We start from the raw sequence: 144,179 nt of genomic DNA on the forward strand, positions 1-144,179 counted from the left end.
TAAGGGGGGTATAAGGTTACTGCCTATAAAATGGCAGTTTAATGGGTGTCCACTCTCACCCACCGCTTCCTTGACTGGTGGAGGGTCATTAGCCGAACGGGTAGGACAAGGACTATAATTCTCCCTTCATTAAAAGTATTAATGATAAATACTAAGTAACTAAACACTTATAAATTCCCAATCTTAGTTACTTAGGAAAATGTGAATAAGGTGCTAATCCATGAAATTACACTTTGCACTTTGTTTAAACCGTTAGTGGAGCGTGTGTGGTTAACCGGCACACTAACCTGGATTTAACAAAGTAGGCAAAGGGTAACTTAATATTTATCATAGTATCGGTGGAGCTCGTGTGGTTAACCGGCACATCGATTGAGGGGTAAATATTAAGGGTACCAAGTATATTTGCATGGTTACTTCACACCTTGTTTTGTGATCCTCGGCATCCCAGTCACAAAACCTGAAGGGCACACTCGAGATTGAAACATGCCATTGAAAAGTTCAATGAATCTCAAAAGATCTAGGAGTTTCAAATCCAATTAAAAACCTAATTACATTATTTCGTTTTTCATGGTGGATATTGGTAAATCGTCATTTACCTACCTTCAACTATTTTATAACTCGGATTACGGCATCCCTCTTCCAGTTATAAATAGGTTGTTGGATCCTAGCCTTAATATTTCATATTGGGTGTTATATTAAGGACTTTAGATCAACTATCTTGAATATCTCCCAAAAGATGTCTAGTTCAGACATCTATGATCTTCCCAAATCTCTTGGAACTTTACTTCCTCCACCTCCTCCAATTATTCTCCCTAACCCACAAGTTCAAGGTCACTCAAGCCCTAATGGCAAGCAAGGTCTATGTGTGATCACATCTTAGAGATGAAGTCACATATTGACAAGCTGGGAGAGTTGGGTGTCAAAGTCTTGAGAAAGTTGGATGTTCAATCACTTTCTAAGTCACATAGCGAGTTCCTTTGGGACTACTATGAAACAGACTATGACATGAACCTTAATGATCATATCTATTTGCTTGGTGCTGCTGAATCAGCAATGATTTGGAACGATAGTAAAGCAAATTTGATTAGAAGATCAACTTCCCAAAAACTTTATGGACAGTGACAATGGTGACACTAGAAATCCAGAAAAAGCATTCTCTTCCCAATGGAAAGGGATTGGCCATAGTCAACCCGGTTGACCAAATGGTAAAGAGAAAGGCTAAGTCTGAGATAGTCCCATTACCAAAGGGTCCATATGTTTATTTTGCCAAAGGAAGGGGCGTTGATTGCAAAGCTGCCAAATTTACCTAAGGATGTTAAAGTCAATAAGTTTGACTCTACATCAGGTAGAGCCCATTATCTAACTCTGTTAAGTTCTATTCTGAGATCCTCATTACATGATGTGACTGGGTCACATGTTGATGTTTTAAGAATCAAAGAATAGAGAGAAATCTTAAAGGAAGTATATGTTGATTCTGATCACGAAGGTGGATTTCGATCGCATCAGAATTTTGAGCAAGGAATAGATAACAACAATTTTCCATGTAGATTGTAAGGATAAGTTTTTCCGCAAAGTTTTAAAATAAAAGAAAATTGTTTAATTTTATTTATTTGAAGTATCCTTACAATGGCATTTGTGGAAAATTGTTGCTTATATGATTCCACTGACAGCAATATTGGAAAATGGATTTGATTCTTTCACTTGTGGTAGTGTCTAAATTTACCAAATCAGGAAAGTTCCTCATCGCCCAAGTTTCAATTGGACCGAAACTTGGAATCATGCAAGTTGAATAGTATGATAAATGAGAACTTTCAAGCATTGGAAAATCAAGACTAATTACTTGTTCACATGGATGTGTGAGTCAAGTGAAGGACTAAAGGATCGAGTACACATTCTTGTGCACTGGTCAAGTCCACCACAAAAGATCGATAAGACTATTCGTCATGATTTACTACAGCTTAGTAAATATGGTTATACTTACAAGTTTAAGTATAATTCTAAAACATTGGAAAAGATTCAATGTATGGCAGAACGAATGGGAAGAATCAAATTAGGCAGAAAGATAAAAGTTTCTCAAATCTGAAAAGATGGGAGAGTGCTTTAGTATCATGTTTGTGATCATCTTAATGATTTAGAAATCATATCACAATTAGTCCTCTAAAGGTCATCTTAGTGCATTTTTATGACTAAGAAGAGGAGTCATGAATTGTTGAAATGGTTAGATCAGGAAGATGAGTCATACTTCGTTCCAAAACAATTCTTAGAGTCATACTCCAAGATTGTAACTTGAGTGACATATCTTAAAGAAAGGTTTAAAACACTTGTCAAATGTAAGAGTAAAAGTGTCCTACTCTTGTACATTTGAAATTGGTAAGTTGTGATGTTTTGGATAAAACAAAGACCAACTAAGGCCAATTGTGTGAAGTGTTTGTCTTGATAAAGAATCTGCACTATCTCTTGAATATTTGGCAAGATATTCTTATATGTCAAGAGGATAGTGGGAGTCTTAAAGATCCTAAAAAGAATTTCAAGAACTAATCAAGAATAAAACCTGAGGTTCTTCACTAGCACACGACTTGAGGTTTATAACCTATCGTGTTGACATATTCTGTGCCCATTCCAGTTAAAGTTGGCTTTGCATAGGAGTTCTGAAAGTTCTCAATTGGTTGCATAACAACTTGGAAGCAATGGCAGGCCCTATACTGCCAGGTGGCAAGAAGTTAAGATTGCATAAGTTCAGTCCATATGAGTTTGGATTTGTCATTATCCTTGTCTTGTGACTATGGTTTTGACGATTCACATGGATAAGAACACATACACCATAAAATCTAAGGGTCATAAGGTTTCTCTCCGATTCGTGAAAATGATGGTGAGGAAACACTTCCACCAAGTAGATTTGAAGCAGATGGCAAAAAGTCTAAACAATTGAGACTATGATTACGGCATCCCTTTTCATAGTTCTGAAATTGTTTAGACACACATGCATGCTATCTAAGGAAAGGTGTATGATTTTGATAAAGTTTTATCAAAGCATCTCGTATCAGAAATCTGAACTTTGGTAAGGAAGTCAATAAAGTATTGATTTCTAGAAGTCCAGCTGATTTCTGAGTACATGTCAAAGCTAGTGGGAGCATAAGTGTTATGCTAATAATCATCATGTTAGTGGGAGCATGATAATTATTGTTAGTGTTGCAAGTTAGCAATGTTAATTATAGAAAACAAAAGTTTCAATTCGTGAGGCTGCAGGGATTGAAAAAGTTGTTTTGCTATAATTAAGGGAGAGGATATACTTCATTTCAGTTCTAAAGGCTTAGATTGAGACCTTAATCATCTTTAGTCAAGAATATATATATGAATTTCATGTTGGATTGGTTCAACTTAAGGAAATTCTATATATTGCGTTCTCAAAATTCGATTATGATTACGGCATCCCTCTTCATAGTCAAATTTTGAAAACATGGCAAATAAAAATATTGTAGCAAAAGACTGGTCTAGAATCATGTCTTTATGTGAGACATCATGAATCGTGTACCATTTGCTTTGGGTATAGGATTGATTGCATGTGCTATAATATTTGTCATTTCTAAAATTTTCCAAATGCCCAGAGGCATTAAGAAGGGAAAAGGTCTAGAATTGGATATGACTAAAATGATTAAGCAATTGTCGAGGACAATCTGAGGTTTACCAAAGATTGGTTGCTCAGGGACAGTTGGAAGTATAGTGCTAATTTTGGAAGGACCATATTGACATATTCTGAAAAGAGGCATCTCTTATTCAGAAGTGATAGTGAAAATGAGAATATGGAGTTGTCTCCATAGGTGGAAGTTATCTGTGTAAGATTAGAAAACTTAATGCAAGAAGCATGTCCAAAGCAATGTACTTTGAATATGAGACTTAGTTTCCATGGAGTTGATCTCCATTGGAATACCTTATAATGAATGTTGACAAGTCTTTGTGACTTTGTACATATTCATTACAGGAGGGTCAGTGCATATAAGTTTAAAATCTAAACAGATTTCGATAAATGATAGGAATTTGAAATTCTCACATTTTTCGATAAGGATTTGGGAGTGTGAAATTAGAATCATTGAAATTATGTTCAATTGGTTTATTTCACAAAGTAAGGATCATAGACAAACATAGAGTGCATACTTGGTGTATGGAAAAGCTATTGTTTAAGAAAAACATAGTGTACATGCTTGGAGCATGGGACAACTAGTGTTTTTAATTCAAGTATAAAGTTGATAAAACCGAAACAATGAATAATCAGTAATCAGTATGGTGATAAATAAAAGTGTTTATTTATATTCATAGGGTTTGATACCATATTTGATTCATTTATTCTTGTGTTTCACTTTGCATGTTTTGACTTCCAAAATAATTAAGTCGCTCTTCCTGAATGATTAAGTTATTCAAACCATCCACAGTCGGTCATATGTTGGAAGTAGATATGAATCAAGACTGTCATGGGTTGGTTTGTAGAGGTCCAAGTTGGTGGACAAAGTGGTGCTACAACACTCATGAGTGCTCATAAGTTCTGAGTATTGGATTCAACCCGCGCTCATTTGAATCACTTCATGGATTTTATCACGAGTGATCATGAGACGATAATATCTTATATTCTTCAAACCTAGAGATATGAGTTGTTACTATGAGTTGGTTGTACATTGATTGCACGAAAACGCATTCGGTAACTCGATGTTATAAAACGTGCCTTTGTGTATGATTCAACAAGTAGTAGAACAAGCCATATGAGTCGAAGTTTATCCATTTCTTTTACCTTCGGGATAAAAGCGATATATGTGGGCCCCTCGATGAGTTAAAGATGATACATGTGAGTGCTTGGCCAAGCCAGGACTGATTTGATTTGTTCAATCAGTCAGTCATCATGAATCGGAAATCGGGAAACAACAAATGGACAGAGAGAATGATTGATAATCCATGTCTCAGTCCATATGATATCTAGAATGGAGGAATATATGATCCCTTATCTAATAGACAAGTCATTGACAAAGGTCAGAGTTCATCGACAAGGTCAGAGTTCGACAGAAGCTTTTGAGAGCTACGATTGTTGATCGGTTCCTGAAGTCATACGCAATAATAGTTTTAGACTTATCCAAGTGGGAGACTGTTGGATTAATGTCTAATTCCATAAATATAATTGGTAAGACTTGACCCGACCCGGCATGGTCCATTTGGGTTGCATGGCATCATGCATTTGGATAGACTATAATGAGAGAAATAACACTTAAGGTCGGTTAATATATTATAAGTTCTAATATATTAATAAGGTTATTTAATTAGTATTGATCAAGAATTAATTTGGAATTAATTAAGTGATCAAAAGGAGACTAATTAAATATATTGGTTGATTGTGTAAATCATTCATTCTTATATATGTGGGCTTGTGATCCAAGATTCCTTATGTTGGACTAAGTCTATGGGGTGACCCATGGATACTCCATGGAGGTTAAAATCCATGGAGCATAAGGAATGGGTAAAGTTATGAGTTACATGGTGTAACCCTAATAGCCACCATATAAAAGAATCCCATGGCTCAAGAAATCGTGCACTAATGTGTAAATATGAGGGCTAGACGATTTCAAGGAGTGTTCCATTTCTCTCAAGTCATTCCATGTGCATTTGGTGTTGTGTGAACCATTTGAGGTGTCACACTTGGGGCACTAGGCACTCAAGCTTCATGGAGACAAGCTACATCAAACAAAGGTATGTATTCTATCCATTTGATTACCCAAGTATCAAGTATTGTATGCTAGATAGGGTAATACCTTGGAAAGTTCATAATTGCATGTATAATAGAGAAAACATAGATCCATGGTATTTAGGGTTGCATGTACACTTTCGAGTGTTAGAATGCTCAAAACCCATCACAAACGTCTAATCTCCTAGGGAAATCTTTGTCCAAATACTTTCATCCTTCTATTGTTAGAACTCTACCAAAACCACACTCTCATTTAATGGTTAAACTACGGTGATTGAGTTCATGGATCACTTTCATTATTCTCACACTTGAATTGTTATCATTATCTCCATCTTCGCAAACTTAGTTGATAGATGTTGCCTCTGAAATTTACACCGTCTGTACTCGCAACCAAGAGGAAATTATAGAAACCACAACATGTCGTTACCTTGTTAAAGACACCGAGGAAAAGTTCGCGTGAACTTTCGGGATTCGAACTCTCCGTTATGAAGTAATGGGGATCAGTGTTAGAATCGGAAGTAAGACGGCACAAAAATTCCATGTACCTACAGAGGAGAAGGACACCATGTAGATACCAAGGGAGAATGAACCATTACCGCTCGGATTAAATCATAGAACCAAAAAAAACCACGTGTGTTCCATACGAAGTGCTTAAATACCCCTTCGTCATAGTAATGACTATTAATGCCACCTAGTGATTTAGTGATTACATTTCTCGCGTTAGGTTTTAAGCTTATCGTCTTTCCGTTATGGCTAATAACAATATATCGGATCACGGAATTCCAGTCAAGAGTGAATAATTCTCAAACTCATAAGTCTACCTTGTGTAGACTCCATCATGTATCACTTTCAAATCTTTTCGAAAGTGGAAAGCATTATAACTCCAATCAAAGATGATTTAGTTGGATAAACACTCTTCTTGTAACCATTTTAGAAACTTACTCCTACTCCTTACCATGACTGCATCATAGGGATGTAGGTCGAACCATCGAGAACAGTATAACAAAACGAAAAACTTACATTCGCATGAATGATCAGAATACATCTAGAGCCAACCATAACCGCTCACAAAATCATTTTCTTATCGTATAACAGAATCATGCCTCCAAAGAAACGTAACCAAACCGCTGGCAAAGCACCAACTCTTCAGATAGATTTGGCTACTTTTCAAGCTGCGGTCACAGCTGCCGTAGCAGCTGTCATGACTCACCTAAATTCTAACAACACAAATGTTAGTGGAAATGTTATCGTCAACCCCAATCACGGGGATAACCAAGTACAACAACGAGTGCCTGTTTGTAAAGACACTCGAGACCTCAAACCTAATATCCTGAAACAAAAGTTCGAGAGCGAGAAAGGGAGCAGTTCAACCCAAGGGCCTTCAGAAGAGTATCAAGTTGGGGCAGTCAATATCCTCATCAACCCTGTTATCCCAACACCGACCACACCGTACCTAGGAAACCTCCCAGTCTGCAGTAAGTGCAACTACCATCATTATGGAGTCTGCCGAGTGCTGCATTGCAATAGATGCAACAGGAAGGGGCACACGACCCGTTTCTGTAGGACCCCGGTCGAGCTCATCACTTCAACCACCAATGTGGCCGCCAGTCTAATATGCCACCTTTGTGGTGAAATAGGACACTTCAAGAGGGACTGCCCAACGGAGAGGAATGACGGGGAACATGGGGAGTGTAACAACGGAACATGAAAAATCAACAAGGAACTCTATTAGGAAGTTCTGGTGCGTATCTAAACCTCAATAATTAGACCCCTGAAATTTTACAGAATTTTACACGTTACGTTATAATTATACCTTCTTGCACACACCGGATGATAATAGAAAAACCTAGTAGGGATTACTTCACGAAAGTTCATTATTTCAAATTATCAGAACCCTCGTTTAGTTTGTACTTGTAATTTGTGATATAATAGGGTTCGTAGTATTAATACCAAGGTTAGTTCTTCATCCTACTAATCATTTCTTCTTCCAGACCAACATAATATTAAAATCATCAAGAAGGTACGACATCATCATCCGACATGTTTTGGCTTGGTTCTTACCATGCAAAGTTTATGTGCTAGATGAAAAGAACTCCTCCATTAAACAACCGTCAGATGAAATTTTTCCGACCCATAAAGCAAAACCCTTCAGAAGTACCCATGCGAGGGGTACCACGCCCTTCTAACCTACCCAATAGTTTTTAGACTTAAAGCGAAGAACACCAAATAATATCCCAGAAGTACGCGACCTTCCCGACATCTTTCCAGAAGAACGATCAGGATTTTCACCACAACGTCAAGTCGAGTTTCGAATCGACTTAATTCCAGGAACTACCCCTGTAGCTAAATCGCCTTACCGTCCAGCTACAACAAAGATGCAGGAATGCTCCGGTCAACTTAACGAACCTCTCAGTAAAGGATTTATTAGACCAAGCTTCTCCCCATAAGGAGCACCGGTCTTGTTCGTCAAGAAGAAAGACGGATCGTTTCGTATGTACATCGACTATTGAGAACTGAACAAGCATACCACTAAGAATAGTTACCCACTACCTCGCGTAGATGACTAATTTGATCAACCAACCGACGAAACCCTGATCCTACACATAGACTCGGCTACATTCCAAGCCGATGTAACGGCTGCAGTGGCAGTTGTCATGGCGCAATTCAACCCTAACAACACAAAAGAAAATGAAAATTGAGTCGACACTTCGAACCCTAATGACAATCAAGGAAACCAACAAAAACCTCCAACGAAGTAGTCACGTAAGGAGCACCAAATTTTCTATAACTTCACTCAAGTACTGCCAACAGGGTTTCCAGGAATACTACTCGCACGGAAAGTCAAGTTCACCAACAAAGACCCCAAACATTTATGCGATTGATCTAATACTATCAAATGTATACATAAGAGTAGTACGTAATTAAGATTCTACAGGCTTAGAATTGATGATTCCACTTTGACTCCTTTTCCTTGTCTGGATGTGGGCTTAGAGATGAATCATTTATTCGACTGCCTTTTCAATCTTAACTATATCCGACTCGTATACACGGAACTGTATTAGATGAATCAGGCATAATCCATGCAATGATTTTCATAACTATTTTACCCAAGTCAACGGGTGGTTATGATACCATTTGGGGTGATTTTCGATAGATTGACCAAATCCACATTTTCTACCAATAAAAGAAACCGACAAGATGGAGAAGCTAACAAGAACTTACCTCAAAGAGATTTTTAGACTGCACAGTGTGCCAATATCTATTATCTCAGTCCCAGATAGCAAATTCACCCCTCATTTCTGGCAATCTTTACAAAAATCTCTGGGAACTACGCTAGGACATAAGTACAGCTTACCATCCACAAACGGACGGACAAAGTGAAAGAACAGATCAAACCATGGAAGATATGCTAAGAGCTTATGTCATCGATTTTGGTAAAGCATGGGATATCCATTTACCACTAGTCGAGTTCTCGTACAACAATAACTATCACACTAGCATCAAGGTTGCTCCATTCGAAGCCCTCTATGGCCGCAAGTGCAGATCACCTCTGTGCTGGGCTGAAATGGATAACACGCAGCTAGTTAGAGGACAAATACATGACAGCACTCTCACAGGCCCAAAAATCATAAGAGAAACGACCGAGAAGATTGTCCAAATCTGGGAACGACTAAAAGCTTCAAGAGACAGACAAAAGAGTTATGCGGACAAAAGACGGAAGCCCTTGGAATTTCAGGTTGGAGACCGAGTATTGTTGAAAGTCTCACCCTGGAAGGGATTAATACATTTTAGAAAATGTAGGAAACTAAATCCAAGATATATCAGACCATTCGAGATCCTTGCCAGGATCGGCCCGGTAGCATACAAGCTTCGATTACCGCAGGAACTAAATAACGTACATCCTACCTTTCATGTGTCAAACTTAAAGAAGTGCTTATCCGATGAGACCCTCGTTGTCCCTCTGGACGAAATCGAAATCAACGAGAGTCTCCACTTCGTCGAATAACCGGTAGAAATAATGGATAAGGAAATAAAAAGAACAAAACAAAGTCGCATACCTATTGTGAAGGTCCGCTGGAATGCAAAGCGAGGACCTGAATACACCTGGGAGCGCGAAGATCAGATGAAACAAAAATACCCGGATCTTTTCCCTAATCCATAAATACTTACCTTAAAATAAATTTCGGGACGAAATTCTCTCTAACGGGGGGATGATGTGACAACCCGATATTTCAAGTCAATGTAATGACCTAAAAGTCAAAGATTTGTAATCTACTTTTGATATAATAAAAAAATGGCGTCAAAAATAAAATGTTCTAAAGTCTCAATTGGGTTGCATAAAGTATTAGATATCATAACAAGGTTTTCAGAAATATAGAGAACACAAAAATCCGAGTTATAACGAAGAAGTTATGACCAATCGAAAATCCGTAGCAAAAACCGGTAAAACATTGTTAAGCGTAAAACGCGAAATTTCAATAAAATACTTTTTAGCCTTAAGTATCTAAACGAAAGTCGTAGATAATAACAAACCGTGAGCGTACATAAAAATAACGTCCAAATCTGACTTCGTATGAGGAAGTTATGATTTTTCTAAGTTTCAGAACAGCAGTAGACAGCTAAAAATTCGAAATAAAGATCGAACGATTTTTAGCCGACGCAACCTAAACGAGAATTAAAGATCTCGACAATAGTAGTACAACGGTAAAAAGACAGACGAAAACAGACATTGGATGAAGAAGTTATGAATTTTTAACGGATTTTTCCTGTCCCGGCCTATTAAAGTTATATAAATACAACTAATCCAAAATTTGCCGACGGAGTCTAAACGAAAGTTGTAGAGTATAATCTCACCTACGCGTGGATATAAAGAACGTCAAAAACGGAGCTCGTATGCGAAAGTTACGCATTTTAGAAGATTTGGGCACACACTTTGAGGCTTATCCGAAGGGTTACGCCCCGCGTACTTCGGATGTATGCCCAGCGTACCCGATACAAGGCCTCGGATCGGCCACATCTCCCTTATGCTACTCTACTCCCGTCCCATCCAAAGACCGGCGACCGATGATGACGTCATCGCTGACGTACGCCCCGCGTACGAGGGTACGCCCAGCGTACGAGCTGCGGACGAGGTACGCCCCGCGTACTTCGGAGTACGCCCAGCGTACGAGGCTGCCTCCACCACTATAAATAAAGATGCGATGGTGCCGGCTCCATTTGCTAATTCACATCATTTCTCTCCCACTTTTTCACTTCCGAGCCCCTCGAGGCTACCCCAACGGCCCGATTACGTATCCAAGTCCCGACGAAGGTCCGAAGCTTCGAGATTCCCGAGGAATATACAACTTTCCGATCGAAGTGCTGCCCAAGAAAAGTCTCATTTTCTTCAAAATCATCAATATTTTCAAGTGAGTTCATACCCCTACATTTTCACGTATTTTTCATGTTTTAGGGGGGAAATACAAGTGAAACGCAAGAAAAACTTATGTTAAAATACAAATCGTTACATATAAGTTCTAATGTTTTACCTAAATCTTATGTATAAATGTTAAATACGTAAAATGACGTTACTACTAACGTTATAGACTACTTTACAAGCAAAGTTGGTAATACACCAAGGTTTTTCATCCTAACAGAAAACACTTTTGAAAACTATAATAGGTATAGTTTACGAGATATTCATGATAGTTTTACATATTATAAACATAAGAGGAAATACTTATATTCACAAGAAAAAATGGGCTTTTCATACGTAAACCTGTTGATACTAAATTTTGTGAGATATCTGACTTCATCGAACCTTTCAGTTCGCAGATTAAGTCCTGTTTTATAAGCCATAATCTCTTGTAGGGAGAGCGTGATTTTTGTGTATAGATCTATATGGGATTGACAATCCCACACCTAAACTGTTAGCTACAGTTAGACCGGCAAGTCTGGGGTGACAAACGTCATATCATTCCAACGCCTGAAGAACGTTGTTACAAGCAGTCTGAGTCAATAGCACGGTTATAAAAACTCACATGGAGTATTAATACATCTTGGTTTACGGGGCAGTTAAACGCCTTAGTGATTATATATATATATATATATATATATATATATATATATATATATATATATATATATATATATATATATATATATATATATATATATATATATATATATATATATATATATATATATATATATATATATCTACTTATACTATTTTAGGTATGGAAAATACTTATGCATTCTGGTTTTGTTGGGATTTTTAAAACCACCACACATACATGGAAAATGTTGGATTTTCTAGAAATAAAGTCGAACTTCTTTATACTAAAAGGCATACTATTCCTATACAAAAACGCTTATGAACTCACCAACTTAATTGTTGACACTTTTTCAAAACTACATGTATTTCTCAGGGATTCAGTAATACAGGTAAACACCAGCTTTTGGGGAAGGGACGCTAAGGCGTCAGTTTCAAAACTTATTAAATCATCATATTGTAATTTAATTTGAAACATGTATCACATTTAACAATGTAACTTTTAAATTATATTTATGATGGTTGTGTTTACTTTCTTTACAGATACTCAACTGTTATGATACTACATGAAGTCATCCACCCCCGAATGTTTCTGTCATTCTGGTTTGGGGGTGTGACAGATATTACCAATAGAATTTAGAATACTTAATGCAAATAGGATACTCAATTAGATTAGAAATTCAAATAATTTTTATAATGATTTATGAAATTTGAATTGTTTTATTGTTGTCGATGAAAGTTGGAAATTTTATGATTATTGTAAATATGAGCTAATAATGGTTGTATTACTGTTTCATAACCCAACATGATGTGTTTAATCCTACTTAGGTCATCCCATTTTCAAAGTTTTGTAATTAAAAGTCCTTCACAGTAAATAAACAAGTAATTAAACACACAGGTGAATGAATTTATGAAATGAACTTATATTGTAGTTTTTTTACTTTGTTTTTTATCTTTATATTATATGTGATATCTATACTCTATTTTCGTTAGAAAAAGATGAAGTCCGGGAATGTATTTCTGACAATAATTCTACCGGAATGGAATCTCAAATTCCAATTCTGTGATAATGGAATCTCGAATTCCAAAAATGAATTATCAAACACACCACATAATGGTATCTTGTAATTTTAATTATCAAATATTTTCGATATTTAAATATTTTTTTTCAACTATGCAAATCCATATGTTCTTTTGTTTTTCTTCCATCCAGATTTTGTAGTTGTTGGTTTTTAAAAGGGTATTCGAGTACTTGATTTTTTTTAGAATTTCGATTATTATGGTGAAGATATCATTGGATTGTATTGTTGATTGAAGCATCTTAAATTGGAAAACTTAACATGTTTCTTTGTGGGTTCAGGTTATGAAGAAGTTGCCATTGATCTGGAAAAAAAACATGGAGAAAGAGAATATATTCTGGCATAAAAGATTATATTTTGGCATAATAGAATGTATTATTGTAGAATGTTTAGATATTTACCTAATAATTCTTTGACAAAATTGAAAAAATGGTCCCTGTGGTATGCATTTTTTTGGGGTTTTAGTCCAAACCATGACTTTTTTGGATTGGTGGTCCTTTTGAGGTCGTTTCGTTGCGTTTTTGGTCTCTCGGTAAATTGAAATGACTGTAATACCCTTGGGTATTTATTTTCTATTTCTAAATTCATTTTTTTAAAGTTTTAATAATTATTTATTCATTTTAATAATTTAAAAATGAAAAGGCTCTCTCTCTCTCTCTCTCTCTCTCTCTTCGTTGCTTTTCATCAGAACTCACTTCGAATAAAAAATTCCATACAAAACCCAGGTAGAAGATAGTGAAGTCAAATTCATTTATGACTTGGAAGTTCTCTCCCTCTCTGTTTCTCGCTCCCTGTATCTCACCCCACGAAGGATTTCATGGGCTTCGTATAACACCCTGTTCTGAAAATGTTTGTTTATGGATTCCAGAGGCCAAGGCTAGGGGTTTTTTGGTCTTTTATGGGTCTCGAGTTTTATTCGAGAGGTTTTGGGGCGGGGTGTGTCGCTAGAACCGTAGGGTTTCTCGCCACCTTTTCGTGGATATAAATTTCTTCGAAAACGGACTTGGAATGAAGGACTTATGACACTTTGAAGTTGTTGGCATTAGTGGTCCCTTAATGGAAGAAGTTGGCAAGAAGGACCATGCATGCAAAGTGAAGGCGCGTGGGTACGCCCAGTATAAGCTGGGTTACGCCCAATGTATAAAGGGAAATGGCCGCGTGTGCTTTTGGCGTACGCCCTGTTGAATCATGAAAAGTGACCCTCTTGAACTTCAGCTACCGCAGCCAACAAGCTACCGCAGTCAAGCTCCCTCTTCAACATCTGAAGTCATCAAATCCAACCGCAGTCACTCTTTGTTACTTAGTTTATTTTGTCTTACTGTAATTCTCTCTATTGTCTAGTATGCCTTGCATGGCTACTCTTAGAGATTGAATCTAATGTAACTCCTTGAGTCTCTATAAATAGAGCTCATTCTCTTGTATTCATCACGGATCTATCATTCTGAATACACATCTCTGAAGTTATCTTTTCTATCTCTCTATTTAATTACTCATCTCTTCTTACTCACAAATCTTACTAGAATATAACTAATTACAATCTCTCTTCAGAGCAAGTCTTTTGTGACTTAATCACTAAGTTTGATCTCACTTATTAACTTGGCTTGAATGCATTCCTTGTTATGAATCAACTTATGTATATACTTGATATAACAATTGTTGTCATTTCCATTTCTTTACTTTTCCGCAACTAACTCTCTAACTATCTAACTCTAAATATTATTGTTGAGCTTTTAGATCCTTCGAGATTAACTATTCCGGAATATACTTGTTCTAACGTTTGTTCAAGTGTGTCTCAAAGTTTTTCTCTCAACAATTGGTATCAGAGCCATAGTGGTTGCTTTTTGAAAACGGAACTCTGATTTTCAAAGAGCCTTCTATACCACTGAAGCTCATTTCTTAAAACAAAAAAAAACTTCAAAAAATATGGCACAATCGTTATCTCTGAATGTTTCCAACAGTGTTGGTGGTTCTAATCGAGCCCCAATACTGGTAGCAAATGAATATCATCACTGGTCCCAAAGAATGGAAAGATACTTAAGGAGACTTGGTAGAGATGTATGGCGATCCGTAGAAGAAGGACCACATGTCCCAGTCCTTACACCAGTCCAAACTGACGGCGCTACAACCAGACTAGGAGGAGGTCAACCAGTCATGAACCGTCCCACCAAGGATGATCTCGATAAAATGGAAAATGATGTTGTTGCTTTTTATGAAATCTCCTGTGGAGTTGCTCCTGGCAACTTCGATATTATCATAAATTGCAAATCAGAAAAAGAGATCTGGGAAGTTCTCAAGAATTTATACGAAGGCTCAGAACAAGCACAATACAAGAAGCTTACTACCGCACTCAATGACTTCAACAACTTCAAAGCTCATACTGGCGAAAGATTGGAAGACTCCTTCAAAAGGTTCAACCTGATAGTTGTTGGATAAGGTGTCTAAGTCCATAACTATTTCTGGTATGTACTTGACCCGACCCGGCATGGTCCATTTGGGTTGCATGGCGCCATGCAATTGGATAAACTAAAATGAGAGAAATGACACTTATGGTTTATTAATATATTATAAGTTCGAATATATTAATAATATTATTTAATTAGTTTGATCAAGAATTAATTTAGAATTAATTAAGTGATCAAAAGATAACTAATTAAATATATGGGTAGATTATGTAAATCTTCCATATCTTATATAGTGGGCTAAGAGGCTCCATGGATTATCAAGTTGGGTTCCACCCATAGGATGCTTCATGGATGCTCCATGGGAGTTACAAACCCATGGGTCATGGAAATGAAGAGTCATGACACATTAGGGTTTACATGGTGTAACCCTAGATGTGTCAACACTATATAAGAAACCCATTCTCCACCAAAATCGGCTACACACTAATAAACAAGAGGGCTAGAGCCGATTTTGCAAGTGTATTCTCTCTAAAGTCATTCCAAAAGCATTTGGTGTTGTGTGAAGCATTTGAGGCATCACACTTGGGGTGCTAGGCTCACAAGGTTTCAAGGATCATAAGCAACAACAAGGTAAGTTATTCTTTCTTTCATGCAAGTTAAAATTTGTTCCCCATGTATGCTAGATAGGAATATAACCTTGGAATTCAACTTTGCATGATAATTAGACAAACATAGATCCAAGGTTATTAGGGTTGCATGTACACTTAGGAAGTGTTAGAATGCTCAAAACCCATCAGTGGTATAAGAGCCTAGGTTTGTTTGTTGTTTTTTTTTTTGTGCAAACAGCTTGAAAAAAAAATCCTTTTTTCTGTTTTCTGCTCGTATGAAAGTTTTCACATTTGTTGCTGGAAATGGACTAGAAACATTACCCTAAACTGTTTTGATGTTTTAAAGCTTGTTTTAGATGGTGTAATGTTTGTGCTAATCCATTTACAATGACAATTATTAAAATTACAAGTTTTTTTTTAAGTGTAATTTTTGATTCTTGAAAGTGTTCATATTCATGTTCTTGAACTTATGAAGATTAGATGATCATAGGAATTGTTTGTAACCTTCATGGTAGTTTAATTCATGATCATAATGTGTTTTAATGGAGTCCATAACTTGTCCTCAAGTTATGGAAAACCAAAAGTCTCACTTTTATTAAAGCCATTAAAAGAACACAAGAGTTATAAAAATGAAGAGTCTTCATTTTTATTACTCAATTAATTCATAAGTTATAAGAAATGAAAAGTTTTGGAAGTTTACAAAACTTGCCCTCAAGTTTTGGAACATGTAAAGTCTTGTTTAAAACTTTAGTTCCAACCCTTAGAATTTTAAAAGTTAAAATTCAACCCTTATACTTTATAATATTATAAGTTACTAATATATATAAGTATAACGTCAAGTCGTCTTACCGCTAGTACGCCTCATTCACGAAGCCGGTCTATAAGGGGGGTATAAGGTTGTTGCCTATAAAATGGCAACTTAATGGGTGTCCACTCTCACCCACCGCTTCCTTGATCGGTGGAGGGTCGTTAGCCGAACGGGTAAGACAATGACTTATAAATTCTCATTAAAAGTATGATGAATATTATAAAGTAACTAAATGCTTTTATTAAATTCCCAATCTTAGTTACTTTAGGAAAATGTGAATAAGGTGTTAATCCATGAAATTACACTTTACACTTTGTTTAAGTCGTTGGTGGAGCGTGTGTGGTTAACCGGCACACTAACTTGGACTTAACAAGGTAGGTAAAGGGTGACTTAAGGTTTACCATAGCATCGGTGGAGCGTGTGTGGTTTACCGGCACATCGATTGAGTGATAAACCTTGAGGGTACCAAGTGATTTGCATGGTTACTTGACACCTCGTTTTGTGATCCTCGGTATCCCAGTCACAAAACTTGGAGGGCACACTCGAGATTGAAACATGCCTTTGAAAAGTTCATTGAATCTCAAAAAAATCTAGGAATTTCTAAGAACCAATTAAAAACCTAATATTTATATTTCGTTTTTCATGGTGGAAATTGGTGAATCGTCATTCACCTACCTTTCAAATATGTTATAGCTTAGATTACGGCATACCTCTTCTAAGTTATAATATATTGTGATTGGATTCTAGCCTTAATATTACATTTGGGTGTTTTATTAAGGACTCTCTTAATATTCAAACAATGTTGCTTCTGGCTCTAATCCTAATGGCTCCTTTACCCTTATGAACTTGTGTGGGAAAGTATCTTTTGATGGATCCAACTTCAATGAATGGATCAGAAACATCAGGATGATTACCCGCTACGAGGACAAAGAATATGTCCTTGACAAGGAGCTTAAGGAGATTGATGAGACCACTGCAACTCCCCAGGAGATCGCTGACTTCCGGGCACATGAAAGGGATGCTACAAAAGTGGCATGCATCATGTTGGCCACCATGACAGCGGAACTCCAAAAGTCCTATGAGGACTTCTACCCTTTTGAAATGCACCAAGATCTGATGGAAAGATACCATCAAAGTGCACGACAAGAGAGGTATGAAATCATATGCTTTATCATAACAACCATGATGAAGGACGGGGAATCCGTCACGAGCCACATGCAGAAAATGCAAAGGTATGTGGATCGGTTGCTGAAGCTTAATGTGAACTTCCCTGAGGAGCTTGCAATAGATATCATTTTGCACTCCTTACCATCGTGCTATGATCAATTCCGCATGACATATCACATGAATAAGGAAGAGGTCACACTCAGCAAACTTCAGGGACTCCTCAAGACCACAGAAACAGGTCTTAAGGGTAAGTCGGTTGTTAACACTCCTACTCCAAACTCCGCCCCGGTTTTGGCAATCGGGAAAGGTAGAGGGAAGAAGAGGAAGAGCTCTTCGAAGGGTACCAAGGCTAGGACCCTTGATGGCTCTTCTTCAAGTGGAACCAAGAAAGGTTTCGTCACTCCTTCTTCTGACCCAAAAGAGGCTGAATGCTTCTATTGCCATGAAAAGTCACATTGGAAGCGGAACTGCCCAAAATACCAACAAGATGTGAAGGATGGGAAATTTAAACCCAACCATGCAGGTATGTACACTATCTTATCTAATAACTCACCCCATTCTAACTCTTGGGTCCTTGATACCGGTTGTGGTATTCATATCTGTTCTGATTTGCAGGGACTAAGAAGAAGTCAGAATGTGGAGCATGGAAGAATAAACTTAATCATAGGGAATAGGAAAGCTTTACCTGTCACCAAGATTGGAGTTTATACTTTATTGCTAAGTAGTGGGTTTAGTTTAGATTTGAATAAATGTTGTTATTCGCCAGAAATGGCAAGAAATATTATTTCCTTTCATGCATTGTATAAACAAGGTTTCACCTTTTCATTTGATAATGAAGTTGGTTCGATTAATGCTTTCTTTAATAATGTTCTTTATTTTAAAGCATTACCTTGTGATGGTGTGTATGAAACTGTATATGTGGTTGATAACTTAGGAAATAATGTATTGTGTATTGATTCTGTTAATGATAATAACTTGGATAAAGCATCATTATGGCATTGTCGTCTTGGACATATAAGCAAGAAACGCATAGGCCAAATCCAAAAGGATGGAGTATTGGAGTCATTTGACCTAAAGTCAGATGATAGTTGCGAATCATGCTTACTTGGAAAAATAACAAAGTCACCCTTCACAGGTTCTTGTGAGAGGGGTGAAGGTTTGTTGGATCTTATACACACGGATGTGTGTGGGCCCTTCAAACATGCCACAAGGGATGCTAATCGTTATTATTTGACTTTTACTGAGGATTACAGTAGATATGGATATGTCTACTTAATCAAGCATAAGTCAGAGACTTTTGAGAGGTTTAAAGAGTTTAAACAGGAAGTCGAGAATCAATTGGGCAGGAACATTAAGATGTTTCGATCCGATCGAGGTGGTGAGTATCTTAGTTCAGAGTTCCTCGACTATCTTAGGGAATGTGGGATTGTCTCACAATTGACACCTCCCAGGACACCGCAGTTGAATGGTGTAGCTGAGAGGCGTAATCGAACCTTGTTGGATATGGTTCGTTCCATGATGAGTCGAGCTTCGCTACCAATCTCATTTTGGGGGTATGCCTTAGAGACTGCTGCCCATATCCTTAATCTAGTTCCCACAAAGAAAGTTGCCAAAACTCCTCATGAGATGTGGACTGGTAAAGTACCCAAACTAGACCACATTAAGATTTGGGGTTGCGAGGCTTTCGTGAGACGCGAGACTCATGATAAGCTCGAACCTCGAAGTGAGAGGTGTATTTTCATCGGCTACCCACAGAAATCCTTTGGCTACCTCTTCTACAGACCTAGTGAGAATGTGGTCTTTGTAGCTAGGAGGGCTTTCTTTCGAGAGAGAGAGAGTTCATAAGCCAAGGAGACAGTGGGAGGCAAGTTGACCTTGAAGAAATTCAAGAGTCAAGTGGTGAAGGAACTTCAAACCCTAGCACTCAACTTGAGGAGGAAACTTCTGTTGAGCCAAATTACAAGTCTGTCCCTCTGAGGCGTTCCACAAGGGTTAGGAATGCACCTGAGCATTACTATGGATTCCATATTACTGCGGAAGGTGATACACTTATCAGTGATGAGACACTGATAGGTCTGGATGAACCTAACAGTTACGCGGAAGCCATGGCAGGCCCTGAGTCAGCCAAGTGGAAAGAGGCAATGGACAGCGAGATACAGTCCATGTATGACAATCAAGTTTGGAACTTGGTTGAGAATGTACCAGGTCGTAAGACTGTAGGGTGCAAATGGATCTTCAAGAAGAAGACCGACATGGATGGTAATGTACACACCTATAAGGCACGACTGGTTGCAAAGGGTTTCTCACAAACTCCGGGAGTTGATTATGATGAGACCTTTTCTCCAGTGGCTAAGATTAAGTCTATTAGGGTTCTGTTAGCCATAGCCGCATTTCATGACTATGAAATATGGCAAATGGATGTCAAAACCTCTTTCCTTAATGGAACGTTGGCTGAGGATGTTTACATGAGTCAGCCAGAGGGTTTTGTCAACACAGAGTACCCTAATAGAGTGTGTAAGCTTGAGAAATCCATTTATGGGTTAAAGCAAGCACCTCGCAGATGGAATCTTTTCTTTGATGAGAAAGTCAAGGAATTTGGCCTTTCTAGGAGTGAAGATGAATCTTGTGTATATGTCAAGGCTAGTGGGAGTATAGTTAGCTTTTTGGTATTGTATGTGGATGACATACTACTCATAGAAAATGACATCCCAACTCTGTAGGAAGTTAAGTCCTGGCTTGGGAAGTGTTTCTCTATGAAGGACCTAGGAAAAGCTGCCTATATTCTAGGGATAAGGATCTTGAGAGACCGGAGTAAAAGACTAATTAGACTTAGTCAGAGTACTTACTTGGATAAGGTGTTGAAGAGATTCGGCATGCAGGACTCCAATAAAGGAGAGTTACCCATCCAGAGTAACGCCAGATTGAGTAAGACACAAAGCCCTAGTACTGAGGCTGAGATAGCAGAAATGAGTCGAATACCGTATGCTTCGGCTGTAGGATCGATCATGTATGCTACGACGTGTACTCGACCTGATGTAGCCTTTTCTTTGAGCATGGTTAGCAGGTATCAGGGGAACCCTGGCAAGGCACACTGGACTGCGGTAAAGAATATCATCAAGTACCTACGGAGGACTAAGTACTGGGTCCTTACCCTCGGTGGGAGTGAATACTTGAGAGTTGTAGGGTATAGTGATGCTAGCTTTCAGACTGATAGGGATAATTTCCGCTCTCAGTCAGGCTGGGTCTTTACCTTAAATGGAGGAGCAATTTCTTGGAAGAGTTCCAAGCAAGAGACAGTGGCTGATTCAACTTGCGAATCAGAGTATATAGCAGCTAGTGAGGCAGCAAAGGAGGCGATATGGCTGAAGAACTTCATTAGAGACCTCGGATTTGTACCAGCTATTAAAGAGCCAATGGAAATTTTCTGTGATAGTGAAAGTGCAGTTGCCTTAGCCAAGGAACCAAGGGATCACGGGAGATCCAGACACATCGACAGAAAATACCATTTCATCAGACATCGAATAGAAGAAGGACTCCTCGTGGCAAAGAGGGTATCATCGGATGAGAATCCAGCAGATCCCCTCACGAAGGGACTGACTCGGGTTAAGCATCTCCAGCATGCTCGGAGCATAGGGCTGAAGGATGATATTAGATTTAGTAGTTAGATAACCTTGAAATTTGTAAAGTGTAATTGGCATTAGATGATGAATAAAAGGTGTTTTATTTATGAGTAAAGTGTTGCTATCTCTTGTCGATCGTTTACTATATTTATTTTGCATGTTTTGACTTCCAGAATAATTATGTTTGGTATATCATATTATTCGAACCTCCACAGTCGGTCATATGTCGGAAGTAGGTATGAATCAAGACTGTCATGATTGGTTGCAGAGGTCTAAGTTGTTGGACATGGCTACAACACTCATGAGTGCTCATAAGTTCTGAGCATTGGACTCAACCCACGCTCACTGGAATCACTTCATGGAATTTATCTCGAGTGATCGTGAGACGGTAATATCATATAAGTCTTCAAACCTAGAGATATGATTTATTACTTATGAGTTGGTTATGCATTGATTGTACGTTAACGCATTGGTAACTCGATGTTATAAAACGTGCTTTTGTGTATAATTCAATGAGTGGTAGAACAAACATATGAGTCGAAGTTTATCTGTTCCTTCTTGGATTAGAAGCTGATATCTGGGCCCCTCGATGATTTTGTTTTGACCTATGTACCGGGCCCGGTCAGAACTAAGTTGATGTGTTCAATTAAGTTCTTTGTCAAACAAATCGGAAATCGGGAAACAAACTGCTGGACACAAAGTAAGACACTGTTCCATGTATTTGTCCGGCTGATATCTAGAACAGAGGATTATATGATCACTTATCTTAAATGGCGTATCATCATCTTCTCAGTTCCGAGAGACCTTGAAAGAGATACGATTGCCGATCGGTTCCTGAAGTATTACAGTTATAGTTATTAGACTTATCCAAGTGGGAGACTGTTGGATAAGGTGTCTAAGTCCATAACTATTTCTGGTATGTAGTTGACTCGACCCGGCATGGTCCATTTGGGTTGCATGGCACCATGCAATTGGATAAACTAAAATGAGAGAAATAACACTTATGGTTTATTAATATATTATAAGTTCTAATATATTAATAATATTATTTAATTAGTTTGATCAAGAATTAATTTAGAATTAATTAAGTGATCAAAAGATAACTAATTAAATATATGGGTAGATTATGTAAATCTTCCATATCTTATATAGTGGGCTAAGAGGCTCCATGGATTATCAAGTTGGGTTCCACCCATAGGATGCTCCATGGATGCTCCATGGGAGTTACAAACCCATGGGTCATGGAAATGAAGAGTCATGACACATTAGGGTTTACATGGTGTAACCCTAGATGTGTCAACACTATATAAGAAACCCATTCTCCACCAAAATCGGCTACACACTAAGAAACAAGAGGGCTAGAGCCGATTTTGCAAGTGTATTCTCTCTAAAGTCATTCCAAAAGCATTTGGTGTTGTGTGAAGCATTTGAGGCATCACACTTGGGGTGCTAGGCTCGCAAGGTTTCAAGGATCATAAGCAACAACAAGGTAAGTTATTCTTTCTTTCATGCAAGTTAAAATTTGTTCCCCATGTATGCTAGATAGGAATATAACCTTGGAATTCAACTTTGCATGATAATTAGACAAACATAGATCCAAGGTTATTAGGGTTGCATGTACACTTAGGAAGTGTTAGAATGCTCAAAACCCATCAATAGTCACCAAGTTATCCAATGCGGGCACCATCCGCAGTAACCATGAAACCAATCTTCAGTTTCTTAATGGTTTGGGAAGACATTGGACTACGGCTAAGATGATAGTACAAGGCGATAGAAAGATTCATTCTTTTTCACTCTACAAGCTCTATGGAGAACTGCAAGCATAAGAATCCACCATACTCAAAGACTGTGCTGACTTCGAAGGACCACTTGCTCTCATAGCACAAGCTCCACATAATCAATCTTACTCTCCCTCGTATGACACTCCACCGCAGTCATACGAAGCTGACTCAGAGTATGACGATGAAGAAGAATTTCAGAAGGCTATTTCTCTGGTTAGCCAACAGTTCAACCTTCTACCACCTCCTTCCTTCCGCAAGAATCAACAGTTCAACAAACCTCCATTCAATCGTAGCTTCAACTCGCAGAATAACCATCCTCGATATCCCAAAAGTTCTCATCCACCACCGCAATCTTAAAATACTCAACCGAAGGAAGCACCGCAGTCCACTCAAAGCACTGACTCTGGTACTACCTCTGAAGACAAGACTGACGTTGTGATTTGTCACAAATGCAACAAAGAGAATCACTTTGCAAGAGATTGTAAGGCCAATGTAGTAAAAGACAGAGCATTCTACCTTAGAATGGCTCAAGAGTTGGAAGATAAGGAAAAGGCAAAGGCATACGTAGCCCATGTCAAAAGAGACCATCAAGTTTGGTCATCCGGAGACGAAGATGAAGCCATCAGCAGTGTCAACGGAAAAGGGAAAATCTGCATGCTGGCAACTGCGGATGATGATGGGTCTACAAAGCTGGACAAAAACTACTGCTACATGGCAAAGGATGGAACTCTAAGCATCGTCAAACAGGTAAAACTTATGATCCAAACTCTAAACTATAGCATGCATGACTGTTAACCCTACATAGATGATCTTAATAACACTTGTGCTGCCGTCCTTAAAGACTATAACAAAGCCTTAGATGAGAAGAACATTGCGTCCCAAGAGATGTTCCATGTGAGAGGACGACTGGATAACAAAAGACTCAAAATGGCTATGTTAGAAAAGGACCTAGAGTTAGAAAAAGATGCAAGAATGTTGAGTGAAACACAATTAGAGATAGCTTTGAACCAGAGAGATTTAGCTCAGAGTGAAATTGTACGCTTAAATCTCTTAATCGAAAAATTGTTCAATGAAAGTGAAGCTATTGAAAATTTGGTAAACAATGGAACCGTGGACAATACATACAATTGGGGTTGGTCAAATGGATATCCTACCGCAATGGATTCCTCACCCCGGTTCAACAAAGACAGACTGTATGTCCCTCCAGACCGAGAAATTCATTTCCCAGTCAATGACAAGACCTTTCCCGAAGACATCAAAACTCACTTCGGTAGACTGCATAATCTAAGCAATAATTGTGTCATTGAGGAAATTGTGCCTGACGTTTCGGGTCACACATGTGATCAAATTCCTATCTGTGGCACCATTTACCCAAACTCTCAAACCTCATCCGTAGTTGATGAAGAAATTGTCATTGAGGTCCCCGAAGTCTCTAGAGACTTTCCATCTCTGTCCTCAGACCGCAGTGTCTCACACTGTAGTCAAAAGTCCCACAAAAATCCAACTGAAGTCCCAACTCAGACTTACTCTGCGGTAGTCAAATCATCTCTACCGCAGTCCTCAGTAAAAGGAACTGTGACTCTTCAGCCAATTCATCATGAATTACCCATAGAGAACTTTGAAGTGGGTCAATGCTCTCAGACCCCTGAGTCTTCAAGTTCGGATGACTCAAGCCCACGTTTTCAAAATGTTTCTAAGAATTCCAGGAAACCGCAGTTGAACATCAAGGACTGCGGTTCTCCAAAAACTTTAGCAAAAAAGGCTTTCAAAGAGGAAATTTGCTCCCGAGGCACAAATAGACAAACTTTTTCGAAAAACAAGAAGCATGTCAGATTTCCAAAGTCCAAAAGTCCAGAAAAATTTGTTTTCTCACACTATTTTTCGAAAAACTCTCCCATCAAGAAAACATACAAAAAGGAATGTACAGTTTCAACAGTCATTCCTAATTCATCTGACACAACCCAAAAGAGTGTAAAATCTTTTCGAAACAATGGTTTTCAAGTTTATTCCTCAGATGATCCAAAATGGAAAGGTATCTTACCCACTCCAACACTTTTAAAGTCACATCAAAATTTTAACAAGTGGAAGGGTATTCTACCAAATCCAACAAAAAGGACACAAAGATCTACACGTGCTAAACCTTTTACAAAACAAACTTTTTCAAAACCCAACAACACTCATGTCAGAAATTACCAACCTCGGACCGGTCACAAGCCCAACTCATCCTTTAGACCGCTGACCAAACGTGGTGTCAGAACAAAAGACAAAATCTCAACCTGCAAATGTCAGTGTAGTTGCCAAAAAGATTCATCCTATGTCAAATCTAGTTGGAGTCAGAAACCTCGTAACTTTTCAAAAACACACAACACTCCAAAACTACACAAACACCCGGAACTAGGATTAAAAGTTGACAAGAAACCTGTCCCTGCAACCTCGGTCCATGCATTATTCAGAAACTCATCTGTTGTCCCAGGCTCCAAACTAGTTTGGATGCTAAACTAACCGTGTAATTCTCAGGCTTTGTGCAAGGAGGAACAAGAAGAAGAATGGTTAATCGACAGTGCCTGCTCCTTGCACATGACCGGAAGGTTAGAATACCTTCGGGATTAAAGGCCAATTTGCAACGGTGGAAATGTTACATTCGGCAACAATACGAATGGGATCATCCGAGGTTATGGTGTTCTCACTACGGGGAACTTCTCTATTCAAAAGGTTGCTTATGTAGAAAGCCTTAAACACAATCTCATCAGTGTTGGCCAACGATGTAAGGCAGGCCATCGAGTTGAATTTGATGATCAATTTTGTTATGTAATGACAAGTGATAGGAGCACATGTTTAATCAAGTCTCGATCTGAAGGTACTATGTATCCTCTGGATGTCTCTCTGATCATAGGCAAACTGCAGTTATGTTTCCTATCCAAAGTTGTGTCCGAAGTCAGCTGGCTATGGCACCGCAAGCTAGCTCATCTCAACTCCAAATACATCAAAAATTTGGTCACTGGAGAACTAGTCAGAGGACTCCCTATTCTCAAGTTCAACAATGATACTCTTTGTCCTGCATGCGAATGTGGGAAGCAATCCAAATCAAGTCACCCCATAGTGATTGACTCTTCAATTTCTGAACCACTAGAGCTCCTTCACATTGATCTCTGCGGTCCATCAACCGTAGCTAGTCTCCATCACAAGAAGTACATACTGGTTATAGTAGATGACTTCAGACGCTTCACATGGGTTTTCTTCCTCAGACTCAAGTCAGAAACACCGCAAATTCTCATCAATTTCATCAAGGAAATAGAACTTTAGATAAAGCTGCCAGTACAACGCATCCGCAGTGATAATGGAACCGAGTTTACTAATCATCTCCTCAACAGTTTCTTGGTGTCCAAGGGCATCACTCACAACTTCTCAGCTCCCTACACACCGCAACAAAATGGGGTAGTAGAGAGAAGGAACCGCACTCTAGTAGAAGCAGCCAGATCCATGCTCAACTTCGCACATCTTCCTCTCTACTTCTGGGCTGAAGCTGTACCAACCGCATGCTTTGTACAAAACCGAAGCATTATGTGCAAACGCCTCAATAAAACACCGTATGAGGGCCTTAACTATTGGATAAGGTGTCGAAGTCATTAACTATTTCTCGTATGTACTTGACCCGACCCGACATGGTCCATTTGGGTTGCATGGCACCATGCAATTGGATAAACTAAAATGAGAGAAATAACACTTATGGTTTATTAATATATTATAAGTTCTAATATATTAATAATATTATTTAATTAGTTTGATCAAGAATTAATTTAGAATTAATTAAGTGATCAAAAGATAACTAATTAAATATATGGGTAGATTATGTAAATCTTCCATATCTTATATAGTGGGCTAAGAGGCTCCATGGATTATCAAGTTGGGTTCCACCCATAGGATGCTCCATGGATGCTCCATGGGAGTTACAAACCCATGGGTCATGGAAATGAAGAGTCATGACACATTAGGGTTTACATGGTGTAACCCTAGATGTGTCAACACTATATAAGAAACCCATTCTCCACCAAAATAGGCTACACATAAGAAACAAGAGGGCTAGAGCCGATTTTGCAAGTGGAAGATTCTCTCAAAGTTTACTCCTTTGCATTTGGTGTTGTGTGAAGCATTTGAGGCATCACACTTGGGGTGCTAGGCTCACAAGGTTTCAAGGATCATAATCAACAACAAGGTAAGTTATTCTATCTTTCATTCAAGTTAAAAATGTTCCCCATGTATGCTAGATAGGAATATAACCTTGGAATTCAACTTTGCATGATTATTAGACAAACATAGATCCAAGGTTATTAGGGTTGCATGTACACTTAGGAAGTGTTAGAATGCTCAAAACCCATCAGTGGTATCAGAGCCTAGGTTTGTTTGTTGTTTTTTATTTTTTGTTTTGTGTGCAAACAGCTTGAAAAAAAAATCGTTTTTCTGTTTTCTGCTCGTATGAAAGTTTTCACATTTGTTGCTGGAAATGGACTAGAAACATTACCCTAAACTGTTTTGATGTTTTAAAGCTTGTTTTAGATGGTGTAATGTTTATGCAAATCCATTTATAATGGCAATTATTAAAATTACAAGTTTTTTTAAGTGTAATTTTTTTATTCTTGAAAGTGTTCATATTCATGTTCTTGAACTTATGAAGATTAGATGATCATAGGAATTGTTTGTAACCTTCATGGTAGTTTAATTCATGATCATAATGTGTTTTAATGGAGTCCATAACTTGTCCTCAAGTTATGGAGAACCAAAAGTCTCACTTTTATTAAAGCCATTAAAAGAACACAAGAGTTATAAAAATGAAGAGTCTTCATTTTTATTACTCAATTAATTCATAAGTTATAAGAAATGAAAAGTTTTGGAAGTTTACAAAACTTGCCCTCAAGTTTTGGAACATGTAAAGTCTTGATTAAAACTTTAGTTCCAACCCTTAGAATTTTAAAAGTTAAAATTCAACCCTTATACTTTATAATATTATAAGTTACTAATATATATATATATATATATATATATATATATATATATATATATATATGTATAACGTCAAGTCGTCTTACCGCTAGTACGCCTCATTCACGAAGCCGGTCTATAAGGGGGGTATAAGGTTGTTGCCTATAAAATGGCAACTTAATGGGTGTCCACTCTCACCCACCGCTTCCTTGATCGGTGGAGGGTCGTTAGTCGAACGGGTAGGACAAGGACTTATAAATTCTCATTAAAAGTATGATGAATATTATAAAGTAACTAAATGCTTTTATTAAATTCCCAATCTTAGTTACTTTAGGAAAATGTGAATAAGGTGCTAATCCATGAAATTACACTTTACACTTTGTTTAAGTCGTTGGTGGAGCGTGTGTGGTTAACCGGCACACTAACTTGGACTTAACAAGGTAGGTAAAGGGTGACTTAAGGTTTACCATAGCATCGGTGGAGCGTGTGTGGTTTACCGGCACATCGATTGAGTGATAAACCTTGAGGGTACCAAGTGATTTGCATGGTTACTTCACACCTCGTTTTGTGATCCTCGGTATCCCAGTCACAAAACTTGGAGGGCACACTCGAGATTGAAACATGCCTTTGAAAAGTTCATTGAATCTCAAAAAAATCTAGGAATTTCTAAGAACCAATTAAAAACCTAATATTTATATTTCGTTTTTCATGGTGGAAATTGGTGAATCGTCATTCACCTACCTTTCAAATATGTTATAGCTTGGATTACGGCATACCTCTTCTAAGTTATAATATATTGTGATTAGATCCTAGCCTTAATATTACATTTGGGTGTTTTATTAAGGGCTCTCTTAATATCTAAACTAATCTTGTTCTCTTCTTTCAGATGTCTTCAAACAATGCTGCTTCTGGCTCTAATCCTAATGACTCCTTTACCCTTATGAACTTGTGTGGAAAAGTCACTTTTGATGGATCCAACTTCAATGAATGGATCAGAAACATCAGGATGATTACCCGCTACGAGGACAAAGAATATGTCCTTGACAAGGAGCTTAAGGAGATTAATGAGACCACTGCAACTCCCCAGGAGATCGCTGACTTCCGGGCACATGAAAGGGATGCTACAAAAGTGGCATGCATCATGTTGGCCACCATGACAGCGGAACTCCAAAAGTCCTATGAGGACTTCTACCCTTTTGAAATGCACCAAGATCTGATGGAAAGATACCATCAAAGTGCACGACAAGAGAGGTATGAAATCATATGCTCTATCATAACAACCATGATGAAGGACGGGGAATCCGTCACGAGCCACATGCAGAAAATGCAAAGGTATGTGGATCGGTTGCTGAAGCTTAATGTGAACTTCCCTGAGGAGCTTGCAATAGATATCATTTTGCACTCCTTACCATCGTGCTATGATTAATTTCGCATGACATATCACATGAATAAGGAAGAGGTCACACTCAGCAAACTTCAGGGACTCCTCAAGACCACAGAAACAGGTCTTAAGGGTAAGTCGGTTGTTAACACTCCTACTCCAAACTCCGCCCCGGTTTTGGCAATCGGGAAAGGTAGAGGGAAGAAGAGGAAGAGCTCTTCGAAGGGTACCAAGGCTAGGACCCTTGATGGCTCTTCTTCAAGTGGAACCAAGAAAGGTTTTGTCACTCCTTCTTCTGACCCTAAAGAGGCTGAATGCTTCTATTGCCATGAAAAGTCACATTGGAAGCGGAACTGCCCAAAGTACCAGCAAGATGTGAAGGATGGGAAAGTTAAACCCAACCATGCAGGTATTTACACTATCTTATCTAATAACTCACCCCATTCTAACTCTTGGGTCCTTGATACCGGTTGTCGTATTCATATATGTTCTGATTTGCAGGGACTAAGAAGAAGTGAGAATGTGGAGCATGGAAGAATAAACTTAATCATGGGGAATAGGAAAGCTTTACTTGTCACCAAGATTGGAGTTTATACTTTATCGCTAAGTAGTGGGTTTAGTTTAGATTTGAATAAATGTTGTTATTCGCCAGAAATGGCAAGAAATATTATTTCCTTTCATGCATTGTATAAACAAGGTTTCACCTTTTCATTTGATAATGAAGTTGGTTCGATTAATGCTTTCTTTAATAATGTTCTTTATTTTAAAGCATTACCTTGTGATGGTGTGTATGAAACTGTATATGTGGTTGATAACTTAGGAAATAATGTATTGTGTATTGATTCTGTTAATGATAATAACTTGGATAAAGCATCATTATGGCATTGTCGTCTTGGACATATAAGCAAGAAACGCATAGGCCAAATCCAAAAGGATGGAGTATTGGAGTCATTTGACCTAAAGTCAGATGATAGTTGCGAATCATGCTTACTTGGAAAAATAACAAAGTCACCCTTCACAGGTTCTTGTGAGAGGGGTGAAGGTTTGTTGGATCTTATACACACGGATGTGTGTGGGCCCTTCAAACATGCCACAAGGGATGCTAATCGTTATTATTTGACTTTTACTGAGGATTACAGTAGATATGGATATGTCTACTTAATCAAGCATAAGTCAGAGACTTTTGAGAGGTTTAAAGAGTTTAAACAGGAAGTCGAGAATCAATTGGGCAGGAACATTAAGATGTTTCGATCCGATCGAGGTGGTGAGTATCTTAGTTCAGAGTTCCTTGACTATCTTAGGGAATGTGGGATTGTCTCACAATTGACACCTCCCAGGACACCGCAGATGAATGGTGTAGCTGAGAGGCGTAATCGAACCTTGTTGGATATGGTTCGTTCCATGATGAGTCGAGCTTCGCTACCAATCTCATTTTGGGGGTATGCCTTAGAGACTGCCGCCCATATCCTTAATCTAGTTCCCACAAAGAAAGTTGCCAAAACTCCTCATGAGATGTGGACTGGTAAAGTACCCAAACTAGACCACATTAAGATTTGGGGTTGCGAGGCTTTCGTGAGACGCGAGACTCATGATAAGCTCGAACCTTGAAGTGAGAGGTGTATTTTCATCGGCTACCCACAGAAATCCTTTGGTTACCTCTTCTACAGACCTAGTGAGAATGTGGTCTTTGTAGCTAGGAGGGTTTTCTTTCGAGAGAGAGAGAGAGAGAGAGAGTTCATAAGCCAAGGAGACAGTGGGAGGCAAGTTGACCTTGAAGAAATTCAAGAGTCAAGTGGTGAAGGAACTTCAAACCCTAGCACTCAACTTGAGGAGGAAACTTCTGTTGAGCCAATTGACAAGTCTGTACCTCTGAGGCGTTCCACAAGGGTTAGGAATGCACCTGAGCATTACTATGGATTCCATATTACTGCGGAAGGTGATACACTTATCAGTGATGAGACACTGATAGGTCTGGATGAACCTAACAGTTACGCGGAAGCCATGGCAGGCCCTGAGTCAGCCAAGTGGAAAGAGGCAATGGACAGCGAGATACAGTCCATGTATGACAATCAAGTTTGGAACTTGGTTGAGAATGTACCAGGTCGTAAGACTGTAGGGTGCAAATGGATCTTCAAGAAGAAGACCAACATGGATGGTAATGTACACACTTATAAGGCACAACTGGTTGCAAAGGGTTTCTCACAAACTCCGGGAGTTGATTATGATGAGACCTTTTCTCCAGTGGCCAAGATTAAGTCTATTAGGGTTCTGTTAGCCATAGCCGCATTCCATGACTATGAAATATGGGAAATGGATGTCAAAACTGCTTTCCTTAATGGAAAGTTGGATGAGGATGTTTACATGAGTCAGCCAGAGGGTTTTGTCAACACAGAGTACCCTAATAGAGTGTGTAAGCTTGAGAAATCCATTTATGGGTTAAAGCAAGCACCTCGCAGATGGAATCTTTTCTTTGATGAGAAAGTCAAGGAATTTGGCTTTTCTAGGAGTGAAGATGAATCTTGTGTATATGTCAAGGCTAGTGGGAGTATAGTTAGCTTTTTGGTATTGTATGTGGATGACATACTACTCATAGGAAATGACATCCCAACTCTGCAGGAAGTTAAGTCCTGGCTTGGGAAGTGTTTCTTTATGAAGGACCTAGGAGAAGCTGCCTATATTCTAGGGATAAGGATCTTGAGAGACCGGAGTAAAAGACTAATTGGACTTAGTCAGAGTACTTACTTGGATAAGTTGTTGAAGAGATTCGGCATGCAGGACTCCAAGAAAGGAGAGTTACCCATCCAGAGTAATGCCAGATTGAGTAAGACACAAAGCCCTAGTACTGAGGCTGAGATAGCAGAAATGAGTCGAATACCTTATGCTTCGGCTGTAGGATCGATCATGTATGCTATGACGTGTACTCGACCTGATGTAGCCTTTGCTTTGAGCATGGTTAGCAGGTATCAGGGGAACCCTGGCAAGGCACACTGGACTGCGGTAAAGAATATCCTCAAGTACCTATGGAGGACTAAGGACTGGGTCCTTACCCTCGGTGGGAGTGAAGAATTGAGAGTTGTAGGGTATAGTGATGCTAGCTTTCAGACTGATAGGGATAATTTCCGCTCTCAGTCAGGCTGGGTCTTTACCTTAAATGGAGGAGCAATTTCTTGGAAGAGTTCCAAGCAAGAGACAGTGGCTGATTCAACTTGCGAATCAGAGTATATAGCAGCTAGCGAGTCAGCAAAGGAGGCGATATGGCTGAAGAACTTCATTGGAGACCTTGGAGTTGTACCAGCTATTAAAGAGCCAATGGAAATTTTCCGTGATAGTGAAAGTGCAGTTGCCTTAGCCAAGGAACCAAGGGATCACGGGAGATCCAGACACATCGACAGAAAATACCATTTCATCAGACATCGAATAGAAGGACTCCTCGTGGCAAAGAGGGTATCATCGGATGAGAATCCAGCAGATCCCCTCACGAAAGGACTGACTCGGGTTAAGCATCTCCAGCATGCTCAGAGCATAGGGCTGAAGGATGATATTAGATTTAGTAGTTAGATAACCTTGAAATTTGTAAAGTGTAATTGACATTAGATGATGAATAAAAGGTGTTTTATTTATGAGTAAAGTGTTGCTATCTCTTGTCGATCGTTTACTATATTTCTTTTGCATGTTTTGACTTCCAGAATAATTATGTTTGGTATATCATATTATTCGAACCTCCACAGTCGGTCATATGTCGGAAGTAGGTATGAATCAAGACTGTCATGATTGGTTGCAGAGGTCTAAGTTGTTGGACATGGCTACAACACTCATCAGTGCTCATAAGTTCTGAGCATTGGACTCAACCCACGCTCACTGGAATCACTTCATGGAATTTATCTCGAGTGATCGTGAGACGGTAATATCATATAAGTCTTCAAACCTAGAGATATGATTTATTACTTATGAGTTGGTTATGCATTGATTGTACGTTAACGCATTGGTAACTCGATGTTATAAAATGTGCTTTTGTGTATAATTCAGTGAGTGGTAGAACAAACATATGAGTCGAAGTTTATCTGTTCCTTCTTGGATTAGAAGCTGATATCTGGGCCCCTCGATGATTTTGTTTTGACCTATGTACCGGGCCCGGTCAGAACTAAGTTGATGTGTTCAACTAAGTTCTTTGTCAAACAAATCGGAAATCGGGAAACAAACTGCTGGACACAAAGTAAGACATTGTTCCATGTATTTGTCCGGCTGATATCTAGAACAAAGGATTATATGATCACTTATCTTAAATGGCGTATCATCATCTTCTCAGTTCCGAGAGACCTTGAAAGAGCTACGATTGTCGATCGGTTCCTGAAGTATTGCAGTTATAGTTATTAGACTTATCCAAGTGGGAGACTGTTGGATAAGGTGTCTAAGTCCATAACTATTTCTGGTATGTACTTGACCCGACCCGGCATGGTCCATTTGGGTTGCATGGCACCATGCAATTGGATAAACTAAAATGAGAGAAATAACACTTATGGTTTATTAATATATTATAAGTTCTAATATATTAATAATATTATTTAATTAGTTTGATCAAGAATTAATTTAGAATTAATTAAGTGATCAAAAGATAACTAATTAAATATATGGGTAGATTATGTAAATCTTCCATATCTTATATAGTGGGCTAAGAGGCTCCATGGATTATCAAGTTGGGTTCCACCCATAGGATGCTCCATGGATGCTCCATGGGAGTTACAAACCCATGGGTCATGGAAATGAAGAGTCATGACACATTAGGGTTTACATGGTGTAACCCTAGATGTGTCAACACTATATAAGAAACTCATTCTCCACCAAAATAGGCTACACATAAGAAACAAGAGGGCTAGAGCCGATTTTGCAAGTGTAAGATTCTCTCAAAGTTTACTCCTTTGCATTTGGTGTTGTGTGAAGCATTTGAGGCATCACACTTGGGGTGCTAGGCTCATAAGGTTTCAAGGATCATAATCAACAACAAGGTAAGTTATTCTATCTTTCATTCAAGTTAAAAGTGTTCCCCATGTATGCTAGATAGGAATATAACCTTGGAATTCAAATTTGCATGATTATTAGACAAACATAGATCCAAGGTTATTAGGGTTGCATGTACACTTAGGAAGTGTTAGAATGCTCAAAACCCATCATTAACAACCGCAAGCCAAATGTTCGCTTCTTTCATATCTTTGGGTGTAGATGTTTTGTGATCAACAACAGAGATCGGCTTAACAAGTTTGCACCAAAGTTTGATGAAGGCATCTTCCTTGGCTACTCCACTAACAAGGTTGCTTATCGAGTTCTCATTAGACGCACAAGGTTGATCATTGAAAGCTTCGATGTGAAATTTGATGACTATCACATTCGCAACACCCCTCCATCCACTGAAACCACCGCAATCCTGGAAAGTGATATTCCTGCCTCTTCGGGTCCATTAAATCTTGTTGAAGTCAATTATGACGATCTCTTCGACCCTGTAGAAACAGCCAAGTTATCCGAAGTTCTTGTGTCTCAAGAAGCTCAACAGCTGCAAGCTGATGTATCTGGTCCTTCACTATCCGAAGTAGCATCTCTCAATACTTCCACCTCGTCGGTTGAGGGGGAAAGCTCTACTCCGGATCAAGCAACAACCATCGAGGTTCCAGTACTTGATACAGCTCAAGTTCCCATCCGTAGAGAATCATTACCATCAAACGTCTCTTCGGACTCGGATGATGAAAACATAGAGAACATTGACACAAGAACAGACTCTAGGATTATCACTCTTCCATCCGCAGTCCAGGGGGAACCTTCTCAGGTTCCAGAGGAACTCCCATCAGCAATCCAGGGGGAACCTCTTCCAACTGCTGAAGGAAATTCCATTCTCGCCCCCAACAATCCAAGATGATTCCGCAGGATGTTCTCAAGTCCAGGGGGAACTGCCATCTCCAACCGCAGAGTCTTCTGATATAGAAGACATTCCCTCTACCGCAGCTGCTGATCATTTGCAACCCCGTCTACATGTATGGACGAAGGACCACCCACCAGGTCAAATCATTGGCAACCCATCTGCAGGTATCCAGACTCGATCTTCCAAGGACTTGTCTGATCATTGTCACTATGCAGCCTTTATGTCCTCGGTCGAGCCTCGAACGATCAAAGAAGCATTACTAGAACCTGATTGGATATCCGCAATGCAAGAAGAGCTTGAAGAATTCAAAAGAAACAAAGTGTGGCAGCTCATCCCGAAGCCACATGGTCACACCATTGTTGGTACTAGATGGGTATTCAAAAACAAGCTGGATGAATCTGGTGCGGTAGTCAGAAACAAGGCAAGGTTAGTTGCAAAGGGCTACAGTCAACTTGAAGGTGTGGACTATGATGAAACGTATGCTCTGGTGGCACGAATGGAAGCCATCCGAATCTTCTTAGCATACGCAGCCCACAAGAACGTCAAGGTACACCAAATGGACGTTAAGAGTGCATTTCTCAATGGGGAATTAAAAGAAGAGGTTTATCTTCAGCAAACTCCAGGCTTTGAAAGTATTGAATTCCCAGACCACTGCTACAAACTTGAAAAAGCAGTCTACGGTCTGAAGCAAGCCCCAAGAGCGTGGTACGAGACTCTCTCTGAATTTCTTGTCTCGTCCGGATACAAAAGAGGAGTGATTGATCCCACTTTATTTAGAAAGGAAAATGGTGATCACCTTATGCTTATACAAATATATGTGGATGATATCATCTTCGGATCGACTGATCAAGGAATGGTGGATGAATTTGCTAAACTCATGACCAACAAGTTCAAAATGAGCATGAATAGAGAGATTAACTTTTTTTCTAGGACTTCAAGTGAAACAAGTTCCACAAGGGATATTCATTCATCAGGAGAAATACACCACTGAACTGTTAAAGAAATATTCTATGGACAACTGTTCTTCTGCTAAGGTCCCCATGGCCTTCAGATATAAGATCTCTGCTGATCCCTCTGGTGAATCTGTGGATCACAAGACTTATAGAGGTATCATAGGCTCTTTGATGTACCTCACCGCAAGCAGGCCAGACATTGTCTTTGCAACAGGTGTATGCGCAAGGTATCAGGCTGACCCAAAAGTGTCACATATGACCGTAGCCAAACAGATACTACGGTACCTGAAAGGAAGCAAGTCTCTTGGATTATGGTACCCCGCAGGCAATGACTTCAGTCTTAAGGAACTCACAGATGCGGATCACGCCGGATGCAGACTAGATCGAAAAAGCACCTCAGGTGGATGTCAATTTCTAGGTGGAAGACTCGTCAGCTGGTCATCAAGGAAACAAAGTTGTGTATCTCTGTCTACCGCAGAAGCTGAATATGTGGTCGCAGCCAGCTGTTGTTCACAAGTCCTATGGATGAAGACACAACTTATGGACTACGGATACAAAATGTTGCGGATACCAATTTACTGTGACTCTGAAAGTGCTATAGCGATTTCTCATAATCCTATTCAGCACTCCAAGACCAAGTATATTGAACTACGGTATCACTTCATCAAAGACCACATCCTGAAAGGTAACATTGAACTCATCTTTGTCCATACTCATGAAGAGATTGTTGATGTGTTCACAAAGGCACTTGACTCTACAAAGCTCAACACTTTCTTACAAATGTTAGGAATGATGAATCCGGACCCTCAATTCTTCTTGAATTGATAGGTACCGCAGACAATCCTTGGTCTCTGTTGCGGTCCTAACTGAAAGTTACTTATGATAGATGGTTTTGGTATATCCTATGTACCGCAGTCTATGTACCGCAACCATATATCATATTTATCCTTCACTGGTCCTTATTGTTTGTTATTACTAACTTATTGTACAAGTGCTCTCCTCAGTTCTTCTACTGCAGTCATACATCTACCCATCCACAATGAATGATCCATACGCAATATCAAAGGATCCATCCGCAATGAAGTTTCCATCCGCAATCACATTCATAATTTCTCAACTGTTTCATTAATCCTTGAATCATGGTGTGCTATTTAATGATCCTTCATTAAATAAAACATTAAATAAAAACATTTCTTGAGAAACTGTCTCATTCTCTTTTTAAATAAACCTTGTGTCAGACCTATTTTAGGAATGATGACAAAAAGAACGTTTTTCCATAAACAAATCCTTAATCTGTCTTTTCCTCTTACCCAGCACGTCCCATCCGTTACAACTTCTTTTCCCCTCACCACACGATCACCAGACGTGATAATGTACGTCTGACTTTTCATTAAATGCAAACCCTTTTTGGTAAAATCTCAAAAATTTAAACCGTTTCAAAATATGTGGCTGAGATTTCACCTCCCAAATCACAAGAACCCCCAAATATTTTTTTTACCTTATCCTTTTCACCTAGGGTAAAAAACGTTTCCCGCTCCCTTAAGCCCCTAAAAAAACCCTTCTTCTTCCCCAAGAACAGTTTACGCTCTCTGAACATTGAATCCTTTCTCCATTATCGTACTCTGTTTTCTACACTTTCTCTCAAACTGCTACAATGGTGAAATCTGGTGTATCCAAGAAACAATCTAAAGCTTGTGGATCAGTGAACCCTACTGGTTCAGACTCTGCTTCAAGACATCCCACTCCAACGATAGCATCAAGCAATTTCAGGGCTATATTCGAAGACCATTCATCTTACAATGCTCCGATCAAGCTGATGATCAAGTTCTTGAACAATCACCCCCTGTTTGGCCCATTCGATTCGTTTACAGACGTTGTTCCCCTTTCAACCCTCTTCAAATGTGCCTTTTCAGCCTATCGACCACTCGAGAACCCACAAGAAGTGCATCTAAACCTAGTTAACGATTCTTTAGTAATTCTGTCTAAAGAAAAGTTTCTTTCTGCCATTAACCTTCTTGTTCATCCTTCAATCAAAATTTTTACTCCATCCATGGCGGACATCACTTCTGCACTTTACCAAATGGGTTATCAGAAGAAAATCAAAGGCATTGGAGAATTCAAGAAGAACCAATTGCCTGCGGTTTGGCAATTCGTTTGCCATTTTGTCATCCGCAGTCTATCCGGCAGAACCGGAGGCACGGATAACATGGGACTCAAACTCCTGGAGTTAGTATGGAGTATTTTCACTGGCCACGACGTGAACTACGGTCAGATTCTATGGGATGATTTTCTAAAATACATTCCCAAGGAGAGCCCAAGAGAGAACCCTACCGAACTTACGTTTGCAAGATTTTGGTCCCTCTGCATTTTAGACCTCCATGCGGACGCAGGAATAAGCATGGGCAACGACATCGACTTCTTTGTCACCAAGGATCTTAAAAGGTACAATCCCTCATCTGATCAATCTGTTTTTGGACCAATTAGAAGACTTCCAACCCACATTCTCACCACTCTTGGTCTTGAGACTGCTGATGTCTCAGATCATATTGAGGCTATGGAAGGTATTACCCCATACCTTCCTACCCCGCCTCTTCAGACCCCATCCGCAATCATTACCCCTGGAAGTACCGCAGTCCCTTCCTCCACTACTCTCTCAAATCTTTCTCAAAGAAGAAAGAAACTGGCCTCAACCCGTCAAGGCCCCCGCAACATCTCTAAGAAACAAAGAACCGCTAAGAAAGATGCTCCCAAACCAACCGCACCCTCCAAGAAACGCAAAACCAAACCTACCGCAACCACACATGACAGTGACTCTGATGAGGATGCGCAACCAATTGCCATCCTTAAGAAAAGAAAAACCAATCCCACTGGCCATATGCGTGACCGGACTGATACCTCAGCCTCTCAAAAGGCTCCGGTAGTCCTTGGGGTGGCCGCAGACCCATTCAACACCACCATCGAATACCACTCAAGCTCAAAAAGTGAGTATGTTTCATCACCTCGTGGAGACTCCCCCCAGTTCATTCCCAAGAGGATAACATTGGTTCTCGCCCTAAGGTCTCCAGGGCTTCCCGACTGCATTTCTTTTCCCCGGAGGAGTTGAACTCCATCCTCTTGAATGTCACCCATACACTTCAAACACCTTCCCAACCGCAGGGCACTTCTTCCGCCCTTGCCGGAACTGAGCCGAGGCCAAACTTGACTACGGGTCAAGGAGACCGAGGAAGCTCAGGAAATCCTACTCTGCTTACATCTGTAACAGGTGGTTTAGGCACGGTGAGCACAAATATGCAAGGATCCGTGGACCCGAAGGACACTTTAGTGCGATACCAAGGATTTGACGGTGATAACTCTAATGACTCATGGTTGAACTACACTCCGGTATCTGAAGCCGACATCCAGAAGTATGCCGCTTTCCGTAGGGCATTCCAAGCACGAAAAGATCAACAAATCAAGCAACAGCAGCAAAAGGAACAAGAAATCCAAGTTGTGGCTAAGTATTGGGCAGATGCAATTAACAATGCCAATACCGTAGCCACCATACTGAAAGTTCAAGACTAGATGACAGAGATGGCTGAGACGATCCTTAAAGCTCAATCCACTGCTGAAGGTGCAGGCCCCTCCAAAGTCACTCCAACTCCAACTCCAACTCCAAATCCAAATCCAATTCCAACCCCCACTGTTCAAGAATCACAAGACGAAGGAACCGTAATCGAAGTCAGTTCCGCTCCCACCTTCGGTCTTGATGATGTTGATCTACAAGAGGTAAACAAACCCTCTCCCTCTGATGATGATCTTATGATGTTCGATGAAGAAGAAGAATCCAGTGGCTCTCACCATTCCACTTCTAAGCCCAAAGAGAAGAAGAAAAAGAAGAAGAATGTTGTAACAAGGAAAGAATTTTTGAGCCTACAAGCAAAGGTCGACCAAATTCTTGCTGTGGTCAAGCCAACTCAACCGCAACCAGAAGACACACCCGGACCGCAGTCATTGATCGAACGGATAGAGCGCTTGGAAACTCATGAGAGATTGGCTGCTGAGCGTATCTCCCTCAAAGTTGAAATGGGAATCCGGACCCTTGACAACAATCGATAAGCAGATCACAAGGAATTCATGGCTGCTGCGGAACGCCTCATCTCTGAGGTGACCGCAATCAAGAAAGATCTCCAAGCAGCCATTGCGGATCAAGCCACCCAATCTCAAAAGCTGATAGCTGAGACTCACACTGCATATGAGTCCACTATCTCAGTCCTTCAAGCTACAATCAACTGCCTGCAAAGATCCTTGTCAACCAACTTCCATGGCCCAGAAATCCTTCAACTCACCAAGGAAATTCACAGGCTGCTCTTCAACTCCACCATCCCCAATAATCAACAGTTGGCAGATGCCCTTAAAGCCCAGTTTCAGGAAGTGTTTGCCAAAGTTGATGGCCTTCGAAAATGGCTTGAGGAAGCTCCTGGGTTGCATTCCTCAAGAGGGGGAAGTGAAGAAGAAGAAGACCGTCACTCCAAAAGCCTCTCCCAACATCAAAGCTCCCCCATCATTACAGAAAAAATTCCTACACCGCAACCCTCACCGCAACCATCTCATCATACTCCACCTCATCATACTCCACCAAAAAAGGAGATCACTCCTGAGAAACCAGAGACCCCTCCTCACTTCAAAAATCTGGTGGATCACATGTCCTCTCCAAGCTCAAACGACTCCCCTGCCACTACCCAAAGGAAAAAAGATTGGAAAGCAGCTAAACTTGCTGAGCTTATATGGAGAGAATGCGGTTTTGACACTATCATGGATGAATCCTTGATAAACTCCCGGATCAATCCTCACCGCAGACTGCTGGATGATGACTACAAACCATACCTCACATATGCTGAACCCCCCTCGGATGGCTACTGGGATGTTCCAATCTCCCCAAATGCTAAATACTTCACAGTGTTTGAGCCATTTGACCGTAGCCTTCCAGACCACAAAAGACTGCCAATGGAATTCGAGAGACTTAACCATTTTTATGCTAAGCATTCCTCTCCCATTGAGAATATCTGGTCTAACGACAGACCATCCGCAGTCAAAAACTACAAGCCTCGGAAGTTCATGAAGGCTGACTTCATCCAATACACTCTCACTAGAAGGGAACACGACTATGTCCGCACCCAAGCTGACTTCCCCTGCATGAATCCTGAAGAAATCTTTCTCATAGCAAAGGTGTTCCAGAACAAGTCAGAGAAACACCCGAAGATGAAGATAGCTCTTGAAAGAGCTAGTACGTTTTTGAAGGAGACTGTCTGTGATTTTGCTAAAATCGACGCAGACATTTACCCCACCATTGCCAAGAAGTTTGATCTACCACCACTCGATCCTGCACCGATGCCTACCGAAGGTTATCAAGAAAGATCCTTAGGTGCAACCAACTTCCCTGAACTCGGAGTCATTTTCAAAAGGAAGACCGATAAAGTCAAATACTTTATTCCTATGACTGCCATGAATCGCCTCACCAGGAAGCAACTTGAAATCTGTCGAACCGCAGTCGAAAGATCAAAGCATACAACTGCCGAAGTCAAGTTCGAGATTTTAAGGAGAATCACTTGGTTGGAAAACGTCAGGAAGTTTTGGTGGATCCTGATCAAGTTTCTTAAACTTGATAGCTGAACAAAAGTTAAAGAGGTCACTTAGGGGGAAATTATTGAATCATGAAAAGTGACCCTCTTGAACTTCAGCTACCGCAGCCAACAAGCTACCGCAGTCAAGCTCCCTCTTCAGCATCCGAAGTCATCAAAGCCAACCGCAGTCATTCTTTGTTACTTAATTTATTTTGTCTTATTGTAATTCTCTCTATTGTCCAGTATGCCTTGCATGGCTACTCTTAGAGATTGAATCTAATGTAACTCCTTGAGTCTCTATAAATAGAGCTCATTCTCTTGTATTCATCACGGATCTATCATTCTGAATACACATCTCTAAAGCTATCTTTTCTATCTCTCTATCTAATTACTCATCTCCTCTTACTCACAAATCTTACTAGAATATAACTGATTACAATCTCTCTTCGGAGCAAGTCTTTTGTGACTTAATTACTAAGTTTGATCTCACTTATTAACTTGGCTTGAATGCATTCCTTGTTATGAATCAACTTATGTGTATACTTGATATAACAATTATTGTCATTTCCATTTCTTTACTTTTCCGCAACTAACTCTCTAACTATCTAACTCTAAATATTATTGTTGAGCTTTTAGATCCTTCGAGATTAACTATTCCGCAATATACTTGTTCTAACGTTTGTTCAAGTGTGTCTCAAAGTTTTTCTCTCAACACGCCCAACGTACGTCCAGAGTCCAGAAACCCTAAATTTAGGGTGTGCCACTATATAAGGAACATTATACCCTCAAGGTTCAGTCTCCATTCCACCCTAAAGAACTGCTACGAAACCCTAAACCCTCTTTTGTGTTCTTGGAGATTGTAAGGCCATTTTGAAGTGCATTTTAGTGTTCTTGGAGAGGAGTAATCATTTTGGAGTCTCATTGATCAAGGAAGAGCTTTTAGATCCAAGTTCTCCAGCTCATTTACAAACCCCAGAAGGTATAAAGCTTCCAACTTTCCTCATAGAAGCTTAGATCTAGGTTTATGGAGCTTTGGACCTTTTTGGGTCCAAAGCATGGACCTTTATGATGAAACTTCGTCATTGAGCTTGGGATTGCCACCCTCAGAGCTAAAAGTGTCCCATAAGTAGTAAAGTTTCAATCTTGATGATCCAAATGAGCTCATGCATGAGATCTAGCCCTTGTTATGGAAGTATGTTGTCACCTTTTTGAGTTTGGGCTTATTTGGTGGGTTGCAAGTCACCAAGTTAGTGACTTTATGGGTTAAGACCTGGAAAAGGACCAGGATGTGTAATAATAGCTTCTAGATCTGAGTATTAAGCACTTAATAGGAAAAGGACTTAACAGAGGTATTACGTTGAGCGTACGTACAGTTACGCCCAGCGTACGCATCAATAGCCAGTACGCTTAGCGTACGTGAATGTACGCCCCGTGTACTCTGTTAGTATGGGCTTTGTGTTATTGGGCCACGGATTGGACCATGTTTTGGACGTTGGGCCTTAGTGGGCCAGAAGAATTCAGTTGATGTGGGCCAAGTAGATGTTTGGGCTTAGGGTAAGGCCCATTAGAGGGATTGGGCCCGATTTAGTAAATTGGGCCATTAGTGGGCCACTAGTGGGCTTGGGAAGCTTACCCAGTATTGGGCCTTAGTTTTGGTCCTAAGATATGGACCAAGTTGGACTAGGGGTAGAATGTTCATTTTACCCTAAGAAGGATTATTGTATTGGACTAAGTGATGTTTGGTATTGGTAGTTCGGGAAGCCGAAGGGTCAGCAGTTCGGAAATTTGCCAGTCAGCAGCCAGAGGAGTATCAGTAGGGTTCAGCAGTGCGAGGTGAGTCTCCTCACTGTGTGAATGGGTCTACGGCCACAATGTCGGCCCATGTAGTTTATGAGTAAGAAGACTCGGGGGTTAGCCCTAGGCACTGTATGCTAGTATGTTATTCCGGATCAAGGTCCGATACCGGGCGGGAGCCCGAGGAATGTTTGCATGTTAGAGTATATTTGTTGTCTGTATGATAGTTGTGTGTGCCTGGTAGGGAGGTGAGTGTGGGCGAGGTCCCGTATCTCATCACTAGCATAGTATGGACGGAGTTCCGTATCTCATTAGTAGCAGAGCAGGGGCGAGGCCCGAGATAGGAGAAAGGTGAGTGTGGGCGGGGTCCGTATCTCACTATCAGTAGCAGCATGGACGGGGGTCCATGACTCACCAGTAGCAGGACAGGGGCGGGGCCCAAGATAGGCGAGGCCTTAGTACAGGAATACAGTAGAGTATGTTTAGCTTATGTGTTATGTGTTATGATTATGTGTTGTATATGTTTAGCAGGCGGGGCCCGGAGACAGGCGGGGCCTAAGAAAGACAGATCTGTATACCGAGCGGGGATCGATGCCAGGCAGGGCCTGATGCCGGAGCTAGTCCGATTCCGGGCAAGTCCCGATGCAGCGGGCGGGGGCCCAGTATGTGGTTATGTATGTGGTATGTGGTAGGTTGGGGAACTCACTAAGCTTCGTGCTTACGGTTTTCAGTTTTGGTTTCAGGTACTTCCGGTAGCGGAGGGAAGAGCTCGGGGTGATCGCATGGCACACATCATTGTTTGTTTGGCCTGGGATGTTTTACTCTGATAAAAAGAATATGTTTTGAGATTATACTCTGAATTGATATAACAGTTTTGTTTATAAATGAAATGGTTGATTATTATGGCTTTCACTAATGATTTAAAATGAAATTTTCGGACCGTATTTTTGGGATGTTACAAGTTGGTATCAGAGCCTTGGTTTGAGGGATTCAGGTACACTCTCGAGTGTGTCTGGACTCAAACTGAGGACGTGGTATGAAAATTTTTCAAAAGAAAATCATTTTTATAAGATCTTTGAGGAAAAGAAAAGAATTTTGAAAAGAGAAAAGAACTTTGAAAAGAGATAAGGGTGTGGTGCATGCAATCAGCTGAGCTCAAGTAAGTTCTCCCAAATTACCCATACAAGTTTATGTTATGCTATGTTTATTAGAACTGCATGCTAGATTAGGAGTAAGGATCTAGGAGGATGCCTTATGTGCCTGTTATATGTGTATGAGCCTTATGTGTTGCATGCTAGTACAGATTCCTGAGTAGGGGATAGAGCAGTATGATTGGATTATGTGGTTAGATTTTCCTTTTGTCTGAATGCTACTTGCTTTGTGCTTTGTGGGACTCTGAGTGATGGGAGCTAGCCATTAGGTGAATACGTCATGTCACATGTGATCAAGGTTGAATAAACTCAGAGTGCTGGATTTGGCCCTACTGCGCAGCTCTCGTCTGAGTCTAACCGTTGTAGGGGTGAGTCATTTACTCGAAGGATTATCCGAGCCTCATCACATGTGATGGTATTCAGGTAGTGGCTAATTGGCATTATGAAGATACCTTCAGTAGCTGAGGACCGAGTGCGGGTTGGAGGTTACCCTAGGGCAAGCCTAGGATGAGAATAGTGCTGGGAGCAGTAGTAGTAGTGAGGGACTTGGTGGAGTCGAGGCAATTCTTGAGGAAAGTACGGATAGATGTGGAAGGTAGTAAGGGCCCATACTACTGAAAGCAGAGGATCTATACTCGATTCGAGAAGGGCTGAGATAAAACCAGGAAACTAGTAGTGCGTGTGTGATCCCTCGTTAGTGAGGTGTATTCTGATGGTTGTTATGGCATGTGTGCAGCATGGTGACTTTGCGTGAGAGACCAGTGGGCGGATGAGGTGCCATAGAGGGATCAGGATCAGGTTCAGGAGCCGAGCAGCTCGAGGAGCGGATGAGGGAGTTTATTTCAGCTAAGGTTCTGCGCAGTATTCTAGACCAGACTCCTGTGATCTTTGGTTCGATCAAGGAGGGTGTTTTGGAGCTTCTGAATGAGAAGCTGGGAGTTTTTCGTACTGAGATAATGGCCATGATGGGGGCGCATTCGCTAACATTCCGAGAGTTCAGAGCTTGTGGAGCTCCAGATTATCATAGGGCTAAGGACCACATTGCTAGCGGCAGGTGGTTGGCTGATGTCGCCAACGCCTTCCGTACGAGCCGGTGCCCTGAGCGGGACAAGGTCCGACTTGCCTCCTGTCTTCTAAAGGACAGAGCATGGGATTGGTGGGAGGAGGTTGGTCATTCCATTGGGGATGATGTCGCGTTGGACGTGATGACATGGAGTGATTTCTCAACCAGGTTCAGGGCCGAGTTTGCACCAGTGATTGAGGTGCAACAGTTAGCACGAGAGTTTCAGGATTTGCGGCAAACTACAGAGACAGTGGCGGAAATCACCGCCAAGTTCAGGGAGAGGGCTCTTCTTTTTCCGCAGTATGTCGCGGACAAGGAAATGAAGAAGGCCCGATATCACGAGATGCTGAGGAGTGACATCAGGGAGTTTGTGAGCAGGTCCGGCTGCAAGACGCTGGAGGATATGATTGCTCGGGTCAGGGAGAGGGAGATCAATCTGGAGCACCTCAGGAAGAGGAAGCCGGAGGAGGTTCAGGTAGCTGAAGGTTCAGGCAAGAGACCCAAGGGGTCAGATGTGAGATCGAGGGATTATCAGGGTCGCAGTCGCTGTGGCAAGTGTGGCAGGACGCACGAAGGTGCGTGCAGGAGTGGTAGTGGTGGTGATTCTAGTAGCTTCAAGTGCGGTCGGACTGGACATTTCAGCAGGGATTGTACTGCTACCACCACTCAGGGATCAGACCTGATATGTTTCCATTGCAGTCAGAGGGGCCACAAGAAGGCCCAGTGTCCGAGTTTGCTTCCAGAAGGACAGGTGATGGCACCTGCCCCTGTGACCATGCGGATCACCGACGGCCGTCAGGGCCGAGCAGAGGCGCCTGCGGTGGGGAGCAGGGCTTTTCAGTTGTCTACAGTGGAGACGCGAACAGCACCGGACGTTGCAGGTATGTATCTTTTGCTTTCCTGTCAATTTTTATTCATGAGTATATTGTTATGGTACTGCATCTACGTTAGTGAATGTATGTTAGAATTTTATTTATGTTCGTGTTCGGATCATATGTCATCTGCATACCATGGATTTTCAAGCGGTAGTTCATAGTAGTACCCCCTTTTTTGAGCCGGCTCTCAAGATGCAGTTACTGTAGCAGGTGTGAGTGGGGCTCGGGAGGTGTTCTGTTACTCTTCAAGAGTGGTTCAGATTTGGTATTGGTTGGTTGGAGAGCTAGCAGTGGTAAGCATTGGATGTCAGCAGATCAACCCTTTAGATGGAGAGAAGGATTGGGAATCCTTCCCAAGTTGGGCGCTGTAGGGATCTAGTCGAATCGAAGTGGGGGAGAACTATCCCAGAGGTCGGGAGCAGGAGTAAGTGAAAATTGGGATGAGTTCGCAACTTTGTTGGAAAGGAAAGCATCCCCAGTGGCTGTTAAGATAGAGGAGCGCACGATTTGGGAGTTTGGGAAACTTCACAACATTGGGTTCGTGTATTCGATGTAGATGGTACCTGGGTGGGAACCAGGTGGGAGATTTTCTAGGCAGGATGCGAGTTTAGTCAGGATGTAAGGCTACATGGTCGTCGTAGCAATCTCCAACAGTTAGATGGGGCAGAAGAGGGTAAGGCTGCGGGATAGATGTAGCATTTCATTAGCAGCTAGTTAGAGGAGTGTGGTCGAGGGCCGGTATCTCCTAGTTAGAGGAGTGTGGGTGAGGGCTCGTATCTCCTAGTTAGCATGATGAAGATCGATAGTGAGAGTAGTTCGTTGAGTTTTAGGATGGAGTGGGGCCTGCATAGCCCAAGATAGGTGAGACCTGTGGGAGAGGCCACTCCGAGATGTAGTTGGGTGAGACCCGTGGGTGAGACCCATGTGATTATAGCAGCACAGGTGGGACCTGGTTGAGACCGTAGGGCCAAGTTAGGGGATCGAGGATCCCCGGACTTACGGAGCCAGAGTGGCAAGGTAGATAGAGCAGTTTTAGATAGACGGCGTTTCTTCGGAGGTCGCTGGGAGCGACTGAGAGTTTGAGCTTGGGTTCAGTAACTGGAGGGGATCCGGTATTCCTGTCACAACTAGGAATTCTGATGCTTTGCAAACACTTAACAAGGATAACATTGTAACTAAAACTTGAAAACATACATGATGTTTATTCAATGACAACAAAATTCCATCAAACACTCTATGCAAACACTTCAAATGGTCAACATAAGATTGGAAACCCTAAAAATCCCGGTTTAAGTCCAATATGGACTAGGATTTCCTTATTGGGCCTAATGGGCCAATAAGCTTCCAATTTGACTATTTTGGGCTTAGGACCCTTAAATGGGCCCTAATTTGACCCACTTTCATAAACTTAACATTTTAGGCCATAATGGGCCTAAATTGAAATGGTTTACCCTAATGGGCCTTATTGGGCCATAACTAACCTAATATGAATATTATGGGCCATAAAACCTATTCCTGAAATCATATGGGCCGTGAGACACCCTAGAGGCCCAATGGGCCAAAAAATTTTATTTGAGCTTCATAAATTCAAGCATGGGCCCAAAATGACTCCTTTTCCCTCTCTTTTAGCCCAACTCGGTCCAATGAGAAAAAAATAAATAAATAAAAGAAAAAAAATACAAAACAAGTAAACAACTCGCAACATTAATACAACTCGCAACATTAATACAATACAAAACAAGTAAACATTCAAATGGTTGGGCTTGAGAGATTCGAATCATGCTTATTGGTCCTTCGTGACTCATTAACATGACTTTTGGGCCCAACGTAAATAATACATGTTATTGGGCCTCCTGTGACCCAATTACATGCTTAAGGGACCCTCAATGGTTTTTACATGCTATTGGGCCTCAATGGCCCATTAGCATTACTAGTAAGGTCCAAATAAATCATATGCGAAACAGGGCCAACGCGCTTTTCGTATACTCGACAGCCTTAAATAACATACGAAATTAGTAGGGCCTAGTAGTCCTCTTCTCCTCGTCTGTTAGGCTCACCTTCTCTTCAAGTAAACTAAAATCAGATCATTAATAAAGGTTAATCAAATTCATGTGGATTGAGTGAGTAATAACTGGTGACACCAATAAGTGTCGGTCGTAGTCTTTAGTTGTAATCAAAGTCTCCTGGAGGGAGAGCGAGAGTTTGTGTATAGATCTATACGGGGGTGACTCCCCCACACCTAAGTTGTTCGCTACAGTTAGACTCGGCCAGTCTAGGGTGACAAAGTCTTAAGATCAAATTTCGGTGTTCATTTGAATACCAAGACAGACGAACTAGTCATTATCATGCATGGTTATAACGACTCACGTAGAAATCCGATATCATTAATCAAGGGAAATCATATTCATTCGATGTAACGATACAATAATGCAAAACGATCATAACTCTTTATCGGAAAACATCGGGTTTTCCGGGGAAACCAATCTTGCTCATTTGTACTTTCAATAACTATAATGCAAAAACTTCTCATTTATTCACGTTTTGAAATCATCCACGCACATACTTACAGGATCATCACAACATTTTCAAGAAAAGTTTTAGTACATAAAATATCGGATTTTCTGGGTTTACCAACGACATAAACTACTTTACATCAAACACCCTTATGAACTCACCAACATTATATATGTTGACCGTTTTCAAAATAACTTGTATTCTCAGGTAATCGTTAGACAAGGGAGCATCCAGTGTGTTAAAAGTTTCTTTTGTAGTTGCTAATCACCAAACACTTTATATTTTGGAAATCATGTAATGTAAACCTTGTACTTGATGTAAACAATGCCAGTTGTACTATGTAATGTTTGGTGATGAATGTGTTATGTTTCATGTATATTCATTGTGATGATATTTCAATTTAAGTCACGCGAGCCCTCGGACGTATCCGCCGTCTGGTTCGGGGGTGTGACAGGTTGGTATCAGAGCTCTGTTTATAGTGAACTAGCATATCTTACCACACATTGATATGCAACTATAAACCCAAAGAGGGACTAAATAACTCTGAACAAAACAAATAAAATGTGCTAATAAACACTCTTATTTGTGCGACTTAGAAAAATGAACATAATAACAAATCGAATAAGACGATTGGGAGAACCTGACATCTCGGTTAAGCCAGGACTGTTCACAGTTGTATTAGGGATGAATGTAGCCTGATCAACTACATTTCTTCGTAATACAACTATCACATGCCCTGAAACGATCACGATGGTCAGTAAACCTAAGGCATACCCTATTGTTAAACAAGAAGAACATCAACCCAATTTTTATAACAACTAAAAATATTTTAGGATTAATAATAGTTTATTTATATACCTCCTTACGTGTTCCCCCTCACAGTCACCATGGAAGAGGAGCATCAGGGCATTCAGTTTCATCAGGTCTTAGTGGCCTATGGAATGATTGAGGATGACCTGGGGGAAGAGCAAGGGGGAGCACACGACGTTGGACCCGACGAGTACACAGACACAGACTACGAGTTTGATGGGACCGATGACGATATGGAGGAAGAAGGAGGCACATACGAAGCCTCCGTCACACCACCTACTGGCGAGACACCACAGAACCACCCCGCCCCACCAAGGAATCCCGTGAGAGAGAATCGTTCTCCGGAAGCTGAGGCTGCCGCACTACGACAACAGCTATTCACCATGGAAGAACGAGCGGTGCAGGTTGAACAGGAAAGAGATGAAGTCATTGGAGAAATGACTGAGATGGCCCGGTTGTTCACACAACACTTCGGTATATGATCTCGCTGCCACCGTTGGGCGCTTCCTAGTGTGTTAGGATCAGCTTTACCCTACTAGTACTATGTTCTCTTATGCTTGTTATGTACTACCGACTCCATGTTTAAGTAATTACACTACTCATAGAGTCGTTATGCTGTCGAACTTTATACCTCTATGTATGCTCTTTCGAGCAAATTTTCATGTATCAAAGTACGGATATTATTAGTGAAAAGTATTATGTGTTTCATGGTGATGTTGTGACCTGCTATGTGTTCTATACTATTATTGTTTGGTGTGAATATATGGGAACAATTAGATACAAAAATCGATTCACGAAATTCTCAATTTAAAAACAACACATACTCAACATCTTTCTGTTCCGTAACAGCAAGATGCCTCGAGACCAAACCGCGGAAATAACCAACCACCGACACCACCGGAAGTCAACTCAGCTGCGTTTCAAGCCGCTGTATCTGCTGCAGTCACAGCAGCCATGGCGCAAATCCACCAAGGGAACAATGGCGAAGGAAACGGGCAGGGAGCTGGAAGTTCAAACAAAGGAATAAATCAAGGACCTACCAAAACATGCTCTTACAAAGACTTTACCAATGCCAAGCCACGAACCTTTAATGGAACGGGAGGTGTCATAACCCTAAAGAGGTGGATTGAGAAAATTGAATCCGTCTTTGAAATTTGCGGGTGTCCAGATGGGTGTAAGGTCAAGTTCGAAGCATGTACCTTTGTTGATCAAGCTCTTTCATGGTGGAATGGTCACATCGAAGCCATGACCCTTCCAGTGGCAAAGGCAATGCCCTGGGAAGAACTGAAGGAAATGATGTTGGCAGAGTACTGCCCTAGAGGCGAGATACAAAAGATGGAACAAGAATTGTGGAACTTGACAGTTCAGAACTCCAACATCGAAGCATACATATCCAGGTTTAGCGAGCTATCCCTTCTGTGTCCGGGTATGATCACCTCAGAAGGGGAAAAGATTGAGAGGTTCATCTGGGGATTGACTGCACCTATCCAAGGGAATGTCATTGCGGCAAACCCTAAGACGTTTGATAGTGCCAAAAGATTGGCCAAGAAACTGTATGATCATGGCAACAAGAAGAGTGTTAAGATCGTGGAAGCGGATGTTAAGAAGGAAGAAGAGAATAAGAAAGGAAAGAGCAACAAGAGAAGAGGTAAACAGAACTCAGAATCATCTAAGAAGCAACAGACAGTGACTGTCCATGCAGCAACCCAAGCAACCACAACACCACATGCTCCAGCCTCATCCACGCCGAATACTCCGAAACAGTACACAGGGAATCTTCCCAAGTGTAACAAATGTAACTACCATCACCTTGGGGAATGCAGAGAGATGATGTGCACAAGATGCAACCGGAAGGGCCATACAGTAAAATATTGTAGGGCCCAGTTTCCACAAAACCAGATGCCCAACAACAACAACAACAACACCAAGGATGGAGCCAGTTATACCTGTTATGGGTGCGGGAAGACTGGACATTTCAGACGAAATTGTCCCAATGCGAACACCCAGGCGACAGGAGCAGCAGGAAGAGTGTTGACTATGGGACAAGGAGAAACGGTTCAGGATCCCGCTGTCGTCACCGGTACGTTTCAAACACTTGCTAAAACAACAACCCCAAAAGCTTAATGAAACCTTTACGGTGGAAATGGCTAATGGGAAAACAGAATCAGCCGGGGAAATCTATGTAGGATGTACCCTAACTTTAAATCAACATACCTTTCAAATAAACTTGACGCCTGTAACTATTAGGAGTTTTGATGTGATTATCGGCATGGACTGGTTGAGCCCCCATCATGCCGAAATTATGTGTCGCGAGAAGGTCGTTCGCCTTCATCTTCTTAATCACGAAACCCTAATTATATACGGAGACAAACCTAGTACGAATCTTCGTCTTATCTCGTGCATTAAGGCACAAAAGTATCTACACAAGAAGGACTTGGCGTTTCTGGCACACATAGTGGATAAGTCCAAGGAAGAGGTCAATATTCGAGACATCCCAGTGGCTTGCGACTTCCCGGACGTCTTTCCCGAAGATCTTCCAGGGATACCCCCAGAAAGACAAGTCGAGTTCCGAATTGACCTGGTACCGGGAGCTATGCCCATTGCCAAATCACCCTATAGGTTGACTCCTGCGGAGATGCAAGAACTGTCAAGCCAACTCAGCGAGCTCTTGAGTAAAGGATTCATCCGACCTAGCTTCTCACCCTGGGGAGCTCCGGTCCTTTTTGTTAAGAAGAAGGACGGATCCTTTAGGATGTGTATCGATTATAGAGAGCTGAATAAGCTCACTATCAAAAATCGCTACCCACTTCCACGAATCGACGATCTGTTCGACCAGCTCCAGGGAGCAAATTACTTCTCTAAGATAGATCTGCGGTCCGGCTATCAACAGCTCAAGGTCCGGGAAGAGGATATTCCCAAAACCACTTTCCGAACCCGCTATGGACATTATGAATTCGTTGTAATGCCCTTCGGTCTAATGAATGCCCCTGCCGGATTCATGGACCTGATGAATCGAGTCTGCCGACCATTCCTCGACAACTTTGTCATCGTTTTCATCGATGACATTCTAGTCTATTCTCGAAGCGAAGAGGAGCATGGCCGACATCTACGGCAAATCCTGGAAACCCTGCGAACTGAAAAGTTATACGCAAAACTCTCTAAATGTGAGTTCTGGCTCCGTAGCGTAAACTTTTTAGGTCATGTTGTCAGCCAAGAAGGGATACATGTGGACCCTTCTAAGATCAAAGCCATTGAAGGGTGGGCAGTCCCAGCGACACCCACAGAAATTCGTCAATTTTTAGGTCTCGCAGGCTATTACAGGAGATTCATTCAGAACTTCTCCAAAACAGCCAAGCCACTTACCATGCTTACACAAAAAGGCGTGCCATTTGAATGGACAGAAAAGCAGGAGGTTGCCTTCCAAACTCTGAAGCGAGCTCTCTGTAGTGCACCAGTATTATCACTACCAGAGGGAACAGAGGACTTAGTAGTTTACTGCGATGCTTCGAATCAGGGTTTAGGCTGTGTACTCATGCAGCGTGGTAAGGTGATAGCTTATGCATCTCGACAACTAAAGACACATGAGGTGAATTATACCACCCATGATCTCGAATTGGGAGTTGTGGTCTTCGCCTTGAAAATTTGGAGGCACTACCTTTATGGTACCAAGTGCACCATTTTCACCGACCACAAGAGTCTCCAGCACATTTTTAATCAAAAGGAGTTAAACATGAGGCAGCGAAGATGGGTTGAGCTGCTAAACGATTATGAGTGCGAAATCAAGTACCACCCAGGCAAGGCTAACGTGGTAGCTGATGCCTTGAGTCGGAAAGAATACTCCAATCGTCGTGTGAAGACTCTTTCAATAACCATCCAATCCCATCTGTCCTCACAAATCGAAGCAGCCCAGTTCGACGCCATGAAGACAGAAAATAGAACGAGCGAAGCGTTACATGGAATGGAAAAGAACTTCGAAGTCAAGGAGGACGGAACATATTATTTCATGAACCGAATTTGGGTCCCTAAACTTGGGGGATTCAGAGAAGTAGTCATGAATGAAGCTCATAAGACACGATACTCCATCCATCCAAGGTCAGATAAAATGTACCTGGATGTCAAGCAATACTATTGGTGGCCTAACATGAAGGCGGAGATTGCCACATACGTTAGCAAGTGCCTCACTTGTGCTAAAGTGAAGGTAGAGTATCAAAAGCCCTCGGGACTATTACAACAGTCGGTAATTCCCTAGTAGAAATGGGAAAGGATTACTATGGACTTTGTGACCAAATTACCCAAGACAACAGATGGATTGGATACCATATGGGTAATAGTCGACAGATTGACAAAATCCGCTCATTTCCTGCCAATAAAGGAGACATACAAGATGGAGCGACTAACAAGAATCTACATCAAGGAAATTGTGAGACTCCATGGAGTACCAATATCTATCATCTCAGATCGAGATAGTAGGTTCACTTCACGCTTTTGGCAATCGCTTCAGAAGGCTATGGGGACACAACTCGACATGAGCACTGCTTACCACCCACAGACGGATTGTCAAAGTGAGCGAACCATTCGAACGCTTGAGGATATGCTTCGAGCATGTGTGATAGACTTTGGAAGGTCGTGGGATACCCACTTACCTTTAATTGAGTTTTCATACAACAACAATTATCACACAAGCATCAAAGTTGCTCCTTTCGAAGCATTATATGGGCGTAAATATAGATCACCATTGTGTTGGACTGAGGTAGGCGACACTCAACTGGCAAGAGGGCAGACACCAAACAATGCATTAACAGGACCAGATTTCATACGCGAAACGACAGAGAAAATAGTTCAAATCAAAGCTCGACTTCAAGCATCACGCGACCGATAGAAGAGCTACGCTGATAAACAGCAAAAGCCATTGGAATTTCAAGTCGGGGATCAGGTGTTGTTAAAAGTCTCTCCCTGGAAAAGGGTGATTCGTTTTGGGAAACGGGGAAAACTAAACCCACGGTACATTGGACCATTCGAGATTCTTGCCCGAATCGGTCCAGTGGCTTATAGACTGCAACTACCTGCTGAACTCAGCAGTGTACACCCCGTGTTCCATGTTTCCAATTTGAAGAAGTGCTTATCCGACGAAACTCTCGTCATCCCATTGGAAGAAACCGAAATCAACGAGAATCTCCTATTCATCGAGGAACCAGTTGAAATCATGGACAGGGAAGTGAAGCGTACTAAGCAAAGTCGCATTCCGATTGTGAAAGTTCGGTGGAACGCGAAACGTGGACCGGAATTCACATGGGAACGCGAAGACCAGATGAAGCAAAAGTACCCTCACCTATTCTCGCATTCTCAAAACTAGCTTCAAAAGAGAATTTCGGGACGAAATTCCCTCTAACGGGGGGATGATGTCACAACTAGGAATTCTGATGCTTTGCAAACACTTAACAAGGATAACATTGTAACTAAAACTTGAAAACATGCATGATGTTTATTCAATGACAACAAAATTCCATCAAACACTCTATGCAAACACTTCAAATGGTCAACAAAAGATTGGAAACCCTAAAAATCACGGTTTAAGTCCATTATGGACTAGGATTTCCTTATTGGGCCTAATGGGCCAATAAGCTTCCAATTTGACTATTTTGGGCTTAGGACCCTTAAATGGGCCCTAATTGGACCCACTTTCATAAACTTAACATTTTAGGCCATAATGGGCCTAAAATGAAATGGTTTACCCTAATGGGCCTTATTGGGCCATAACTAACCTAATATGAATATTATGGGCCATAAAACCCATTCCTTAAGTCAATTGGGCCGTAAGACACCCTAGAGGCCCAATGGGCCGAAAAATTTTATTTGAGCTTCATAAATTCAAGCATGGGCCCAAAATGACTCCTTTTCTCTCTCTTTTAGCCCAACTCGGCCCAATGAGAAAAAAATAAATAAGTAAAAGAAAAAAAATGTGGAATTATGGGAGGAAGACACATCATTTTTACATCTTGGATATCCATGCTAGATTTCTCTCCTCCCCATGCACCATCACTTCATCTATTTATCTCTCCCCTCTTCTCTCCCACTCTCGGCCGAAAGTAGACACACACACATAATTCATTTCCAACTCTTTTCAAATTCCCTCAAGAACATTTTCATTCCTCCACCAAAATTTCGAGATCTAGGGCATTTCAAGGAGGTTCTTCCATAAGAAATCATTACCCTTGGTAAGTTGTACTTAGATCCATGGTTTAGTTTCTTGATCCTTTTATAAATCTCCTTTTAACTCGTGAAAGTTCATGATCATGCTTCTTAGAAACTATCTAAGCCAAAGTCTTCTCAAGAAGCTTTCTAGGGCCGATAATAACATCAAACTCTTCCATTTCTTTCTTCAAATCGAAAAAAACAAGCAAAGGTGAGTTCATACCCCTCTATTTTCGGTTTTCATATGTTTTATGGGGGAGAATACAAGTAAAATGTGAAGATTTATGTGTATTTGTATGTTATGTGTGATTTCTTGTATTTTGTGGTAAATATGTGCTAAAAATGAAAGATATTTCGAGATCTATAGTTCAAGAAGGAAAAATATGTGATCTAGGTCATATTTCACTTAACATGTCAAGATAAACTACCATACAGGCTTTAAAATAACAAACTACAACATAAAGCTCATTATTGGACTATTTTTGTCAAATAAACAAAAGTTTGGGAAAAAGTTGTCATTTACGGTTTTTACAAGGTTCATAATGTCAAAACAGTTAAAATGGAAGTTTCTATGAACATTATGTTTTTCAAAGGACTAAAAACGAAATTTGTAGCTTATTGGGCTAAATTTTGGGCTTTTCGACCCATAGGCCCAAAGTTGCAAAAAATATGGTTTTAAGGGGGCTAAAATGGTAAATTTCTCAAAACAGTGGGTAGAAATGTAAATGAATCTATTTCTGGGGTTAAAATGACCTTATTTGCTAAAAAGGATTGAAAATGCAAAGATTTTGGATTTCGGGTAAAAAGTGTAAAATGCGAAAAAGGTGATTAAAATGCAAGTCTTTTAACTAAAGGGTTGAAACTTTCTAAAAATTTACTTTTTGACTTAAAACATTATTTAAATAAGTGTTTGGGTCAAAAATGTCAAGAAAAATAGTTCAAGGACCTAATATGTCATTTTTATAAAAAGGGCTAAAATTGCCAACTTTACAAAATAAGGGGGGCTGAATAGGTCAAACTAATGTTTTTGGTCAATTATGTTAATAATAATAATAATTGGGTCAAATATACAAAACTTTATAACTTATGAGTTTTAAATAGACAAATAACTATTTTTATAAATCTATGAATCGTTATAAAACGAATTCGTGATTTTTACGACATATCGATTAAACAACTCGCAACATTAATACAATACAAAACAAGTAAACATTCAAATGGTTGGGCTTGAGAGATTCTAATCATGCTTATTGGTCCTTCGTGACTCATTAACATGACTTTTGGGCCCAACGTAAATAATACATGGTATTGGGCCTCCTGTGACCCAATTACATGCTTAAGGGACCCTTAATGGTTTTTACATGCTATTGGGCCTCAGTGGCCCATTAGCATTACTAGTAAGGTCCAAATAAATCATATGCGAAACAGGGCCAACGCGCTTTTCGTATACTCGACAGCCTTAAATAACATACGAAATTAGTAGGGCCTAGTAGTCCTCTTCTCCTCGTCTGTTAGGCTCACCTTCTCTTCAAGTAAACTAAAATCAGATCATTAATCAAGGTTAATCAAATTCATGTGGATTGAGTGAGTAATAACTGGTGACACCAATAAGTGTCGGTCGTAGTCTGTAGTTGTAATCAAAGTCTCCTGGAGGGAGAGCGAGAGTTTGTGTATAGATCTATACGGGGGTGACTCCTCCACACCTAAGCTGTTCGCTACAATTAGACTCGGCCAGTCTACGGTGACAAAGTCTTAAGATCAAATTTTGGTGTTCATTTGAATACCAAGACAGACGAACTAGTCATTATCATGCATGGTTATAACGACTCACGTAGAAATCCGATATCATTAATCAAGGGAAATCATATTCATTCGATGTAACGATACAATAATGCAAAACGATCATAACTCTTTATCGGAAAACATCGGGTTTTCCGGGGAAACCAATCTTGCTCATTTGTACTTTCAATAACTATAATGCAAAAACTTCTCATTTATTCACGTTTTGAAATCATCCACGCACATACTTACAGGATCATCACAACATTTTCAAGAAAAGTTTTAATACATAAAATATCGGATTTTCTGGGTTTACCAACGACATAAACTACTTTACATCAAACACCCTTATGAACTCACCAACATTATATATGTTGACCGTTTTCAAAATAACTTGTATTCTCAGGTAATCGTTAGACAAGGGAGCATCCAGTGTGTTGAAAGTTTCTTTTGTAGTTGCTAATCACCAAACACTTTATATTTTGGAAATCATGTAATGTAAACCTTGTACTTGATGTAAACAATGCCAGTTGTACTATGTAATGTTTGGTGATGAATTTGTTATGTTTCATGTATATTCATTGTGATGATATTTCAATTTAAGTCACGCGAGCCCTCGGACGTCTCCGCCGTCTGGTTCGGGGGTGTGACAATTCCGGATGGTGAACAGAAAGGTTCGGACCTGGGAGGTCCCCGTTCTTTTGGAAAGAAGGTAAGAGGCAGCATGGTGTTCGGGCAGAAGTGTCTATCATGATGGTTCCTTTGTGCGAGGTAGCTTGGGGTTTGCGGAAGTTTGAAGTTCGTCTCCTCCAGAATGGAAGACCGAGTTGGCTTTCAGTGTTTTGGGAATGTTGTTTCGCGCGTAGAATCATCGGTTGCGTTCCACAGATCAGTTGTTGGGGAGATGGGTGTTAGTAAGGAGAGACTTCGAGGACGAAGTCTAGTTTAAGTGGGGAGAGTTGTAACACCCTGTTTTGAAAATGTTTGTTTATGGATTCCAGAGGCCAAGGCTAGGGGCATTTTGGTCTTTTATGGGTCTCGAGTTTTTATTCGAGAGGTTTTGGGCCGGGGTGTGTCGCTAGAAGCGTAGGGTTTCTCGACACCTTTTCGTGGATATAAAGTTCGTCGGAAACGGACTTAGAATGAAGGAGTTATGACACTTTAAAGTTGTTGGCATTAATGGTCCCTTAATGGAAGAAGTTGGCAAGAAGGACCATGCATGCAAAGTGAAGGCGAGTGGGTACGCCCAGCGTATAAAGGGAAATGGGCGCGGGTGCTTTTGGCGTACGCCCAGCGTACGTCCAGAGTCCAGAAACCCTAAATTTAGGGTGTGCCACTATATAAGGAACATTATACCCTCAAGGTTCAGCCTCCATTCCACCCTAAAGAGCTGCAACGAAACCCTAAACCCTCTTGAGTGTTCTTGGAGCTTGTAAGGCCATTTTGAAGTGCATTTTAGTGTTCTTGGAGAGGAGTAATCATTTTGGAGTCTTATTGATCAAGGAAGAGCTTTTAGATCCAAGTTCTCTAGCTCATTTACAAACCCCAGAAGGTATAAAGCTTCCAACTTTCCTCATAGAAGCTTAGATCTAGGTTTATGGAGCTTTGGACCTTTTTGGGTCTAAAGCATGGACCTTTTTGATGCAACTTCGTCCTTGAGCTTGGGATTGCCACCCTCAGAGCTAAAAGTGTCCCATAAGTAGTAAAGTTTCAATCTTGATGATCCAAATGAGCTCATACATGAGATCTAGCCCTTGTTGTGGAAGTATGTTGTCACCTTTTTGAGTTTGGGCTTATTTGGTGGGTTGCAACTCACCAAGTTAGTGGCTTTATGGGTTAAGACGTGGAAAAGGACCAGGATCTATAATGGTAGCTCCTAGATCTGAGTATTAAGCACTTAATGTGAAAAGGACTTAACAGAGGTATTACGCTGAGCGTACGTGCAGTTACGCCGAGCGTACGCATCAATAGCCAGTATGCTTAGCGTACGTGAATGTACGCCCCACGTACTCTGTCAGTATGGGCTTTATGTTATTGGGCCACGGATTGGACCATGCTTTGGACTTTGGGCCTTAGTGGGCCAGCAGAATTCAATTGATGTGGGCCAAGAAGATGTTTGGGCTTAGGGTAAGGCCCATTATAGGGATTGGGCCCGATTTAACAAATTGGGCTATTAGTGGGCCACTAGTGGGCTTGGGAAGCTTCCGGTAGCGGAGGGAAGAGCTCGGGGTGATCGCATGGCACACACCATTGTTTGTTTGGCCTGGGATGTTTTACTCTGATAAAAAGAATATGTTTTGAGATTATACTCTGAATTGATATAACAGTTTTGTTTATAAATGAAATGGTTGATTATTATGGCTTTCACTAATGATTTATAATGAAATTTTCGGACCGTAGTTTTGGGATGTTACACTTCGAATCGGTGAGTTTCAAAAGGCGATCGGAGATCGTGAAGGCAATCAAACCTCCACAGAGTCCGATCAAAACCCTCCTCCCCTAACCCCTCTAATCTCTTTTCATCTCGATTCAATGATTTGATGGGTCTGATGGATGCTTATGGTGGAGGTGGTGGATTTGTATCTTTGTTGCAGGTTTTCTGGTCTAGAAATGGTAAAGAAGACTAGGTGGGGAAGAAGATGGAGTGGGGCTGTTTGAGGACCATATTGAGTTTAATTCATACAGGGATAACGCATGTGAAGATCGATGGTGACGATCTCTAACAAATCTTACATTGTAGAAAGAAAAACAAGCATTGTTATCTTCTTTCTCATGTGAAGATTGTTCTTGCTGCATTTTCTTATACCCTTAAACCATTCATGGAAATGGTTTAGCTATAAAGTTGAAAGAATGGGGAATTGAATGATGTAAGATTTCTTAGGTTAGGTTTTGACTGGTATAGATGGCTTCAAATCCTCCATTTCAGGTGGAGGGTACTGACGAAGATTTCTTTGATAAATTGGTCGATGATGACGATGATGGTTACAAGGTCACTCCATTATCCTTAGAAATGGCCAAATTAGCTTATGGGAACGATTCTGATGATGCTAAATCCTTTGGTAATTTTGGTATCAGTGAGGTTGGCACTGGACTCGAAGATTTGGGGAAAGTAGGTGTTGAGGTGCTATGAGAAGCACAAACAAGCATGAGGTGTAAATACCCCTCAATCAATATGTCATCAAATCTCTCTCAGGTCCCCAAACCGAAGATTATCATACAAGTATCCGGTAATGACTCGGTGGATTATGAAGATTCCTATAAGGGGTAAACATCTTTCTTTGAAATCTAAAAAAGAGGAAAGAAATAAAGGTGTTAAGAAGGAGTGTGGTGGGTTGCTCCATAAATGAAAATAAGTGTTTGTTCTTGAGTTCTTGAAAACCCAAAAATATTGGGTCGATGGTGTGGAGAGAGAGAGAGAGAGAGAGAGAGAGAGCCTACTTATTTTTTAATTTTTTAAATAAATAAATGAATATAAGATTTTAGAAAAATGAAAGAAAAATAAAAAATAAATACCCCAAGGGCATTACAGTTATTTCAATTTACCGAGGGACCAAAAACGCAACAAAACTACCTCAAAAGGACCACCAATCCAAATAAGTCATAGTTTGGACTAAAACTCCAAAAAAATGCATACCATATGGACCATTTTTGCAATTTTGTCTAATTCTTTTATAGTATATACATCAAATCATTCGATTAGAACCTTATAGAAATACAATATGATATGCATTATGTTTTGGAAGATTTGGGTTGTAATGTTTGATTTAGGTTTTAAGGATTATCATAAAATTTGGATTGTAATTTAAAATGTTGATTATAGTTGACGGATGTTTTAAAATATTTACCTAATCATTCTGTTACAATATGTATACGTCTATTATATTTTTAAGAATATTTACAAATTTGTATATAAGTGCATAGCACATAAAAAGATTGTAATTCTTTAATTGATGGTTAAGAATGTTTATATTATTAAAAAAGTGCATTTTGTTAGAATATGTATTTCGTCATAATATGTATTCCGTCAGAATATATTATTCTTTCATATAATCTTTTTTATTTTTCAAAAAATATATATTTTAAAAATTAAAAGAACTAATTATCTCCTAGAATCTTGGACTTTTTTTAATCAAGTTAAATTGACTAAAATACCCTTACAAGGATATTTAATGTAATAATATTATACATGCATTCCTATTGTAATATCATACACTCTAAATCACATCATTTCATTATTTTCATCAATTGGTCCATAATCGTTCTTATGTCCACACAATACTTGTTGTCCACATTATTATATATATATATATATATATATATATATATATATATATATATATAAAAGCTTAGGTTATTCTATTTTAACTAATTATTGTGGGGATATCGTATGCTATGAGAATGATAAAGAAATATATGTTGTTTTATAATATAAATACGTTCAATCTTACATAACTATTGTCATTAACACACATTCTCACTAATTAAATCGTTTATAAGGTTATTATACACTTATTATTATTATTTTCATTTCTGTCAGAATGTTTGTCAGAATGTTTATTGGGTCGTATTCTGTCAGAATGAAAATGAGTGAAAAACGATGTGTGAGAAGAAAAATAAATAATAATTAACGAGAATGCATGAAAATGACGATATTTTTGTAAGGTTGAACGTATTCGCATTGTTAAACAACTTATTCTCTTATTAATTCTCATAGCATACGATATCCGTACAATAATTAGTTAGAATACTTGAACCTATATATATATATATATATATATATATATATATATATATATATATATATATATATATATATATATATATATATATATATATATATATAATTTATTAGTATGAAATGTAGGCAACCAAAATCATAATGTGTGGTAGAGCGTAAAAACATAAAACATATAAACAAGATAAAGAAATTTATTAGTATGGTTGGAAATTTATAATAGAAAAAATATATTTTTTTGTTAATTTGTTATTTTAATTTGTTATGCTAACTTGTATTTTTGTCAAAAATTAGTTTGTTAAAATTATACGATTTTCTTTTGAAAATTTGATTTCATCCCCTCTAGTTTTCATATTTGTGTTCCGCCTCTACTTTCCACCAATCCTACTCCAAGGCATATCTTAACTTGTCTAGCATTATAATCACCACATCTTATCTTATCATACTAATGAAGTTAGTGACCATATATAAATACTTCCACATTTATCATTATGGTTTCAATGCCAATATATTCGTTATTATTTTCATAAGTTCTAAGTTCCAATGATTAAGTTCAAATCTCCCCAACCCCACCATATATAAATATTTACACATTTATTGGAAAATATACAAATGGCCTGCGAACTTTTTAGGGTTTACCCGTCGAGTCCCTAAAGTTTTTATCAGGCTTTATGGGTCCCTAAATAGGACATGACATGCTTATTTAGTCTCTGTCAACCTGTAATAGTCGGTTCAGTAACCTTTTAGACCTAAAAAACTTACATTGTGTCCCTATAAAGCCAAAAAAACAAGTTCGGTGATCAAGTCGTACCAAAAAAACTCTCCTTTTTTCTAAAGTCGATTCACACTCAATTCATACCCTCCTAAACTGTTAAGGCAAGGCCCATTTAACATGGTCCAGATCTGGAGCGACAACCTTGTCTGGCGACCTCCGGGTGCCCGACCCTTCGGGCGCATGACTGGCAACCTCCGGGCACTTGGCTGACGGCCTTCGGGCGCTCGACTGACGACCCGTGGAGGCCTGACCCAACTCCTTGCTAAGTGGGCCTGAACCGGATGACCCAAGGCCTCACCTAATCTCCCTTTGACCTAATTCCAAAGGGAAAAGACATAATGGTCCCCTATAAATAGAACATGTCCCCCCAACTTTTTGAAGGATCTTCTCTCTCCTAAAAGAAAACCCTAAAGGACCTCTTTTTTCTCTCTAAACCTTCACACAGCCGCCATGGCTAAGCATATAACCTGTTCATCATCTTCACACAGCCGCCATGGCTGAGCATATAACCTGTTCATCATCTTCACACAGCCGCCATGGCTGAGCATATAACCCGTTCATCATCTTCACCGTTCAGACGACATCAGACCCGGATCTCCGACCCGGATCCAAGACTCAATACCCGAAAACCCGGTGAGATGTCACAACAGCTGGGTCCATCTGTGGGACTAAGAACGAATAGCTGTCGTCTCTTGGTCTCAGCCTCAGTATCACCTCCGATTAGTTCAGATCCGATGCGTTTTCACCTCCAGGTTGCTCAGATCTGCTCGTTTCTACCGTTATTTGTTTAGATCTGTTCGGCTCTCGCCAAGATCTGTTCAGATCTATTTCTACCCAACGTTCAGATCTCCAAATCTGATTCGTCTCTTCCCTCAGATCTCTAGATCTGCTCAATTTCTTGCTCATTTGAACATTGTCCAAGCTGGAAAAGATCTTCTCAGATCCATTTTCTTTCATGCTTTGGCGAGTTGTTCAGCAAGTTTGGAAGAAAATAAGCTTTTACAAGCTTTTACCCATTCTTTGTTCATATTTTGGTGTAATAATCTGAGAAGAACAGAAGTTTCCGTAAGATCCCACACCATTTTCAGTTCATATGACGAACATAATCCGTTTTTAGCTCATCAAAACATTTTTCAAACATAAGAGAAGTATCTAAGATCAGTTTTCGTTCGCATTTTGATGACTTATTCAGAAAGTCGAGAAGAAATGAATTTTTTTATCTCTTTTATCAAATCTATTTTCGTGATTCATTCAGAAAAATGGGGAACAAAACGAAATTTTATGATTTCTTAAACTATTATCAGTTAATATAAAAAAAAAATTTGTGTATTCTTTCAACAAAATACACCAGATGCTTTTGAAATCCATTCAAAAATTTATTCTCAACATTTACAGTTTACTTCTTGGTAATACAAAAAAAAAAGAGCAGCTAGTCTTATTCTCCGAAGTCGTTGCTTGTACATATAGTTGTAGCGTTTGAACATGTAAAACACCCATCAGTTAAAACCAGACCTTGAAAATCACCATTTACAGCTCATAGTTGTACAAACTATGTAAAAAGATATAAGTATTGAGTATGCATAAATTAATATCAACACATCAAAAGTGGTACATAAAAGTGTACAATTACAATGAATGCATCTGTTTGTGTTTCCTTTCACCCAACAATAAAGGAAAAGAAACAGCTGGACCATCAAAGCATTTGGGTCCACATAATTCAAAAACAAAGAAAAAATAATATAGAAAAATGGGGTACAAGCCGTTTGTTTCTTCTTGGACGACAGACAAAAAGGGAAGGGTGTACAGCACAAGGGTTCTTACCTTATTGTCTCACCACTGCCAACAAAAGAAAAAGAAAAAAAGGGAAAGGTGGGCCCCACTATTTCAGAAAATCCTGATTGGCTGGCAGAAAAGTCAAAATACCCTCACGTGGGCCCCATAGGTTCACCCATTTTCTCCATCAGAACAAACACAGTGGTCCGGCGACCACGATCAAGCCCTTCCTCTCCGACGACCATTAGTTGGCGCCGTCACCATCAGTCGACTCCGACTCCGACGAAACGACCCAGAGTTCGCACGCGCCGTCACCACCGGTCTCCATCTATTGCTCCGACTGCCAACATTAGCTGCTCCAGCGCCGGTCACAGTTAGCATCAACACCGGTTGTGGGTCGCCTCCCTACAGGTGACGCCTAGCGCCGACCTCTACTTCTCGATCGGTACCGCCAACCGGAACCAAAGCATCGCCGGTAGCTGCTGTTGCTACCGGTCCTTGATTCGCCGTTGGAAAGCACACATGTAGTCGTCATCGATCCTCTGCAACAACAACTCTGGCGTCAGCGACAAGCATTACCACCACCAAGCCGCCAATACCTTAGGTGAAGAACCTCCGCTGAAGCTACAAGATGCCATCCCGCGCCACAACTCTGGCGAAGGTATCATCACCACCCGTTGACAACAGGAAACAACAGCCCCAACACCGATCACCGGCGAACTCGTTGCTCCAACAAATCAACAATCTCCATCTCCGGGTGAAGACGGAAAGAAGGGCAGCGATCGAGATCTTGGGAGGGTATGAATTGAGTGTGAATCGACTTTAGAGGAAAAGAATGTGAGTTTTTTTTGTACGAATTGATCCCCAAACTTATTTTTTTGGCTTTATAGGGTCATAATGTGAGTTTTTTTGGTCTAAAAGGTCAATGAACCGGCTATTACAGGTTGACATGGACTAAAAGAGCATATCATATCCTAATTGAGGGACTCATAAAGCCCGATAAAAACTTTAGGGACTCAAAAGTTAAATCGTAGAAAGTTCGTATGATATTTGTGCCATTTCCCCTGCATTTATCATTATGGGTTCAATGCCAATATATTCGTTATTATTTTCATAAGTTCCAACTTCCAATGATTAAGTTCAAATGGCAATCGGATGTTAGAATGAGGTAAAAATGGGAGCAAACGAATATCAAACAAAATTAAAAAGACTTTTAACAAAAAATAACAATGAAATATATATAGCTAAACCATAAACACAGTGGCAAAAAATGGAAGAAACAAGACAAATTTGCACCAACTATGCGGAAAAAAATGTGGCAGAGAATTCCATCACAAAATGCTTATACCAGCAATAAACTTCTAACGAATTTAAGGGATAACGTAAGTGACGGTAAGTGCGTCACTAATATCCATTCTGACCATTCCTAAAAGGCTAAAATTTACCAACGTGACAATCCTTGCTAGCGGGCAGTCGGTAGGTGAATTATCCAATTAGACAATTTGCATTGGACTATTTGGTTCGGATATTCGGATTTTTGGATGGATTTTCAAAAAACCGAATTATTATTTTGGATTTCGGATTAGTTTTAGTTTATAAAATCTGAACCGAATAGTCTAAAAAAACCGAATAAACATTTATATTTATCTATTTATAATATACATCTATAGTTATTTATTAATTTTGTAATTTATTTTTTCAAATATGTTCAAAACGTTTCACCCGATAATAAAAACATTAATATGCATTTTCTCTCAAAAGTTTTCTGCCTATAAAATATTTAACTATAATATATCTTCTTATTAGTTGTTTATAAATTTCAAATCACAACTAAATAATTTGTTTTTGCTTCATGTGTAAAGTTGAGTAATATTACAATTATATTTCGTTTTAAAATGTTTCGGTTTTTGTAAACCGAATTATAAAACCGATCCAACCGAATTGTAATTGGTTCGGATCGGATCGGATTTGAATTTAGTTTGGATTATTCGGATCCATATTTTGAAAACCGAAATCAATTTGGATTCACTTGATTGGATCGGATCAAACCGATCCATCCAAACAAACACCCCTAGGTGACTTGAGCGACAAATAGTTATAGTTTTGAGTGTCGCTTATAGTCAATTTTCATGTAGTGAACAAAGCTTCTCATTACCAAGTGCAAAATTTGGAAAAAATGAGCACACGAAAACACATGATTTAAATTGGATGGTAGACTTGACACGAAAAACAGAAACCTTATTATTTCTATTATTACTAGCAGTTGTATAACTCGATCACAATCATAAAGAAACATTTGATTTCAGGAAAATTCCCCTTATCACAAAATCTCACCACCTTCTTCGTTTAGATCTGGCCTTCTGGCTACATTTCTCACTCCCAGTTGTTTACTCATTCAAGAAAATGATGCCACCTTGAAGATCTTGACTATTCGTCATTTAAGTGAGTGTGAAAATTAAGAGAAGAATTAGTATATATACATACGTCTAGTACTCAAAGGAAGACTTTATATAGCTCATTGGTTTACCTATGCTATAATACTACAAAATTTCCAAGGTTTAGTTTAACTTTGTGTACCAACTATTTGATAAAATGATAAATTCAAGGATCATTTTCAAGGCATGTAACTGCTTTTTTCTTACTAGTTTATGAAAAAAAAAATCAAACCGTATTAATTAAAAATTAAAAGACCCAAATATATTTTTGGACCATAGCATAAACATTATAACACAGACATGTAACGATTTTTTTTTTTTTTTTTGTCTTATCATATAGGTCTCGACCCAAAAGATAGGGAATGTTGAGCTATCGCCCATTTTCCCTAACCTCATGATTTGGTGTTGTAATAAGATGTTATGTTCAAATATTAACAACAATAACAACAATAAGGCTGGAGGGAGTGGTGTCACCAAAACCGCACTCCTTTCACTGCCATATGTGCGCCACATCACTTTTTACCACACAAATGTGGTTTTTTGCGACACCAAAATAGTGGTGCCACACTTTTTTTTTTTTAATAATTTAAGTAAATAAAACTACATTTTTAATAAAAAATATAAATTTTCAATACTTCAAAATAAAAAAACATTACATTGCATTACTTGAGTTTATTTTATTATTTTTTTTAATGGATAAAATCTTTATTTTTTTTAAAAAAATAATATTCATTAATTAAAAATAAAAATGTCATACATTTCTTAACTTAAAAAAAACCTAAAAATTTAGAAAAGCAAATTAGAAACATAAAACCTACAACTTAAATAATAATAATAATAATAATAATAATAATAATAATAATAATAATAAAACACCAAACGATTAAAAACTTGAAAAAAAACTAGAAATTAGCCACGATTTGCGTAACGTATTTTGTAGAAAAATGGTAAGTATATATAGGGTAAGTATAAAAAAAAATTCAACCGCAGGGACAGTCAAAGAGCACCAACCAATCAGAATTCGCGGCAGTTTTTAGCCAAATAGTCAAATTTGGAGTTTTAAGCCGGTTTATGCAATCTAGTGATCCACCATTAACTTTTTACGTGAGAAATTAAATATCCTCATACTTATTGTTACCATAGAATAAAAAGGATTCTTTCCTCATCTTCAGTTTTTTGAAAATGATACTGTTCCAGGAAAGCCAATGATCATATCCAACTGAGATATCATTAACGCAAGATCCGTAGAACCGCAGAGAAATAGTTGACATAAGATCCATAGAATCAGGAAGAATAATCCAGACCATTTAACTTATTCCAAATATCCTTAGCAACTTGACAGGAACTACTATAAGATGACTTCCACTTTCAACATCTACCTCACACATTAGATCAAAATGCAAGTCAACACCCTTTTGGTACCAAACGGAAGTGTAATCAGTTATTTTCCTTTGAAGACAGTCTCCCGTTAGTTTAAAAATATATATAGGAAAAATAAAACTAGGAATGGGTTGAGAATTACATGTACACACAAATACAAATATAAATAGACACCAAGGGAAGGGAGTATTTGGTTCACCGATTTCAATAAAAAATTAAGGAATTGAAATGTAAATTCCAATAAAAAAAGTTGCATTTGGTTAGCTAAATCAAAATAATTAGAATTCTTTAAATTCCATTAAATTATGTGTCTGACCGAATTGATATTTTTTGGCTGAAAGCAAAGACTTTAGATTCAATTCCTTCCATTTTATTATAAATACAAAAATGTTTCCCAAGATCCTTTTTATTTTAGCCATAATTCATCAAATCAAAACATATTATCATCGTCTATCCCACGACCAACCAATCCACTCACCACTCTACCCGCCCACCCCATCGGACCCACACCTATACATAATTAAAGGATGTGTGGTGTAGGGTTTGCTCATCATGCAACCTCCATCCCCTGAGAACGAATCCCTCTCAAACCCTAGCCTTCCATACTTGAAGTTTTGAGCCATAGTCCTTGTTTTGTGAAGATTGAAGAAGAATGAGTCATTTTTTGGTATTAGGAAGTGAGGAACCAACTTAAATCCAGCTTTTGCTTCAGATTTCTAGACATTTTGAGGTATAAAGTCTCAACCTTGATATCTAGTTCTTTAGATCTTGTTTTGAGTCACTTTTTGATAATTTTGGTCCCTTTCCTTGGTATTCTTAGAGTTTGGTCTACTCCAGAGAACTAGAATGAAATATTTAGACTTCTACCTTGCTAGTTGTTAGAAAAATGGGTTTGCATGCACACAGGTTGTACCATACATGAGGTTTGGTCCCAAATGTAGTTAGGGCTTGAGATCTTGACTTATTGAGTTGAGGAAATGGATAAAGTTGAAAGTTTTATCCATGCAAAGCTTGAATCGATCCAATTATGAACTTTAGAGCTCTGGACTTCGGGGTTAAGAGCTTAATGGAATAAGTTGTGTTGGACGTTAACCACAATGCAATGTGGTGTAGGTTGTAGTGCGGGTCACGGGATCCAGCCGCGATTGTTTTGTCTTTTAGCAACCATGACGCGACCAAGGAGTGACTCACGATGTGGTGGTCGATGGTGGTTAACCGTTGACTTGACCATTGACCCTTGAATTTTGACTAGTTTGACCTATATATATATATATATATATATATATATATATATATATATATATATATAGATAGAGAGCTAGGTTCAATTGTTTAAAGTATTTATTGTGTTATTGTATGTATAAATGTGGGCCAATCAAAAATTAATATATAAATAAATAATTAAATAAATAAATAAGGGTAATTAGGTAATTTTATAAACAACTTCCCCAAATACTTTCCTATAATTATGCTAGTTGATTTTAACCTAATTTATCCTCTTTTATAAACAACTTCCCCCAAATACATCGATGAAGGTGAGAAGGAAAGCACGAAGCGGCTGCAAGGTCCAATGGATGTCGATCGATTGTAGGCTAAGGAAGCGTCTCCGGGGTCGACGAGACTGAAGCAACGAAGTGAAGCCTGTCATCGTTACCAACGCCGAGGGGCAGAGGACGACGCCACCGGTTGTGGCGTACACGAAGAACGGAGATAGGTTGGTTGGACAGATTGCTAAGAGGCAGGCCGTTGTGAATCCTGAAAACACCTTCTTCTCAGTGAAGAGATTTATCGGGAGGAAGATGTCGGAGGTGGACGAGGAGTCTAAGCAGATTTCGTATACGGTGGTGCGTGACGAGAATGGAAACGTTAAGCTTGATTGTCCTGCTATTGGAAAACAGTTTGCTGCGGAAGAAATTTCAGCACAGGTACACCAGTGCTCCCTCTACCTCTTAATTTGTAACAGTAAGATGTTTTTGCCCTAATTTGGCTTCTCTTGTTGCTTCTCTATTATCAGGTATTGAGAAAGCTTGTGGACGATGCTTCAAAATTTCTGAATGATAAGGTCACAAAAGCTATTGTAACAGTTCCTGCTTATTTCAATGATTCCCAAAGAACAACAACAAAAGATGCAGTTTCTGCTTCTCTTGTTGATTCAATGGATGATATTGATGAGATTCAAATTCTATTGGAATGGAATCACGAATTCTAATTCTGTTGGAATTGAATTACGAATTCCAATTCTGTTGGAATTGAATTACGAATTCCAATTCTGTTGGAATCACAGAAGTTGATGCTTGAAGAACAGACCATAAAAGTGAAAGTGATTCTAAGCAACATTATTCTTTTAGAATGTTTAGTCGTTGTTAGATTTTGATGTTTTCTTTCCCGTTTTGAAAGTTTTTTTAGTTTTATTCTTTAACAATAAATGTAATTCTTAACAATTGTTACCCGTATTCTCTAAGAAATAATGTATTTTTTGTTTTTATTCTTCAATTGATTGTTCAAGAATTTGTTATTCTACAAGAAGTTTTTAAATTCATGATCAAGAAATAGGTTCAAGAATATTTTTATTATTTATGGTTCAAGAATATTTTTATTTTTGAATATACTCATAAACATATTCTGTCAGAATGTCCGAATTAAAAGAATTATAATTCGTAAAATCGGATTTTTAAAATTAATAGAATCTATGATCCCTTAAAAAATGCAATTTTCCTTTATTAAATCTATATTATTTGACTAAATTACCCTTCTAATTAATTAAGATGATATTTTTCAATTATATTTAATTCAATAATATATATTAATCACTTTCTTAAAATAAATAAAACTGATTGGCCCATATTTATGCATACAATAACACAATAATTAGTTTGAATAGAATAACCTAGGCCTATATATATATATATATATATATATATATATATATATATATATATATATATATATATATATATATATATATATATATACATTAATAAGCATTTAGCATGTTTTGCTGAATTTTAAGAGGTACAAAACCTTATGCAATATATACAATGAATTTATGCATTGGAATCATTTGGTTGTCCATTGAAAAAGTCAAGAACCTATTATCTCCCCTCTTATTAAGGAGCAGTTGTTTTGACCTGGTTATTCCCTTATCTCGCCATTTCCCCCGCAGTTTCGGTTTATTGCTCATATAAACTTGAAGACCATAGAAGTTCCCCTGACTCCCTCATCACATGGATTTGGCATGGTCTCTCCAGAACCCTAGCCGTCGACCTTTACCACCAGTGATTATTACATCGTCTTTGAGAAAACCCTAGCTTTCGCCTCCTACTACATTGTCGTTGGCTGCTCCGCCTCAACCACCCCACCACCACTGTTCACCACCGACAGATGTTCCATTCGCTACTTTTCCCATAGTGTGAACATTACCCCCATACCATTCAAAATCTATCCTTTTGTGAAAAACCTTTCTTTCTTCGCCTTCAATAAACCTAGCTATCACCACCATTGCTACTCACATCGCTCTATCTAAAATTCCTGAACTCAATATCAGTCACCGTTACCCACCTCTCTCTTAGGAGATCAAAGGCTCACCAACGCATCTCTTTCATTACTACTAAATCTAAACCCCATTAAGGTATCTCTTCAATTCCTCTCTCTAACTGTATGTGTGTGTTTAAATTTACGTGTGTGTTGATTTCATGGACATGGAATGAAATCTGGACACCGATCACTACCATTATTGATTTTCAGCAGCACCTGATGAAAGGTTCGATTTTTAGCATCATCTTTTGAAAAGAAAGTTCTCACGTATATCCTATTTCTGGCGATTTAGGGTTTCTTCAAGTTTTTTGGGAAGATGAACAAAATAGGGGTGCAACAATAAAGCGCTAGATCGATTGTGTGTTGCTGCCTGCCAGTAACATGTATGGATTTTTTTAAGTATTTGATCCAGTTCTCATCATCTTTTATGGTTTATTTAATAGGTTTTCATTTTTTTGGTAATAGAGATTCAATTGTTGGTGGTGTCCAGCTGCTACAAGGTCTACAATCTTTGCAGGTTCTAGGACCTTATGATTCCTTTTTTGTTTTCTAATCTATGAATTTTTAGTATAATTAAATGAAAATAGTTTTTTAATTAACAAAAAAAAGTCAATGAACTCATTTTGTATGATATATGGACCAAAATGGTTGCTTGATCAAAAGGTTGAATCGTTTGATGAGCTCTATGTAGGGGCAGTGTACTAAGTAGGATAATGTTGATCAAAAAGGCAATGAACTCACATTTTACTTTGTTTTTTTTCATTAATACTAATTTGTTTTCAACCTATGCAGATTCTGTAGAGGGATTTTGAAGCGATTGAAAAGGGATTTTGAAGAAAATAAGAAAGGAGAAAAAAAGGAAAATGTTGTATAATTGTAAGGGCAGAAGAGGAAATATTCAAAAGGTTGCAAACGTCAAGATAACAGTCATTAATGTCTATTTGGTTAACACCATAAGATTCTTACAGAGTCCATGATTCTTTGATTCAAACAAGTAAAGCTTTTTGTTATGTTATGATTAAATATAATTGCATTTTTTAAAATATTTCCACTGAGTAGAATTTATTTGATTTATTTTCATATCCGACTCTTTTCTGACAGGTTTGCTAATGTTTTTTAGTTATTTTGCAACACTCTCACATTCCTTTTACTACAGACCATGAATCGTAAAGTCTTTGTGTAGCCCGTATCAAACATCAGGGTCCTGAATACAAAATGTTTGCCTCCTTAACCACTTTATTTTTTTATTCAATGGTGTAGACATGGATTTTACTCTATTTTTACCTTGTATACAATGCAATGCATGGCATTTTTTTTCTTTTGTTCCTGGGACATAGAGTACATAATGTTTGCCACCGACCATCGGGTCATTCCCTGTCTCGGGTTGAAAAGATTGAACAACATATACTGCAGTTTATTAGAAGTTTGTGCTGTAAACCATTTATATGCCTAAATCTGTTAAGGATCTTGTGTATACTGCAGGTTAATATCTATTTTTTCCATGATCTTAATTGTTTCTAGATATAATTTTGTTCTTTTGCAGACTTGACAAAACCAAGGTGCACCTGATCTGAAATTAATGTTAGATCTGAAATTAATGTTAAATAAGAAATGAATATTTGTCCCTTCCGTCCCCCCAATTAATGCCAAACGACACTAAATGACTGTTTTACCCTTGCATTTGGCCTTAGTGTTGAATAACAAATGATTGTTTTACCCTTCTGCAGCTCTTTAGTCTTGGAAAAGCAATTAAGATGTCCTGTGGAATTGTTGATTCTTAGTAAGCCAAAAAGGTTTAATTCTGACCTAATTTCATAACTTTTTGTTGCTTTGATCTGTTGATTTGAGTTTCTTATAATAAAAATGATTAATGATGTGAGTTTTTTGTTTTGTGTTTGAACAAAATATTGAGACAAATATCACCAAATAGGGAGACTTTTAAACGAATATACCCATGATCAGTTTTTTTCTCAAAGATCATTGTACTTTGCAATGTTTTTGGACATCCTTGATTGTTATTATATACCGTATATGTTGGCTGTAAAAAATTTTAAGCTAAATTTCACCGAACGGATAATTGGCTTCGTTTGTGAATATTTTGTTCATATGGAGGTAAACCTTTTCTTACAAAATTGCTGATGATCATAAGTATAACAAAACATGAAACTATTCAATTTTTTAAGCTTTACAATATGTTTCTTTAATTGGGTTAAATGCAAGATATACAACTTACTTTCATTTATTTGGTTAAATGCAAGGATCACCTAAAGCAGGTAAATGGGCTTGTGCCTGCCTTTAGTGGATGATGATGGAATTCTTGTTTTATTTTAATTGTAATGCTTGAAAATGATTTATAAGTGATTAGTCGACTCCAATTGATAAAATTGATTGTTAATTCGATCCACAAGGACTATATTTTCATTTTTTACCTAATAGTATTATATTGCCAACATTTTCCCCACTAGGATATCCAAGCTTGCATTTCTTATTATTTTGTAGAGTTTTCAAGCTCAAATACGCTAATAAGAACATTTTTGCTTTTTCCTATGTTGTGCGTTAATATACTTATTTGCAGGTCAACTTTTGCGTCAAAATGTCAACATATTGATACATCCACAACACAAGACTACCACCGATAGAAAATTTTTTAGACGTATTAAGATGACATTATTGTTATCATTAATATCGATCTAGAATTACAAATTTTACAAGAGAAGTTGTTTTTGCAATTTAATGTAGGACAAAGCATGGGGAGATTTTGTATTAAATTGGAAATTTGTTTGGAAAAACATGACGAATCTTTTTTGCAATCACACAGGGGACATGAAACTGATCTCCGATTTCAAATAAGAAAAATATAAAAAAAAATGATATGAAATTGTAAGTTTTGTGAAAGAATTGGAATGTTTTATGGCAATTGTTTTTAAGTTGTGCCACTTTTTATATTATTCAAGTATTTAATGGAAAAAAATTGACACCAACTTTACCTAAATTACTAATCAAATATAACAAACTAAATTATCAAATAAATAAAAATTTAATAACCTAATCCATATATATATATATATATATATATATATATATATATATATATATATATATATATATATATATATATATATATAGACCTGGCAAAACATGACACGACACGAAAACATGACACGAACCCGACACGAAATTAGCGGGTTAGGGTCAGAGATTTTGACATGTTTATGTAAACGGGTTGACACGACACGACACGATAATTAAACGGGTAGGGTTAGGGTCAATACTTTCAACTCGAAGATGACTCGAATATGACCCGTTTAATTATATATTATTTATTATAAATTTCATATTTTTGTGAATATATTATATGTTATAGACTTATAGTGGGCAAATTCGAGAATTAGAAGTAATATTCAAATTTTCAAAGTTACTTAATTATTTTTATAAATATATTATATGTTATAAATTTCAGATTTTTATAGATATATTATATATATGTTATAGACTTTTAGTCATCCTCCCCACCTATCTCTTTACTCTCCAACTTTAACTATTTTCATTTTTCCTTCTAAACTTACTATAAATTTTGTCATTCCATCTCATAACTCCATAACTCCAGTGTTTCACTTTTTCCTTTTTGTCTCTACAACTCCTACTTTCTGACCTTTAAAATAGTTCAACTCGACATGACACAACATATTTACAATGTCTAAACCTTAACCCGAAACCCGACACGAAAATAAACGGGTTGACACGACACGACATGGAAATTAAACGGGTCGGGTTAGGGTCAAGCCATTTCAACCCGTTTAATGTCTTGACACGACACGACACAACACGTTTTTCAGGTCTATATATATAATACCTTTATGGTAATTACTATTCATCACTAGCATAAAGCAAATGTCGTTTTGCATATAACTCTATTATAATACAAATGTCTTATGGATAATATAAATGTCTTATTGATAATAAGCATAAAAAATATAACTACTGTTAGCTACCCATCATTTGTGCATTCTTGGGAATGTGAAATATTCTTGAAAGTAACTAATTGCCAAAAGAAATTTGTTAATAAAAAAAAAGCAAAAAAAAAATCGCCTGCATAAACAAATTTTTAAATAATTTTCTTACGACTAAATACTTAAAACTTTTGCAAAACATGTCTTCTTTAGAAAATCTTTATTTTTTTTTTTTACTATTTTAGATATTTTTTGGTAATTTTCATATGATGAGTTTGTTGGGTGAATAATTGTGTAAATTTGTAAGTTTTAACTTATAACTGGTTGTATTTATCTTCCAAAATTAGTTTTTTGCATGACTTGCATACGAACGTCGTCCCTTTGGGCTTCAATTATAAAATTGTGTTTAACTATAAATATGAGAGAAATAATCATTTCATGGTTCTCTGACTTTTTATTATGTGTCGGTGATTAAGTTGAAGAAACGGTGGACATAAGCTTTATCTACATCCCTAATGATATGGTAATTCAGTGATGAAAAAAAAGTCAATCTATCTATCATTGGAAACTAATAGATTCGAATCAGATTATATTATTTCGTAGACAATATTATATCCACAAGAAATGAGTGTCGATGAGATTAATGATTATTTGATCGACTGATTCCATGGAGAAGAGATAATATACTATAGTTTTGATGAAACAATAGACGATATAAATAACTTATATCCTGTTGAATTTTTGAACACGCTCATTGTTAGTCGTTTACCCCTTTATTACCTTTCACTGAAAGTTGAATGCCCGATAATATTGTTACATGATCTTTGACCCATCAAATGGATCGTGTAACGACACCTGATTGATATGTAAAGTTTTCAGCACTATATTATTGATGCCGAAATACTTGTTGGGCAACATGCTGGAAAGAGGGTATATATGCCAGGGATTCCTCTATGTCCGTTTGAAAATGTCATGTTCCCATTCAAGCTAAAGAGAAAACATTTCCAATTCGAGTATGTTTCATGATGACAATAAATAAATCTTAGGGACAAACAATTCCAAATGTGGGTATTTATCTTCTAGAATCGATTTTCTTTATGGTCAACTTTATGTGACATTATCCAGACTGATATCACGTGTTAATACAAAAGTATTAATGAAGTCTGACGAACAATTCAAAGACAATAAAGTCTATACATAAAATGGGATGTATAAACAAGTGTTGTACGATTAATAATGCACATTTGATCTTGTGTTTATGTACATTTGTGAGCAATCCCAACTTTTCATTTTAATTCTTATTGAATTTGTTTATGTTATCATATGACTCTTATTGATAATTGTTTAGATATAGTAACTATTTGCTTAAAAGCCCTTATCACATCAAGAAACTAATTTTTGAAATAAATTATTTGCACCCGTCGCTTGGTGCGGGTAAACGGCTAGTGTATATATATATATATATATATATATATATATATATATATATATATATATATATATATATATTAATGATAGCCATTTCAAACAATCATATTTAAGACTAACCATGCAAAACTTTCTTTTGAGCCCCTTTAGTTGGATAGTTACAAGTTCTTTCTTTAACTTGTCAAACATCACTATTATAGTCCCTCCTTTTACTTCTAGTTTCAAATTAATCCATATTATGATTCAATAAATTAGACTCTTATGTTTTTTCACCTTTTATTTGGAACACTTTTGAACAATATTTAAAAGAAATAATAATATTCATCTGGAGCCGAAATGATATGGATATTTAGTTGGTGTTTGCTTGTTATTGGTGTGAACCTATATGATTATATGTTATTTCTTATATTATTTTAAGATCATTCTTGAGCATATAGAACCAACAAGTGGAGCCTAACCTCTTTGTGTTTCAATATTTCTTCCTAGCATCTACATCTGGGGAGAACTACACCTTCTATGTTAGCAAACATTATGTACTTGTTTCATAGAAAACACTAGTACACAAATCGATATAGGTCACATAAAAGTCAAGAATGCAAGGTTGTCTTTGAGAGTGTGCCAGGTGGGCGACCGTATAAGGCCCATGTCATAGATGGGTCCAATTTTACGCACGATTCTGTACATTGTCCAATAATCGACAATTCGACAATCCAAAGACAAAAGCCTATGTTTTGTCCCAATTCCAAGATCTTACATTAAAATTAAAAATTTTCAACAACTCATGTTTTAAAAATTAGGCTTAGAATTGAATATTGCATTTGGGATAATAAAGGGTTGATGTAGATTTGTGCCAACGAAGAGCTCATATTTTGTTCCAATTCCAAAATTCCATATTTGTGTCAATTGCAAATCTCAAGCGATGTGGCTCGTTTATTGATTTTCGTATCCCACTAGACTCCTCGTCGTGTTTCTGATTTCACTTTTGTTCTCATCTTTTTATTGTCGACTGAAATTAAAAAGTAAATATTCCCCTACTCTTGATTTCTAAATTTGATGGCCTCTCGCTTTATATTCTGATTTTTATCGCTGATTAAACAAGCACGGTAATGATGACACATAAACAATTAAATGACAAAATAGAGCATACTACATTCAAAAAAGGTAAGACAACGATGACATACTGTCCTCGTTCTTAATCATGGGTTCTTACCGTGTGAAACTACAAACCCCACCAATGTTTTAAAATGTATAAAATTCAATTGTTTTCCTAATACAATTATTTCATATAGAGTCTTGCTAAATATTCTACTAATAGTGGTTTCCGTAGAAAAAAATTTCTCAAAATTAAAGTTGCTAAAGTTCTACTTGCGGTCCATAATGTTACATGAAAGACTTAATAAATTGCCAATGATACCTACTGAGAACAATATATTGCAAGAATATTTTATTATAAAGGGTTGGTGACAACTTTGCTTCCAAAAATACTGGGTGAGTCTTGTGATTCATATAACTATGTAAGATTATATATTGTATTATCATTCTTTTGTTTTAATTGTTTTTATAATATTTATCAACATTTCATAGTATTAATGAATTTTTCTTATATATAAAAAAGTTATATTTAGGAGGCCTATTTTTATTTTTCGCATAGGGCTTTAAAATCAACAGGACATCCTACGAGAAAGAGAGATTAATTGTGGAAAGCTTGACAACCGTAATTTGAGTTTACGATTCAAGACACCCGGTTGTCAAGGAAACTGCTTCCATTAATCTCAAAAAGGGAGAAGAGATGAGGATAATGATCACTGTTTTAAAAACCGGTTCAAACATGGAATCGGAGACGAAAAGGGTTCAACAACAACTGGTTTTATGTCAATTTTAAATCAGATCGAACCGAATGGTTTCTTCAAAAATCGAGTTGAACCGATGAAAAACGTTTGAACCGATTTATTGGATTTGGATAGTTGGATTTCACTTAGCTCGTTAAATAATACTCCCTCCATTCCAAAATTATTGTGCATGTTTGACTTTTTAAGTCTCTCTTTTGTTCAACTCTGACCTTAAATAATTTAGTTTTTGTTATATAATTTTTTTATACAAGATATATGAATAGATTGTTTTTTAAATGTATTTTTATTGTTATAAGTTTCATCAAAGTTATATAACACAAATAAAGTTTTTTATGGTTAAAGTTGAAATGGAAAAAACTTCAAAAGTCAAACGTGGACAATAATTTTGGGACGGATTGAATAGTTTATTTCCAAAGCAAATTGGATAGTTCAATCGGTTAGATTACCCTAAGTATACACAATTTGAATGTTGACACACAACACCACCAGATGTAGAAAATTTATTGATTTATATACATATGTATTTAAGAAAATGAAAATATATAAAAATTATTGAAACCGGGTTGAACCGGTCAAACCGCAAACCAGTGGTCACCAAATCATTTCAATTAAAAAAAGGGTAAAAAAGAGATGCCATAAATTTCTATTTTCGAGGGTCCCAAAGAAATTACATTATTATATTATATTCTATAAAATAACTTTGGTAATTAGGGTTTATTATAACAAAATATTTTGATTATATAACGGCACACTATTTTACACAACAAAGGTAAAATAGCAAGTAAGGTATATCACTAAATCCACACTCATAATCATTTATTTTGTATCGCTTAATCAATATTGGTGCGGTTTTTTATTTGATATAGATTTATTATTATATATATATTAAAGTTGTGGAAGAAAGGAATAGTAAAGTTGGTATACTTTGTCCAGGTTTGGTCTATTGATTTACATATTCGGTCCCTGTACTTCTTTAATTAATTTATTCATATCCTTTTGTTTGTGTTCCATTCAACTTCCCATTTTTTTGGCAGAATTGGTCCATGTATTATTGTTGGAAGTTAGGAATACTAAATTTGGATGTTTTTTGGCAACTTTGCTCATTATTCTTTACCCATTTTGACACTTTTGGTCATTGCAATCAATATTTTTACACTTTTTTGGAACCTTTTAATATTTAAAGTTTGGCCACAAAACTTTAACGGTTTGACAACTTTGATCCCTTTTCTAAAAAGTTGTTAATTCCTACCCCTTTCATTCTTTAGCCATTTTCAAACTTCTGGTCCTTGCAGTCAAAACTTTTACATTTTTTGTCCGGGGCAAAGCCCGGACTTTTCATCCTTGCACTTTCTATGTCTGTCATATTTATCAATTCGGAAACAACATTGAAAGCTTCTGGCCCCCGCGTAGCGGGGGTAACCTTTCTAGTTAGCTTTAAAGACAGTTGGCAGCTATGTCCTCGGTAGCCTTTCTGTATAAGTCCATAAGTGTATCAGGATCAGGAACATCAGGGCTTAACTTTTCATACTCGGCAGGCCTATATATAACAAAGTTATATTTAGCAGGCCTATTATTCACTCTTCACCCCATTCAAATCTCTTTAAATCTATTCTCTTAACTTTCTTGCTTTTCTATTTTTTTCTATACCTCATCACTAAAAATGACTAGTGTTTGGTCTCCTAAAAAAGAGATCTTACTCGCATATTCATGGATTGATGTAGCAGAAGATCCAACCCACAATGACAACCCTTTGACTATTTTTTAGAGGAGAGTCGCCGACATATACAACCGCCAAGCCCTTCAACCTCGAAGAAAAGACAACTCTACGACAAATGGAGAAACGCAAACGCACTCGCAACTTGGTTTACCATTGTGTTTCGTAGGGTGATGCATGAAGCTGCAAATGGTGAAAACGAAAATACTTTGCTAGGGAATGCTCTTAAGGCTTACCGTGTTGAAACTAACAAATATTTTTAGGTTTTTTGAGTTTTGACAAATTATGAGGCAGTGCCCCAAATGGCGTCTAATTTAAAGTCTTTGTCTTCTAATTTCTAGTGGTTTGTGTGTTTGAATTTCTAGTATGATGTTTCTAAATTTCTAGTGGTCTTGTGATGTTTTTAATTTCGATGTTTTTTTTTTGAATTTCTACATTTTTTTAATGGAATTTAAGCTTTTAAAAAAAATAATATGTTTTAAATATTTATTTTCTAAATTAATTAAAAAAATATATTTAGCATGACAAGTGTGGGAACACATGCCATGCAAATGACAAGATCCGGCTAAAGTGTGGCAAAAATAACCTAACACCTAAGTGGACTGTGACAAGTGTGACACCACACCGACTATCCTAAGTATAAATGGTAGATAAGCATAGCGAAAGTGTGTGTGTGTGTGTGTTATGACTTATGCCCATTGGCGGAGCTTCATTAGGGCAAGGGCGGGCTGAGCCCCCCCTCCTGATTTTTTGGTTTGATATAGTCCTTCTAGTTCCATTTTATACATTTTAGACCCAAAAAATATAAAACTTTGGCTGTGGCCTCCTGCTTACCAATTTTTATACATATTATATTTTCGGCCCCTGAATTAAATGTTGAAGCTCCGCCCCTGCTTATGCCTACGTCCACGGCTAATGACCTGAGAAGGAGAAGGTGGCAGAACACCGATTATGGATTTAACTCAACACTAAATACCCAATAACTGCCACCCGAAACAACACACATCTTCGTTCCTCTTACTGTCGAATCCTTACCCTAAGCAAGTGTTCCATTCCCATTGTGTTCTTTAATTTTTGTGCAGTCACGTAAAAACATTATCCTCACACACATGTTTGTGTGTGGTTGTAAAACTCAAGGGGAGCTCCTTCCAGCTCTACATATCGGTGTTTTTCAAATTTTGTGTGCCAGATTTGTGTTTGATTTTGCAATTTAATCAAATAGTTTTGCATATACATGTTTAATTTTGTTTTTCGGTATTTGATTTTGCAATATAATAAATCAATAGGCAATTTCCACCATTCTTTGAGATTGTTGAAGAAGACGCAGGAGGTGGGGGAGGAGACGGTGACACTCTGGTCGGCGGAGGGGAAGAGTAAGAGATCCAGTGGAGTGGTACATTGTTGGTCCTCTATAAACTTTATTATACTAAACGAGTAATTTAATAATACAAATAAAAGAAAATGCTAAACTAATATGTGTATGGATTATGGAATGAACAAAAATCGTCAAAAAAAAAAAAAATACCACAGGAGTGAAAATATCAGAAACGAAACACACAATATTTATCTCAAACCAAATAAAGATGATTTATGTAACTTGCTCCAAAATCTAAAAAATATAAATTAATAACGTGATTCATGTCAAATTGCATATGAACAAGTTGATAGTCACATTTTTATTAAGAATATCACATAATCGTGCGAGTTACGACTAGCTGAATATGCACTTCACGTTTTTCTTAAGGAAATCACAATGAAATATCTATCCAGCGGTTGGTTTTTGCATCTTTAATTTTTTTTTCTAACAGCAAGTTAGTAGAGCAAAAAAGATGGAGTGCTGGTAGGAGTTAGGTTGGTAAGTATTATACCACACTTACCATATTTTTGTACTGTTCTTTATCCCACAAAACTGGCAGGTGTCATGTTATACCTTATCAAACTTTTATTTAATTATATATATATATATATATATATATATATATATATATATATATATATATATATTCTCAGAATTAAAAACGAATTTTGATATAAATTTTATAATTTTTAATATATATATATATATATATATATATATATATATATATATATATATATATATATATTCTCAGAATTAAAAACGAATTTTGATATAAATTTTATAATTTTTAATATATATATATATATATATACACACACACACACGATTTACTAATACTCCATCCGTCCCAAAATTATTGTCCACAGACAAAAAAAACAAACAGATTAAGAAAACATTAATTACTATTAACTTTATTAAATGAAAAGATGGTTTAACCCCTTTGTTGCATTTAATTTCATTGTAGTTGCATTTAATTGCATGGTAGTTTAACTAATAAATTGAGGGGTATTTTGGTAAAATATATTTATTTTTAAAAGTATGCTATTATTTTGGGAAAAACCAAAAAAGAAACATTGACTATTAATATGAGACGGAGGGAGTAATTAAAAAAGAAATAAAAAAAGTGCAGCAAGGATATCGTAGTTTTCATTCCGGGTCGGTGTGGTGTTTACCGTATACCGCATTATATTGTAGTATGCGGTATGTGGTGCACCGCATGGTCTTATGGTGGGTAAAAACCGAATCGAACACCTAAAATATCAAAATTTTTAAACCTCACATAAAATCGAAAATTTGGTTAATTTCTTTATTTTCAAAAACTGAAAAATTCGGTTTTGTTTCGGTTTGTGGAATGATAAACTAGAAAACACCCAAACCGAACCAATTTATTTGTATTAAATGCTTTAAAAGTAAATATTTTTAACATATATGATAAACAAAATATGTGTTGAAGAGGCATACATAACACCTTGGTTGGATGGTTAAGGTTTGGGACGAGGGGAACCTGAGGTCTAAGGTTTTCTGGTATAGAACCAATAAACCCGAAAAAAAAAAAAGTAAACGGAGAGCCTAAACCGATCGATTTAGGTTTAGGTTCGGTTTTTAATATTTGAAAACCGATGCTATTGGGTTTAAGTTTTATTTTGGGTCTAAATTAACTGACTCAAACAACACATGCTGACTCCTACTATGAGTGTAAATTACATTCACTTTTTGGATTACAAGACCAATATTCCAGCCAACTGATAGACCTACCAAACTTGCCGTAAAACTGCACCTGATCATTAGCCAAGAAAGAGCTCTTTTGCACCTTGTTTTGAAGCATACTGAAACTTGTATTTCACTAACTTTTGAACAAGTATCACTAAATAAATCTATTATTTACACTTTGAAAATATGGGATATGGACAAAACTAACCTAATGGGGAAGGTTTTTATCACATCCGGTTGTGTGAGAAATGCATTGAATGGGGTTAGGGAATTGGCCGACTGGTTTGTTTCTGAGGTTGGCCATTGAGAACGCGTAGCTTTTGAGAGGTAAAGTCCGATGAAACACAAGGATGAAAATCACTTGGTACTTTCCCCTCCTCACCTTTGATTCCTTCTGAATCCAAAAAATATAGTATATATATTTGCAAGATACAAACACTGCTATATATCATGTGATTCATGTCTAATTTAATAAGAACATGTTAATAGTCAAATTTATATTAAGGAAATCACAAAGTTTAATCGTGTAATTGACTACTAATTGAATATGCACATGTTAACCATCACATTTAACTTTTAAATAAATAACTAATCGAAAAGAAAGAATATGAAATTTGTTTGCCTTTCGTATCTTTAGTTTCTTATAATTAAACACATGTATTTATATGAATGATTTGTTATCTTCGAACAATTATTATAGATATGATAATTTGATAATTAATCTTTTCATATTATTAAAATGCATTTCTTATGATTGAAAATAGATTTAGCATTTTCAATATATAATAAAGGTTACGTTTTGTTTTTTTTAAACTAATTTTGTAGAATGTTTTAAAGTTACTAAGTAACCGAATTTTTTTTTTAAGTAAGAAATTTGTGTTTTTTTATAGTTACCTGTCATTTTAGGTTGAATATGTCACCCATCTTTCAAAATTTATATTTTCGGCTCAAATTTTAAACATTATTATAAATTTTGTATGAATATAAATTTTTGTTACAAATTCACCTCAAAATTTTTTTTACAAAATTATTATTCTACACCTTTTAAAGACATTTTATAATGAATTATGACCAATTATCAACATCTGCAACTCTTCTTGGTAAACATAAACATCTCCCTGAACCTGGTAATTTGTGCTTTGAATTTTCATGATCGGTTGGGAAGAAACATCTTCAGTGGTTTGCGATTGATGAGCAGCCATTGTTACGGTTTGTGAAAGAACTTGAAGAACAGAGAGAAAAAGATCACCAATCGTCTGAGAATCGTATTGTGAGCGTAAAATTGGAATGAAATCCCCAATTCCCTTTTTATACGTATACTCAATTTAAATTACAAACGGTTGTCATTAATAACTTGTCACGTTTTCCTTGAAAATCGTACCAGTATCCGTAAAGCACGCCATGTCAGGAAAAGTGATAAGTACTTTTTCCTAGAAAATCGCAAAGTAACCAAACCGTCACATCATATGTCTTTTCGAAAGCACCCAGTGGATAAGGACCAAAAACCTTCGGCATGGAGGTTGGGCTCATTCACTTTTGGGTTTAAAAGCGAAGTCATGTGTCAGACTTGCGAAATCGTCAGCTTGAGTTGGTATTACTCAGAACCTCAAGGATTTCGTGAGTGCAATGTGTACCAAAGAAAAAGATAAGAAACAAAATAACTTTTTTTTTGATTCTGTGATGTCGAAAATAAAATTTCAACATAAAGGCAGTTAGATACCAGGCAAGATCACTTCACTAATTATCAAGAGAGATAATCAACAGCTTGTATGGTTTCCCGTGAAGTACAATTGAATACTTGTTAAGAAGTATCGAAGTGCATCTTTTTATAAGGCTTCATGGGTGGTTGAAAATTTCATTACATATCACAACAAAACATAAGTGTGAGAAATTGTAACTGAAATTACCTGTTTGACCAGTGTAGTCAGTGACAAGTATGCTTTGGAAAAATTTATCAAGTAACAAGGAGATAGAAAGATACTCACATTGAAATCATATTCTACAAATCAAAAATTATTCCTGGATCTTGTTGGGTAAAAATGTCATGGGTTTCGAACATTTTAGCAAGACCACACAAAAAGAAAGAATATGATTTGGAGTATCGAAAATTGGTACATAAACAAATGTTTCGTTATAATCTGGAACAAAGTTCTCCGTCAATTCCTTATAGGTTTCGAAATTTTGGGTTTCACTTTCATCACGGTTTCATGAATCCAGATCATTAACACAGAATGTTTACATACCTATAATCTAGTTGGTTTATACCAGAGATGTCTTGGGTATATGTTATTGTGTTTGATCGTGAAAGAACTTTGAGATGAAAAAGATTGGTTTAAGAATTGAATGTACCTCTGCTATATATATATATATATATATATATATATATATATATATATATATATATATATATATATATATATATATATATATATGGACCAAGCAGTTAACTCTTAACTCAGATGAGAAGAGTAAGGTCGCTCAGGAACGAATGTGAATACAGCCTGATTGGGAAGGAATCCTCAAGATGAGAAAACCATTAGGGCTTCAAAACATATTGGAGTTATGGAGGCTTGGGTCGACATGCTGCAACATGCTTCTAGGGACATCTTAACTAGTACAAAGTTTCGAATGTTTACCTTTCCCTAAAGCAGCAAGCAGGAGGCATGAAAAATCTTCGCTAAAAGCTACACAAGAAAAAATTAAACAAACAAAAATATTTTTGGATTTTTGATTTTTGAATGAAAAATTACAAAAATAAGAAAATATTTTTGGTATTTTTGAATTTTGAAAAAAAATGAAAAATCTTTTTGTTGTTTTTGATTTGTAAAGAAAAATAACAAACATAACAAGAAATGTACCTAAGTTGCGAAATTAGGAAATTATCAAAAGTAGCGAAGAATTTTTCAAACCAATATGCATGATGTCAAAAGCGAAGCATGTCGAAGCGTTGACTGTGAACAGTAACCGCTGAATCGACATCTTTCCTCCTCTTGTCATTCCATCGAAATTAGTCCTGGAATCGAATTTGCATCCATCATTCCTAAGTCATTCACAATTCTCACGAAAGATTTTTCATCTAAGGGTTTTGTAAAGATATCAGCAAGCTGATCAATGGTCTTTACAAAATGAACTTCTATGTTTCCATCTTCAACGTGATCTTTTATAAAATGGTAACGAAGAGCAATTTGTTTAGTTTTCGAATGTTGCACAGGGTTATGACAGATGCGAATGGCACTTTGTGAGTCACAATACAAAAAAATCTTCTTCATGTTCATTGCATAATGACGCAATTGACTTTGTATCCATATGATTTGCGAAGTGCAAGCTGCAGCAGCAACATACTCTGCTTATGCTGTGGAAATCGAAACACAAGTTTGCTTTTACGATTGCCAGCTTACGATTTTCCCATCCAATAGTTGACATCCGCCACTTGTGCTTTTGTGATCAAGATTACAACCTCCCAAATCAGCTTCTGAGAATGCTTGTATGAAAAAGCATATCTTCAAAGGAAACCACAGTCCTAACGAAGTTGTTCCTTTGAGATAACGAAATATATTCTTGACTACAGTTAGGTGAGGTTCCCTGGGATTGGATTGGTACCTAGCACAATTGCACACAGAAAACATAATATCAGTTCGACTTGCCGTGAGGTAAAGTAACGAACCTATCATGCTTCGATATAATATGAGATCAACACTAGTTTATCTAACGATGGATTAAGCCTTGTTCCAACAACCATTGGTACTCTCAGCTTTGTGTTATTCGTCATTCCGAACTTTTTCTACCACATTTCTTGCATACTTCTCTTGGTTGATAAATATTCCTTATATGCTCTAACGAATGTTGAATCCCAGAAAATTGTTTATCTTCCCCATCATGCTCATCTCAAATCGATTTTTCATTAAATTTTCGAATTCTATTGAAAAACCAGGGTCAGTAGAGCCAAAAATAATATCATCGACATAAACTTGAACAAGCATGAGATGATTCCCATCATTCTTTCGAAAGAGTGTGGGATCAACTGATCCTTGTTTAAATTTCGAAGATTTTAAGAAATTAGTAAGAGTTGCATATCAGGCTCTTGGTGCTTGTTTTAACCCATAAACAACTTTATCTAAAATATAACAATGATCAGGATATTTTTCGTTAATAAAACCTGGGGGTTGTTCAACATACACCGTCTCTTCGAGTTCACCGTTGAGAAACGCACACTTGACATCCAGTTGGTAGACATCAAAATCCTTGTGCGCTGCATAGGCTAAAAATATTCGAATTGCCTCGAGTCTTGCGACAGGGGCGAAAGTTTCCTCATAATCTATACCTTCTTGTTGCGAATAACCCTTAACTACAAGCTGAGCTTTATTTCGAACAATGTTTCCTTCTTTATCAGTTTTATTTTTAAAAATACATTTTAGCCCTATCACTGACACATCTTTTGGATTAGGAACTAGAGGCCAAACTTTATTTCTTTCAAATTCAGCAAACTCAGATTGCATTGAGACAATCCAATCAGGATCTTCCATAGCAATCTTGACTGTTTTTTGTTCAATTTTCGAAATTGTCACACCCCAAAACCGGACGGCGAAAACGTTCTGGGGCGGAGGATGTCATCTCAAGTATCACAACACATGCAGTATAGTAATCAGAGTACAACAACCATTGCATTAATAGTATAAGTTTTTACATGGTTTACATTTAGCAACAACATCAAAAGTAGATATAGAGAATAACATAAGATGCAGCTCGATACAAGACTGGCTTCGTAAAAGCTCCCGGAGTGTACTTGTCTACTGACGACCAGAGAATACAAGTTATTTTGAAAGAGAGGACCAGCATTTTAATGCTGGTGAGTTCATAAGTATTTTAAGACATTGATATAAATACATATTTTTCCTCAAAATAATCTCATAAAAGTTTATAGAGTATTTGAATTCCTTCCAGAAAATCCTATATTTTCTGATAAAATTAGTCTTCTACCAAGACTCGACTGTTTCATGTTTAAAAGAATGAGTTTCTCTTACTAAAAGCAGTCTTCTACTAAGACCCGACTGTTTTGTGTTTAAAGAATGAGTTTCTCTACTAAAAGCAGTCTTCTACCAAGACCCGACTGTTTTGTGTTTAAAGAATGTTTTTCCCAAGTGTTACTATCATTATCAAAATATAGTTTTACATTATCGTTTTATGTCAAAAACGTTCTAAGTTTAATGTATTAGGGAAAATATTATAGTACCGTAGTTTTATATGTAGAAACTACCGTGGTACTAATTACCTTAAGGCCATGAATTATAAGGTAAATGTGAAGATACTCGTAACTATACTGATTGACGGATGTAAACACGACGATCTACTGACGTCGAAATAAATGTGACATTTGTCACCCCTTGGCTTGGTCGGCCGGGACTGTAGCTAGCAGTCAGGATGTGGGATGGTCTGTCCCGTATAGATCTATACACACAATGCCCGCTCTCCCTCCAGGAGACTCTGGTTACCAACTCGACAACGGTGAAATCCACGTCATGAGGATGTATCTCATGCTCTGATTTCTATATACGTTTCTTTTTACTAAAAGTACATGTTTTAGAATATTGATATAGCTAGTTTCTCTTCATAAAAGTTATTGTTGGTTTCTAAACTATACCTACTATAGTTTACTTGAGAGGTTATCTAGGTACCTTTACTATCCAAAGGCGCTGAACTGGAGTAAGAGTTCTAATATCTAAACAGATATACATAATATATAACTAGGACTTCAACGACACTCGGACAAATAACCGGATACTCTAAGTCCACAACCAAACAAGGAACATGAAATAAAGCGGGCTATCAGTCCTAAGTCCTTCAAACCCTACTTATATAACTATATCTATATAGACATGAATCTAACAAGAATATAAATTTAAAAGACTTTGATAAAAGTTTAGTATTTAAAAAGAGATTTGAAAACAAGATTTGAAAACCTTTAGCTTGATAAAACAGTTTAACGTGTAAAAACCTATTTGATTGACAGTTATTAATCACATGCGATTGATATAATAACTTAATAGTTCAACTTGTATTCCCCCCCATAAAAGCATTTAAAATCATTTCAAAGGTTGATTAAGGGGTATGAACTCACCTGAAGTGAGTAACTCGAAAGAAAGATTGATATAGGATCGCCGAGTGTCGAATGAAGTCGTGAGCACAACCGGATCCTAGTTTAACATGTAATAACACATATATGAATACACTTAAGGTATATAACCACTAATAGACACATGTACACACATTAGGGACATGGAAACACTTAGAATTAAGTGTTACAAACACCTATTGAGGTCCCTAAATGAGTGTAGGGCCTTAGATTTGAGTGTAAGGCCACCAAACTCAACTTTTATGTGTGTGCGGCCAGGTGTACGGCCAGGGTGTGCGACCAGGCCTGTGTGCGGCCAGGATGTGCGGCTAGGCCTGTGTGCGGCCGTACATTCCCATAGAAATGTGTCCAAATCGATTTTCCAAGGCTTTGTGATGATCCTAAGAAGGTGTTTTGGCCGATGCTATGTTTAGAGGAGTGTTTAAGTCCATTTTAGGACCAAAAGATGTGTGTCCAGTCACACATGATGTGTGTGCGGCCGTACACACATGAAGATCATCTAGAATGATGAATTTCATGGATCAAACTCGAGAAAAAGGCCTTCTAATGTGTTGAATCAATGATCTAAGGATGAATACTCACTTGTTTTGCTGATTGGAGATGAAAACACGAAGGATTCTTGAGAGAGAATGTTCCAGCTTTGAAGAAGTGGAAAGAGGGGTGTAAGGTTGGCTAAGTGTTCAATATATAGGGTCGAGTGTGAGGCTGGAGGGTGTGTGCGGCTGGGTGTGTGGCTGGCTGGCCGCACACGCGGGTGTGCGGCCGCACACACCTTCTTTGGTGTGTTTGGCCCGATTTTGTGATGCTACACACTTTCTAACCCTTCCTTAGACTCATATCTAGGTTATACTAAGCCTAGAACACTCATATAGACCCATAATTTCGTTAAAAGATAACAAAACGAAGGCTAACACTCGGCTGAGTTGAATAGCTGAACTTTACAAGACAAAGATTTTCGGGTTGTCACATCATCCCCCCGTTAGAGGGAATTTCGTCCCGAAATTAGAATCTTAACGAACACTCAAGGATGGATACGAAAGATGTGGATACTTCATGCTCTAGTTGATCCGTCCGTTCTTTAGGGGAATCAGGTCCATACTGAGTTTTAGCGAATTTTTGTTACGAGGTATAGTTTCTTCTTCGATTTCTGGGCCACACGGGATAAGGTTTCATCGGTTCCCTTTTACTGAGCTAGATTTCTCCCGTTTCCTTTAGCAAACGTGGCTCTGGTTTCCATGGTTCAAATCGAGAAAAATGGTGAGAGTTTTTTCGGGTACTACCGGTTCATTCGCTGAGACGTGGACAGGTTAGGGTGGAATTTATAGAATCCCTAAAGTAGTTGGGGTCTGACGGATGTTGGACCAATTCTTATCAAGAATCTCTGATGGTCCTAAGTTCTTGGGAAAATTGAACGTTCCGTACCCAAAACATAATGTACTTTCATGGTGAGATCATCACTTGGCGTGATCACCATTCTGAAGTTCCAAAAGTTTTCTCTTACTGGGGGGTGTAGTCCTTGTGATTGGTTCCTAGGAGTCTCAGGTCGTATTCGGATTCGTATTTCCTACTGGTTAGCTTTCGGAGGTTTTCTGGATCATTGAAGGTGCTGACTATCTGCTGGCATCTATTGGTTGCGTGGCATCTACCTCAGCCCAGTGTAGAAAGGACTTACACTTTCGACTCATGACGTGTTTCTAACTGAATATCTCAGCGTCAGGATGATAGAGGGTTTTACCAGATGATGCTTAGATAATTCCAATTTTCATCATCGTCTAATAGATGCTTTCACAGCATGATCCCTAATCGGAAGGAATCGTTCTCTCATTCGGTTCGCTGTTTCATGGATAGCAGTCTCTGATCAGGGCTAGCTTCGCCCTTAGAGATTTTCTGAAGTGATTGACTATTTTGGGATGTGGTTCTACTATCTCTTTAGAGATAATATTCCTTGCAACACCTAGTAGTCTAACAATCTCTATGACATGCTCCATTAGTTTTTCCATTAGGTCTGCTTCCTCAAGTTTGTAGGGAGCGCGTGATCTTGTATAACCCGTCGACTAACACCTAGACTGGTGTCGAGTCCACAATCTCTTTATGACCTGGGTTATAAAGCTTAACGCAACTTGCTGTCTACTTTACTCAAGTATTCCTGGTCGCGGAGGTAATCATGTGGTTCTTAGCATCCTAGTATTAACTTTGGTGAATGCAGACTATCATCTATAGGGCGACGGTAACTTTCTCGCATGACGAGGCACTATCACAACTCTTTCCGACCTAGGCACTTCTCGTCTGTATCTGGATGAACGAAGTGCTTGAGTAGTGCGAGCATCCCTTGCAACTACTCTTCCGATGTTACCGAGTTTCTCTATCTAGATTAAATCTAGATGGCATAAGACTCTGCCACTCAGAACCTCTAATTTCCCCATCCATTCTTCTCAGAGTTTAACCTGTCACAACTTTCCAGGTTTCTTGGCTCACTACTGAGATGCTTAATTAGTGGGATCAGGCATGAATGGATGGTTGTAGTCAATGTTTTTGACTCTTACGACTTGAGTTACTTTTCCTAACTGAGGGTGTCAGCTACTATGTTGGCTTAACCGGGATGACAACAAATTTCGAATTTGTAGTCATTTTAGTAGCTCAACCCACAATTGTTCTCTTGACTTCAGCTCCTTTCCTATGGGTATATGATGAAGGGTTTTATTTTAAGGTTCGTGGTAGACCTCATACTCGGCTCAATCACTATTACTCAGTGTATACAAGTCGTATATAATTGAGATTGACAGGATGTTCAGATGTGTGGCCCCACCCCATACCCACAACCAAACAAGGAACAGGGAGTAGGGCGGAAGCACACATCTTAAATCTTATCGACCTAAATTATATACCACTCTAATGCATATACTCAGTAGTAGTAAGTTAATCCCATGAGTTCTTTCTCTTGATTCACGAACTAGATCGTGCGGTGCAAGTGGTCTTTCTGGAGGATCTACTGAGTAGGCCTCGGGCGGTTATTGTCTTCCGGAATATCTGCAGTGCCTTTCGCTTCTGGTTTTAATGTCTAATGGGGTTGGTTAACAGCGCGTGGTACCCCTCTCCTGGGTACTTCTGAAGGTTGGATGAGAGAGACGACAGATGGTTCGCATTAGGTTTTCTATTAGGTACGAAATGAATTTTATTTGACGCTTAGGATAAGGTGAAAGTTCTTTTTACACAGCACTAGGAATTCTCGCATGGTCGAACCAAGTCGAACCATGGCTGACGGTAGTGTCGAAATTAACAAACATCGACACGATATGGAATGGAGATTGATAGGACCATGTGCTGAACAGAGCACACAAGTTCTTAGTGTTTCGGGTTTGTCCATGGTATTTCTACCGCGAATACTTGGACCGACATGACTGACGCTGAACGCTAGGGGTCCTGATACTTTGGAAAGATGTACTTTTCATGAATAGATTTCTCACGAGGCCTCTCTATAATCGCCTAGTATACAGTAGTCATGTATAATTAAGCTTAAAAGGACTGTTGACTGAGCGACTCCGCCCTAAATCCACAACCAAACAAGGAACAGGAGATAAGGCTGCATCACTCACTCGAGGTCTATCAATCCTAATTATAAATGTCCTTAACGTATATACTAAGCCATCATAGCTTTACCTTATGGGTTTTTAAGTTTTACAACAGTGCTGCGACTTTTGCCTTAACGAGGGAGTAATTACAATTAGAATTGATTATTTAAACTTTTCGATTAGCTACTTAAGGTTGAGAGGCGTACCAAAATTCTACCGGGTTCCTTGATGTTCCCCTAGGTATTAGGGTTAAACTCCTCCTGCGTCCTTGTCATTTCTTTCAGTTGGGCAGTCCCTCTTGAGGTGCCCAATTTCACCACATAGGTGGCATATTGGACTGGTCCCAACATTGGTGGTTGATGTAATGAACTCAACCGGGGTTCTGCAGTTGCGAGCGGTATGCCCCTTCATGTTGCACCTAACACAAAAGGGTTCTCGACAGACTCCATAATGATGGTAGTTACACTTGCTGCAGTCGGGGAAGTTTCCTAGGTATGGTCTTCTTGGTGTCGAGACAGGTGGGTTGACAGGGGTATTGTCTACCTCAGCTTGCTGCCCTTCGGAAGGTCCTTGAGCCGAGGTACTCCCTTTTTCGTTCTCAAACTTTCTTTTCAGGGGATTAGATTGGAGTTCTTGGGTGGCTTTACACACCATTGCTGGTTGTTGTTGTCCATTGCTATGATCGGGATTCCCGATAGTGCTCCTGCTAACATTTGCGTTGTTAGCATTCAGGTGAGCCATGACAGCTGCTACGGCTGCTGAAACTGCATCTTGGAACGTAGCTTCATCGATCTGAAGAGTCGGTGTCTTGCTAGCGGGTTGGTTACGTTTCTTTGGAGGCATGGTTTTTCCTACACGATGAGGAACACAAACTGATGAGAAACGATGGTTACCTCTAGACATATCTTTCTTTAATATAACATGCATAAATTTTTCCGACGCTTTAAGCTATGGTTCTCTAAGTGTCGACCTACATCCCTATGATGCAGTCCTGGTAACAGGGTAGAAGTAAATACATCAGAAAGCCATAAAATGGGTGTCGTTCCAACTAAGTTGTCTTTATATTGAAGAGGTTCACTCTCCAGCTTTGAAAAGATTCGAAAGGACTTCGGAACGAAAATTACACAAGAAAAAGACTCATGAAAGTTTAGGGCTAAACACTCTCAATCGAGGTTTTGTGATCCGATCTATTTATATTAATCGCGACAGGAAAGACGATTTGCCTAACACATAGTGTGAGTAGTGTAATCACTAGCTCACTAAATTGTATTATTTTATGGGTTATTAGCGTGACGTTAAAGAGGTAGAAACACTTCTCGGGTTTCATGCATTGGCTCCCTCTGTTCACCGCTTATCCTTGGCTGAAATGAACTTTGATTTTCTCCGGGTATTTTTATGGGGTTCTCTTCTCCTGTAGAAATATTGAAATTTCGCTCCGTCTTAGATCTGATTCTGACTCCGATCGTCGTCACTTCATAATGGATGACTGGAATCTCGGAAGTTCAGGCGAATTTCCCATCGATGTCCCTAAAAGGTATAGGTACATGGCGATTTCAATAGTCTCATCACTGTTCATTTATTTCCTACTTGGAAATCTTGTCAATGAACCTCTTCTGGGTCTTTATCGACTCCTCTGCCGAATACTGAAGTGGATAAGGTTTTCTAAAGGGGTTTATGCGAGAATGGGAATGTCTAAAGAATCTCAAGAGATTATTAAAACATTTTACTATGTGATCCTTATCGGGTCCTTCTACAATTACATAGTGTACACAAATCATATATAACTTAGATCTAATAGACCTTCGAATATGTGATACTACTCTATATCCACATCCAAACAAGGAAAAGGAAGTAGAGCTAAACCACACATTCTTAGTCTATGAGATCCTCACTATATATAACCTTGAGAGCATATACTCTGTAATCATAGATCTATCAATAAGGGTCTTTTTAGTTTTCACGCAAGGTTATTTATGGTTCCTAAAATACTCCTATAGTATTTTAATTACATGTTTGATTCTAGAACTTATGAACATGCTTTTAGGTTTATTGTTAGTATTTTAGTATCTGTAGTGGTGTTGATTATGATGGCATGTGCGGAATTAGAAAGATCTAGTGAATCATCAAGTAAAATCAAGAACACAAGGAGTAAATAAATCTATGTAAGCTCATATTAGATCTAGAAAGAATATACAAATGGGTTTGTACAAAGTTTCTCTCTCTAGTCTAACACTCCAAATGGTTCCTTTCATAATGGGAGTCACTCACTTCCTATTTATAGGAAAGACTCAACCCATTTACACATACAAAGGGGAAAGCCTAAAACACTACATCCAAGAGTGACTTTGCACCCTAACATTCTCCCCCTCAAAGTTAGGATTGGATGTCCGGCTTCAATCTCCAACGAGCTAGCGCGATCAAGACCAAACTCCCCCTCGAAGTAACACCGGTATTCAAATCCGCAAACGAATATCCGAGAAACCCGCTTCGAATACCCATCATTCTCCCCCTTTTTATAATCAAAAAATGATTATAAAACCCATTAAGGGTGAGAAGCGCTCGAGAAATGAACAATACAATACTCCCCCTTGATGTGTACCAAAAATGAATCACCAAAAATCTTGCACGGAAAAACAATCACGAAAAAGCCACATAAAATTTCCAATTTATGAAAATTTTTGACTTTTTGGGTGAAAGTTGCAAGATTTTTCAAAAACCGGGTAAAAATCGTCACTTTATGAAACTTGTAGGGACCCATTGCGCCCAAAACAGCCAAATATGCAAAACTCTCCCCCTTTTTCAAAGCTGGGTAGAAAGCATCAATTTGCACAAATTGCAGGGGCCTGAAATGCATTTTCTTCAATTTTCAGCAAAAACAGTCCTTTTTCGAATTTGGGTATGAACCGCCAAACATTCGAAGCCTCAGGGACTATTTTCGAAAATTCTGCCATTTGTGTTCCAAACATACGAAGAGTTGGCCAAACATTCGAAATTTCAAATTTTTTTTGAATTTGAGTGAAAAGTGTCAAACATTCGAAACTTAATTAATTGTGGAGGTTGCCAAATATTCGAAAGTTCAGGGGCTAAATTCGAAACTTTTGCTTCTTTTATCAAAACATACGAAATTGTGATCAATCATACGAATCCTTTACCACTCATACGAAGGGGTGTTTAAAATTTGTCAAACAGTCGAAACTATAAGGGCCATATGCGAAACTTTTCCTTCTTTCTTTCCCAATTTTGTTTCTCAGACAATTCCCTTCGTACGCTTCGTACAAAACTGCATCCAAACACACGAAAATTTTGCAACCAAACATACGAAGATTTTCCTTCTCTCTCCTCTTCGTATGAAAATCATCTTCCCAAACACACGAATTCGAAGCATTCGAAGCCTCTTAATGAACAGTAACCTCTGAATACCTCTGAATCGACATTTCATTCTACAGTTCGTATATTCATCAAAAGCAAAGTTTTGTTCAATTTTCTCTACCCAATCAAACGAAATCACAACACCATATGAACGAAAATTTTCACTTCTTTCAATCTAACGAACACGAAGCATACGAAATTCATGAACAGTAACTCTTCGTTCAATCAGAGCACTCTTCGTATGTTAACCCAGTTCTTCATTCTTCGTACATTCAACTATCAAAATCATCATCTGTTCGTTCGCCGATTCCAAATCATTCGACCCATATGCTTCTTTGCTCATCGATTCTTTTATCAAGCCTTCATTCCTAAACAATCGACTCCAACAAAAGCTTCGTCAACATCAGACCAAACATCGACCATCTGTTCGTCAATCGAATCCTCTTGTTATTGGTATCTTTCCAACATCAACAACAACCGTTCGTCAGGCATCAACAGTCTTCGCATATAAACATCATCGTCACCCACCTGTTCATCAATCGACTCTAACTTTCGCTTTTTCAAAAATCAAAGTTTTTGACCATTTGATTCGTTTCCAAATCAACAATAGATAGCAAAAACTTCCAAGCCGTCTCGTTCCCAATTGATACCTGTAAACAAACGAACATTGACCCTTCGTTCTTCATTACTCAGCAACAAGTCACAAAATCAACGATTCTTGACCTAACTCACGATCGATTCCAAATTAACGAACATAGACTCCAATTTTTCGAAATCAACAATCAAATCTCTTCATTTGTTCGTTCCATGCTTTAAGCGATTGTTGACAACAACCAATCGAACCCAAATTTCAGATCGTGTAGTCCAAACCAATCGAAAATTGATCCCAGTCACTTCCCAAACTTTCATTCTTTGCCCCATCGTCATTACAAGTCGACATTGACATCTAATTTGAGACTTTTGAAACTTTAATCTTTTTATCTACCCATTCCATACACTAATTCGACTTTCAAATCACGTTCAAGAAGCAAAAACGAAAGAAGATTCAACATTCATTTCAGTTCGTCACTTTGACTTCAAGAACAACAACATCGACCAAGATTCGAAATTAGACTAGATTTCGAGTCTTTCAACTTCAAAACAACTTGTAATTATCGATTTCATCATACGATTCATCTCTTGAATTCCAACTTTTTCTCAGTTTGACTTTTTAAAGTCAAAGAACATAAACACGAAATTGATGAATCAAATGACCAATTTTGGATCAAAAAGTGATTTTATCACAGTTCTTCATCACATTCATGTGTTCTTTGTACAAGTCCATCAAAATCAAGAATCAATTTGATGATTCCTTCACATGAACTTGCATAAAATCGATGTAATCATGTTTCAAATGATATGAAATCAAAACATAATAACAGATTATTAATCGATATCATTCGAAAGAAAGAAGGAGAAACAAATTGTCGAGAAAACGAAATGAACAATCAAATGTGATCGATTAAGAAGTAATAACAGATTTGAATGAGTTTTATGGTACAACCATTGAAAGAGAATGACTAAATCAGTGATAAGTTCGATGAATTATTTGCTGTAAACGATTTTGGGCTTTAAATTGATTTGTGAATAGTAACGAACAAAACTTGGATCAATTGGGCTCGAACTTTGAATAAAAGATGAACAGTAGTTGGATTTAACTTTTTGGATTCAATATGATTAACTGAATATTAATTGGAATACGAAATTAATTGGGCTCAATAATTTTGGACATGAACAGTATTCAAATCTAGATTTTGTTGTTTTGATTGGATTTGATCTAAAAAAAATTATTGGATCATCAATGGGGCTTAGAACAAAATAGATTCAACGAAACAAAACGATCAATATTGAAAAACGCAAACGCACGAATCAAATTTATGAACATTTTGGAATCCATTGAAGAATTTGAGATACCTTTTTGACGAATCGAGTTCCATTTTCAACAAACGAATCAAATTTGGAAGATCTTGGTTCTTTTGTCGGAATGAGAAAATCTCCGATTTGAACATTGTACCACCCATTATGCGAGATGTACAACTCGTTCTTCGTGTTCTTCGTGTTCTTCAACGATCCAAGAACATCTTCAAAAGAACCACCAACACTAGTTGGTTTTGACTTCAAATTCAATGCAACATTTGGAGATTGTTGCTTTGGAACCCAAATTTGCTTCACGGATTTTGGATTCACAACAACATTCAACGATTTTTGTGAATAAACCCGCTTATTTTTCCGATTAAACTTCTTCTTCTTTTTCTTTCTCATCTTTTTGCATCTTGAAGACTTGATCTCATGAACAAACCCACTTTCCACAACTTGAACTTTGTGAGTTTGAATCAAATCTTTTGGAGTTTGATATTTGTGAATTTCTTGAACCACCGGCTTCCGATAAGGAATCATTCCTTCAAACGAATCACAAGAACACAAAATATCATCGGTTTGAACTCCAATTGAGCAAAAAACTTTTTCATCATGAAAATCAACTTGAACTCCTTTTTCTTGAACATCAAGAACATCACATTGAACTCCATTGTCAAGAACTTCAACAAACTTAAGAGCACGAAGATTATTTGGGTCTTCAATAAGAGAAATATATTTCTTTCTGAACAAATATTTTTCTTCTCCAATCTTATCACTACTACGTGATGATATGGACCATGTAATATCAGCCAACCATTTGATCTCACGAAGTGGTTGAAATATCAAGCTTCCATGATCATCCTTCAACCCTCCATAAGAAACCATAGTTTCCCAAAATATCCAATTGTTTAACACTAACCCATAATATTGATCTTTATTGACTTTGTATTTGATATCTTCAACGATCACAATCCAAGAATTGTAAGGCAAATTCACCATGATTACAAAAACTTGAAGATTTCTAGAGAGAGAAAGTGATTTTGAATGGGTTTTCTAGAGAGAGAAAGTAAAAATCACTTGAATTCTAGTGAAGAAAATCGAATTATGAGTAAAAACAATGATGAATTCGATTTCTAGAATCCAAAAACTCTCCAAATCACGAAGATCAAAGATCAAAAAATGAATCACCAAATCAAGATTGCCACCATGGATCAATTCTTGATGAAATCAAGAACACCCGCTCTGATACCAATTGTAGTGGTATTGATTATGATGGCATGTGCGGAATTAGAAAGATCTAGTGAATCATCATGTAAAATCAAGAACACAAGGAGTAAATAAATCTATGTAAGCTCATATTAGATCTAGAAAGAATATACAAATGGGTTTGTACAAAGTTTCACTCTCTAGTCTAACACTCCAAATGGTTCCTTTCATAATGGGAGTCACTCACTTCCTATTTATAGGAAAGACTCAGCCCATTTACACATACAAAGGGGAAAGCCTAAAACACTACATCCAAGAGTGACTTTGCACCCTAACAGTATCATAAAATACTCCTACAGTATTTTAAACTTTATGTTCGGCTCTAGCATTCCTATATGGTAAGTTTCAGATTCATTGCAACACCACCATCACTCCCAAACACACGTTAGTCGCATCTCGAATAAATATAGTTGATCAGGCTATATTTATTCCAGCTACGATTACATAACTGCCCAGGTTTGACGGTAATGCTCAACATCCAAAGACTTTTATTCTTGTTCTTCTTGTGATACTTGTTCGGGCTTTTATATTCTGGATGTATTTATACTTCTATAAAATATGGTTATATTTTAAAGTATAACTCTTGGTCAGAGTGTTTTTATCCCATTGTATTTATAGGTTGTATATCTTTTATGATTTGATATACTGAGTTCACTATAAACAATGCTCTGATACCAATCTGTCACACCCCAAAACCGGACGGCGGAAACGTTCTAGGGCGGAGGACGTCATGTCAAGTATCACAACACATGCATTATAGTAATCAAAGTACAACAACCATTGCATTAATAGTATAAGTTTTTACATGGTTTACATTTAGCAACAACATCAAAAGTATATATAGAGAATAACATAAGATGCAGCTCGATACAAGACTGGCTTCGTAAAAGCTCCCGGAGTGTACCTGTCTACTGACGACCAGAGAATACAAGTTATTTTGAAAGAGAGGATCAACATTTTAATGCTGGTGAGTTCATAAGTATTTTAATGACATTGATATAAATACATATTTTTCCTCAAAATAATCTCATAAAAGTTTATAGAGTATTTGAATTCCTTCCAGAAAATCCTATATTTTCTGATAAAATTAGTCTTCTACCAAGACTCGACTGTTTCATGTTTAAAAGAATGAGTTTCTCTTACTAAAAGCAGTCTTCTACTAAGACCCGACTGTTTTGTGTTTAAAGAATGAGTTTCTCTACTAAAAGCAGTCTTCTACCAAGACCCGACTGTTTTGTGTTTAAAGAATGTTTTTCCCAAGTGTTACTATCATTATCAAAATATAGTTTTACATTATCGTTTTATGTCAAAAACGTTCTAAGTTTAATGTATTAGGGAAAATATTATAGTACCGTAGTTTTATATGTAGAAACTACCGTGGTACTAATTACCTTAAGGCCATGAATTATAAGGTAAATGTGAAGATACTCGTAACTATACTGATTGACGGATGTAAACACGACGATCTACTGACGTCGAAATAAATGTGACATTTGTCACCCCTTGGCTTGGTCGGCCGGGACTGTAGCTAGCAATCAGGATGTGGGATGGTCTGTCCCGTATAGATCTATACACACAATGCCCGCTGTCCCTCCAGGAGACTCTGGTTACCAACTCGACAACGGTGAAATCCACGTCATGAGGATGTATCTCATGCTCTGATTTCTATATACGTTTCTTTTTACTAAAAGTACATGTTTTAGAATATTGATATAGCTAGTTTCTCTTCATAAAAGTTATTGTTGGTTTCTAAACTATACCTACTATAGTTTACTTGAGAGGTTATCTAGGTACCTTTACTATCCAAAGGCGCTGAACTGGAGTAAGAGTTCTAATATCTAAACAGATATACATAATATATAACTAGGACTTCAACGACACTCGGACAAATAACCGGATACTCTAAGTCCACAACCAAACAAGGAACATGAAATAAAGCGGGCTATCAGTCCTAAGTCCTTCAAACCCTACTTATATAACTATATCTATATAGACATGAATCTAACAAGAATATAAATTTAAAAGACTTTGATAAAAGTTTAGTATTTAAAAAGAGATTTGAAAACAAGATTTGAAAACCTTTAGCTTGATAAAACAGTTTAACGTGTAAAAACCTATTTGATTGACAGTTATTAATCACATGCGATTGATATAATAACTTAATAGTTCAACTTGTATTCCCCCCCATAAAAGCATTTAAAATCATTTCAAAGGTTGATTAAGGGGTATGAACTCACCTGAAGTGAGTAACTCGAAAGAAAGATTGATATAGGATCGCCGAGTGTCGAATGAAGTCGTGAGCACAACCGGATCCTAGTTTAACATGTAATAACACATATATGAATACACTTAAGGTATATAACCACTAATAGACACATGTACACACATTAGGGACATGGAAACACTTAGAATTAAGTGTTACAAACTACCGTGGTACTAATCACCTTAAGTTTAATGTATTAGGGAAAATATTATAGTACCGTAGTTTTATATGTAGAAACTACCGTGGTACTAATCACCTTAAGGCCATGAATTATAAGGTAAATGTGAAGATACTCGTAACCATACTGATTGACGGATGTAAACACGACGATCTGCTGACGTCGAAATAAATGTGACATTTGTCACCCCTTGGCTTGGTCGGCCGGGACTGTAGCTAGTAGTCAGGATGTGGGATGGTCTGTCCCGTATAGATCTATACACACAATGCCCGCTCTCCCTCCAGGAGACTCTGGTTACCAACTCGACAACGGTGAAATCCGCGTCATGAGGATGTATCTCGTGCTCTGATTGCTATATACGTTTCTTTTTACTAAAAGTACATGTTTTAGAATATTGATATAGCTAGTTTCTCTTCATAAAAGTTATTGTTGGTTTCTAAACTATACCTACTATAGTTTACTTGAGAGGTTACCTAGGTACCTTTACTACCCAAAGGCGCTGAACTGGAGTAAGAGTTCTAATATCTAAACAGATATACATAATATATAACTAGGACTTCAACGACACTCGGACAAATAACCGGATACTCTAAGTCCACAACCAAACAAGGAACATGAAATAAAGCGGGCTATCAGTCCTAAGTCCTTCAAACCCTACTTATATAACTATATCTATATAGACATGAATCTAACAAGAATATAAATTTAAAAGACTTTGATAAAAGTTTAGTAATTTAAAAAGAGATTTGAAAACAAGATTTGAAAACCTTAGCTTGATAAAACAGTTTAACGTGTAAAAACCTATTTGATTGACAGTTATTAATCACATGCGATTGATATAAAAACTTAATAGTTCAACTTGTATTCCCCCCATAAAAGCATTTAAAATCATTTCAAAGGTTGATTAAGGGGTATGAACTCACCTGAAGTGAGTAACTCGAAAAAAAGATTGATATAGGATCGCCGGGTGTCGAATGAAGTCGTGAGCACAACCAGATCCTAGTTTAACATGTAATAACATATATATGAATACACTTAAGGTATATAACCACTAATAGACACATGGACACACATTAGGGACATGGAAACACTTAGAATTAAGTGTTACAAACACCTATTGAGGTCCCTAAATGAGTGTAGGGCCTTAGATTTGAGTGTAAGGCCACCAAACTCAACTTTTATGTGTGTGCGGCCAGGGTGTGCGGCCAGGGTGTGCGGCCGTACATTCCCATAGAAATGTGTCCAAATCGATTTTCCAAGGCTTTGTGATGATCCTAAGAAGGTGTTTTGGCCGATGCTATGTTTAGAGGAGTGTTTAAGTCCATTTTAGGACCAAAAGATATGTGTCCAGTCACACATGATGTGTGTGCGGCCGTACACACATGAAGATCATCTAGAATGATGAATTTCATGGATCAAACTCGAGAAAAAGGCCTTCTAATGTGTTGAATCAATGATCTAAGGATGAATACTCACTTGTTTTGCTGATTGGAGATGAAAACACGAAGGATTCTTGAGAGAGAATGTTCCAGTTTTGAAGGAGTGGAAAGAGGGGTGTAAGGTTGGTTAAGTGTTCAATATATAGGGTCGAGTGTGAGGCTGGAGGGTGTGTGCGGCTGGGTGTGCGGCTGGCTGGCCGCACACGCGGGTGTGCGGCCACACACACCTTCTTTGGTGTGTTTGGCCCGATTTTGTGATGCTACACACTTTCTAACCCTTCCTTAGACTCATATCTAGGTTATACTAAGCCTAGAACACTCATATAGACCCATAATTTCGTTAAAAGATAGCAAAACGAAGGCTGACACTCGGCTGAGTTGAATAGCTGAACTTTACAAGACAAAGATTTTCGGGTTGTCACAGAAGTAAAGACATTGAACATGCAAACTTCTTGATTAATATTTAGTACCTCATTTTTAGCACGAAGTTGAGCTCTAGTCAAAACTCCGTCTTGAGGATTACCAAGAACTTGTTCCTTTGGATGATTTCATGTCCATTTTTCCAATGGTGAATATGTAGGATCAAACTCTAATGGTGCATCTTAGAATGTTTCATCATTCTCTAAACCTGTAATAGACACATTATCAGTTGTATCATGAAAAATTTCAGTTTGATTATTTTAAATATTTGGGTGATTTTCATTTTGCTCCACCTCGACAAAATTATCTTCTGGATGCTCCCCCTCCACATCAACATTCATTCTCCTACTCTCCCCCTCGAAAGTATGCTCCCCCTCCATTTGATCAGTTTGTAGAACTGGCAGACTTTCGTTATGAACTAGAGAATTTGTTGTTGAGTTTAAATCTGCATCATCCTGAGTAATTGTCGAATCATCAGTATGCTTTGATGCTTCAGGAACTCGATTATCATCAGCATGAAGTTCAACATCAACAGCCCAGTCAGGAACACCAAATATTAAATCATAATCAAAATCTAAAAAAATTAAACTTTGAGATTCATCATTTGATTCATTAAGAATTGGATTTTGTTCGAAAGATTTTTCAACACTTTTAACATGATAATCATCAAAGGTAAGATTGAACGTTTCTTCAATTTTTCGTGTTCGTTTATTCAACACCCTGTATGCAACCGAATTAAGTGAATAGCCCAAAAATATTCCTTCATCAGCCTTAGACTGAATTTTTGAAAGATTATCTTTGAGATTCATAATGAAACACCTGCACCCAAAAACATGAAAAAATTTCACATTAGGTTTACGGTTATTTATGATTTCATAAGGAGTGATATTGAAATGACGATGAATAAACAATCTGTTTTGAGTAAAACATGCAGTTTAGACTGCTTCAGCCCAAAAGTGTTGAGGAAGATTCACATATGTTAGCATTGTTCTTGCAGCTTCGCAAAGTGAACGATTTCGTCTTTCGACAACACCATTCTGTTGAGGCGTGTATGGCGAAGAAAAATTATGCGAAATGCCTTTGTCTGTTAAAAATGAATCAAGAACATTGTTCTTAAATTCTAAGCCGTTGTCACTCTTGATCTTTCGAACCTTTTTCTTTAAGCTTGTTTCAATATGTTTGATAAAATCGATCATTGCTTGAGCAATTTCAGATTTTAACCTAGGAAAATATACGCAAGTAAGCCGTGAGAAATCATCAACAATAACCAAAATGTACTGTTTCTTGTTGATTTTTTCAACCGTCGATGGTCCAGAAAGGTCAATATGAAGGAGTTCCAGTGGTTCAACAATCTTCGAATCAATGACAATTGGATGACCTTGTCTATATTGCTTTCCCTGCTCACAAGTTGCACATAAAGTATCATTATCAAACTTTAATACAGGTAAACCACGAACAAGATCATTTACCACCAATTTATTGAGATTTCGAAAGTTCAAATGAGAGAGTCTTTGATGCCAAAGCCAACTGACATCTGATGAAGCTTTCGAGAGTAAGCATACTGAGGGAACACCAACAATGGGTTTTATGTCGAGAGTGAACATATCACCTTTTCTTTTGGATTTGAGCATTACTTCTTTTGTGCCAATGTTCGAAATGACACTGCTTTCTTCATTAAACACTACTTGATTACTAGTACCCATAACAAGTTGTGAAACACTAATCAAGTTATGTTGAAGACCTTCGACATATGCTACCCTATTCACCGTGAATTTCCCATTTGTTACTTTGCCATAACCTTTGACGTGACACTTGTTATTGTTGCCAAACTTCACCACTCCAACATTATCAAGACTTCGATAATCATGCAAGTTTTCTTTCTTCCCAGTTATGTGACGAGAGCAACCACTATCGATATACCATTTGTCATCATATTGTTCGCCACTCAACACCTGCAATCAATGAAAGAATTTAGGTCCCCAAGTGTCACACCCCGAAACCGATGGCGGAAACGTTTCGGGGCGGAGGACGTCATGTGTAGCATCACAACCAATGAATAATAGCAATCATAGCAGCTCAACCAGTACAGTGAATACTAAAATAAAAATGTTTACATCAGTTTGAAACTTTGTCTGAAACTTTGTTTGAATTACATTCAATAGCTTTGTATAGTATAAACTTCAAACTCTTATTGCTCCGGTTCCTCGAAAATCCTGCAAGTACCTGTCTACTGATTTTCTGAGAATACAAGCAGTTTGAAAGAGTATCAGCATAAAGCTGGTGAGTTCATAAGCGGTGGTTCGTAGTGAAAATCGTTGATGAGTTCGGAAAATATTTGTATAGTTCCAAGAAAATCCGATATTTTCTTTAGTGAGAAAGTAGTGTTTTCAATTTTGTATAAAACCATGAATGTTTGTCACTGAAAACTGTAGTGATATGCGAAAACTGTAGTGTATTAGTTCTATTTAATGTAAATAAAACTGTTGAAGAGTGTTAAGTTGTAAACTAAAGGTGATTTATACATATTGTGAGTCGTATAACCATGCTTGATATGACTAGAGACCTTTCCAACGTTCTTCAGGCGTCGAGTTAAATGACATTTGTACATCTCAGGCGTGCCCGCCTAACTGTAGCTAGCAGTCCAGATGTGGGATTGTCAGTCCCGAATAGATCTATTCACAAATCTCACGCTCTCCCTCCAGGAGACTCTGGTTATACTATGGTAGGATTTATCCCTGTACACCTAAGGGTACAGTAGTGAAGTAGCGCCTCACAGTATCGTACAATCTAGTTTACATGTAGTGTAGTAGCGTTCTACCGCAGTGAAAATCCGTATGTATACCGTATATAGTGATAATTACAGTTATGAATACCATGATAAAGTAGTGATGTAACTGTAAACTGTTTCTGTCTTAGCACATAGGCTTAGTAGTGCAAGTTTCTGTACTTGTTATGTTTAGAAAAGCCCAAACTATACCGATTATACTTCGCATGTATAATGTAGTGAATAGCGTGTCCGGAAAAACTATGCAATTTTTAGTGAAAACGTCCCTTATGCTCAACACAGTACAAAAGGGTTAAAGTATGAGATTTGCATAAGTTTTTGAAAACATTTATGTTTAGCTTGTATTCCCCCCTGAAAACATTAAAAATGCGGAAAATATAGGGGTATGAACTCACAGTTGTTGCGTGAAAACGTTGACTGAAATGAAGATTCTTGAGTTGTTGCACGTGACACTTAACGGAATCCTATTATCAAATCAATACATATAGGTATCTAAATTAGCGATTTCATTAGATAAAGTGTCAGAAGAACACTTGTGTTCGGTTGAAGGTGTTTTTAGGTGTTTACGGTCAAGGTTCTTAGAGAGAGAAGGAGAGAGTTTTCGGCCAGAAGTGTTCAAATGAAGGTGGAGGTCTCGTATTTATAGGGGTTTTGAGGTCGGTGGTGGGGTCCACTCTTTACTGGCCATAAACGGGTTTACGGCCGTAAACGAGTTTACGGTCGTAAACTAGTTTACGGTCGTAACCCTACTTAGGCCGGAATTGTTTGGTTTTCGAGATATTCGGGTTTCCGCGCGACTTTTGGTTTCGACTCGTAAATAATTTAATTATATATAACTAGATCATTTTCTAAACCAAGAAGTTTGACGGAAAAGTTAATGAATTCAAAATTTTATTAACGGAAATCACGTAACGGAAACGGACAAAGTTTTGGGTTGTCACATCATCCCCCCGTTAGAGAAAATTTTGCCCTGAAATTCGAACATAGAATACAAATCATGGATTAGGAAAGAGATGCGGATATTTCTGTTTCATCTGATCTTCGCGCTCCCAAGTGAATTCAGGTCCCCGCATGGCATTCCAGCGAACCTTTACTATCGGGATGCGACTTTGTTTCGTTCGTTTGATCTCTCTGTCCATGATTTCGACCGGTTCTTCCACGAAGTTCAGGTTCTCGTTGATTTCAATCTCATCGAGAGGAATCACAAGTGTCTCATCGGACAGACACTTCTTTAGGTTCGATACGTGGAAAACAGGGTGGATGTTGCTGAGCTTTCGCGGTAATTGGAGTTTGTATGCTACGGGACCGATCCTAGCAAGGATTTCGAACGGTCCAATGTACCTTGGGTTTAGCTTTCCACGCTTCCCAAAGCATATCATGCCTTTCCAGGGTGAGACCTTCAGAAGGACGCGGTCACCAACCTGGAACTCCAAGGGTTTTCGTCTCTTATCGGCGTAGCTCTTTTGTCTATCTCGTGAGGCTTTCAGTCGTTCCCGAATTTGTACAATCTTCTCAGTTGTCTCTCGGATGATCTCAGGACTAGTGAGAGTACTGTCGGGGACTTGACCCCTGGCTAGCTGCATGTCACCCACCTCAGCCCAGCACAGAGGGGATCTGGACTTACGGCCATAGAGGGCTTCAAACGGCGCAGCCTTGATGCTGGTATGGTAGTTGTTGTTGTAGGAAAATTCAACCAAAGGAAGATGAGTGTCCCATGATGCACCGAAATCGATGACGCAGGCTATCAAAATTTCTTCCAATGTCTGAATTGTTCTCTCACTCTGTCCATCAGTCTGCGGATGATAAGCCGTGCTCATATCCAATTTAGTTCCAAGAGCTTTCTGTAGTGACTGCCAGAACCTCGATGTAAACCTACTATCTCGATCGGAGATAATGGATGCAGGTACACCATGAAGGCGAACTATCTCTTGAAGGTAGATCCGTGTGAGTCTTTCCATGTTGAAGCTTTCTTTGATTGGTAGGAAGTGGGCGGACTTCGTCAACCGATCGACAATTACCCAAATGGCATCGTGCCCACTCGGAGATCTGGGTAACTTGGTGATAAAATCCATGGTTATCCTTTCCCACTTCCACTCAGGTATTTCCGGCTGTTGAAGTAGACCTGAGGGCTTCTGATATTCGACCTTCACCTTGGCGCAAGTCAGGCATTTGCCCACGAAGGTAGCGATCTCTGCTTTCATGTTTGGCCACCAATAGAGCTGTTTGAGATCCAAGTACATCTTATCCGACCCTGGGTGAACGGAGTATTTCGTCCTGTGAGCTTCGTTCATTACAACCTCTCTGTAACCACCGAACTTTGGGGTCCAGATCCGGTCCATGAAATAATAGACTCTATCTCCCTTGATCTCTAGGTTCTTTTCCATTCCTCTCAAGGCTTCACCCGGCATGTTCTCTGGTTTTAAGGCTTCCAGCTGAGCCTCCTTGATTTGCGCGGATAAATGGGAATGGATGGTCATTGTTAGTGCCTTCACCTTACGCCCCGAATACTCCTTTCGACTGAGGGCATCTGCTACCACATTGGCCTTGCCGGGATGATAGCGAATTTCACACTCGTAGTCACTGAGTAGCTCGACCCATCGTCGTTGTCTCATGTTTAACTCCTTCTGATCAAAGATGTGCTGCAAGGTCTTATGGTCGGTGAAGATAGTACACTTGGTTCCATAGAGATAGTGTCTCCAGATCTTTAACGCAAAGACCATTGCTCCCAACTCTAAATCATAGGTTGTGTAATTGACCTCGTGTGTTTTCAACTGTCTCGAGGCGTAGGCGATAACCTTTCCTCGTTGCATGAGCACACAGCCTAGGCCCTGATTGGATGCATCACAGTAGACCACGAAGTCTTCTGTCCCTTCGGGCAGGGACAAGATAGGTGCGCTGCACAGGGCCTGCTTCAATGTTTGAAATGCAGTGTCTTGCTTGGCTTCCCAACTGAAGGTTACACCCTTTTGTGTCAGGGTAGTTAAAGGCTTAGCGATTCTGGAGAAGTTTTGGATGAACCTGTGATAATAGCCCGCGAGACCCAAGAATTGCCGAATTTCTGTGGGTGTCTTTGGTGCAGACCAATTCTCAATTGCTTTGATCTTGGAAGGGTCCACGTGTATTCCTTCCTTGCTAATCACGTGTCCTATGAAATTTACCTTCCTGATCCAGAATTCGCACTTCGAGAATTTCGCGTATAGTTTTTCTGCCCTTAATGTTTCCAACACCTGCCTTAAGTGCTGTTTATGATCATTCTCACTCTGCGAATAGACAAGTATATTGTCGATGAACACAATCACGTACTTGTCTAAGACAGGGCGGCACACCCGATTCATCAGGTCCATGAATACTGCTGGTGCGTTGGTTAGACCAAAGGGCATTACTACAAACTCGTAGTGTCCATAGCGAGTTCGGAATGCTGTTTTGGGAACATCATTCTCATGAACTCGCAACTGATGGTACCCTGATCTTAGATCTATCTTTGAAAAATAGCTGGCTCCCTGAAGTTGGTCGAAGAGATCGTCGATTCTGGGTAAGGGATATTGGTTCTTGATGGTAAGCTTGTTCAGCTCTCGGTAGTCGATGCACATCCGAAAGGATCCATCTTTCTTTTTCACGAATAAGATCGGAGGTCCCCAGGGTGAGGAACTCGGCCTTATGAACCCTTTGCTGATCAGTTCATTGAGCTGACTGGATAATTCTTGCATTTCTGCTGGCGCTAAACGGTAAGGAGACTTAGCTACAGGCGTAGCTCCGGGGATCAAGTCGATACGAAACTCGACTTGGCGCTCGGGAGGGATTCCTGGGAGATCTTCGGGGAAAACATCAGGAAAGTTACATACTTCAGGAATGCTCTCGAGGTTTCTAACTTTTTGCGTCTCGTCTACAACGTGAGCTAGAAATGCATGGCACTCCTTTCGCAGATACTTCTGGGCTTTGATGCATGAAATGATACGGAGGTTCGAGCTAGGCTTATCTCCGTAAATCATGAGAGCTTCACCAGAGGGAAGATTGAGACGGATAGCCTTCTCGAAGCAAAGAATATCAGCATGATTGGGACTCAACCAATCCATGCCGATAATGACATCGAAGCTCTTGATGGACACATGCATAAGGTCGATGGGAAACGAATAATTGTCTAGAGTAAGAGTACAACCTATGAATATGTCGTTAGTGCTCTCCTTCTTTCCGTTAGCCATCTCGACGGTAAATGTTTCGGTTAGAGGTTGGGATTTACATTTGATTAGATGTTTGAATGTATGACTAACAAAACTTCTCTCCGCACCAGAGTCGAAGAGAATGCATGCATAAGAGTTGTCAAGGAGGAACGTACCCGTAACAACGGTAGGATCAACAACTGCTTCCTCCTGGCCCATCACCAGAACTCTCCCTGTATTGCCACCAGTTGTTGCCTTGGGGCAGTTTCTCCTGAAGTGCCCAGCCTCTCCACATCCATAACAAGTTTGACCAGCGCACGCTCCCGGAGCCTGGTTGGTTGGTTGAGCCGGTGTCTTGCAGTATCGAACTGTGTGTCCTTTCTTTCCACAGCTGTTGCAACTCAACTCACGGCAGGGTCCGTGATGATGAAAGTTACACTTGTTGCACAGGGGTAGTTTTCCAGCATAACCACTGGTAGGAGATTGAGTGGTTGGGACAGTGGCTGGAGCAGCAGCAGGAGCAGTAACAACATGAACTGCCACTGTTTGTTGTTTCTTGGAGGGCTCTTGCGAAGACTGGCCCTTTCGTTTGTTACCAAACTTCTTTTTCTTCCCACCGCTTTCCTTTTGTGGCTTGGAGATAGCTGCCACCTCATCTAGATCGATTCCATGATCGATCAGAGTCTGTGCCAGATCCTTGGCGCTTTCAAAAGTAATCGGTCTAGCAGCCAAGACATTCCCTTTTGTTGGTTGTGTCAGTCCCCAGATGTACCTTTCGATTTTCTTGCTTTCCGGGGTGACCATTCCCGGACAGAGGAGAGCCAGATCACAGAATCTAGCGGTGTAGGCAGCGATGTCGGAACCCTTCATCTTCAAGTTCCAGAGTTCGTGCTCCAACTTTTGCACTTCGCCCCTCGGGCAGTACTCTGCGAGCATGAGCTCCTTCAATCTTTCCCAACCCATGGCATTAGCCACTGGCAGGGTTAGGGTTTTGACTCGACCATTCCACTAGGTCAGGGCTCTGTCGGTGAAGGTGCAGGCGGCGAACTTCACCTTGTTTGCTTCAGAACAGACACAAATTTTGAAGATGGATTCGATCTTCTCGAACCATCGAGTCAGGGCGATGACACCTCCGTTTCCGTCGAAGGACTTGGGTTTTGCAGTCATGAAGTCCTTGTAGGAACACTCTTTTTGATGTCCCTGACTTCCATCTTGTCTCTGTGGGTCGGTTCCACCTCCAGCCCCACCAGCATTCACTTGTGCCATTGTTGCAGTCACGGCGGCGGTAACTGCTGCCTCGAACATGACGGGATCGAACTGAGGGGGTGGTGGTGGTGGCGGAGTGTCGTCGTTCCTTCTGATGGGTCTTGGTCGAGGAGGCATCTCGTTCTAGAAAACAGTCAGGAAGAAGAGGACGGTAAGTCCTCGAGATATATATAAAACAAAATATATCTCACCCTGAAAATAAAAGTATACTACCGAGCGATAAGCACAGAAGGATTACTGACGCAAGTAAGTTATCGCTTAAAGAAGAAGAGGTAGCAACACTTAGAGTGAATCTGTATACTGAGTTTGGCTCTAGCGAAAATACTCCTATAGTATTTTATGTGAGATGATTTTTGGTAAGTTTTAGGCCTGCTGTAACACCACAGTCACTCCCAAGCACATGTTGGTCATGTCTCGACTGAATATAGTTGATCAGGCTATATTCACCCTAGACATGATTACATAACTGCCCAGGTTTAACCGCAGCGTTCCAACATCCAAATACTCTTTGTTTTGTTCTACTAGTGACACGAACTTTGTTATGTATGCATGCTCGTATACTTTTATAAAAATATTTATATTTTTGAAAGTATACTTTTAGCATAGAGCACTTAGGCCCCTTAGTGTTTATAGTTGTATACCACGTAAGGTTCGGTATACTAGTTCGCTATAAACAAGGGCTCTGATACCAATCTGTCACACCCCGAAACCGATGGCGGAAACGTTCCAGGGCGGAGGACGTCATGTGTAGCATCACAACCAATGAATAATAGCAATCATAGCAGCTCAACCAGTACAGTGAATACTAAAATAAAAATGTTTACATCAGTTTGAAACTTTGTCTGAAACTTTGTTTGAATTACATTCAATAGCTTTGTATACTATAAACTTAAAACTCTTATTGCTCCAGTTCCTCGAAAATCCAGCAAGTACCTGTCTACTGATTTCCTGAGAATACAAGCAGTTTGAAAGAGTATCAGCATAAAGCTGGTGAGTTCATAAGCGGTGGTTTGTAGTGAAAATCGTTGATGAGTTTGGAAAATATTTGTATAGTTCCAAGAAAATCCGATATTTTCTTTAGTGAGAAAGTAGTGTTTTCAATTTTGTATAAAACCATGAATGTTTGTCACTGAAAACTGTAGTGATATGCGAATTTATTATTTCATGTGACTAGCTAATGCTAATCATGATGTAATAGTATTTCGTGCGTGAAACCATTGTATGCTCGTTTCTGTTTGAAAACCCTGAAAGTTCTCCAGTTGTAGTGTGTATTAGTTCTATTTAATGTAAATCAAACTGTTGAAGAGTGTTAAGTTGTAAACTAAAGGTAATTTATACATATTATGAGTCGTATAACCATGCTTGATATGACTAGAGACCTTTCCAACGTTCTTCAGGCGTCGAGTTAAATGACATTTGTACATCTCAGGCGTGCCCGCCTAACTGTAACTAGCAGTCCAGATGTGGGATTGTCAGTCCCGAATAGATCTATTCACAAATCTCACGCTCTCCCTCCAGGAGACTCTGGTTATACTATGGTAGGATTTATCCCTGTACACCTAAGGGTACAGTAGTGAAGTAGCGCCTCACAGTATCGTACAATCTAGTTTACATGTAGTGTAGTAGCGTTCCACCGCAGTGAAAATCCGTATGTATACCGTATATAGTGATAATTATAGTTATGAATACCATGATAAAGTAGTGATGTAACTGGAAACTGTTTCTGTCTTAGCACATAGGCTTAGTAGTGAAAGTTTATGTACTTGTTATGTTTAGAAAAGCCCAAACTATACCGATTATACTTCGCATGTATAATGTAGTGAATAGCGTGTCCGGAAAAACTATGCAATTTTTAGTGAAAACGTCCCTTATGCTCAATACAGTACAAAAGGGTTAAAGTATGAGATTTGTATAAGTTTTTGAAAACATTTATGTTTAGCTTGTATTCCCCCCTGAAAACATTAAAAATACGGAAAATGTAGGGGTATGAACTCACAGTTGTTGCGTGAAAACGTGGACTGAAATGAAGATCCTCGAGTTGTTGCACGTGATACTTAACGTAATCCTATTATCAAATCAATACATATAGGTATCTAAATTAGCGATTTCGTTAGATAAAGTGTCAGAAGAACACTTGTGTTCGGTTGAGGAATGTTACCGGGACTGATCGAATCGATGAAAGTGGGTTTTCAGCCAAAAACACCACTTAAAAGGTGTTTACGGCCGTGAACAAGGGTTTACGGTCGACTGATAGTTTACGGTTTCTGAAGGCTTGGTGAGTTTACGGCCGTAAACTCAAGAACAGGGTTTACGGTCTTTGAAGGCTTGGACCGTAAACTCAAGAACAGGGTTTACGGTCTTTGAAGGTGGACCGTAAACTCAAGAACAATGGTGCTGTTTTCGAAGAGTTAAGTGTTCCAGACGTTCCGAAGTGACTCCAAACGGTGTTTCTCGATGTTTCCCGAAGTTTGAAGGTGTTTTTAGGTGTTTACGGTCAAGGTTCTTAGAGAGAGAAGGAGAGAGTTTTCGGCCAGAAGTGTTCAAATGAAGGTGGAGGTCTCGTATTTATAGGGGTTTTGAGGTCGGTGGTGGGGTCCACTCTTTACTGGCCATAAACGGGTTTACGACCGTAAACGAGTTTACGGCCGTAAACGAGTTTACGGTCGTAACCCTACTTAGGCCGGAATTGTTTGGTTTTCGAGATATTCGGGTTTCCGTGCGACTTTTGGTTCCGACTCGTAAATAATTTAATTATATATAACTAGATCATTTTCTAAACCAAGAAGTTTGACGGAAAAGTTAATGAATTCGAAATTTTATTAACGGAAATCACGTAACGGAAACGGACAAAGTTTTGGGTTGTCACACCAAGGCTGTTTGGGTCCTTGGTTATTAAATTGAAAAACATTGTGAAATAAAGATCCTAAAATGAAATTACGAACTTTAGATTTGAGACTATCAATAACATCAACTTCGTTAGTTAAAGGCACAGAAAAGTAAGTATTCTCTGGTTTAGAATTTTCACTGACTTTTGCTTGTTGCTTCTCAGTTCGTTTCTCAGTAACCTTTTCTTTCGGAATGGCTCTCCATTGTTTGAGAAGAGGATTTGATTCTTTGGATGAAGAACTTAAATTCGAAGATTTGTTTAAGTATTGTTCATACGCATCCTTGATTTGTGGTTGAGAAAACTTTCCTGACTGAAATGATTTCCCTTTTCCTTCAAGCCAATGGTTAATCTTTTTCACATCTGATTTGCCTTTGACATACGAAACTTTAGGAACATGTTTCGTAGGAGGATTGGGAAAATGTGTTGGGTTGGTTTGAAAGACACATTTCATTTTTACTTGGATTTTATCGAACTTTCGATTTGAAAAAACTGGTTTCGTTTGAGAGGAAAAACGATTTTGAACATTCGTTGGTTTATTCAAAAATCGATTTTGTCGTGAAAAATGATTTGGTGAAAAATTTGTTTGTTGATTTGAATTGAAATTCCTTGAAGATTGATGATTTGTGAATTGCTTTTCATTTGATGTTTGAGAATTATGTTTTGTGTAGGTTTTTGACTATTGTGATTTAGACTTCGAAAAATCACTTTGTGGTTTGTTTGAAGATAACTCTTTTTGATTTAGAGTGGTATTTTTCTTATTTTCAACTTTCTTTTGAAAAGAAGTCTGAACCGTTTTAGACTTTTTCTGTTCAGAAGATTTATTTAACACAACATTTGATTTCTTTCGAGACTCAATGTTTTGCCAAAAAACTTTCTTTCGTGTTTGTCTCTTTGAAATACCACTTTCTTTCGAAATCTTTTCAATTTGTTCCTTAAACTCTTGAGAATTAATTTTGACATTTTGAGAAACATTTTCATTTTTCTTTGAAACATCTGTTGATTTTTCACATTTCTCAACCCAAACTCGTTGTGGTTTTTGTCTTTGAAAAGTGTAGGAATTCTTTGTTAAGTTGTTTTCGACAGTAATTTGGTTTGAGAAAAATCCTTTTTTTGATGCTTTCTTGTTTTCTTCTTCAACCAATTTATGCATCTTAGGTTTAATATTATCACTATTTCCTTTTGTGACAAAAACCTGATTTGGAAAAATATTCTCATCTGTGCATTTGAAATTCGGATACACAACTGTGTTTGTTTCAAGGTAATGAGAACCTTTTTTCCTTCATAATTGTGTTGAATTTCTCTGTTTCGTCAAAAACTTGTTCAACTACAACCCTTGGAATTGTAGTTTCTTTCACAACATCTTCATTTTCATCATCGTTGTCCGTTTGACTATCTTCAACAGTCACATTGTTACGATCATGAACTTTCGAAGTTGAAGATTTGTCAGTGTCAATTTTAACAGGAGAATCATTACATTTTTCTTTGTCTTTAGCCATTTATGTGACATTAATGGCAGACAACTGAGAACAATCGATAACTTCCTCTTCCTCAATTTCACTAATATCATCAGAATCATCTTCGATATCAGCATAATTAGATTGAGAGTCAGATTTCGAATTCTCAGTTCTTTTCAAAATCTTTATTTGTTCATTTTTGGTCTAAGTATCATTTACAATATCTACTAATTCATCAGCACTTAGATATTCTTCAATTTTAACAACACCATAAGCATACCTATTGTCTGGTACTTTATCAAATTCAACAATAGTTTGTTCACAATCATAGGAAATAGAGTCAATTTTCTCCCTTTCGAATTCCAAAAAGGGCAAAAGTTTCCTATGTTGGTCCTTGCTAATATCCGAAGAATGATGTAAAGCTGTCAATTTTCCATACAATCTTTTGGCAGAGTTACAATATATATTTCCCTGTTTTAACAACATTTTAACATCTGCATTTAGACTATCCCTATCACACATCAAATTAGTTATTTGCATATCTAAGTATTCTATTTTTATTTGCTTCGAATCCAACATCTTATGGGTTTCTAAGAGTTGTGTGTTTGACTTCTTAGCATCATTACTAGCAGAAATAAGTAGATCATTAACGTAAGTAATGGCTGCATCAAACTCAGAAAGTATTGAATCATATGCACTAGAGGGAATATTAAAAGATTGTAAAAGAGAGCGTACCTGAGAAGTCATTGGCGATTTGTGCGAAGATTTCGAAACAAAGCATTTTCCAGTTATTTTCTCTTCTTCTTCATCCTCATGCATAGCAAACATCACTCCATGAGTAGGATTTCGCGCTTCTTCATCATCTGAGCCAGATGACCAAATCCGGTATGTACCTTCGTCTTCATCCATACCTTTGGCCACCAGTGATAAACCTTTCGCTTTTGCACGCACCTCTTCCAGTCTTTCGACATAGTAAGCCTCGTCTTTTACCTTATTCTTCTTCTCATCACGCTTCTGAAGCATACAGTCACTTGCCATATGATTCGCCCCATTGCAGTAATGGCAGTCGAATCCAGCATCGCCTTTTAGCTTTTTCTCCTTCTTCTCTTCCTCAGCACGAACCTCCTTTTTCTCAACCTTCTTCTCATCACTCCCAGCTTTCCCAGCAGAACTTCCACTCACTTCACTTGATTTCGACCTTGCATTGAATGGTTTCTTGAAAAACTTCTTTACATGCAACATCCTCATCATCAAAGTTTACAATCAGACCTTCATCATCCGAATTTTCCTTTTTAGTAGCCTTTTTCTCAGCTTCCCTTCCTGTAACTTTCGGAACTAAAGCAAGCGGACCACCCAGACTGATCTTCGCTTCTTCAGCTATTTCATTAACTTCGGATTCACGAGTTTTCAACAGATTGTAAAGATCATTTAAGGAGAAATAATTGAAACTCTGTTGAGTCTTCACCATCAAGCTAACATTTCGCCACTCCTTGCGAATCCCCATTATGAATGTTAGATTAAACTCCATTGTAGACCTGGTGATTCCATATCGATTGCACCTGTAGATAAGCTCATTCAGACGATCATAGTACAATTCAATAGATTCACCTTCTTTTTGTTTGAGTTCTCTTAATTCAACCAGACAATTTTTCACTGAATTGATTTTTTGTCTTTTCACTCCCTTGATACTTTTCCTTCAGAGTATTCCAGATATCTTTTGCAGTTTTACAACTACGAACGTAATTGTAAACAACAGGAGGTAGAGCACCTCTGAGTTCTCTCATACACTTCTTCTCGTTCTTCAACAATCTTTCAGTTTGTTCATTGACATTTTGATTGTTGGAAGAAGTTCCAATACTCTGAACAGCAGGAGGTGGACAAATATCACCGAGAATACATTTCCATAATTCTTCATCGATTCCGTTCAAGTAATCCTCCATACGATCAACCCACTGGTCATAGTACTCAGGAATCAGCATCAGAATCTTCGTTGATGAACCAAGGAGATGAGAGTAAGACGTCATTGTGTTCATGTTGAAGTTTGCCATTGTTGTACGGACAAAATTTCAGAAAAGCTTCAGGCATTTGAAAATTGACGGATGAATTTTTCAGAAAACACAAATCAAACACTCGATTATACAACCTAATCGCAGAATTGAATCACTACTGAAGATCTAAGAAGATTTTCAGAATCAAAAGTGCGGAAACTTTTGAATCTAGAACGAGACTCAAAATACTTTTGATACGAATGAAAATCAGATCATTGCAGAATGATTCCTGCTCTGATACCAAATGTAGTGGTTACATAATCGAGTATGAACTAGAGAATCAGAATGATAAGAAAATGATGAACACAATATCTAAATAATATCTGTTTGGCTGGATTATGCTTTCAATGAGTACAGAGTATTTTAGATAATTACTGGAAAGTTCTTATCTAACTCTAGTACTCAACACCTATTTATAGGGAACTAGAAAAAACACAAAATATATAAGGGACTAGACTTGAAAAGCTTCGACACTAAAGTACCCTTATAATAACATTACATATTAAGGAAACTATCCCTTGACCTTCGACACCTCACAGCTAATTTCGACATCAACAAACGGCCCGTGCCAAGTCATCACTATTGAGATTTCGGAAAAAAATAAAAAATAAAACCAAAAATCTAGACTTCGATGGGTAAGCACGACCCGTGCTTGGGATCCGCAAGTTATAACACCCAAAATAAAGCCATCTAGAGGTATGTCCGTGCTTGGGAGGCAAGACCCATGCTTCAGGGCTGAAATTTTCAAATGCCTAAAAAAATCAGGAATCCTTCGGTTATGTTTCGTAAGTGAAGAACGACCCATTTTTGTTGAGATACAACCCGTATTTGGTCTGTTTTTTTACTGTTTTTGCTCCAGATAAGCTCCAGATATGCTCCAGAGGTGTTCCAAATATTCTCCAAAGATTTTCATACTCCCGCTCCACTTCAAATTACCTGACAATAAAAACCAAAAAATAAGCAGTACGGGAATTCTTACGAAATAAATGAGATGAACATTATTTAAACTAATGCACATGAAAAAGCATAAAAAAGATTCAAAAATGCTAATAAAAACTATTCAAAAAGATGGATAAAATGACATCTATCAAATCTCCGAAGCTTGAACATTACTTGCCCTCAAGTAAGAAAAAGATTAAACATTATAAACATATGAAAATATGTAAATGACCTAAAAAGAATTTAGAATAAAATAAAGGAACATAAAAATACTTCACTCTTTTTTTTTCACATGATCAGATTTCACGAGGAAGCTACAATGAAATTACTGATGAGATTTAAGCATAACATACAATCCTATGTGTGCATGAAACCCTAAATAAGATCCACGTTTTCACTAACTGAACAAACAACATGAACAACAATTGATAAACCCTAGATCTCTAGTATATAATCGAAATTAATACAATTAGGGTTATGAGACATACCTTTGATTGTTATGTAGTAATAACAATCTTAATCCAAGTCTTCTTCAACCTTGAGAGCAAGCGTCACAAGTGTCACGCCTCTAGTAGATCACACCCACACTGAGCAAGAGGATGAGAGATGAGAGAGGAGGAGGGAGCTTGAAATTTCGGCTGCTCTTCTTAGGGTTATAGGTGGCTAAAAATACCAAGGTTGAGGCTCCGTATATAGTGAGGTAACTTAGAGCCAAAGCTAGGGTTTTAGGAGGAAACCCTAATTCCTTAGCTTAAGGACGAAGCAGCCCATGAACTCCCTTCCAATAGCCCTTGGACGAAAATTCTAGGGCCTTCCTAAAAGTTTTCGTCCAATCCATCCAAGGGAGGTTCTAGAGCTTCAACCCTCAACTATCAATAAATTCCCAAACAGTCCCTACTCTTTTAATTAATTCAATTAATCCCAAAATTAATTCTAATTAATTTCTGATTAATTATTAATTAAATAATATGATTTCCAATTAATATATTATTTCCATAATACATTAATAAATCATTCATTTTAATTTATTAATCAAATAATAAATTTGTCCTCTCTCTCAATAGTTCATCCTATCTAGTTGCTAGTATGAGGGCAACTCAAAAGGACCATGCTACTATCAATTCAAGTATATACCAATTATAGTTCTGGGCTTAGACACCTAATCAAACAATCAATACCTAGACAACAGTCTTAATACCTTTATTGCTTAGACACCTAATCCAACAATCAATACATAGACAGTCTAAATACCTTTAATGCATATTCAAAATTCATATTTAATAAGTCAAACCAAGCTTGAGCAATTAATTTTTCATTCGAATTAAATTTGTGAAATCAGTGTAGTTTTAAAATTAATTTCACAAAAATTCGTTAATAAAAACTTAGTTTGACCAACCCCTCCTTTTTTTCCGAAGTCGTCCAGTAAATGTGGTAAGCTCCATTATGGACAGACTAGCAACGATTATTCAAATCTTGGTAAGATGTGACGATCTCCTATTGTCCATGATCAAGTTCATTCTCCCATGCTCCAGATCCTCACTTTGTCTTAGCTCCTGCAAATCAGAACAAATGTGAAAACCACATCCTATATCAAGGACCCAAGAATGAGAATATGATGAGTTTTTAGATAAGAGAGTGTAATTACATGCCGAGGTTGGCTTTACTTTGCCATCCTTTAGGTCTTGCAAGTACTTAAGGAAGCTTCGTTTCCAATTCCATTTCTCATGGCAGTAAAAGCAAGTACCTTCTTTAGGATCAGAGGTAGGAGGAGCGTCAGAACTGGCTTTGCCTTTGGGTCCATTGATGTTGGATTAGGTGTCTAAGTTCATAACTATTTCTGGGTTGTACTTGACCCGACCCGGCATGGTCCATTTGGGTTGCATGGCATCATGCATTTGGATAAACTAAAATGAGAGAAATAACACTTATGGTTTATTAATATATTATAAGTTCTAATATATTAATAATATTATTTAATTAGTATTGATCAATAATTAATCTAGGTTTAATTAAGTGATCAAAAGATGACTAATTAAATATATGGGTTGATTATGTAAATCATCCATAACTTGTATAGTGGGCTAAAGGCTCCATGGATTATCAAGTTGGGCTAAGGTCCATAGGATGCTCCATAGGAGTTACAAACCCATGGGTCATGGAAATGAAGAGCCATGTTACATTAGGGTTTACATGGTGTAACCCTAATTGTAACACACTATATAAAGGATATGAAGCTCACCAAAATCTGCACTAGAAGCAAGATTGAGGGCAAGCCAATTTCTAAGTGTGACATTCTCTCTCAAAGTTTATTCCAAGTGCATTTGGTGTTGTGTGAGACATTTGAGGCATCACACTTAGGGTGCTAGGCTCTCAAGGTTTTCAAGGAATCAAATCATCTACAAGGTATGTAATTCTAGCCATCTTCTATGTTAAAGTTCCCCATGTATGCTAGATAGGATTATAAACCTTGGAAAAAGTATTTTGCATGTATTTTAGACAAACATAGATCCAACGTTTTCTAGGGTTGCATGTACACCTTAGGAGTGTTAGAATGCTCAAAACCCAACAGTGGTATCAGAGCCTAGGCTTGTTTGTTTGATACTTGATGCAAAATAGTGAAAAAAACTCGTTTTTTCTGCACTCGGAAGCATGAACTCGCCGAGTCCATGGGGGACTCGCCGAGTGCATGAGTAATCTCATCCTACTCATCGAGTAGGTTCATGCACTCGACGAGTAGGACCCTCAGAATGCAGTTTTCTGAGTTTTGCTGCTGGAAATGGACTAGAAACATTACCCTAATTTGTTATGGTGTTATAAAACTTGTTTTAGATGGTGTAATGGTTGTTCTAATCCATTTACAATGGCTAATATCAAAATTTCAAGTTTTATATGGTTAATTTTATGATTCTTGAAATTGTTGATATGCACGTTCATGAACTTATGAGTTTAGAAGATCATAGGAATTATTTGTAACTTGCTTGTTAGTTTAATTCTTGATCATTATGTGTTTTAATGGAATCCATAATTTGTCCTCAAGTTATGGATTACCAAAAGTCACACTTTTAAAGTCCATTATTAAACACATAGGTTACATAAAATGAAAAGTCTCTCATTTTAATAAACCATTAACTCATAAGTTATGAAAGATGAAAAGTTTTGAAAGTTACAAAACTTGCCCTCAAGTTTTGGAACATGTAAAGTCACTTTAAAACTTTAAGTTCCAACCCCTAGAATTTTAAAAGTTAAAATTCAAACCCTATACTTTATAATATTATAAGTTTAATAATAATTATATATGTATAAGATTAAGTCGTTTTACTGTTAGTAGACCTCATTCACGAAGCCGGTCTATAAGGGGGGTATAAGGTTGTTGCCTATAAAATGGCAGCTTAATGGGTGTCCACTCTCACCCACCGCTTCCTTGATCGGTGGAGGGTCGTTAGCCGAACGGGTAGGACAATGACTTGAATTCTCCTTTCATTAAAAGTATTAATGATAAATATATAAAGTAACTAAACCTTTTATAAATTTCCAATCTTAGTTACTTTAGGAAAAAGTGAATAAGGTGTTAACCCATGAAATTACACTTTACACTTTGCTTAAGTCGGTTAGTGGAGCGCGTGTGGTTAATCGGCACACTAGCTGGACTTAACAAAATAGGCAAGGGGTAACTTAATGTTTATCATAGTATCGATGGAGCGCGTGTGGTTAACCGGTACATCGATTAAGGGGTAATACATTATGGGTACCAAGTAGTTTGCATGGTTACTTCATACCTTGTTTTGTGATCCTCGGCAACCCAGTCACAAAACCTGAAGGGCACACTCAAGATTGAAACATGCCATTGATGAATTCAATGAATCTCAAAAGATCTAGGAGTTTCAAGTCCAAATTAAAACCTAATAATTTATTTCGTTTTTCATGGTGGAAATTGGTGAATCGTCATTCACCTACCTTCAAATATTTTATAGCTTGGATTACGACATCCCTCTTCTAAGTTATAAAATATTGTGTTGGGTCCTAACCTTAATATTTCATATTGGGTGTTATATTAAGGACTTAAATCAACTAAATTGAATATCTCCCCTTACCAGATGTCTGGTTTAGACAATTGTGATCTTCCCAAATCTCATGGAAATCATATTTCTCTACCTCCACCTCCTCCATTTATTCTCCCCGACCCACAAGCCCGAAGACTTGAAAGGTTCAAGGTCACTCAAGCTCTACTAGAAATGAAACATAAAGATGGAAGACCTGTGTGCACTTATGTCTTAAGAATGAAGTCACACATTGACAGGTTGAGAATGTTGGGTACTGTTATTTCAAGGAAGTTTGCTATTGACTGGGTTCTTCAGTCACTTCTTGAGTCGTATAGTGAGTTTATTAAAGACAACTATGTGACAGATCACGACATGACCCTAATAGATCTTTCTTATTTGCTTATTGCTGCTGAGTCAGAAATGATGTGGCGCAGTAGTCAAGCAAATATGGGTGGAAGGTCTATTTCTCAAACTTCCATGGACATTGACAATGGTAACACTGGAAGTCCAGAAAAGCTTTCCCTTCCCAATGGAAAGGGATCGGCCTTGGTCAACCCGGTTGACCAAAAGGTAAAGGGAAAAGCTAAGTCTGTGATAGTCCCATGTACCGTCAAGAGAAGGGGCATTGGTTGCGAAACTGCCCTAACTACCTGAAAGATTTAAGAGAGAGGAAAAAATCAAGAAGATTTGACTCTACTTCAGGTAAGTCCACTATCTAACTCTGTTAAGTTCCTTAGTGATGATTCTTAATACAAAATGTGACTCGGTTACATTTTTTTTTGTGTTTGGCAGGATCAAGCAAAGGGAAGGAAACTGAAAGGAAAGGTATGCTGAATCTGATCGCGAAGAAGGATTTCAATCGCATGGTTTGAAGATCGGATTCTTGAGCTACTACTTTAGAGTTATGATAGATTGCTAGGAAATATGTAATAGCATAGTTTCCATTTAAAGTTGCATTGTAAGGATAAGTTTTCCGCATTTATTAATAAATAAAATTTTGTTTTACTTTATTTTATATCTCCTTGCAATGGCATTTATGGAAAATTGATGGTTCTAGCAATAAAGGAAATGTGGATTTGATTCTATCATTCGTGGTAATGTCAAAATTTACCAAATAAGGAATATTCTCATCAACCAAGTTTCGTTTGGACCGGAACTTGGAATCATGCAAGTTGTATAGTATGATGAATGAGAACTTTTAGCTTTGGAAAAATTAAGACTAATTCCTTGTTCACATGTGTATGTGAGTCAACTGAAGGACTAAGTACACATTTTAATGCACTAGTCAAGTCCGCCACAAAAGATTGATAAGACTATTCGTCATGATTTAAAAAGGTTTAGTAAATATAGTTATACTTACAAGCTAAGTATAAGTCTGAAACATTGGAAAAGCTTCGATGTATGACAGAACGAATGAGAAGAATCAAATTAGGCAGAGAGATAAAAGTTTCTCAAATCTGAAAAGATGGGAAAGTACTTTAGTATCATGTTGTGTGAGCATCTTAATGATTAAGAAACCATATCACAATTGGTCCTCTAAGGACTTCTTAGTTCATTCCTATGGCTAAGAAGAGGAACCAAGAATTGCTGAAATAATTGAATCTAGAGGATGAGTCATACTTCGTTCCAAAACAAGTCTTAGAGTCATACTCCGAGACTGTAAGTTGAGTGACATATCTTAAAGAAAGGTTTATAACACTTGTCAAATGTAAGAGTAAAAGTGTCCTACTCTTGTACATTTGAAATTGGTAAGTTGTGATGTTTTGAATAAAACAAAAACCAACTAAGGCCAATTATGTGAAGGTTTTTTCCTGATAAAAAATCCGCACTATCTCTTGAATATTTGGCAAGTGAGTCTTATATGTCAAGAGGACAGTGGGAGTCTTAAAGATCTTGGAAAAGGCTTCTAGATCTAATCAAGAAGGAAAAACCTATAGTTTATCACTAGCACACGAGTTGAGGTTTATAACCTATCGTGTTGACATATTCTTATTTCTGTGCCCATTCCAGTTAAAGTTGACTTTGCATATGAGTTCTGAGAGTTCTCAATTGGTTGCATAACAACCTGGAAGCAATGGAAGGCCCTTATGCTGCCAGGCGGCAAGAAACTAAGATTGAGTTCAGTCCATATGAGTTTGGATTTGTCATTATTCTTGTCTTGTGATTATGGTTTTGACAAATTCACATGGATAAGAACACATACACCATAAAATCTAAGTGTCATAAGGTTTCTCTCCGATTCATGAAAATGATGGGAGGAAACACTTTCACTAAGTAGATTTTAAGTAGATAACAGTTGTGATATTTGCATTCTCAAAGTCATTAGTGGAGCGTGTGTGGTTAACCGACACACTAACATGGACTTGTGAGAAGTGGAAAAAGTCTAAACAATTGAGATTATGATTACGGCATCCCGTTTCATAGTTCTGAAAGTGTTTAGACACACATATGTGCTACCTAAGTAAAGGTGTATGATATTGATAAAGTTTTATCAAAAGCATCTCGTATCAGAAATGTGAACTTTGGTAAGAAGGTCAATAAAGTATTGATTTCTAGAAGTCCAGCTGATTTCTGAGTACATGTCGAAGCTAGTGGGAGCATAAGTATTATGCTAATAATCATCATGCAAGTGGGAGCATGATAATTATGATAAGTGTTGCAAGTTAGAAATGTTAATTATAGAAAACAAAAAGGTTTCAATTGCGAAAAGTTGTTTTGCTATAATTAAGGGAGAGAAAATTATACTTCACTTCAAATGTAAAAGCTTAGATTGAGGTTTTAATCATATTTAGTCAAGGATATATATATATATGAATTTCATGTTGGAATGGCTCAACATAAGGAAATTCTATATATGGGTCCATTATTTGCGTTCTAAAATTCGATTATGATTACGACATCCCTCTTAGTAATCTGAATTATGAGAACTTGGAGAATAGAAATAGAAATATTACAGCAAAAAGACTGGTCTAGTATCATGTCTTTATGAATCGTGTCCCATATGTTTCGGATATAGGATCGATTGCATGTGCTATAATATTCATCTGTTCTAAATTTTTTTTTCCAAATGCCCAAAGCATTAAGAAGGAAAAAGTACTAGAACTAGATATGACTAATTTGATTAAGCAATTGTTGAGGACAATCTAAGGTTTACCAAAGATTGGTTGCTCAGGGACAGTTGGAAGTATAGTGTTGATTTTGGAAGGACCATATTGACATATTCTGAAAAGAGGCAACTCTTGTGCAGGATTAATAGTCAAAAGGGAATATAGAAATGTTCCCATGGGTGGAAGCTATTCATTAAATCTGTGAAAGATTAGGAAACTTAATGCAAGGAGAATGTTCAAAGCAATGAACTTTGAATAGGAGACTTCGTTTCCATGGAATTGATCTCCATTGGAATACGCTGTAATGTCTGTTGACAAGTCTTTGTGACTTTGTGCATAATCATTACAAGAGGCCCACTGCATATAAGTTTAGAATCTAACATATTCAAGTAAATGCTAGGAATCTGGGATTCGTGCATTTGCAGTATGGATTTGGGATTGTGAAATGAGAATCATTGGAAGTATGTTCAATCGATCTATTTCACAGAGTAAAGATCATAGACAAACTTAGTGTGCATACTTGATGTATTGCATAACTAATGTTTAGACAAACATAGTGTGCATACTGGGTGTATGGCATGACTAGTGTTTAGAAAACATAGTGTACATGCTCGGAGCATGGGACAGCTATTGTTTTAATTCAAGTATAAAGTTGATATTTTGAAACAGTATACAATGAATAATGTGAAATCAATATGGTGATAAATAAAAAGGTGGTTTTATTTATATTCATAAGTTCTGAGACCATAGTTGATTCGATTATTCTTGTGTTTCACTTTGCATGTTTTGACTTCCATAATAACTAAGTCGCTCTTCCTGAATGACTAAGTTATTCAAACCATCCACAGTCGGTCATATGTTGGAAGTAGATATTAATCAAGACTGTCATGGGTTGGATTGTAGAGGTATAAGATGTTGGACAAAGTGGTGCTACAACGCTCATGAATGCTCATAAGTTCTGAGTATTGGATTCAACCCACGCTCACTGGTATCACTTCATGGAATTTTATCTCGAGTGATCGTGAGACGGTAATATCATATAAGTCTTCAAACCTAGAGATATGACTTGTAGCCTATGAATTGGTTATATATTGATCGTACAAAAACGCATTGGTAACTCGATGTTATAAAACGTGCCTTTGTGTATGATTCAACTAGTAGAACAAGCATATGAGTCGAAGTTTATCTGTTCCTTCTTGGATTAGAAGCGATATCTGGGCCCCTCGATGATTGTGTTTTGACTTATGTACCGGTCCCGGTCAGAACTAAGTTGATCTGTTCACTTGAGTTCTATGTCAAACAAATCGGAAATCGGGAAACAAACTGCTGGACAATAAGTAAGACATTGTTCCATGTATTTGTCCGGCTGATATCTAGAACAGAGGATTATATGATCACTTATCTTAAATGGAGTATCATCATCATCTCAGTTCCACGAGACCTTGAAAAGAGCTACGATTGCTGATCGGTTCCTGAAGTCATACTTGCAGTTATAGTTATTAGACTTATCCAAGTGGGAGACTGTTGGATTAGGTGTCTAAGTTCATAACGATTTCTGGGTTGTACTTGACCCGACCCTGCATGGTCCATTTGGGTTGCATGGCATCATGCATTTGGATAAACTAAAATGAGAGAAATAACACTTATGGTTTATTAATATATTATAAGTTCTAATATATTAATAATATTATTTAATTAGTATTGATCAATAATTAATCTAGGATTAATTAAGTGATCAAAAGATGACTAATTAAATATATGGGTTGATTATGTAAATCATCCATAACTTGTATAGTGGGCTAAAGGCTCCATGGTTTATGAAGTTGGGCTAAGGTCCATAGGATGCTCCATGGATGCTCCATGGGAGTTACAAACCCATGGGTCATGGAAATGAAGAGCCATGTTACATTAGGGTTTACATGGTGTAACCCTAATTGTAACACACTATATAAAGGATATGAAGCTCACCAAAATCTGCACAAGAAGCAAGATTGAGGGCAAGCCGATTTCTAAGTGTGACATTCTCTCTCAAAGTTTATTCCAAGTGCATTTGGTGTTGTGTGAGACATTTGAGGCATCAGACTTGGGGTGCTAGGCTCTCAAGGTTTTCAAGGAATCAAATCATCTACAAGGTATGTAATTCTAGCCATCTTTTATGTTAAAGTTCCCCATGTATGCTAGATTGGATTATGAACCTTGGAAAAATTATTTTGCATGTATTTTAGACAAACATAGATCCAAGGTTTTCTAGGGCTGCATGTACACCTTAGGAGTGTTAGAATGCTCAAAACCCAACAATTGCTTGATAACCCGGCTTGGGACTTTCCCTTCCAATTCTGTTTGGGAGGACCTTTTCTCTTCTTCCCCTTTCCTTGACTAATGGCCAAGACAGGAGCAACAACAGTAGGAGTAGAGGCAATACTTTTTCCCTTCATTCTGTAACATTTCGTTTAAAATAGAGTAATTAAATAATAAACTTGAAATCCTGAGAAGTAATTTTTATTATTATTTTATATTATTATAGCCCAAAATCAAATAATAATTAGCAGGGTGTTGGTTTCGGGGAGTCAAAGGACATGATTTGGAGTTTCGGGGGTTAAAGTGATATTTCCGGGACTTATCTTGTAAAGATTTTCAGAAATCAGGGGGTGTTTGGTAAGTATTGGACTTATTATGAAAGGATTTTGAAGGCTGAGGGCTGTTGGGTAAATTATGGATTGGATTTGAAAGAGATTTCAGAAGTCAGGGTATAGATGGTAAATTGATTAAAACTGAAATCAATCTCGCGAGGAGGGACTGAAAGTGTTATTATGGAAAAAGGTTTGAAATGTGACGGGGGTATATAACCCGTCACCCATGCCCTCCTCAAACCCTAACCCTAATAATCTATACAGCTTCCACCCTCACAATGAACCACCTCCGCCGCCGCCAACCTTGTATTCCCCATCACCGGATGTCGCCTAGTCGAGTTCAAGCACCGCCACTACAACCTCGCTGCCAGAGGTCAAGGGTAAGCGGAAGATCGCCGACGAAGTCGGAATCCTAAAGCCGACCTCGCACGTTGTTGTACCGCCGTTCGTGACTCCATTCGCCGCCATTGTTCTTCGCCGGAGACCGTGTTCTTTTATGTCACTAAAGAGTGCCGCCGTTGCATTCCTCGGTTGTCGTCGCTGCCCGTTTCCGTTGAAGATAAGATGTCGTCGGGCGCTAGGCGTCTGTTGCTGCTGTGAACCATCGTCTGCCACCGGCTGTCAGGGTTTCCATTGCCGCCGTTCGTTGTACGCCACCAGGTGGGAGATTGCTTTCGGACCTCGTGCATTGTGTGTGTTTGTTGGCCGGTAACCGCGAAGAACCACCATGGCCGCCAGCCATGGTGGCTGCTGTCTGTCACTTCGTTTGCCGCCACCAGCCACCATGGGGAGGGTGGCTGTGTGCACGTTTTGGTGTGTGTTCGAGTGTACAAGCTGTGTTTTGTGTTCATGGGATTGTATGTGCGACTTTTGGCCGAAAAAACCCACCACCACCACAATGAGGTGGTGGTTGCCACCATGTACCACCGCCGGCCACCACAAGGGCGGTTATGTGTGTTTTCATCTTAGTGTGTGTGTATGTGTTATTTGCGATTTTGGCATTGTAAATTGTAATTAGTGACTAGTGTAATCAAGAAACTCATAACCACCACCGTAGGGTGGTGGCTGCCGCCATCAGTCGCCACCAGCCGCCGTGTTGGCTGGCGGTGTGATTTGCATGTGTTTGGTTTGCTATTGGGATGTTTGGACATATTTGGACTAGAACCATAACCACCACCGTGAGGTGGTGGCCGTCGCCGTGAGCCGCCGTTGACCACCACTACCTGAGGTGGTAGTGGGTGGTGCCCGACTTAGGAAAACCTTAATTGACCTAATCAGGGGCAAAGCCAAAAAAAATTTCAACGTGTTCCATATATATATATATATATATATATATATATATATATATATATATATATATATATATATATATATATATGGAACACGTTGAAATTTTTTTTGGCTATATTTTTTAAGTAGCTAAATGATATTTTATTTACATATATATAATAATAAATAAATTTTTTTTGAGGGTGCCTGGGCCTACCCTGGGCCTAGGGTGGCTCCGCCCATGGACCTAATGAAACCCTAATGGACCTAAAGACTTAGCTTTTGGGCCTAATTGGGTTGTGATGAGTTGGAAACCCTAATTAAGGTTTAGAAAACCCTAATTTTGGAATTATTGGTTTGGACTTATCGAGACCTTCATTTTGGACCATTGGAGTGAAGTTATGACTCAAGCCCGATTTCATTGTATGTTTGGACTTAATGGATTAAGTCCTTAATAGGTTAAGTAGGAACACTTAACCCTAATTGTCATTTTATGTGAAAAACCCAAAATTGTGTTTGGGTTCTTGTTGGGCCATTTATTGGACTAAGCTGTTATGGGCCTTCGTGGGCCAATTGGGAACATATTTATGGACTAAGGAAATTATTGGGCTTTAGGATAAGGCCCATTGGAAAGGCTTGGGCCCAATTTGGAAAATTAGGCTATAATTGAGCCTTGATGATTATGAGGTAGTGGGTCATCGGAATGCCAATTGTTTGGACTAGAATAAACGGTTGGGCCTGAAGATAAGCCCATGTAGAGGTTTGGGCCCAATTTGGAAAATTGAGCCATATGTTGGGCCTTGGTTGATTATTGGGCTTTTAGGCCTTCAGAGTGTGAGTTGGGCCTTGGTTTTGAACCAAACTAGGTTACGAGTAAAATGGTCCATTTACCCCAAGTGTAGATTTATGGTTATGAATTGGAACCCAATTATTAATTGGGTGTCGTTTTGATGATTGACAGTTCGGGAATTTGTCAACCAGCAGCCAGAGTTTTATCTGCGGGACTTCAGCAGTGCGAGGTGAGTCTTCTCACCATACCAATGGCTATAAGGCACCAAGGTCGGCCCATTTAATGTTATATGGATTGATAGTTGGTTATGTGATATGTCGCTAGGACATTTGTATGAAAGACCCCGGGAGGTTCCCGTGGCAGTATATTAAGACCATGAGGAGGTTCCTATGGCATTCAGTATAAGTCCTTGGAGGGTTTCCATGGCTTCCTAGTATGTTTACTTGTTTAGCTCGTATGATATTTCTATGATTAGTATAGACTGTGTGGAGGTTCCTGCGGAAATTAGCCAAGACCACGTGGGGGTTCCAGTGTCGGCTAGTAAAGACCACGTGGGGGTTTCCCGTGGCACTTGGTGTAAGACCTTGGAAGGTTTCCAAGGTTTCCTTATATGTTTATATGCATGGTTTGTGTAGTTGATATGATTTATGTGATTTTGTGTATAAGACCTTGGACGATTTCCATGGCTCCCTTATATGATTGCTATGACCTATGTGATTGATATGGTTAATGCGATTATGTGGATTATGTGGATTGTATGGGGTATGCTCTGGGGAACTCACTAAGCTTTGTGCTTACGGTTTACAGTTTTGGTTTCAGGTATCATCGATTTGGGAAAGAAGGGCTCAGATTGATCGCAGTGCATACACCTATGATTTCCGCAATGAATGATTTTGGGATGAACTCTGATAAATGTTTTACTTAATGATGATTTGAAATGTTTGAAATAAATGGTATCAATGTTTTAGCTATATTAAAAATGAAATTTTTACCCTTGATTTTTGGGTTGTTACACATTTCACTTTCAGCAGTTCGTAGTAGGTTCTGAAGTTGAGCCAATGTGGTCTCTTGGTTGTTCAAATGATAAGTCATGATAAACAGATCATAACAACTGGGCAATGAGTGCAAGACTATATCAATAGTCAATTCCTCATCAAAGTTCACATTAAGCTTCAGCAAGCGTTCCACGTATCGTTGCATTCGTTGCAAGTGGCTGCTGACGAACTCTCCGTCTTTCATCGATCTCGAGAAGTTCCTTTTCGAGCATATACTCTTTTTCATCGAAACGTAGAGCCATCTTGATGTTTCACATCCAATCATTGTAATTGGTGCCATCAAAGGTAACCCTCGAGCAGATGTTCAAGAGTGAGAAGTTTTTGTTGGAGGAGGAACCAGAAGCATCGTTGGGAGTTGACATATGAAAAAGAAGAATGACAAGTTTTTGTTAGATAAGAATATTCCTCAATATAACACCCAAATGAAATATTAAGGCTAGGATCCAACAAGATATTTCAAAACTTAGAAAAGGGATGTCGTAATCTAATTGTGAAATAAATAAAGCTAGGTAAATGACGATTTACCAATTTCACCACGAAAATGAAATTTTAAACGAATTAGGTTTTTAATGAAATTCCTAGATCTTTTGAGATTCATTGAACTATTCAATGGCATGTTTAATCTTGATTATGCTCTTCCATTTGTGAATGGGATACCGAGGATCACAAACACGATGTGAATAACCATGCAAATTAGCTTGGTACTCTCGATGTCATTTATCATCTAATTAATGTGCCGGTTAGCCACACGCGCTCCATCAATCAATGATAATTTACGAGACACCCATTGCCACCCTTTATTAGTCCATATTAGTGTGCCGGTTAGCTACACATGCTCCACTAATGACTTATATAAAGTGTAATGTGCAATTTCATGGATTAGCATCAAATTCACATTTTTCTTAAAGTAACTAAGATTGGGAAATTTATAAAAGCATTTAGTTACTTTATGATTTCATTATACTTATTAATGAGAATTAACTTTCCTATCAAACCCGTTCAACTAACGACCCTCCACCAATTAAGGAAGCGGTGGGTGATAGTGGACACCCATTCAATCGCCATTTTATAGGCAATTTCCTTATAGCCCCTTTATAGACCGGCTTCGTGAATGAGGCGTACTAGCGGTTCGACTGACTTGTCTAATATATATATATATATATATATATATATATATATATATATATATATATATATATATATATATATATATATATATGATAATATTAGACTTTTAATGGTACATATAATATAAGGGTGTATTTTTAAAACTTTTCAAAAATACTAAGGTTATATTTTAAAATTTCAAAATTTATAATCAATTAATTAAATTGAAAAATAAAACCAATCATGAGTTTAAGTTAAGGATATCAAATTACATCTTAAAATATTCAGTTTTATCTTATTAAAACAATATTAAGGTAATTATCCAAATAAATCCATGATATAATTGGAAAAATCAAATTTTTTGGATCTGACAGCACAACACGTCGGGGTGAGCAATCACCACGCCGTGTTGCGTCGAAAAATGCAAGTCAACACGTCGTGTTGGAAGAGCTCCACGACGTGTTTGATGAACAAAATGACGATTCTGTTTTCACCTTCTTGTTCAAGTTCATATTAGTATCAAATCAATAGAAAACTAAACCTATGCTCTGATACCACTGATGAGATTTAAGCATAACATACAATCCTATGTGTGCATGCAACCCTAAATAAGATCTACGTTTTCTCTAATTGAACATAAAATATGAACAACAACTGATAAACCCTAGATTTCTAGTATATAATCGAAATTAACACAATTAGGGTTATGAGGCATACCTTTGATTGTTATGTAGTAATAACAATCTTAATCAAAGTCTTCTTCAACCTTGAGAGCAAGCGTCACAAGTGTCACGCCTCTTGTAGATCATAACCACACTTAACAAGAGGATGAGAGATGAGAGAGGAGGAGGGAGCTTCAAATTTCGGATGCTCTTCTTAGGGTTACAGGTGGCCGAAAATACCGAGGGTGAGGCTCCTTTTATAGTCAGGTAACTTAGAGTCAAAGCTAGGGTTTTAAGAGGAAACCCTAATTCCTTAGCTTAAGGACCAAGCAGCCCATGAACTCCATTACAATAACCCTTGGATGAAAATTTTAGGGCCTTCCTAGAAGTTTTCGTCCAAGCCATCCAAGGGAGGTTCTAGAGCTTCAACCCTCAACTATCAATAAATTGTCAAACAGTCCCTGCTTTTTTAATTAATTCAATTAATCTCAAAATTAATTCTAATTAATTTCTGATTAATTATTAATTAAATAATATGATTTCCAATTAATATATTATTTCCATAATACATTAATAAATCATTCATTTCAATTTATTAATCAAATAATAAATTCTTCCTCTCTCTCAATAATTCATCCTATCTAGTTGTTAGTGTAAGGGCAACCCAAAAGGACTGTGCTACTATCAATTCAAGTATATATCAATTATAGTTATGGGCTTAGACACCAAATCCAATAATCACTACCTAGACAACAGTCTCAATACCTTTATTGCATATTCAAAATTCATATTTAATAAGTCAAACCAAACTTGAGCAAATAATTTTTACTTCGAATTATATTTGTGAAAAAGTGTGTTTTTAAAAATAATTTCACTAAAATTCATTAATAAAAAATTATCTTGACCAACCCCTCTTTTTTTTCGAATTCGTCCAGTAAACATGGTAAGCTCCATTATGGATAGAAAATCCAAGCTTACCCCTATGATTCCACTATCGAGGGATCTATGTCATTATACCACACATCTTATGTGTCTTGATCACATATTCCGATTTAACTTTGCTTGGTTCTTGATTTCGACTTGAACTAGAATTGGATTTGACTTTAAATTTAAGATTTCTTCAAGTTGCTTGATGTACCATCTCTAACAAATATATTGACTGGGCGCAGATTTTACTTTAAGGTCACCATATCTTCAATACTTCAAAAATGATAATAAATTGTGGGTATAACAAGAGTTCCCTCTTAACCTCAAAATACATAAAAACTATAGGGTTCAGTACTTCAATGAAAGAAAAGGGCCTTCCAATCTAGTTTTTTTAAGGCATTCAAGGAAATTATTCCTAAAACACTGTTCGTTTTTCCATCCCACACTTCCATTGTAAAAATTATCCGACTCATATGTTGGTTCATACTTCGAAAACATTTAAAACACTTTCAAAAGATAATTCTTAAAATTGATTGTAATAAGACTGTTATTTTCGGTAACTATCACACTTCATCTTAACAGAGCTATCGAATGTAAAAAGATATCCTCATCTCATATAAAAATATTTAATTTTTCGAATTTTTTTAATATTTTCAAAATTTTTTAATATGCATAAAATAAAAAAAACTAATTTAACTAGAAATAAAATCTTTTTGAAATGAATGTAGAAAAATAAAAAGGAAAATATTTTCTGGATTTGTCAGATTTTTCAAATGTAAATGCAATGCAGAAAATAAAATGCAAAAATAAAATTGAAACAAATGAAAAATTGAACCTAAATTAAAATTTTTAACAAAAAATGCAAATTTTTTTATAGGTATCAATTGATTTTCTAAGTTATTTTAGGGTTTTAGACTGGAACTCGACGAGTTGGGGAGCTCCAACTCGTCGAGTAGAGATCATTTTTGGACGCAAGACTTAGGATCTACTCGAAGAGTTGGAAGGCCCAACTCGACGAGTAGACGCTGTAAAGGGAAACCCTAATTAAAGAACTTATGGCTCATTTGTAGCCTCTCTAATCGTCCTTACAGCCGAGAGAAACCCTAGTTCGAGCCTTATACCTTCTTGAGTGTGTGACAGATCTTTGGAGAGTGATTTTGGTGTGGTTGTGAAGGATTTTGAAGCTTGAATAAGGTGGAGTAAAGAGAGAAGCAGTAGATCCGACATCTACTCTGTTTTGGCAACCATCTTGAGGTATAAAGTTGCTACCTTGACCTTTATTTGCTTAGATCTCATCTCATGAAAGTAAATGGTCACTTTTGGTGCATAAGGATGTCATTTTCGGATTTGAACTTGTCATGAGGATATGGTTTCAGATTTGGACACCTCTAGGCCTCCATGGACATAAAGTTGCTCACTTTATCTAGTTTTAGCCCTCCTTCATGCCTAAAACCTTGTATAAACTTTAGTTTTGAGTGTCTTAGCCTCTTAAGGCCTTGCATGCACGTAAAGTTGGCAACTTTACGTGGTAACTACACCCTAGGGGGCTGGATCTGTAGTTTGGAGCCTTGAATCCCACTGGAAATGACTGAACATGAAAAGGGCTGAAGGCACTCGACGAGTTCCTTAGCCAACTCGACGAGTCGGGCAAGGTTTACCCGTTTTCGGGATCCTGAGTGATCTCAGTGAGCTGATTAGGGATTTCGGTCTAGAGATTTCGGTTTAGAGTTTCCGGCCCTTGCACACTGAAGAACTCGACGAGTTACTCGGGCAACTCAACGAGTTGACTCGAGATTTCAGTTTTATGGACCTTGAAGGAACTCGACGAGTTGCTAGATGCACTCGACGAGTTCGGGTCAACATGGACTGTTGACATTGACTGCTGACCTTGACTTTGACCAAGTTTGACTCTAAGGGTATTTATGGTATTTCGGGATTTTGACAAGTTAATCACATGATGGTTATAGGCAGTTGAGTTGGAGCTGCGCGTTGGGACTTATCTGATCTTATCTTATCAGTTCAACATTCTTGAGAGGTGAGTCTTATCACCATACCAATGGGTCGAAGGCACCAAGGCCGACCCATTATTTGTTATGTGACATGCTAGTTGGTTATGGGATATATGGTATGCTAGTTGTAATTGTAGTACTTGCATGAAAGACCTCGGGGGGTTCCCGAGGCACTTGGGTGTAAGATGTTGGAGGGTTTCCATGACATCCTTAGTAAAGACCTCGGGGGGTTCCCGAGGCACTTGGGTGTAAGATCTTGTAGGGTTTCCATGGCATCCTTGGGCTAAGACCATATGGGGGTTCCCATGGCTCCAGGAGTAAGACCATGGAGGGTTTCCAGGGCATCATTATATGTTTGTATGTCTGATTTATATGGTAGTGGGCTAAGACCATGTGGGGGTTCCCATGGCACCCGGAGTTAGACCCTGGAGGGTTTCGAGGGCATCCCTATATGTTGTATGCATGGCTTATGTGGTTTATGTAGCTTCTATAGCTAATATGGTATATGTGATTATGTGGACTGTGTGGGGTATGCTCTGGGGAACTCACTAAGCATTGGTTTACAGTTTGTTGATTTGTTTCAGGTACTTCTGAGCCTAAGGGCAAGGGCAAGGCTTGATGGCATGACACGCACTCTCTCACGCATTTTTATGGGGACACTCTGATATTTAAAATAAAATGTTGATGTTATGAATTTGAAAACAATTGTCATTGATATTTTATGGTTTATGGAAGTGTTTTGATTGTTTTAGAAATGAAAATTTTCTTTTGAAAATTTGGGTTGTTACACTTGGACCGTACTTGCCCTCAAGTAAGAAAAAGATTAAACATTATAAATACATGGAAAGATGTAGATGACCTAAAAAAAATTAGAATAAAATAAAGGAACATAAAAATACTTCACTCTTTTTTTTCACATGAACAGATTTCACAACGAATAAGCTCCAATGAAATACTACCTAAAGAAAAGTCTCAATACCTTTATTGCAGATTCAAAATTCATATTTAATAAGTTAAACCAAGCTTGAGAAAATAATTTTTACTTAGACTTAAATTTGTGAAAACAGTGTATTTTTAAAAATAATTTCACGAAAATTCGTTAACTAAAACTTAGCTTGACCTACCCCTCCTTTTTTCCGAACTCGTCCAGTAAACACAGTAAGCTACATTATGGACTATAAATCCAAGCTTACCCCTATTATTCCACTATGGAGGGATCTATCTCATTATACCACACATCTTCTTTGTCTTGATCAACTCTTCAGATTTAACTTTGTTTGGTTCTTGATTTCGACTTGAACTTGACTTGGATTTGACTTTAAATTTCGAATTTCTTCAAGTTGCTTGATGTATCATTTGTAAAAAGTATATTGACTGGGCGTGGATTTTACGTTAAGGCCCACCATATCTTGAATACTTAAAAAACGATAATATATTTTGGGCATAACAAGAGTTCCCTCCTAACCTCAAAAGGCATAGAAATTATAGGGTCCAGTACTTCAAGTAAAGGGCCTTCCAATCTAGATTTTTTCTAAGAAATTCAAGGAAATTATTCCTAAAATACTATTCGTTTTTCCATCCCACACTTCCGTTGTAAAAATTATCCGACTCATATGTTAGTTCATATTTTAAAAACATTTAAAGCACTTTCAAAAGATAATTCTTGAAATTGATTGTAATAAGACTGTTATTTTCGGTAACTAACACACTTCATCTTAACAAAGCTATCGAATGTAAAAAGATATCATCATGTCATGTAAAAAAATTTATTTTTCGAATTTTTTTTAATATTATTGGAATTTTTAATTATGTAGAAAAAAAAACTAAAATAGCTAGAAATAAAATCTTTTTGGGTTTTTTTATGAATGCAGAAAAATAAAAAGGAAAATATTTTTTGGATTTTTCAGATTTTTCAAATGTAAATGCAATGCAGAAAATAAAATTAAAAAATTGAAAATTTTAACCTAAAAAACTGAAAATTTAAAAATTTTAACAAAAAATGCAATTTCTTTTACACTTACCTCCTCTCCAAGCTTAAAATGATGCATTGTCGTCAAAACTCAGAAAGGAATGAACAACTCAATAAAGAATATAAAAGTAGAAGGGTGCGGCAAGGAATGAATGTACCTAATAAGTTTGTAGAAAATTATGATTGTGACGATGATGTTGGCGAAAAATCTGAATTTCAGCAACTCTGTGGATCCTCTGATTTCCCCATGCTTGCTTGGAACTGCGACCATCTCTTTATTGAAAACGGAAAAAATAAAAACTAAGCATCGGGTTGCCTCTCGGAAAGCCGCCCTTTTTTAAGGTCGTTGGCTCGACCGTGATCGAAGACTATATTACTTGTACGTAAAGATTTTGGCAAAAATAACAATTAGCAGTACCGTGTGCCCGACAACGGCGCCAATTTGTTAACATGTTGTCACGGGTGCATTAAACGAATAAAATATCACTGCTAGTTACACTAATAATGTAGCACATGGAATCAGGGTTGAATCCTTAGTGACACAGCCTAACGGTCAATGCCTTTTTGCATCAGACACATTCTAGTCAATAAAATAGAAATTATAAAAAAGGGTTTTTTTTAATTAAACTAAAAACTAAAAATTGTAGTGAAAATAAATTAAACGAAAATCAATTATAAAAACAATTTCAGTTATGCTGCGACTATCCTAATTATGCAATCAATTTAGATCTGATTATTCAAAATGCGTTCTATCTAAGCTGGTACTAAGCAAAACTAACAAGCTCTAGTATAATGTCTTTTACCTAATTATTAAATTAACCAAAATAAGCTCTTCAGTTAACCCTAACTTTTTACTGACTAATTAAACAATCTCTTAATTAAGATCAGAAAAGTTGCATTAAGTTCTGTGTAAAATTCCCAACAATACCGAATACTTCTCACAAGCTCGGAAGTGTAAAGATATAATTTTTACATTTTATATCAGAGTTAAATCCCTAACACTGAACCAATCTGATACTTGTTACTTATTACCAGTTGACAAGAACAATTACGGATTCTATTAACTGATTAACTGGAATGATAAAACCCTAGCTAGGTGATCTGACTAACAAGAATAAAAATCAAACATTGATTAAGCTCAAAACTGAAAAAAACTAGATAGAATAACAAGCCAAAAAAACCATATCTGATAACTAATTACATGAAAAGTATTAGTCTAATACAAAACTGAAAACTAGGGTTTTAGGCATACATTGCTAAAATCTAATCTAAAACAACAAAAAGAAACATGGAACTACTTAATCTTACTAAAGAAAATGTGAGAGATGATCCACAACCTGCAGATCTTCAGAAAGTGATGAAAAGTGCAGAAAATCGCCTTTAGAAGGGTTTTTCGTCGTCTGAAATCGTCTCTTGAATCGACTTAGAGAGTATCTGGTATTTATATAGCAGTCTGGCTAGAAAATAAGGGTTCTGCCAGCAAGCACGGCCCGTACTTAGGGGGCACATCGCAATTGAGATTTCGGAAAAAAATCAGAAAAAAAACCAAAAATCTGGACTTTGAGGGGTAAGCACGACTCGTGCTTGGGAGGCACGACCTGTGCTTGGGCTTCGCAAGTTATAACACCCAAAACAAAGACATCTGGAGCTTGGCACGACCCGTGTTTCAGGGCCAAAATTTTCAAATGCCTAAAAAAAATCAGAAATCCTCCGGTTATGTTTCGTAAGTGAAGAATGACCCGTTTTTAGTGAGATATAGCATGTACGTATTTGGTCTTTTTTTTCGCGTTTTGGCTCCAGATAAGCTCCACATATGCTCCAGATGTGCTCCAAATATGCTCCAAAGACTTTCAAACTCCCGCTCCACTTCAAATTACCTGAAAATAAAAGCAAAGCATTAGCAGTACGGGAATTCTTACTAAATACATGATATGAACATTATTTAAAATTTTAAACTAATGCACATGAAAAAACATAAAAATAATTCAAAATGCTAATAAAAACTATCCTAAAAGATGCATAAAATGACATTGATTCTATCAATTCGTGACAAACGAAATAAATGTGCGACTAATATTCATGACTAATGAAAAAATGTGTCGCTAAAGGTCAACAATAGTCATAATAAACAAAATAACATGTGGCGTAAAGTAGTTTAATGCGTTATAATCATGACAATTAAACATCATCTTAACTTATCATTAATAATGCAACTTTTCCTCACACATTGAATAAAAAAAGACTCAGCATAAAATGTCTATTTGATGGGTTTTTTCCGTCAACAAAAGCCATTTTTGTACTAGTGGTGGTTACTGCTGAAGTGTCAGATGACCAGACGATACATTGAGGATGCTCGATTGAACTGTTGTAGTGACATGACTACAATTTCGAGGATGCTCGATTGAATTGTTGTAGTGACACGACTACAATTGATGTGTCGCTATTGTTGCCCGGTAGCAAGGATGGGCAGATGAAATACCTATGGCGTTGTTATCCAAACATAGGCAACCACGAGAACCCGGGGAGACGATCCAACAATTTCTGAAGGGTGTACGATTATCGTTGGATACGAAAGATCGAAGATTGCCAGAGTAACTCCCACTACAATTTATCGAGGACCGATTGTTGTTCCACCACATCTAGAGTTATCAAAACGGAGATTTTGAGAACGAGTGATCGCTATGTACCGATAGAGAACATGATATTATTTGTTCCTCCAATAGTAGCATAGATCGGGCATGTAAGAAAGTCGAGAGAGGTGTATGGTGTCTAATGAATGTGACAATGTTATGGAATTTTCTAGAGAGCCCATTGATTATGTATGTGACTAGAGTTCATCCGGAAACGAGAGCATCAATGTTTGTTAGAAGAATCAGAGGGATGCTTCATCTTTCAAAATATATATTTTTTAATATTTATCAAAATAATGGATCATTCTCCAAGAACCATGGAGTGAAGTTCGTTATCCAACCCGATGACACGAGCATCTTTGTTGTGAGAAAAAAAGCTTCAAGGGTAGTCTATAATGTTGAAAAGAGATTGAGTGATTATTCCATTCAAACGTCGTTGGTGCCGGCTGGGTTGGATCTATCATTAAGGTGATCAATAATGTTGTATCTAGTGCAATGGGTTTCAACCATTTACTTGCCATCCGTAAAACGATGTTGTTCTTAACGTACTTTATAGGAGTAATTTACATTTAGAACTTTTGTTGTTCTCTTTTAACATGCAGAACATTATCAAAACACAGTGACCTAAATATTTAAAAAGCAATTTATTTTTTAGAATTAAGAAAAATTCTCCAATTTTTTCACCTATAGACTATAGTAGTTTGTCACATAATTAATTATTAGTATATCAAACTATGTTGATTATGACAATACCATTTATTACATATAACAGGCGCATAAAACATAAGATAACAACGTAGTGCAACACCTGATAGAAAGAAAATCAGTTATTGTCGCCTGTATTGATATGGCATTAGATTTTGATTTATTTAATTCGGGAGCTGGCAAGCCTCTATGTCTCTGGTAACCTTCTCGTAGAATTCCATCAGCGTATCGGGATCAGGAACATTAGGGTTCAACTTCTCATACTCAACAGTCCATGTGACAATGTTGTCTGAACCATCTGTGTCTACTAGAATATGTATAACAAAGGTCTTATATAATTCCATGAGATCA

General features: G+C 37.9%; 1 long non-coding RNA gene across 1 annotated transcript; it reads right to left on the reverse strand.

The window, feature by feature from the left end:
• Window positions 1-141,625: 141,625 nt before the first annotated feature.
• Window positions 141,626-143,996, reverse strand: LOC145166432 (uncharacterized). Its single transcript, XR_013740528.1, has 2 exons — window positions 142,260-143,996; window positions 141,626-142,182 (listed from the first exon to the last, which is right to left on the reverse strand). It is a non-coding gene; the product is annotated as an uncharacterized LOC145166432 (long non-coding RNA).
• Between the last annotated feature and the right edge of the window lie 183 nt (window positions 143,997-144,179).

Source organism: Lactuca virosa, chromosome 3, assembly GCF_052849685.1.
Source record: "Lactuca virosa cultivar CGN04683 chromosome 3, Lactuca_virosa_CGN04683_v6, whole genome shotgun sequence".
NCBI lineage: Eukaryota > Viridiplantae > Streptophyta > Magnoliopsida > Asterales > Asteraceae > Lactuca > Lactuca virosa.